Source organism: Rhea pennata, chromosome 1, assembly GCF_028389875.1.
Source record: "Rhea pennata isolate bPtePen1 chromosome 1, bPtePen1.pri, whole genome shotgun sequence".
In the NCBI taxonomy this organism is placed as follows: Eukaryota; Metazoa; Chordata; class Aves; order Rheiformes; family Rheidae; genus Rhea; species Rhea pennata.
This window is the reverse complement of record NC_084663.1, coordinates 123,319,876-123,464,054: the sequence shown is the minus strand read 5'-3', so window position 1 is coordinate 123,464,054 and position 144,179 is coordinate 123,319,876. Positions and strand designations below refer to the sequence as shown.

The 144,179-nt window shown below is 39.8% G+C and overlaps 2 protein-coding genes across 2 annotated transcripts in view; both read right to left on the bottom strand.

Annotated features, from left to right (window-relative positions):
- Positions 1 to 45,886: 45,886 nt before the first annotated feature.
- On the bottom strand, positions 45,887 to 110,642 carry EFHC2 (EF-hand domain containing 2). The gene is made up of 15 exons (XM_062573892.1): positions 110,601 to 110,642; positions 100,529 to 100,717; positions 97,171 to 97,321; positions 86,517 to 86,740; positions 84,035 to 84,286; positions 82,303 to 82,413; positions 81,842 to 81,980; positions 73,768 to 73,933; positions 72,978 to 73,120; positions 66,562 to 66,758; positions 63,537 to 63,670; positions 58,250 to 58,447; positions 57,565 to 57,657; positions 48,528 to 48,633; positions 45,887 to 46,122 (listed from the first exon to the last, which is right to left on the bottom strand). Exons 1-15 carry the CDS (start codon positions 110,640 to 110,642, stop codon positions 46,027 to 46,029), a joined length of 2,241 nt encoding a protein of 746 aa, XP_062429876.1. The 3' UTR covers positions 45,887 to 46,026.
- A 31,132-nt stretch (positions 110,643 to 141,774) lies between these two features.
- FUNDC1 (FUN14 domain containing 1) overlaps positions 141,775 to 144,179 on the bottom strand; it is a 13,293-nt gene continuing 10,888 nt past the window's right edge. Inside the window, exon 5 of the mRNA XM_062573878.1 lies at positions 141,775 to 142,412. Within this exon, the coding sequence (XP_062429862.1) occupies positions 142,335 to 142,412 (78 nt within the window). The 3' untranslated portion in view covers positions 141,775 to 142,334. The remainder of the gene's footprint in view (positions 142,413 to 144,179) is intronic.

Genomic DNA, 144,179 nt, shown 5'->3' with positions numbered 1-144,179 from the left:
TCAGACTGTCTTCATTTCTGGATGTCACGTGGATGATCAGTGTGGAGGAGAGGAGGAAACCCTTTCTTGCAATAAGTTTGCTTAATGAGCTCTAAGTAAAAGATTTGCACCTGCTAGGGCTGCAAGGGGGGGCGAAAAAAAATATGTCACCCAGTGGATCTCAATAGTTGTCACTATACAAGTAGCAAGTCACCAGAGCCGTGAGAAACATTTCCTGAACAGCAATGGCAAGCTCAGCCAGCCAGGGCATTGCCAGGCCAGGCACACTCGCTGCTCTTCGACTGCTGAGTTCAGAAAAGAAAGGATCCCAGTCTGTGATAAACAAGCCATGGGCAGGTCGCCAACCTTCCAGTTTCTGAACACAGGAGAAGGGTTAAAGGCTGCTCCTTGGAGAAAGACAGGACCCAGAAGTATGAGCCAGTAGCTGACAGTGAAAGGATTTAACCCTTGCAGGGCTGCTCTTACAGAGAATCACCAGCACAAGGAGTGTGCCCAGGCAAATGCTACAACTCACCGGAGTGGCAAATTCTGGTTTGCATGAGCCAATAAAGACTTTTTTTCAATCTTCGCTAACAAATGCTGTATGCAGTAAATCCATAGCAGAGATGTTAGTAGACTGCTATCAACTTAAAATTTGCGATTTGGTGCTTAATCAAAGATGCAACAGAAACTGCACTATTCTCAGATATGCAAATAAAGGCTCTTACCAAATGGACATGGCAGAGTTACACTGTCTATAATCTTTGTGCAACAGTATGGTCAACACTGTCCAAAAGTGTTTTTAAACATTCTTTAATCCAAAAGCTAGACATCATATTTAAAAATAATAATAACAATAATAGTAAAGGGCCAGCCAGTTTGCTTTTCCTTTGTAGCCAAATGCAGGTGGTGCTAAACTGCATGTTCAATGAACTTTGAATGTTCATTTTTAAGTCTGTTTTGTCCTGCTAGTGAGTTTGCTTCTGAGATGTGTATGAGTGTTCTTTGATTTATTTATTTTTTTAATCCATTCACAGACCACCCATCTGCTGCCTTACAGACCACCACGATGTGTGTAGCATAGACTGAAAAACACTTTCCTTTACCATCCTGGAGCCTTAGCACTACAAAATGCTAACAAGACATCTTAAATGCTTCATTAAGGAGAATATAAAGGTAACAGTAAAAACACAGAGGTGGAAAAATATTATTTACTTCAGAGAAAACACAAAAGAAACTTGTTCTCAAATAATATGCGTTGTAGAAAACTTTGTGCCTGTGCAAAGGGATTGATACAGTCTCAGAAGACTGATTGAACATAGAGGTACAGGAAGAAGTGCCTAAGAAAAAAGGAAACAATCTCACCAGTCAGTTTGCCAGGTCCTGTTAAGGGACATGATCTTCTCACACACTGCTGGGGCTTTTGAGAAGTAACTTGGATAAGAATCAATACTTGATCCCTTGTCACATCCTACAATTTATCTAACTCCATCATGATTGCCCAGCTTCTGACCTTCAGCTCTGTTGCTCCCTTATGCACTCACACCATCTTTTCACACTGCAAAAGGTCTGCTCTGGGGTAGTCCATCCATTATGGATGATATATGCTTTCCTGCACTGTGCTTAAGAGCCTCGGCACACAGTACTTAGGAAAGCTGTCTGCATGACCTCATGCCCTTCTGTGACTACTCATTAAAGCACTTATCTTTCACATGAATTTATGAAGTTATATGGTCCCCCAAAATAGGTCATGTCATCTGTTTTGGAGCTGTAAAACTTAAAGCATCAGTTGAGGTAGCAGGAAAAAGCCTATTCTTCTTTATTAACACCAAAAAACAAACAAACAAACAAACAAGATTTCCAGGGTGGAAGCCCATGAAGTCTGGTCCAGAAATGTCTACCTTTCTCTCAAGAAAAGTTCTCTTAAGAAAAGTAGTTGATTCTGTTCCGAGTGTTGCCAACACAGCAAATTTGAGAAGAATTAAGTAACAATATGTTGTTTTATCCCCTTTTTTATGAAGCTGATAAAATAAAATTTCAAATTACTATAGCAATGGGCTCAAACAATACTCTGGAACTTGTCAATATTTATCCCATGATCTAATAGCAGTTTATTGACTGTGGTACTGTGCAGGGCTAAGGCATTATGTCAGAACTTTATACTTTTAGCATATGGTCCCCAGGAAATTTTCTCTTGCGCTTTGTACTATGCGCTACAGTTAAGTGCACCAACAATGAGATTCATAAAGAAAAGCATTAGTTACCTGTGGGTAAATCCCAAAGCCTAGGTATGGATTTAAAATTTATGGAAATAAAATTATAGGCATAAAAATGAGGTTGCAAAGATCCAGATGAGTGTTAACGAGTGTGAAGGCCTGCAAGAGTAACGTGTTATTTTACTATTTTTCTAACATATGTTTATCTTTAAAGAAGGTGGCTGTAAAAGGTATCACACAGGGATTTAGGTCAGGTGGGTAGGTGCAAGTAGCACTGGAATAGGTGGTTGGGGACTACAGTAAGATTAAGGAAATTACGTCATCCCCAAAGTCTAAAAACTCAGCAGCGAATGTCAAGGGAACTGGGGATCATTCCACCAGAAGACATTTTAAGAGAGCTGAAAGGGAAGATGTTGCACAACTTCTTTAAAATTTGGGAGGACCTAATTCCACTTTCAAAAAAAAAAAAAAAATGGAAACAGACAGCAGTTCTGCTGGTCAGCACAAGCATAATTTCCTTTCAGATAAATGTACAGAGATCCTCCTATCATGAGACAAATTCAGCTCCCAGAATTACACAGCAGATTTTGACCCCATTGATTTGTAGGAGACTTTGTTCCTATGACAGCACTTTTGCTGTGTGTTGGAAAGCAGCAAAGTGCTTTTTAGGAACACATAGTTAGCTGAAAACTGACAGGTACGAATCCATACTTCTACCCACAAGACTGATTACTTACTCTCTATCGCTAGTGCTCCTTTAGCCATTTTAAATCCCAGTGACAGTGCACAGGGTAAGTCAGATGCAACTGAATTTTGAGATGTGGGCTTAACTAACTGAGGGCAGAGCCTGGTACCTGGCCTTAGAAAGGAAGGAAAAGACCACCGGGGAATTACAGATCATCCAACTGAAATTTAACACCCTGAAAAATACTCAACCAAATTATTAAACAATCAATCTGTAACTCTCAGAGGATAATAAGGTGAAAGGAAACAGCCAACATGGATTTGTCAAGAACAAATTACGTCAAACTAACCTAACTTCATTCCCTGACAGGGTTACAGGCCTGGTGGAGAGGGGTGTGCAGTGGATGTGATATATCTTGGCTTTAATAAGATTTCTGACAGAGTGAGACTGGAGAGGCCTGCAAAGCACTTTCCAGGACGAAAATAGAATTCAAAATGTTCCTGGAGAAAAGAAAAACTGATCTGAAATCAATAGGATGAAATTCAGCAAGAGAGAATGCAAAGTGCTACATTTCGGAAGGAAAACTGAATGCACAGCTGCAGAAGAAGAGCTGGCTGGCTAGAAGGAGGGCCCTGCTGTGCAAATAGATCTGGGGCTCGGAGGGAACCGGGGACTCCGCGTGAATCGACAATGTGATACTGTTGCAAAAAAGGCAAAAGTCATTCTGGGACATGTTCACAAGTGCTGTAAACAATCACTCTGCTCTGCTCAGCCTCCGCGAGGCCTCAGCGGCCTTACAGCAGCCGGTTCTTGGCACCAGCCTCTGCAGAGGGGCTGGAGAGCGAACGAAAGGGGAGCAAGAAGAGCGACAAGTTTAAACACACGATTAAGCAGGAAAAGCTGAAGGGATAGATTTGTTTAGGTTGGAGAAAGAGTCCGCCACCCATGCCTTTCGGAACAATATTAGATGCTGAAATTCACAAACTTGCTGGCGCGGTGAGGCTGCGCATGGGGCATGTGAGAGGTCTGCAGGGCTGAAGCGCGGAGCTGGCGCCCAGTGCTTCGGAGGCAGCAGGCTGCTGAAACCAGCCAGACGTGATGTAGACACACCTGCCTCCAATGTTTATGACTTTACTTCTCCTTTAACTGGAACCGCCCCACACATCAGAGCTACTAGTTTCCATTAAACTGCTGTCTTGAGCTTATGCTGGTGCAAGGAGCAAAGGGGACTGAGCCCCGTGCTGTACGTTTCGACACATGACTTTCGTAGGTAATGCAAAGGGCATCAGGTTGTTCTGAAAATGGGCTTCGGCTGTGCGGCCACGTCACCGCTGTCAGTCTGTCTGCACAAAGCATGGCAGCAGGCTAAGCAGGCATGGAGGGAACATATTCTACCACAAAAAATAAGACTATCGCAAATCATTTCTAGCCATGGAACAAAAAGTCTGCAGATGGATTAGCTCCACAAAAAAAGAATTAATCCAGTCAGTTGAGAAAGATGTGCATATGGTGGCAGGGGAGGTTATTGCTGTTGCTCAGGTCTTACCTCGTATGAACAGAAAACAGTTTGGAGGGTGAGGACGGTGTGCCTTTCCCCTTCAGCAGCTGATTTTGGTAAGGTCTGGCATTACCTCTGCTGATTTCCACTCGTTTCGAGGGGGATAAAGAGGGCACATATTTGTGGCACTTGCCAGAATCCTGCCTCCTTCTCTTTGGGAAACCAAAATTCCGTTTACTTTTCCTGTGCTTCATATGACATGCCTCTCCACCTGGGTTTTTTGCAAAAAAATGGCTGTGTGACCATGAAGTTTGTTCACTGTGCCCTTAGCAATGAAAATGGCACAGTGTAGTACAGCTGGGCGCTGCACATGCTGACACGGCAAGTGATTTTCCTCCCCACATGCCAGTGTCTTGGCTGCTTTCCTACAATCCTCCACTTGTCTCTCACTCTCTGGTTGGAATACTACTAACTTGCTGACCACATTGAGTTGCTGTGATTTTGGTGGGATGTGCAGGCAGCAAGACAATGTGAATAAATAACATGAGGAGCGCTCCTTAGGAACCAAACTGCAGAAACCTAGACTTGCCTGGAACCGAAAACGATTTTTTTTAATTTATTTTTAGTTTTGGGGGGTTTCATCAAATTGCTGTTTCTAACCCCATTTTCTGAGCAACATCCCTCTGAAGAGGATCACATCACAGAAAAGCCCTGCCCTCTGACATTGGCCCAGCCTGAGGCAGGTGTGAACCTTCTATATTACACAGCAAATACAAGAATCCTTAGGACTTTCTATGAGGCTCTCATAGCCGAACAGTAAATCTGCAAAACCAAAGATGTGCTCTTACCCAGGGTAGAAATGTCCTTTTTACCATTGGACATTATTTAAGGCACATGCCTTCTAAATTTTTTAAGTCCTTCAAAGCATCACCAATAACACATCCTTCTGGGATAGTGCATCTCTCCAGATTTCTTTAAAGGGGTTCTTGCCTTTCATAGAGGAGAGGAGAGAGAAGTTGTATCCTCATTTAACTGAAAGACATCCCCCCCCTTAACTTTTCTTTGTAGAGAAGAAATAGAATATGCTACCAGGGTTTCTCAGAATGGATGTGACAGTGCTTTTAATGCCTGCTGCTTTTTCATGCCCTCTTCTGTGTTTGTTTCCCGGAGCTGTTCACAATCTCCAGCCAAGAAAAGATTTTGAGTAACCCTCTGAAAGTCCTCTTCCACTGTGTGCAGGGAGTTGGTCCTATGGGATAAAATTAAGAAACAAAAAGCACTGTGGGCCTCCTCATCTAAGGAATACTCTGTAGCTTGAGCTCATGTATCCATGGATGACACAGATCAAAAGAAAAAGCAGACAAGCATCTTGGCTGCTCTAATTAACACAAATGCTGACTCTTATAAAGTTCTTATCTCCATTGACTGAGGTGCAATGTAAAACTCCCGAGAGGGTGGAGGGGGTTGTTTCTGCACAGCTCCTTTGACTGTCCTGGCAACACCACTGTATTAATATTCTGAGTTACAAAATGCTGTGGTTGCTCCAGGCTTAGTGGGTTTGCTTTGTTGTTGCATTGCAACTATTGAACTTCACAGTATACTATACAGAGGAAACATACAGGGGCCAATCTTCAGCCAGGCAACAACTCAGGATCTCACCCTGCAAAGGGCATTAATATGCCCGAAAGAAATATGAAGCTGACAGATATATTCATCCTCCATTATATGAACCTTCTGTGCCAGTACTGGCTCCCAAATGAAAGATTGACACAGATAAGATAAAATATAAATATTAAAATATTAATATACAAAATAACATGTAATGTGCATTTTCAATAGTTTTCTGCAATACTTCCAGATTTGATGATAGAAGTTTGTCCCATAGCACTTTTCAGAGAAGGGTTCATTCAGAGATGAAAGACTCCCTAGCATTAAAAATGCTAGTTGATTGCATTCAAGAACTTGTTATCTTAGGGTCTACAGACTTGATCATGCCATGTAGATGTAATAGATACCACAATTTACACAGCTTCATTAGGAGATTAAGTTAATACTTTAGAGAAAAACTTTTCTATTTCTCAAATACTCAGAAGAGAGAGTGGAGCCCATTATCTTCTTTTGTAATTCAGTAGAAAATTATTCTAAAAGTATGAAAGACTTCTGTAAGACTGAGAGTTCATGAATATTTCATAACAATTGCAGGCCAATAGTGAATCACACATATACAAATTAGAAATAGGTAATACATCACATGTTTTGGCTTGAAAGAAGGTTGTCATTTTTGGCTGTAGTGTTCTCCTGAAAAATGCTGACATAAATTGATTAAAGTAAGTGCTAATTTATGCCCAATGTTACCTAATCGGACTGGTCAGAAAAATAAGACCTTAAAAAGTCCTGACAAAGAAAAAATAATAATAATAGTTTTCATATTTTTAAGATGAAATGCTTTGCTTTTGTGACTGAACAGAGGGTTTCAGCATTTACTTAAATATTTCAAGTACTTGATTTCAGGCATAAAAGCCTTTTTTTTCAGTTTCATATGATTTCACTCTTCTTTTTATCCAAAACACTTTGAAAGTTCTCATTTTTGGGCAATCTGAAACAAACTGTGTTTTTGTTCTTTCAGTACTATTAATGAATACAAAAAAAAATCACTTATTAGCCAAGCTCTACTTAGGTCCCATGCTCCATTTTAATACTTCAAAGCCTCTCTCTGTTTTCTGACAGTTATGGGTATTTCAGGCAGAGCATATGCGTATGTTTATCTGTAAAATAAAATCTGGCACAAAGCTTTAGTATGATGGCAAAGCCTTTCTGATTTTTGAGCCTGAAAAACTGCTTTGGTTCATTTTGTTTCTTCAGTATCTGATCAAAACATGATTAAGACTAACTTAAAGACACTTAAGAAGGATATTTCATTTTAACTCAGAATTACCAGTTGATTTAGCAAATGATGTTTAAAGACACCTTTTCAGTTTCTGTCTAAAATACAAAAAATTATCAGATTGCATCCTTGTTCTTCAAGTCTTACTGATGTTACAGATTTTTTTATTTTCTATTTCTTTCACCTGCCTTAAGAGTGTCAGAAGGTTTGCGTCTTTAACAGTTACTTTCGCTTATAGTTTTACATGGTCATTGAGTTATGGGGGAGCTAACAGAAACCAAAACCAAACTGCCAGTTGCCATTATGGGAGACACGGTTAGTTAATACAGAGAGACCTGCCCAACAGAGGAGAAATCTTGGCCAAGAGAAGAGCGAACTGTCTCACTCAGCATCTCTTCCCTGCCCAGCAGCCCTGTGGTCACCCTCTGGCTTTTATCATGTCACCACTTTCCTAGTGACTACAGATGGCTGTAGCATCTTCCAATAAAGTAAAACCCAGGAAGATTTTGTTCTCCTTCACCTCCCACAGAGTTGCACAAGCATCGAGTCTGTGCTGAGGCTGGGAGCCCCAAGCAGTTCATTGGTACAGGCTGAAGACAGGCCAGGGCTTTGGTCTCCTTCCCAGTACACCTGCAAGCTTTGGCAGGAGGTATGTAAGGATGAGCTAAAGTTTGTCTTTGCAGCTACAGCCAAGGGCAACAGCAGTGGGTGTGTGTCCGGTACAACCATGCACGCTGGTATCACAACATCACAGCTCCACTCTGCAGCCCCTCTCAGTCACCCGCATCTGAGCTGGTACGCCAAAGAGGAAAAAAAGAAACAACCCAACTTTGTCAAAGGGCACTGTAAAGCTTGCCACACCAAAAGTCATCTCTCAGAAACCAAAGGAAGGACTATGTTAAAAGTAGAGGCGAAGAGTTCTTGTCAGAATTTTTGCAATCTACAAGAAAAAATCTTGAAAGATGTTTGTGAAAGAAGGACGAAAGATAAACTGGACATAATTATATCTTACCTAACCCTTGACCCCTCAGGGCCATGTACTGCATGCACAGTATTTCATATGCCATGAGAGAAGGACTCCAAAATGGAAGGCTAAGGATATACAGCTTTAACTGCTGGTAACCGGCTACATCTACAAGAAACCTGTCTGTATGGAGAGTCCGCATCATCCGGACAGCTTTCCCAAAAACGCGGATTCATTCATTCATTCATTCACGCATCTATTTCACTAACAGCTAAAAGAGAGTGCTGAAAACATGGTATCTTCTAAATGGCGATCCTCACATGGAAACTATTTCACGTGCGTGTCAGCTATTCTGAAACACATCTCCTGTTCCCTGAAATAACCAGCTTAAGTTTAAAACATGATGGCTGAACAAGAAAGCCATGTATATCTTTCCTTCCCTATCTTTCTACAGATCTTTTCACAGGAATTATTTGCTATAATACACTTCAAACTCCTGCTGTATGTATACACAGTGTGGACAAGTATTTTGCTTTCTCTTTGTTGTGGCTTCAACAGCTGTAAGGGAAGCAAAAGTGTATTTTCTTTGAATCCATGTCTTCCTCCAGTTTGAGCCTGCGTTTTAGAGAGCTTTAGCTCCTGTATTTGTGTTCCAAATACTTCTGCCATGGCAACATAAGTTGCCATATGACAGTGTAGGCTCCCAAGCAATATATCATTGCCTAAAAGTGGCTCTGAGTTTACTATATTTGTCAGATTCAGAACCCACTTCAGCTACTAGTGAAGTCAACAGAAAATGTATTGGGTGCGAAATTTGCTTAATTGATGCTAAAAAGTAGGTGAGTTTAATCCAGGTTTTATGGAAGTCTGTTGGAGAGCTCTTACCATCTTCTTAAAGGCCAAGCTTCCGCTCACTGTGTTTTCCCTAATGAGCGGATATGTAGCTTAGCTCAAACAGAAATCTTCTGCCCTTACTAATTCCCCTCATAAAAAAAGTTCTTTGAACATCTTCAAAGGGCTTGTCACATTTATGGAATTTCTTTGCTATTTCTTTTGATAATGCCCAAACTCAAATGTATTCCATTTTACTTCCTCAGGATTGTGCCAGCTGCTCAGGGACAGCAGGAGGAGAAGTCATATTGCCACCCAACTCAGCAAGGACGACTCTGGATTGACATGAGAAGCACTTAGTGGTTTCTTGGAGCAGAACTGCACATTATCACATAGCCGAATGAACACATGAGATGGAAAAGTTGTTCTTGATTAAAAACAAATATCAAACATGGCAAGAAAATGAGTAAGAATGAACAGATTAAGTGTGATATGTCTGAAGGCTTCCCACAGTATAAAAGCATATGTGGGAGGCATAAGCCTAAAATTAAACTGCTAAGAGCGAAAGCTAAGGTTTTTGAAAGAGGCACCTGATACAATCAGAGGGGGAAATTCTGAGTAATTGGCTTGTTTAAGGAGGCTCTCACTATTTTCCCATGATCTGTACCTTCTTTGCTCTGTTGTGCTCATCCAAACAGGAAAATACCATTCAAGGGAAGGACCAGACAAGCTGACTTACAGGGCCCTCCAGCCCTGCCTGTCTGAAAGAGTGTCCGTGCTGAGCTGAATCAGAGAAACGGCCGCGGGTGGCCCCAGCTAAGTCGCAGCACATCCAGTGCGCTGCCAGGCCCACACAGATTGGAGCCAGTACGAACGCCAAAGTAAAATAAACCTATCAGCAGCCTCTCTTTGCAATGCTTCTCCAGCCAGAGCCCTGCACCAGAAGACAGGGCACAGGAAAGGCAGAAATACGCTGTTTTCAAAACAGGCAACAGATTTTTTTTCACCAATCAATTACAAAGTAATTGTAACAAGCAATATCATGGGATCTTCCCTTTAACAGCGTGCTACTGGTTGGTGCCTCTGTTGTAGTCATTGCTGACTAAAATCTTGATGCCCTCACAAGTAGAAAGGTGAAGTGGAACATATCTAAGCAAAGTGAATCTTGTATTGATTTAATTTAACCCACCAAATGGTTGTTATTTGAGGTTGCCACTTGTTTGCCTAGTGACGCTATATACTAGGCTCCTGTAATGAGCATGCACTTCCAACTGAAATACAATTTTTTGTCCTTTTCTGTCCACTGCAAGGTCCAAGGGGCAGCTAGCATCCTTGGGGTTCTCATTGTTCTCCAGCACTCACATGCAGCTCATTTGGTGTCATCTCAGCAGATTTGCCCACTGCCCATCCTCCACTAAGCTGAGGCTGCCAAACTTTCCATTCCCAGCTCTACTGTGTCCCCAAGCCCACATTCCTCCATATGTCTCTGGGGGCTCAGCACTCACGAATGGATGTAAGAGATCTTATACTTACTGGGAATCCAGCATCTCCCAAGGCTTTACAACAAACTGCTTGTACTGCCAGTGAAGCCACTCAAACCACATGTTTTCTGGTAACCACATAATCAAGCAATCATTCAACCAGACCAAACTCAATAGCTGTTTGTTACTTCAGCTTCTGAGCTGCTCAGCTGCATTGGTTTCTTTCTGATTTGCCTGTTTTATATATCCAGTCAACACCATCTCTTCTTTTCTTCACTGTGGAAATAATAAACTGGATCCAGTGAAGGTGTGTTTATCTGTGAGTGGGAAATTCTGAAGCTTCAGGCTTTCATCTTAGCCATTCCCCTTTCCACCTCAGGGCCCTGCAACAGGAGCCCCACACAGCAGAGTGGGGACTTTTACACTGCCTTGGGCACATGCAAGGATTTAAGCTGCAAATACTCCTGTGCGCTCTGCTTGCTGCTACAAAGCGCTCCTCTGACTGCAGAAAAACTCCTGCTGAAGCCAAGCTGGACCTGTGCATAAGTCTTTTTTTGCAAAATAAAGGTCTAAATAAGTCCACTGAGTGAAAATCAGTAGGGAAACCATTCCTGAGGGCTCATATCCTGCTCTCAGGATATGAACAAGACTTGCCAGTCTTCTGCCACTGAACCCTTTACCAGTTGTGTAACTTTTGTTCTTTTTTTTTTTTTTTTTTTTGAGAGAGAGAATTTATTTATTCATGCAACACACTTAGTCCATGCCTTGCTGCTGTTTTAATAGCCCCAGGGACCAAGCTCTGCCTTTGCCTGGTGTTAAGTGGCACTTGGCGTAGCCACTGGAAACACACACAGTGCCCTGGCCAACACTCCACTGTAAGATCTTACAGTTCAGCTCTGATAAGCAAATAAAATAAATGGATTTGTTATTTGAAGCTATTGGCCAACCCATGTCAGGCATGAAATTAATAAATGATTGGGAAGGGGAGCTTTTCCTGTTCTCCCTCTGTGGAGGAGCTGCCTTCGTCCAACTCTGCACTACTCTAAGACAAAGTAATTTTGGTACTCTGTGTTTTAACTATTTGATACAGCAAACTCAAGTTGCCCAGCGATCTGAAGGCAAAGCTGCATTTAACTCCTTGCTGTTGTGATGGATTCATTTTTGCTGTAATCCTTGCTCTGGGTGCGAGCATGTGAATCAGCAAGATGCATACGCTGCTCCTTTAAGACACAAGTTTCGTAACTGAGAATCCCTCCAGGTATGAAGTTTCTGGAGCAGTGAGAAATTATCAGCGCAGAGATGCTGTAGAAGGGCAAGAGGTGAAATTCCAGCCAGGTTCCAGCCTTTGACAGGAATATTTCCATGCAGTGCCTGCACACCTGTGCGTGGAGCAATGCAGTTGTTATAAAAGATAGCTAAAAAGCCTAATTGAAAAGGCACAAGGGTTTGCACTGCTGCTTACAGGTTTTCAGTTGAGTGCGCTATAAATGGGGCCTGAAACACCATGTGCACTCATGTTCCCTCCCAGGGTTTACAAGAGCATTGAATCTGAGGGTTCACTTGAAGGTTAGTGGGAGATAATCTTCTTCTCAAGAGCACCCAGAGAACAAAGCAGTATAGACACAGTTTTACATACTAAGAAGTGAATCCCTTATGACATTTTGTTCATCTCTTTATATATATAATATATATCTTTAATATTTATAATAATACTATATAGCTGTGTATGTTAGTGTGTATATCGTTATCAATATTAATAAATATTATATTTATAGTTAGTATAGTATATATTAATTTAATAAATTATGTGCATTTATTATATATTTATTATAGATTTATATTATATATATAATATTTATAAATATATATATATATATATATTATAAGGCAGGGCAAATCTTGCCTCCAAAAGCACTGGAGTTTGGCAAATGTTTCTGACTGAACTAAAGGTTAGGAAAAAAAAAATAACCTAGTCCAAAGCTGGAAAGCTGTAAAATGGCTATGCATGTCACCACCTGAAGCCTGTGGCCTTTTACAAGGGCTTCCTTTTAGGTTTCTAATTTATGAGCACAATAAAATGTTAGGGGCATGCACACAGGTCATCATGGAGGGAAAAGTTATTTCACCCACCTATCTTAACCATACTCTGTTTATAGAAAGTGGCTGCAGCAAGGACACTAAGGCAAGGAACTTCTCACAATTGCAATTTTTCTAGAAACAAGGAACCTTAATCATGTTCTAACAGCCAAACGGGTTTTAGCATCTATTTTGCTCATAAAATCTTCCTACGTAAGTGAGTGTACCTCACCTGAAAATGCTCTATGCTGCATCATATAGGTAGGTCATAAAAACAGTTACCAGAAACCTGATTCTTCATGTTGCACTTATTTAGACTGATAGCAGAAGCATGCTAAATGTCTAAGCGTGCAACCAAAACATCTTAAATATCTATTACCCACTGTGAGCTGCTGCAGGCCAAGAGATTAAGAAATATTTTTCAAAAATTATCCAGAATGTATTTCTGATTAATGTATGCATTTGAAAGAACAGTGGTCTCTTGGAAACATATTAAAAACAAAAAGAGATGAAATTCATCAGATTAAGAGGGGGGTTGTGACAAATATTAGCCCAATTTTACAAGTAGCAGTCAAACCAGAAAGGATTGCATGATCTGCTTCCTTTAATTGTCTTACTACTACCTCTTGGCTCCCCAGTTGTATAGAGCACTTTTTCTTTTCATTCAAGCTTCCAATGATACTTTTCTACCAAAAAAAAAAAAAAAAAAAAAAAAAAAAAAGGGGGGGGGGCTTGAGTTGTAATTGGTGGTTTTATGATTTCTAATTTCTATCTACCTCACTCTTTTTGATAACAGTGATGATAAGCTAAAATTTGGGGTCCATCAGATTCTGTCAAATTGAGAATAAAGCCAGTTAATTCATTGATGGCATCCTGTTTACCAAAATAAAAATTAAAAAATTGCAAAGAGCTGTTTTCTTGAAGACAACAATAGTCCAAATCAGGAAGGAAGTTCCTTGCAGGTACCCTTCACATCGTTTTTGGCCAGCAGCTACTCCCCACACTCTTGCTTAGAGCTTGGCTATCAGTGCTCAGACTGGTACATCCCTTATATCCTTTCTATCTCCTTCTGTGGGATCTCCTAGCGGTCTCTCACACAGATTTCTGCTCTCCTAAAAAAAATTGTCTATTCTCAAAGTTCAGATTCGTGAGCTGCTGGGCCTCCGCTGGGTTTCATGATTGGTGGTACACTAAGGAAGTCATACCATGCAAAATATCTGTTGCACTTCAGCCAAAAAACTTGGCAAGATTGGCTTTTGGACATCTACAAAGTTACTGGTCTAATATATCAGCAGAGACAGTGATGTAGTTAGATGTCACCTCAGGTAAGTAGAATTTGCCCAGTTTTATTTTATCCCTATAAACATGCATCAAACTGTATGTGTGTATCTATACAAACGCACACCACAAACATGAATACTTTGAACCCTACGTATACATATATATAGGAACATACACAGCATAATTTCATACAAACATACCCAGATGTGCCAAATAGCTTTTTTTTTTACTATTTTATCATCAGATGAAAGTTTGTCAATGTTAAAAATCTACTAAACCCAGAGAAGAAGATGCTAGAGAGATTAATACGCCTACAGTTCATGAGAAGCCGAAGGTTTGTGGGATTGCTGCTGCTGTTCAGTTTGCTTGGTAGAGTGAGGAAGAGATTGTGCCCCATGACAAGAATATTAGCTAAAACTAAAAGAGAAACTCCTTCTTCCAACAGGACAAGACAACCTCTCACTGATATGTTTTTAACTGTAGTTGTTCTCTAGAGCAGGTTCTTCCTTAATTCCCCAGTCTGAAGTCTCCAATTATGGGATAGCTACAGGATTTTTACAACCAGTTAATGTAATCCAGGATGGTAAATGCCCATATTCCTCACTTTCCCACCATTTCATGTCTCTATCCTAAGGAACCAGAGCATGGATAAATCCCATTGACGTAAATGCTGTGGGGTAGAAAGAATGTTTGCCACCAGGCTATTCTCTGGAATGACAAGTATGCAAGAATTAGCATCTATAACTCTCCATAAACATTGGGGTTAATCTCAAGGGTTTACAAGACTCTTTAACTGTATTTTAATAGGACAATATCCTTTACACAGGACCCATCCAACACTTCACATATCAGCAAAGTTTACAAGAAGGTAAACTGAGCTGGGGTAATAGTTCAGATTTTCAGCCAGGGCTCTAATGAGAATGCCAAAGTCAGAGTAATAAATGGATTTGCAAGTATAATACCTTCCCAAATGGCTGAGGAACATTCCAGTCAGGCAGGATATTCAGAAGGGAAGAGCTGCCAGGATTGTATTGTTCTCCCTTAAACTCTAAAATCTGAAGAAATGTATTGAATTACTACAGTCAGTGCAAAATGATGGGACAGTTTAGGCATGTGTTCTGCCAGCTTCACTCAGCTCAGATAAGACTTCACTGCTTGGGCAGTCTCACTGAAGGAACTAGGGCTGCCTACCTTGATTGACTTTGCTGAGAATGAGTAAATGTGGCTAATCAAAATTTAAGACTACGGTAAACCAAAGCAGCTTAGTGGTGGTTATGCAGTCCTTCATTCACCAGAAAACGTAGCATTATTTTCTAGCATTCTTTGTCAGCAGGAGACTGTAGAAGAAGCACCACCCAACCCCAATCCTCAGCCTCATCCCCAAGCGGATCTCGCTGGAGCAAATTAGGAGTAATTCTAAGGAGTTGCTGGAGCACCAGCACTGTGACACTGATGTCCCCCCAACACCTCCTCCAGTTATGCTCTTGTCAAATGGGACGAGGGTTACCATCTGACATGGTAATCCTGGTCTCCATTTGACAAGAGCTTAATAATGATAAAAACTGTAGATAAACTTTTAAAAGAGTTGGAACAGCACCCTGGCAATCAACAGACCCATGGTAGCATATCACAGATACGATGAATGGATACACTTGCTCTATGGTACTGTAGATGAAAACTCAGTCTGGGATCCATTTCATCTGGCCTTTGTTAGACAACCCTGTCTCAGCTAGTCAGATCAATTCCTTTTATAGCCAAGAAAGAAAGGCAGGCGATGGCACGGCACAGCCAATCTGGCCTATTTGAACACCTGCTTTAGAAGAGAAGACTGAGGCCTCACACAAACCTGCTCTTCTCCAGTGATGACAAAAGCAGTGTGCATGCCTTGCCAATTTATGAGCATGAACTTCATAGTAATCTAATCCCAGTGTAATGAATTCTGCCGTAGATTTATGTTTTTATGGGTGATCACTCACTTCAGGTAGATTCCAACTCTACCATCAGCCTAAGCCATCAGCCCCAAGTGCAACTCAGTTTTATGTCAGAGAATGATTTTTAGAATTGTTGGCCTCAGCCCCATCATCCAGTAAACACGTGCAACAAGTCTAATAGTCCTTGCAATCAGATAACTGATTTATTTCAAGTTAATTTATTCTTTCTGTGCTTTTTCACCCAAAACCAAATATCAACAAGGGAACAAACATGGGAAGTTCAAGAAGTATTTCCATTATATCAGCATGAAAGTCAGCCAGACTATCTTGACAAGCCTAATGAATGAATCAGATATTCAAAGAGGAATGGCCTCGTGTTTCACTTCCTTACTCTCATCCTAATTATCACTGAACATATGCAGAACCTAGATCCTCTTTCTATGACTGTTAAAGACCCGAGGGGGCCTTGTGGAGGAAGCAGGTCAATATCTCAGCTTCATTTGCTATTGTCTGTGTTTATCATTTGACACAACCCCAGTAGGGTACAGTAGATTGGCAGTAAAAGGATGATTGCTTCATTATGATAATTCAATCTGCTTTGAGACAAGCTGTCTCCTGTGCTACGTGACAAACAACTAGAAACTTTGTTTTGTAAGCAAAATTACCGCTGACTTTAAAATGCCAAGAGGATCTATCATTAGATTGTGGTTCGATTGGCTCTGCTGTACGGTGAGGGGGCTACAGTGGGCTGCACAGTCTCCATCTCAGGAGGGAGGCATAGTGGAGCAAAGGAATGACAAACAAGAGAAGATCTGATCATTCATTTAGCATAAACTCAGAAGGTACAGGAAAAACACGTTTATAGACCAAGAGATGAAGTTTTGTAGTTGCTTCTACAGTGAATTGAGAACATTTTTTCCTCCTTTAAAAATATAAACCTGACCTGGTCACTGAAATCTGACAGGAAGATTATTAATCTTTATTGAGTATTTCAGAAGGATCAGCTGAACAAAAGCTAAGGAGGAACTGCACTGTTTGTGGAGTGTTTTGGCCTGCTTCCAAATTATTAGCAACTCAGAACGAATAATCTCACTTGGTTATGGACTAGTGTCCTCAGAAATGGTGTCTGAGATGAATACCACCACCATCAACTCTAAAGTCAAGAGAAGAGTGAAATTAGTTCACTGGACTTTGATGCAAAGGGACTAAAAATTGCATTATCATGGGTGCTGTAGCCCGAGTAGTGCAAGTGAGAGAACTCCCACTCCATGTATCAGAACATATATGAAATATCTACATATACAGAAGACATTTCATAACTTAAAAAAATGTAGTGTGTAACATAAGGGAAATATCTAATAAATTTTGTCTTTACAGATTACCAGCTGATTAGACTATAAAAATTGATGGCTGTGTAGATAAAAGCCATCATGGCTGGATAATATTTGTCCGAGAACATCATCATCATCATCATATAGCCCCAGCCTGGAACAGATGTTTTGAAAAGACTAATTTCAGAATGTGGCAAATAAGCAAGAATTTAAATACAGAAATATGAATAATTGGCTACTGCTTAATTGCAGCAGGTCAGTGACTACTAGGACTAATGAATCCTACTTTCTAAAGGATATGTTTCACCATTAAGTGACTCTAGGTGTCTGATAAGGCATGGGCCTTGGTCAGAGCTTTGGTACCTGCTGGGTACTTGTACAGGCTTTCTCTGGGGTGGGTCTTCTGATGTTTAATAAGATGTGAAGCTGTACTGAAGACTTTTTGTCCAGTGAAGTCACTAATAGAGGAGTAAATTGATGGTAATGAGTAAGAATTAAAAGCTGAAAATTATCACAGTACAGTAAGAAAAGGATACAAGTAGAAATCTATGGTCAGTAGGCATTTTAAAAGTGTAGTAGGTACAAATTAGATCATCACAAAGGTGTTACATTGCTAATAAATGGATATGCTAAGACTGCCAATAGTAATTCCAAAGAAGTGAAAATGTCAAGTAAATATTCACAGTCTATATTTGGGGAAAAGCCAGGTAATTTACTGTATCTTACGGGGGGAAAAAAAAAAAACTTCTTTCCAACAATAATTTCTAAATTTAGAAATTTTTAATCGGCAATTTCTGGATAATTTACATCCAAGAGGCAAAGATGTTTGCTGAACCCCTGCTGTTGGTTTTGAATATGTCTTGGAACTCTAGAAAACTTAGAGATGTGGAGGAAAGATAATGTTTTGCCAGCACTTAAAGAGAGTAACTAAGATGACATAAATAAACATAGGTCTGTCAGCCTAACATCAATCTAGACAAAATAACAGAATGGTTATTTGGGAACCTTATTAAGAATTAAAGGAAAATAATATGATTAAATTCAAATTACCATGACCTTATTAAAAATGGATTCTATCCAAATAATTTTATAATGTTGGAGCATTTACAAGCTTAACTGGTAAAGGTAATAATGCTGATGTAAACAATACTGTTGATCTAAAGTCTGTAACTTTGAGTCATCCCAAGTCTGTTTAAATATATATATATATATATATTCAGACTTGAAATGACCCATTTGACATGCATTTAAAGGACTAACAAATAGGTCCTCAAATAAAAATGTCTTTGGGGAATCAGCCAGTCTCATGAGCTGAGTTCTTGGCCCTTCATTCTTTAACATGCGTTCTCTGGCCTGCTGATGGAGTTGGTAGATAACATAAACGTTAGGGGACTGGTGAACAACAAAGATGTAACTGCTAATCAGAGAGCTAGAGTGCTTCATAACATTGATACAGCACAAGTAAGAGACAGCAAAGGAGGCCAAACTGACCAAGCAAGGAGATCAGTAATTTTGAAGAGACTTCCAAGTCCTGGTGGGCAGTCAAGTGAACATGAGCTCCCCATGCAACTCTGACTAAAGAGAGCAACACAGTCTTTGTGCGAGCCAACGTCCAGTTAGGAAAAAGATAGTCTCTGGGGTTCACATTGCTGTGATGGCTGCTACATTTGCTTTGGTGTTCAGGAAAAGAATAATGAAAAAAAAAAAAAAAAGAAAGAAAGGAGAGGATTCAGAGAACAACCACTAACTTGAAAAGAAAGCCTTTCTGTGAGAGATTCAAGGGGCTCAATTTATTTGCCATGTCTAAAGGAAGGTTCAAGGATGATTTGATCACAATATGGTTACATTCACAAAAAGGGACCAGAGCTTTCACAAAGATGAGCTCCTCTATCTGTTGGACAAATGTTTAACAGATCTGATTAGATGTTGAAGTTAGATTAATTCTGATAAGAATAAGACACTATTTTTCAGAGGGGAGGATAATTAATTGCCAGAATTACTAACCAGTAGCATTCTTGTTATTAACCAGTTTCAAACAAAGATTGGAGGTTTTCCAAAAAAATAGGGCTGTAAAATTTTGAAAGCAGGAAGTTTCAAGCAGAGAGAAATCCAGGTAGGTCCCACAGGCTGTGTTATAATGAAGGTGTGTCTAGAAGACTCTCTGATTTATTTTGATCTTAAATATCTGAGAACTATATTGCCTGTGATGACACTTAATTTCAATGATTCTTTTCTCCAGCAGATCCTCTCACCCTTAAGAAAACCAGGAAAGCTTCTCTATACACAACAGAGCACTCAAACATTCCCAGAGTTGCTATTTGCTTGTATCAGCTAGATGCTCTTACAGACATACAATAAAAGACCTCTTGGCTAGTCCAGTCACCACTTTTAGTCACTGTCAAGCTTTTCTGCAGTTGTCTGCAGTTGTTCTTTCAACTCTCCTGAGCATATAACAATTTCCCAGTCCTAGTGGGAATGATAGATCTTGGAAATGAGTGAATGTATAATAGCTATGAAGCTAGAGGTTCCAAACCATTTTCCCATTTCTGGACACTCCTCAGCTCCTTTTGTGGCATGGTAGAATTTCCTGCCCACTGATTTTATTTTGAAGCTGAATATATCTCTTCCTGCTTGTCAGCTAAAATGTTGATCAGACTGATAATATTTCTGTGTGTGCAGCTTTTCTGCATTTGGTGGGAAAGTTTTCATTTGCAGGACTTGCTCTTTCAGTTCAGATGGCCTTACGGACCACCATTTTGACCAAGTCCAAAAACTTAAATCCATGCTTAAGCAAAATCACCATGGTTTTCCTTTTTTCTCATTAAAAATTTGTGAAAGTACCAAACGGCTTCTACCCAAAACCAAAACCTGCTGCAAATTCATTCAAAAATAATTCCAATTTTATACCCGATTAACAGTGCTTTCAATTAGCATAGCCAAGTTTTGAGGTTTCACAGATTAAAAATTGTGAGGTTTCAAGTCCCTTCATGAACATTTTGCTCTGCTCAAATCATGATCTCACAGCAAATTATTATTGCCAAGCTAAAGCTATAAAAATCTACCTTTACATTTTGAAAATGCTACGCTTTGGTGGAGTTCAGATCTGCAGTTTAATGTTATCCTGCTATATAAAATGAGAGGAACCAGCTTCTAGATCCAGAAGGATTTCCAAATCATAGCCCCACCCAGACTGGGCTATTTGGACCCAAAAGCTTTTGTTTGGATCCACCACTATTTTTTGCTTAAAATGAAGGGTGTGCCCAGATCATTTGCAAGTACTTCAAGATACTGTGTTTTCAAATGTTGTCTCCCTTTAGCTGAGAATCATTGCCCCTTGACTGAAGTGTAATACCTAGCCACAGATCTCTTGAGAGTGAAAGTTTTGCTGGCCTGTCCTCCTGGGGAGGAAGGAGATGAGGAGGATGAACACTTACAAACACTCTAACTCAATTGTTTATGATCACATTAGCAACCTTCACATTATTCTGAGATTGATTTCTTCCCCTGGCTTCTGCATTCTTTTTGGTAGGTATGATATCTGGAGACAGACACATGGGCCGATGATGACTGAAACCACACTCCCTCGAACAGGATGGCCCAGGCACTTTCCAGACCAAAGTATTCTCTGGGGCTGAAAAAAAAAGATTTATAGTTTTTAATCTCCTCATAAGGTATGACTGTTAAGTATCCTATAATATATATGACAGGAATTAATCCAGAATTTATTTAGTGTCTTTTCTTGTTTTATCTGTCAGAAGATTGTCGTTTCAATTATTTATTAAGAAAGTGATGTTTTTCAAGGTAAATACATTACTTCTGTTATCTGCTTTCAATTAGCTGGGAATTCACTACGTTCAGCCAAATGTCCATTCATCAACAAATTCCAGATTCCTGGCAGTCTGAACAAATTCCCAATTTTCTTCTTTTATGGGTAAAATAAGTGAAGATATTCATGCATCATACTAATTTATGGCTGGGTTTAGGCTAGCCTGAAGGGAAGGGAAAACAACTATAGAAGGTTTTGAAATATATTAATAGATGTTTTGATAGAAACAGAGTAAAAATGTTTCACTGCTTTTTTTTTTCAGGTGCTTCCAGTTACGTTAACTGAGTGCTCTTCATCACTGGTAACTCACTGAACTGAGCCGGCCATCCCCCAAAATGCATGCAACAGGTTGATAAGACAATCATTAGCAGGACACTGCCTTCCTCACAGAAATGTGGGAATAAAATCAAAGTGAAATACAACCAGCCCCACATTGTCACATCATATCCAACCCATCCACTTAATAAATTGCCTTTTCAGCACAAGGTTGTGTAGAGTAGCTCCTGTGGTGTCATGGGCTCCCTCACAGCCATGTGCATGCCATGGCTCACCAAGGGAGCAATGAGCATGGATAATTGTGGTGGCTGGCCATGTGCTGTAGCAGAAAAGGAATGGGAGCAAGATCCAGGCTTCAGAAGTACTCCTTCTTTCCCCCCCCACCACCCAAAGCTGGACTACTTTACACAGGGTCAGCACCATGCTGACATGGCTGTATGGTTTTCAACAGTCTAGTGGGTTTCTTAGCTCAGCATTACGCCATGACATGCAGATTTGCCTGCAGCAGCTGGAAAGAGGTGTTGTCTCCCCATCCAGGTGAGCACCTGACTGGAAGGAGAAAGTCCCATACTCAGCATGGGAGCCAGGATACTCCGTATCTTTGCCAACAGGCTGGCAAATCTGGTAAGGACATCTTCAAATTAGGAATGATGGGGAGAGGGAGAGAATGATGAATGATCCAGTGAGGAAGTGGTGGACAGGCCTGGCAAACAAAGGGTCTGGGGTGATGTGAATGGAAGGGACTTCTTAATCAAAAAAATGGGTCTGAAGCGGAATGACCCCAACTGTAAGCATATAAGTAAGGAAGTGCCTATGGGACAATTATGGGGAAAGCTTTCATGCCCTTTCTAGGATGTCAGTGCACTGAGGTGCCTCTCTGAAGTGCCTGTACATTAATGTATACAGCATGGGGAACAGACAAGAGGAATTGGAAGTCTCTACGCAGGTACAGGCCCTTTATGTGAGAGGGCATTTGGAACACATGAAGCTCTGCCTGAGGACAGGTCATGGGTCAACTGAGAGCTTATGGGTCAGGATTAGTGGACAGCCCAACAAGGATGACATTGTAGTGGGTGTTTGCTACAGATCACCTGACCAGGAAGACGTACTAGCCCTCTTTAGAAAACCAGAAGAAGCCTCATGTTCACAATTCTCATAGGGGATGTTAACCACCTTTATATCTTCTAGAGGGACAATACAGCAGGGACAAGCAATCCAGGAGGTTTCTGGAGTGCATTGATGACAGCTTTCTGATGCAGGTTGATTGAGGAGACAACAAGTGGAGGCACTCTGCTGAACCTCATACTTACAAAGAAGGAAGAGCTGCTCATGGATGTGAAAGCCAAGAGCAACCTTGGCTGCAGCAACCACAAGATAGTGAAGTTCAGGATCATGTGAGGAAGGAGCAGGACAAAAAGTAGGATCAGCGCCCTGGATTTTAGGAAAGCAGATTTTGGCCTGTTCAGGACCTACATGGAAGCATCTCATGGGATATGGCATGGGAGGGAAGAGGGGTCCGAGAGAGCTGGTTGACATTGAACGATTACCTCCTCCACGCTCAAGAATGGTACATTCCAAAAATCAGGAAGTCAAGCAAAGGCAGCAGGAGGCCTGCATGGATGAACAAGGAGCTCCAGACTAAACTGAAACATAAAGAAAAAGAGGGACAAGTGACCCAGAAGGAATACAGAGACACTGTGTAAGTGTGTAGGAACGGAGTTAGGAAAGCTAAATCCCACTTGGAGCCCACTTGGCAAGGGACATGAAAAGGAAACCAGAAAGGTTTCTATAAATACATAAGCAGCAAAAGGGAGACTGGGGAAAATGTGGGCCTAGTGACAAAGGACGCAGAAAAGGCCAAGGTACTGAATGCCTTTCTCACCTCAATCTTTACCAGTAAGACTGACCCTCAGGAATCCCAGGTCCCTAGGAATGAGAGAGGAAGTCTGAGGAAAAGAAGACGTAACCTGCACAGAGGAGAATCAGATTAGAGAGCACTTAAACAAACTGGACATACATAGGTTCATGGGCTGTGATGGGATGCACCCATGAGTGCTGACAGAGCTGACCCGTGTCATTGAGAGGTTGCTCTTGATTGTCTTTGAAAGGTCATGGTGATTGGTAAGGTTCCTGAGAACTAGAACAAAGCAAATGTCACTGCTGTCTTCAAGAAGGGCAGGAATGAGGATCCAGGGATCTACAGTCTGGTAGAAGCCTCTAGTAGTCAGCCTCACTTCGATCCCTGGGAAGGAGATGGAGCAACTAATTCTGGACACTATTTCCAGACATGTGAAAGACAGGAAGGCGGCCAGGAATAGTGAGCGTGGATTTACTAAGAAGAAATCATGTTTAACCAGCCTGATAGCTTTCTATGATGAGGTGAAGGAGGGGAGAGCTGTGGATGTTGCTTATCTTGACTTTAGCAAAGGTTTAGACACTGTCTCCCATAACATGCTTAGAGATAAGTTGATGAAGTACAGGCTAGATAAATGAACAGTGAGGGGAATGGAAACTGGTTGAACTGTCTCAGAGGGTTGTGATCAGTGGCACAAAGTTCAACTGGAAGCTGGTAACTAGTGTTGTCCCTCAAGGATCAATACTGCTGCTAGTGCTATTTAGCATCTTCATTAATGACCTGGATGATAGGACCAAATGCACCCCCAGCAAGTCCCACAAACTGGGAGGAGTGGCTGTTATACTGGATGATTGTACTGCCATTCAGAGGGACATCAACAGAGTGGAGAAATGGGCAGAGAAGAATCTCATGAAGCTCAGTAAAGGGAAGTGCAGAGTCCTGGAGCAGAATAACATTTTGCACTGGCACAGGCTGAGGCCCAGAGGCTACTGGAGAGCAACTTTTGTAGAGAAGGACTTGGGATTTATTGATGCTCTCCAGGATCTCAACTTTTTCCTTCCAAAGTAAAGCAGGTTTTCACTCTCTCCATCTCTCAGCTCACTTTAACCATCCTCCTTCTGTTAATGAAACTCCCCTGGTTTCCTCAGCAGCCTCAGTTATTGTCAAAGCTTTTTTGTTCAGATTATCTCCTTTGTCAATCTGCTTTTGTGCTGCCCTTTTGTTTCCCAGCTTAACCTTAACTGAGACGGATTACATTTGCCTGGTCACCTCTTCCTTCCTCTTTTTCACTCATACTGCCTACTTCCTGCTCCTTCTATTTTTCTCTTTCTAATGAACTGTGGTGAGTAATGCTTTCCTCTTGCTGTAGAGCAGGACTCTTTAGCCTTTATTGTCACATTCAGATGTTTGCACTTCTCCCTGTTTCTGTCTCTTTGTTCATGCTCTGGAATCGAGTTCTCTCAAACACTGTGTATTTCAGCATGTGAGTACATATGAGTGATGAGAGTCATCACTCTGCATCTCACTCTCCAGGCTGTGCAGGAAACTTCCCAAACCAGAAGCAGCAAAGGCAGGAAGATAAGATTTTTCCCTTCTACCATCGGTGTGCATCTCAGTCAGACATTGCTCTCAGCAATAATTAGGCTGAGGTTTTGGGGTAAAACCTGTATACATTGCCTTTGCTCCTCAGTGACATAAAGCGTGTTGTACAGCAGCTTTGCTAGTGGTGCGTTCTGCGGGAAGAGCTCCTTCAATAGAGAAAGCCATCATGATCTCACCAGCATCTGTCTAATGTCCTATAGCACAGGCAGTTGTGAACTTATGTGTTTATTTTACTAGTAGAAAACACCTGCAACTTAAATATTGTATGATAAGCAGATGTTCACTTCTATAAATTGAACTACGCATGAAGATTTATAGACCCCAGAGGTTCAGATCTAGTGAATAAGAGCCAAGGTCACAATTGGACCTTCAGGTTCAACAAATCGTGACAGTATTGGAGCACTGGGGAAGGGGAGGAAGGCATCATTATAGACATACAATAATATTAAAAGTGTGCCAGTGATGATCTGTGAAGCAGATGTAAGTCAAGCTGATTTTGATATGTTAAACTGACCCTGCCAGGCAGGAGGAGAAATAACTCAGGATGTGATTTGGAGTCACATATGGAATATAGGAGTGGAAATGGTGATAATAAGCCACTGTTCATATGGAGAGAGAGAAAAAGGGAAAGAAAAAAAGCTCTATTAAAGAGAGTTAATGTTTTGTTCTTGCGATATAATAAGGATGCTGTTCATATTGCTCAGTGTGGAATTTATTCCAATTAAGGTATTTCAAATGGCATACCTTTGCAGTGTTTTTCTTTCATACAGTGCACTACCACTAGTTCAGCAATAGAGAAACCAACATCCTGTGTGAGCAGAGTAGATACCAGCTGCACCCACTGGGGGCTGCCCAGTCCACAACGCTGAGTCCAACTTCACTGGGCACAGAACGGGGCCTGGCAGAGACAAGATTATTGAAAGTAATTCAGTCTCTAATGCCCCTTCAGCCCCTGGTCTCCTTATCAAATCTTTAAACACAGAGGGGAAGGAGGGTGAGGAAAAGTGGCCATCCTGTGCCAGAGTCATCACGGGAAAAAGAGAGGCTGAAAATCCACAAGGTAAGAGGTGGGAAGAGTAAGATGAAATCAGGTTTTAAATGGACACCAAAACGTCCTGCCATGGCTTGCTTTGAACAGCTTCATATGGGCCACCAAGTAGCTATTGCCTTGTGAGAGTTGCAATAATATAGTGTTGTGGGATGAGCAGAAGGGGATAAAATCTGAAACAGAGCAGCCTCAACCTGGCTCTGTCAGGTCAGAGCTCAGACCACGCTGTGAAGCCCTCCAGAGAAGCAGTGTAGGTTAGTCTCCTCCAGACCATACTTAGTGGTCCCTAAGACAGCTGATTTAAGATAAGCTTCTTCCATCCGTCTGCACAGCATCACCATCAGGGCAGGTAGCTATGCCCTAAGCTGCTGCCAGTGTGAGATGGATATATGTGACAGGCTGCTCCTGCGCTGGCTACTCCCTGGGGGAAACTGGTCCTAATCCACAGCAGCAGTTTTGCAGTCACCCCTGTTATTTTAAAGAAAGCTCAAATGGCCAATTGAGCAATTCACAGTTACAACAAAAACCCATGCAAAGGTTATGATGGTTTCCAAAAAGCAACTATAAATTACACTAGTATTTCTGACTCTGTATTTAGATTAATTCATAGCCATTTATAAGAATCACCTAACTGGCAATTTTTGGGGACTTCCAAACCATGTAGTTCAGACAAAAAGCAAAATAGAAAAAACACTACCAATAAGGAATTCCCCAGTTACTGAATAGTAACTACTGGTAAAATACCCATTACAGTACAAGATGGAAGTGGATTCAAACATGAAAATGAACATGAAAATGTAATGACCTTTTTCTCACTGAGGTAAATATCCAGATGAACATCTCCACATTCATATATCTGAAAGAAGAGCTCTCTGAAGCAGAAGCAGCAAGGAGGATGCAGGAGTTGATGGCTCTACAGTAACCAAAATGGAAATTGTGGTCCTGAATTGTAGTTATTCCTAGCTGCCAGATACAACCTATGTAAATGGTTGCAAGTGTATCCTGCAAATAAGACTGCAGGATACACTTGACTGCCAGCTATAATACAGATAAATAATTGTATCATTCCAAAAGCACGGCAGGCTGAAGTATTAGTTCAATATTTTCAAAGTGTTTGCACAAGGTTTTTCCAAATGTCCAGGCACAGTGACCTGCATTGGTGGCTCAGCGCTTCCAGAAGGAAATCAAGTGGGAAAAGCTGGAAGTGCTCCCAGAAGTCAGGTAGGTCAGGCAGCAGTTGGAGTCCAGACCACTATTCTCTCTGCTCTTATTCTAGCCCCAAATTTTCACCTCTGAAGAAAGATCTCATTTTGCTTCTCACATTGATGTATGCAGAATACAGGCATATTTTGTTTTGGAAAATGCAGTAAAGTTCACAATACATAAGGGCTTGGAAAACACTGCTGCAACAATCTGATTTATAGTAAACCTTCAGGGAAGTGTTCTTTCTTCACAGACTGTATGTTTTCTGTGTGGTCTGCTGCTTTTCCCACCTCCCAGGTTACCTCAGAGATGCACGGGGAGCAATTTCATCCCTTGGGGCCACCCAGCAGTTGCAGCCTGGGAAAACTCCACAGCTATTCCAGTCACCAGATTCCCTCACTTGGAGATTTTCCACTGTAACCACAAGCTCCAGGGTCATTCAAGAAAGGTTTCTCCATTGCTCCATGTACAGTGAAAATCCTACACAACCAGGACGACCAGAAAGTGTTTACTCTATCTGGCCTTTGTTCCAGTGTTTTTAAACACTGTCTCCAAAACATTTCTGATTTCCATACCAAATAAGCACACTGTGCTTCTTTACTGGTGAGGCACAGATAGTGAATTTCTGAAAGCTGCAAAAGACAGCTCTAATATCAGCAAAGTATTTTAAGGGAGCCCCCATTCTCCTTAATAAAAAATTCATTTCAGGTAAATCAATATTCTTCTTTTTTACCACTTTGTATCAGACAGACCTACAGGTGGAAGTAAGTTTAGTGGTTCCTATTTATTCCTAGCCAACTAGTAATCCCATTTCCCACTGCTGAAAAAAAGGTGTTAAGAATCAAAATAATCTCTTGCTCAAAGGAAGACATTCCAAACAGCTGTTTCCTTCAAAGGCTTTAGCCTTTGCTTTCCCCTTACCATCTCCCTAGGTAGCCCTCAGGGACACACTGCTATAGAGGACGCCAACTGCTCGCTATTCATCATGGCCTATTCTCTACAGGTCCATTGACTCTGAATCATTTATCACTTAATGTTTTGTGTGTTGCTGCAGAAATAAATCAAAACTGGGAGCACCAGATGCTCCCACATTTCATCGTTCTGTGTTAATTTATTAAAGAGGGGGTTTCTCAGTACAGCTGGGGGGTTCAGGAATCTCCTCAGCAAGGAGCAGTAAGGATGGGGATTTAGGTCCACTGAGCCAAGTGTGAAGAACATTGAGCGAGAGCCTTAAATATGGAAACATATGAGCTTGGAAAATCTCGCAGGGCTAGCAGGCGGTCGGCTTTCCAAGTAGAGCTAGTGGTAAGAGCCCTCCAAGAAAAATACATTTGGTCCTTAAGTGTGTAGCTTTTGTTCTGGGCCCACAGTATTTTTTTGTTTCTTGGACCAGGCCTCGGCCCCAGATACAGCAAGTAAATATCAACTTATAAGTCATTGATTTGATGCTTGCTTTTCCTTCTTCAAGGTTGTATAATACAATGCAGAAGATTAAGAAAATGCAAAGCAATTTTACACTACAGATGTACAGAGTGCAAAAGGCCTTGAGTTTCTTCCTATGATCCTCTTTAGGGATGATAGGCCCCCCTGCTAACACGAAGATATATTTTTTCTGAGGCATCACATAAATCCTGTTATGGATTGAAGGGTTTCTCCTGTTCTTGTTTTCTTTACTGCTTTTGCAATACAATTAATTTTACCTATAATGACCCTTCATTCAAGCTTTCTCCACATATATATTATGGTAGTTTCATCAAATGTGCCTCTGGCAGAACAGGAAACTCAGATTTCCAATGTCCCTTTGAGAGTCTTGAATGCATGTCAATAGCTTTTTGGGTCTTTTCACCCTTGGTCATTTCTCATCTCCCCTTTGGAGCTCTGGAGCCAGTGCTAGTAACACACAATTTTGCCTGTACTGGTTTCACTGGAGTGCTCAGTCACTCCTACCCAGAGGAGGGCAGGGATCTGGGAAGCCACACATGACTTTCTTCTTAAAGCCTGGCTCCTTCAAGGTCTTATTTCCTGCATTTCCTAACTCAGCAGTGCCTGAAGTCACAGTCACGAGTGCTCTTATAAAAAGTTGTTATTCATGAGGAGAAGAGCCAATACTAGAGTGCACGGTTTCTCTGCGCTCCCAAAATGTGGTTCAGGATAATTCCTCTTGTCCAGGATCATGCCCATTGTACAGGAAATGCATAAGGGGAAAGGAGCTTTTCTAGTACTGCTGACACTCTCCAGAAGAAGCAGTCAGCAGTGTTACCAGCATCTCTCTGTTAATCTCTAAGCATGTACGAATAGGACTTTAGAATAAGCATATAACTTAACTAATTGGATGCAAGGAAACATGCTTTCTTGACACTGGTTCCCTTGTCAGGTTTCAAGTCTTTCTTGCACCTTTAGAAGGACTTAGCAGCTTTTAAAGGAATGAGTTGGGAGGTGGGTTTTAAGCCTCCATTTCTCTCTCCTTCTTCTTGGAAGTTTCCATTTGCATTGAAGTTTTCCCAAATTGTAAGCTAGTGGAAGATTTCCTATGTGCATAATTATAGTCCAAACAGCTAAAGTTTGCCAATGTTATAAGCAAGCATAAGCAATAGTTTATAATGAGAAGTGTTAGGCAATTCTGTCTTTACTGAAGGCAAAATTCCCTGCTGAGCCTGCCACCAAGATTAATTCCAGATTTTCCTAGGTTTGTGACACGCACAGGGCCCACATGAGTAGCTGCTAAGTACTATCAAGTCTCTATCAAATCTCTCAGCTCTCTCAAGAGCACTATTTTGAGGAGATTTTCTCTAAAATCTTCATGAGAAAACAATGGAAAGTCTTGATCAGTCTGTAAGACTTTTGCTTATCCTCCTGGTAGAACATAGTTTCCACTAAATCAGAGCCACTCTCTCCTAAAGATAAGCAATTGTTAGTAAAATTACTGTAAATTGCGAGATTATTGATTAAGGTTGAAGCAAAATAGAATTTGCATCCTAACTCTGTTCTCTCTCACTTAGAGCCTTCTTCAGATGTCTTCTTTGGAACTGAAAACATTTGTCTCAACCTAAATATGAACTTTAAGGAGGGAAGTCTGAATAAAAACCCTACAGCTGTTTTTGAATTATCCATGAGGAAAAAAATGCACATTTCCCAGCATAAACATTGTCTTGGTTTTGTTTTTGTTTTTGCTTTTTTTTTTAGTACAAGAGGAACATTCAGTTTATTTAGAGTTAGATTATTTTATTTTATTTTATTTTATTAAGATGCCAGCACAGCACATCTGTAGTTCTAAATGAGATCAGACGAATGTAAGAACCGCTCCACTGGGTCAGACCAAAGGTTCATGTAACCCTGTATCCTGCCTCTGACAGCGGCTAGTAGCAAATGCTTAGAGCAAAGAACAGAAGAAACAGGGCTAGTGCCAAGAGGCCTTTCCCTGGTTTACATCTTTGGCTCCCAGTGTTCAGTAGTTCAAGGACTTCCCGAGCTGGAAGCTGCATCTGGACCACTGTGTTTGATGATGACCTCTTCAAATTTGTGCAATCTCCATTGAACCCACTGATCCTTGTGGCCTTCAGAGCTTCCTGTGGCAAAGAGTCCCTCCACGGAGCTATGCTTTGTCTGAAATAATACTTTCTTGCCCATGTTTTAAATCTGAAAATGTCATTGGGAGACTCTTACCTCTCAATTATGAGAAACACTGAAAAGTCTTTCCCGAGTCCTCAGTCACTGATGGTGCTTATATCTTTTTTTCTCAAGCTATTTTGTCACTCTTCTTGTACAGGGCTTGCCACAGCCCTTGTCATTCTTGATTTTCCTTCTCTCTGTTCCTCTGGCTCTCTTGTATCCTTTACAGGAGAGGTGGAGCACAGCATGCTTTGGATCTGTGATTTGTACAATGACTTCCTTCCCCAGTAGTATCTAGTATGTGATTTGGCCTTTTTTTTTTTTTTTTTTTTTTTTTTTTCTTCCCTGGCCATTGCTGAGCAGCAGACCAATATTTTCAGAGAATTTTCCATTTCATTCCAAATCTCTTTCTAAAAGGCAATAGCTTGCTGAGAGCCAATTGTTATGTAAGGTCTGGTAATATTTTACCTCCCTTGTGTTTCATTACTTTGCACTTAGCACTGATTTTCTCCTGCCTTTTTATCTTCCAGTCACTCAGTAGTGTGAGATCTTCCTGCAGCTTTTTGCTGTTGGCTGTGCTGAATGCAGCATCTGCAGACCTGGATTACCTAATAATTTATCCCTCCTTGCAGATCTTTGATGAATATATAGGATTATACCAGTTATGTCTACGCTGTTTTCTAGATTAAAGCAGCTCCACGAAAGGACTTGAGCACTTTCCCTCCACAGCTTAGCTTTCCAATGAGACTAGTGTGAGGTAGCATTTCTGGAAAGCCAGGTACAATTTCTCAATGATGCCATGCTTAGCCATAGACTTATTTACCTTTGCAAAGGCTGCTGATAGATTTGTGAAGCATGACTTTCCACTATAGAAGTAACATTTCTTTCCTCCCGTTATACCACACATCATAGGAATTCATCTATGTCAATCAATTCTAATCTTTGATATTATTTTTAATAGTTTCCCTGGTACAGAAGGCAGACACATCAGTTTGTAGTTCTCATGTTCATTCTTGAATTATTTATAAATACGGTCAATATATATGGAATAAATACTTTATGTGAGATTTAATTAATAACCAAAATGACAACAATATTCACTGTGGGCAAGTTCAATTGTCCTTACTAATTTTCCTGTTAAAAAACTTCTTCCATAAACCTGACCAAAGTATGTCCATAGTTTAAATATCTGAAATGTGCTTTTCCAAGTTTTTCATGTTCCCTAAATAAAATGCTGATTTATTTTTTGCATTTCAAAATGCATTGGCAGTTTTTTTCCCCAATAATTTAAGTTTTGTATTCATAGTTTTGCTACTATAGTCTATTGTGGGTCAAATACAATAGAATATACCAACTGCATTTTCAGAGGTTATTGGACAGATTGGCATCTGCAATTATGCTATGATCTGAAGCCACAATTACTTAGAATCTTCCTACACTGGCAAATGCATTATTTGACCTATATAATTTCAGTCATACCAGCACAGTTTTCCTTGTTCAGATTCATTTTCTGGGATAATTGTGCATATTTTTTTGTTGTTTTAGCATATTTTCATTCAGCACAATTACCTCCTGTTTTACAAAGAGAAATTTGCATATCAAACCCTTTTAAAACATAATCAAATGCATAATATAGGGTGACTGTGCAAGTTTGTATTTGACTGATCTGTCTTATATATCTCAGTATGCATACATGCATGCGTATGCATAACACTGTAGGCACATTCATGCGGATAGTAGACAAAGAAAGTAAACACATAAACAAAGTTATGTGTACAGGAATTGTCTTTCATTTCAAAAAATGCTAAATAAAAAACAAAGAAATATAAATTACCTATAGCAATGAAGCAATGAATGAAACACCCAGTTAATTAGGACCATAATTATAAGCCTGAAAGTAATATTGGTGAAATTAATACAGCCTTTGAGGTACTTTAAAAACAGGCTCACACTCGAACATTTTGCCTACCCACAGCTTTAATGAGTATCATCATAGTAATGATGGTGAACAGCATTCCAAACAAATACAGATTAATGAAGGGAGTATGGGAGCTTTCACCTCACTCCCTCAAAATTAGCAGCACTGCTACACTACATTCCCACATGATGCTACATCAGGGCTGTGCAGCCTTGCACGGAGTCAGAGGGCTGTATTTGCCTCTGGTAATGTTAAATTTGGGCCTTGCATTTCAGGACTACTCATCTTCACTTCGCAGTTCTCTCAGCTGCAGTATATCACTCGCAAGCCAGTACCCTGAACCCCCAGGGAGGTATCCCAAGTGGCATTTGCTAATTAATAAATGAGAATGGTATCTACATGCATGACATTTCAGTGAAGAAAAACAAACCTCATGGAGTCTTTTAAGGCTGCGATAAATTAGAATGTGCATGGTACAAATATTTGTCTTGCACCTTATTACAAGCATTTCCTTTTCACTGGTTAATTTAATTAAGAGGTGTCCCTTTGGATTAAAACTTTGTAAAATTAATATATTTTTTCCCGAGATATAATTCATTTTGAATGAAGAGCCAAAAACTCATGCGTCCTGAACTCTATTAATAAAGATCTGAATTAAAATACATTCCTTGCTTCCTTGAATGCTTACATATGTTAGGGGGATAGTCAGGAGGGGATGCAACAGGGATTATTTTTGTTTTCATGAGAGGGATCTGATCCCAAAAATACTGTCAAACACATACGATGAGAAGTTAGTCACACTAATTTCTTTGGCAAGGGAAGAAGAAGCAGAAACAAAAACAATACTAACCCAACTTTCTGTCAAAGGCGTTGGGGGTGGGGAGGATGGGGGGACAAGAGAACCAATACAAGATCATTCTTCTCTCTTGACACCCCCAATTCCATCTCACTCCAAACCACCTCTCTACACTTGGCAACCCGTGACTTTGAAGGAGACTGAGGACGCAGGAAGGAGAAGCAGTCAAGCCTGCCTGCAGCAGCCCCATGGCAGTGGCCCTCCTGCACAGCCCTGGGGGACAAGGGTCCTCAGAGGGTCTGTAAGGGACCTTCAGCCCAGGGCTGCGGGGGCTCCCTCCCAACCCCCTCTCTGTGTGACAAGAACTGTCACCCACTGCAGGATGTCAGGCCCCATGGTAATACTAATAAGTCTTTAAACCAACAGAAAATGAAATCCTTTCCCTTCCCATCTTTGTACACAAGGTCTGAGCTAGGACAGTCATTCCTTGAAGAAGTCACATGGGCCATATATGCAAAAAAAAAAAAAAAAAAAAAAAAAAAGAGAGAGAGAGAGAGAGAGAGAACAAAACAAAACAAAACAAAAAAGGAGAGAGAGAGAGAGAAAGAGAAAAGGAAAAGATGAAGCCTGCTGAAAAAGGTGCTATTTAAGGGTTCAGAAGGCCAAGATTTTAGTCTTAGATCTGCTATGCTAATTTTGGATGCATCACTTCACTTTACTTCTCTGGATCTCTTCCCAGCTTTTTTCTAATCTATTTTGAGGGCAGCAGCTCTAAGTCATAAACTGGTTCCTGCTGTGTATCTGGACAATGAGACAATGAGGCTTCACTCAAAACCTTGTTGAGATACAGGCATTACAGAGAGATGATAGCAAAATTGCAGTTATTCCTCCAAAATATCACAGAATCACAGAATCAGTAAGGTTGGAAGGGACCTCTGGAGATCATCTAGTCCAACCTCCCTGCTCAGCAGGGTCACCTGGAGCATGTTAGACAGGGTTGTGTCCAGGTGGGCCTTGAAGATCTCCAGGAAAGGAGACTCAACAACCTCTCTGGGCAACCTGTGCCAGTGCTCCGTCACTCTCACAGGGAAGAAATTCCCCCTCACGTTCAGGCAGAGCTTCCTGTGGTTCAGTCTGTGCCCGTTGCCTCTTGTCCTGTCACATGGGACAACTGAAAAGAGTTTGTCTCTGTCCCCTTGACACCCTCCCTTTCAGGTACTTGTAGACATCGATAAGATGCCCCCTCAGTCTTCTCTTCCCCAGGCTGAAGAGGCCCAGCTCTTGCAGCCGTTCCTCGTAGGGCAGATGCTCCAGCCCTCTGATCATCTTTGTAGCCCTACACTGGACTCTCTCCAGTAGCTCCATGTCTCTCTTGTCCTGGGGAGCCCAGAATTGGACACAGTACTCGAGATGAGGCCTCCCCAGGGCTGAGTAGAGGGGCAGGATCACCTCCCTCAACCTACTGGCAACAGTCTTCCTAATGCACCCCAGGAGACCGTTGGCCTTCTCGGCCACAAGGGCACATTGCTGGCTTATAGTCAATTTGTCATTCACCAGCACTCCCAGGTCTTTCTCTGCAGAGCTGCTCTCCAGAAGGTCAGCCCCCAGCTTGTACTGATGCCTAGGGTTATTTCTCCCTAGGTGCAGGACCCTGCACTCGCCCTTGTTGAACCTCAGGAGGTTCCTCTCCGCCCAACTCTTCAGCCTGTCTAGGTCTCTCTGAATGGCAGCACAGCCCTCAGGTGTATCAGTCACTCCTCCCAGCTTAGTATCATCAGCAAACTTGCTGAGGAGGCACTCCATTCCCAATATCTGCTTTTCTCTGCTCTTAGGGTAATTCTTCAAATTGTCTACTAGAAAACTAGATCTCAGCTCAGTTCATATAGAGGAGTGAGTGACTTTGTGCCTGATTATAACCCTCTCTTCAGGAGAGGGTTTGGGCATACAAACATTTGGGAGGCACACCTGTTTTGAGATGCCTCTTCTTCCACAAGCATTTACAACTTTCATCATTGCTTCTGTTGCAAGCTGATAAGGGATGAGTTTAGTGATCTTCAAGGTCAAACGATACAAAAAAATGTCATTTCCTCTTTAGTTCCTTCAGTTCCTCTTTAGATGAGAATTTTCTGATCAGTTGTGAATATCGTGTCAATAACTTCTCTCACATTTTCTTTCTTTACAGAGCCTATTAATACACTGCTATTGGAATCATTGACAAAACAGGCAGAAAAGGTTACTCAAATATACATAAAAAGTCTAGCAAAACATCTGAAGCATGTAAGATTGAATATGAATCATTGCTGCAGGTATAATTAAGCGGATTTCTTAACACATTATTCAAGTTCATATGATGCTGTTTTATATTCATAGCTCTAGCACCTGCAGAAACCTCTATGCTGGTCTCAAAACCTTTCATAAGATTCAAGCCAGAGTGTTTGGTCAGTGCCAGCTCTTACATCAGTGACTGGCATTTCTTCAGGGCTCACATGTCCTACTTTTAAAAGAACAATTATAGCCATGCTGTGAGTTGAATGACAAAACTCAAAAGAAATTGAACTTGAAGATGTTTCCATGGCAACTACATGCAACAGTGTTCCCTTCAGACCAACATTATAGCACCAGGTTTTGAATCAAAAAAATACCGATTGAAATCTTTACCGTTTAAATGGCAACTGCTGCATGGCTAAGGAAATATAGCCTTCCTTGGAGCATATAGCTACCTAACTGATAATGTTAGCTTTCACCTTATCTGGAAGAGCCCATTTCTGTGGGCATTCTGTATAAAAAACGATATTGGCCATGAACAGAGGTTCAAGCAGCATATCAGCCTCAGGAGCTGGCCCTGAAAAATAAATAAATTTTTTAAAGGCTTGAGTTCAAGTACACTTAAAAGAAAAGAAATGTTGATCTCCCTTTCTCCCTTCGCTCTCCCCTTTGTTTTGGTGTTTAGAAAGCTGAAAAAATATTATCCTTTTTTCCTGATCTTTCTCCTTACAGCTCTAATGTCATTCTTGCATGTGCTGTTTAATTAATTCCTTCAGCCATCTGACATATATTGGCTTTCTTGAAACAAAAGCCTTAAGTTCCCAGTGGATGCAGGAAGATTTACTCACCTAAATATAACTGTCTGTGTGTGGCAGGTCTTCCCCTGTCCTTCTTGCTTGTCTTCCCTAAAATGGCTTGACTCTCAGAAATAATGCAACCTGATGCAGCCCGTCCCAGAGCATATACAGATGATATATGAGGGAAGAGGCTACAGTCCCACTACTATCCTCATAAACTCCATTGTCTGTTATTTCCATTACCACCATTTTTGGCTACATTGACTACTGCCAATGTAGTCCAGGCTCCTGAACTAGGCCAATTTCTTTTCCTGCATTACCATCCACCAGAATGACACTAACCATCTCCATCAAGGACGCATTGCAGTATGTTTTAAGCAATTCTATTTCACCTAGTTAGATGGCTGTATTCTTAGTTTTAAAATATCTCACTACTGCAACACTATCGCAGCTGAAAAAAAGAAAGAAAGAAATATTAAATATTCTGGTTTGGATATTTAGGCATGCAAAGGAAAGGATGCCATGACATCTTGGTGTAAATCTATTTGTTCTGATGTTTTATTTGATTTATTAGCTGATTTAAAAGCAACAATATACTACATCAGTCAAGAATAACTTCTACTAACCTCTGTGATGCAAAATCCCTGTTGTATAAGCTTAGATACCACCTTTTGAATCTGAAAATATTCTGAAACTGCTCCCCAGATATGGCCAACTGATTACTTTTCTTAGGTGATGCACACTCAATGAACCTAATGTAGATAAAATTAGCAATGTTAAATCCAAGAAATTATTTCTCACCCTGTGATTTATGGTTTACCTCCTGCAATATGAGAGGCTTGGCACAGAGAGGCAGAGATACCTCAAATGCCACCTATGGGACTTTTTTATAAAAAGAATGTGAGACGAGGGAAGCATTCATCAGCAGCTACATATTGGTTGTGCAGCTCTTCCTCCTGTTTGATGGGTGTTAATATTCACACCATTCATTCTTTCTATAGCTCTCCACATACTGTCAATAAGAAAATCTCAAGCAGAGAGCTAAACACAGCAGGGCTAAACAATCTCAGAATATCTGAAATCCTTGGCTGATAAAGCAGGAGGAAGACTGTGTAATTGCCCTGATCCATGAGAAAGGGAATACTTCTTTTCACCTAGGGAAAGTTGTTTTGTGCAACTGAGTTGAGCAATCCAGGAAGGAAAAGAACCATCAAAACCCTCTAACCTGTCCTCACCAAGGAGCCCTTCCTGCAATTGCTGGGCCTGCTCTGGGAAGACAGCCCACCTGCTCCCCCATTGCTACCTAAGCTGCACTTAGGGACATACACAGCCTGCAGGACTCACAGTCACCCCCAGACTTCAAATGAAGAGTTTCTAACCTGAGAAGGGTCTGATCACACTCTCTCCCAGTCAACGGGAATCTCCAGAGTCTTTGGAGCATTTCCTAACTGTATACAACTGAGGTCAAAATCTGAGAAGTCCGGTCTTCTTCTCTATAACTCTAGTAGTAGCCCACTTGCATACTTAGATTAAGGTGTACTTTAAGACAGTTCTCTTCCTATCAGAGGTTTGTATGAAGATTTCTCTGTTACTTCATCAATCCTCTCTGTTTACACATCCAGTAGTGTACAGACATAACAGGTCAAGCAAACTATACTACATGACCTTTTCCTTGATGCAGAATCTCAAATTCTGTCCTGCTCATTAACATGTTTATGTGGCAATTAGGTATATTATCTTGTAACTAGGAATTATTGCTTTTCATATCCCTGTGCAATCTTTCTAGAACTACTTGTAAAACCCTCCTCATCACAAATTGGAGCTGGCATTGGAATCACAACCCATCTTTCTTATTGCAAACAGTTTCAAACCAGCCTCTTTTCTTGCCAGGACACAGGGCACAGCTCCTCCTGCCTCTCTTGTCCCACTAGGAGCTCAGAACCAGAGCCATTAATGCTGCAGCCACAGAAGAGGAAGTGCAACTCCCCTACAAATCTACATGACTGCATTTTCTGCCAGGATCTGATCCAGTCTTAGGATCTAGCTGCTAAGGCATGTGGTCTACCCTGAGAAGTTGATTTTCTGTGCAGCAGTATGGAAGCAGCAAAACAATGTCCCTTTCCCTCCAGAAAAAAGCCAAACCCTTTTCTCACAGAAATTAATAGTAAAACTGTCTTGACCTCAGCAGTGCTGTTTCAGGTCCTTCATGATTCTTTGCCTCTTACAAAGAATTTTGCTTCATTAAGATGCTGAGTTTTCCTAAGCAGAATATTTGATTTGCTTCAGGTATCAAGCTGTCTTAATAATGTGCTTGCCTACAGGGAATCAAATGGGGCATCTCTGAACCTGCTGAGGCCACAAAACGTTACTGAGTGTTATATGTGGGAAGGGTTGAAATGCACAGGCATGTTCTTGGAGGGAGTGCCTCCCTGTTAGATATAATTGTTATTGAAACTTAAAACTTCAGAATAAATCGGGAAGGCCAGTCAAATGCAAACAACAGGAAGTCCAACAGAGACTGTATTTGCTTACTGCTCATCACACTTCCGCAGAACAAAATGTCCGAGATTCTGCCTTTTGTGACAATGAGCTTTCCTGAGGTCCTAAAGGCCAAACTCCCTCGTAGGCGTAAAGGTCATGAATACAACTGTGAAGAGGTGAAAGATTTGAATCTCAACAGCCCCTTGAGATGCTTACTCTGGAAACAAACTCAAAAGTGGCAAAACAGAAGACATGATGCAACAATGAAACATTTCATCTTTAGTAGAGTTACGTACTGGGGAAGGGAAGGAGAAGGCAGTTGTTCTATAGCACAGTTGTTCTATAGTTGTTCTATTGTTCTAGTTTTTCATACCACTTTAAACACAGCCAGCTAGAGAGAACAAAAATCTTTATGCAGTTTGACTAATTCAAACAATATGATTGCAAGAACACAGGAAGAAATATCCTTCAGCAGAAAAATAAATGAAAAGAAAAATAAGTGAAGTAAGGTGATTCATTGTGCGACATATCAGTGCCCAACCACACTGCAAAATAAAGTTCAATTGCTCTTTTAAACAAAAGAAAAGTCTGATTTTGGTTGAAAATGCCTTAATTAATCACTTCTCTCAGCTTCAAATAGAAAGACACTTGAGCTACAAAAGCTCTGCTTGTATCAACCACCAGGCACACAAACACTCTAAAATTCATTTAGCTGTCAAACTAAAAAAAAAACAAAACAAAAAAAAAAAAACAAACACAAAAAAAAAAAAAAAAACACAGCAGCAAAGGGCTTCAAGAATTGTGAAGTCTAGGCACCTTGGTGATGCTTTTGCTTTAAATAATAATCATAGAAAAGTACACTGAATCCTAACTCTAGAGGAGATTTTGTTCCTATTTCTCTAGAAGGGAGAAGTGGGGTGAGGATACCATCAGTGCTTTTACATGCTATGCTTTCATGTAAATTATTTCAAATGGGAGTTTTTTCTCTCATCTGCAGACAAAAGCAGAATGCATCACTGTTGCCAGACCACCTGGGACATGGGGAGGATAGGAAATTTCCAGATGGGTTTTAAGACAATTCATTTATATTTATATAGCCAGAATAAATGTTTTTCCTGAGATAGCATTTCCTTTTGCTCTATCTAGACCACCAAGAAAAGAGGGAGGCCCAGAAATTCTATTGCATTAATAGTCTTGGTGTTTACGGTTTTGGTTTTTATTAACTTGTGGGAGCTGTTTATTGAGTCATAAACTCTACTAATGGGGATATTATCTCTAAATTATATAAGTACTATAGTATTTGGATTAGTTAAAAAAGGTTTAAAGCAGTTACATACTTACAGTTTATCTCAATTACCAACATGATCCCATAATGGGAATTTAATTACTAATTGCTAGCTTATATTGCAAAAGAACTACAGTAACAACACACGATATATAGCCTGTGTAAACATGTCCAAACAATTCTGTATTACCTCCTTTCACTGCTACCTTCTCATATGGTGTTTTTTTATCACAATGCTTGAATTCATAAATTGCTCAAATTAAGAATCCCTCTTTGTTAGAAAGCATTTCAACCAGTGCTTCATGTCACTGATTTTAGCAAGCTTTTTGCACACACTTGAATGGCTTTGCATAAAAGGGTCAGACTTATGCATACACTTAAATACTTTGCTAAATTAGATTCTCAAAGAGCCCTAATGGAGAAAAAAAATGGTTCCATATAAGTCAACATGAGTTTTCCCACTTACATAACTGTAGCCACCTTTGACACAGAACCACTGGCCAGAGCCTGAGTCCAGCTCACTGGAGACAGCAAGGTCAGTCTGCCCTAAATCTCTACTAAGAAACCATTTTAGCATAAGATCCAGAATACTCCAGGAGAAAGATTGCATGCACATTCAACACATTCGCATGGACACAAGTTCCCCTCTGTGTGGTCTTGCCAGGTCAGTCACACCAAAACCAAAAGGTGTGACTGGTGTCTGAGGCTTAGGAATTCCTGCCCATAGCAGGGCCACTGCAGTGCAGCAGCTCCTGCAGCATGGGTGGGAAGCAGCCAACCACTCATCATGCTGCATCTCAGTGCTGATATAGCCCAACGGTGGAATTCATCTTGCCCAACAGCAGTGCAGACATCTACACATAGCTTGTTAAAAATTATTTCACAGTCAACGCATAGAAAGTGGCACTGGATGGATATCCTCCTGTGGATATTTTTAAAAGACTGGGCTAGAAGTACTAGTGACTCTCCCATAAGCAGGGGGTCCACAGAGAGAGTGCAGGTGCAGATATTAGCAAAGGAGACAGCAGAATACAAGGGAGGTAAAGCTCAGGCTCATATAGAGGAGGGTGCACCCACTCTGCCAAAGCAACTCTGTGAAAGGTCCTCTTTTTGTCTTTGAAAACAATGGCATTCTTTTGATAGATTTGTCTTTGAAAGAAGGAGCTTTCTGAAGTACTGTTAAATGATACAACAAATTTATGCTGTTACCAATCATCCTACCATATTGCTTGCCAGTGACCAGCATCAGGTTTCAGAGATGTTCGTGAATCAGCTCCTATACTTTTCTTTCTTCGTAGTTCTTAATACGAAACTAGTCTGATGAAAGAGGAGAGCAAAGAGGACAGATGGCTAGGTTGAAGGGCAGATGAGGATAGCTAGTTTATTTATGTATAATACATACCAGAAAAAACTTCCAAATGATTCAGAAATGCCCAGCTGTGCAGAGGAAGAGTTTATATAATCTATAATCTTAATATTTTAACTTATATTAGCTTACTTCCTCTTCCTGGTTATGCTCACTGGTTTTAAACTTAACATCAGGAACTAGTAGGGGCATGGACTTTCCCCCTAACCCCCACCTCACTGTTTGAACATTGCCTAAAACAAGAGTGCTGAATCTGACTGGATCTTAGTCACCAACCTAAACAAACAAGAAGAAGAAATTAATTAAGAGCAAATAGCAATTTTAAAGAAATCTTTCAAAATGGTTCTGATGTTTCCTTCTCAAGTGTTACCTATATACCTATGTTACCTCTATAACACTTAACAACGTTTTTTAAATATGACTGAGCTCAGATCGTGGTATTTTTTTTTCTTCCTGATATTGTAACTTCTTCACAAACAGGATAAAATGATACCATTTTGTCCTCTCCCCCCATTCCTCTTTCCCCTCAAAATATTCTCATTGTGCTTGTCCTAACTATGCACTTGGTCTGGCCAGAAAAGGAGGGCTAAGCTACTTCAAAAGAAGAAAAAATGTGCTTAAGTGAGTAGATATGTTACAGATAAGTTATTGAGGGTGCAGGACATTATCAGTTAAAGAACTAATGTTACCCTCCATGTCACTGAATACCTGCGTACAAGATTTAAACCACTGGAAAATTTTTCTAATGACTATAATTCCTTGTCTTGAACCATGGGAACATGTAGAAGCATCCAGCAAGCAACAGGCTAGTGAATTATTGTAAGTGATATATGTACTACCGTTCTCCAAATGCTGTCAAGTAACTGAAAACTTCTATCTTGGTAATTGTGGCTTGAGGATCCCTGCCGTTTACCAATAGAAAATTTGCTTTTTGGAGGCAGAATTGTTTCCTGGGATAAGAGGACAAAACAAGAGAGCAGATATTGGATTCAAATGGGCTCAGACTTTTTCTATGAAGAGCTTTCCTGCCACAGAGTGGGATCAATTCCTATCAACACATAAGATAAAAATGAGGGAGGACTTCAACATCTATCCATTTAGATTGATGAAAAAGAGCTGATCTGACATTGGTTCTGCCTGGAGAATACACTAAGTAGTGGTATGATGGGCAGGACACAGAAGAACAGTTGCCTGATAAGAAACTTTATTTTCATCCACAGCAAATTAGATTGTTCACAGCTGCTTGGGGCCACCATATCTGAGGGAGGCCCATTTGTCAGTGACCACAGCAGGCACTCTTAACTGGCCAAGAGCACAAGCTGATGCAGATTGTAAGCTAAACAGTGCATTACCTGCACACAGAGACAGGTCACCTTTGCTGCTTGTGGCCCATTATTTGCTTGCAGCAGCAGCTATTCCAGAGAACAAGCCTCTTATTCTCAAATCTCAAGTTAAGGAAATAAAAATTAACATTGAACACACAGCAGACCCCAGCAGAGAGATTGAGAGCCAGTACCGTAATGTGAATCTCTTTGCTCTTGCCATGGAGAGTGCAGATACTTGTGGAAAGAAGATATCTTTGGCTCCTCTACAGAGATTGAGAGCTGAGATTAATGGCAACTGTGAAGGCTGCCTTCTCCTTTATGTGATGCATGCTTTAAAGCTGTGGCCTCCTGCCATCTTGAAACATAATCTTGTGGTATTGTCTTCATTCAGGCCCCTCATCAGCAATGTGAAAAGAGAGAAGAAGGCTGGTGGCAGGATTAGAGGAGGGGTTGAAATATTCTGGGCAGCATATGCTTTAAGTCACATTATACAAAGAATATTATGGGACTGCTGATTGGCTGAAGCTTTTCCCTTTGGAAGCACTGCTGCTTGTAAAAAAGAAAGCCTGGTGAAAAGTGTTTATAACTCATCACAATACAGTGTATGGCGTATTATAAGCACTGTGACAAGCACCAAAAATATGTTTCAGACCTTTTCTGCCCTATTCCTAGGAGATCCTTTTGTGTTCACTGGAGTTATGTGAGACGCACAGAAAAAGAGGCGAAAGAGAATTGTGAAGAAAAAATCAGAGAGTATTAGTAAAAATATATGGATCGTCACTAGGAAGTATTCAAGTATCAGAAATCTGATAATTCCTTATACTTCTTTTAAAAAGAAAAAAAAAATGAAAGAAGCCTCATTCCACAGGCTCAAAGACCAGAAGGAATCTTTTGACATCAGATACAGTCCTCACTATTACAGGCATCACATCCTGTAATTAATCTCATCAGATGAGCCATCTCAATCTTAAAACTAACTAACTGAGTACTTTGCTCTTGGAAGGCTGTTAGAGAACCTCATTGTTTTATGATTTAAAAACCTTTTTTATTGCCAAGTTCAAATATTCATGACAATTTATATCCATTTGTTCTCAGGCCACCGATGTCCTTCATTAAAATAGATCTTTTCCTCACCTAGCATGTATATCCATAATATATTTACATTGAATATTCACCCTTCATTTGATCATGCTAAATAAGCTAAGTTCCTCCAGGCTCTTTCCATATCTACATTCTCCTGGTCACCTTTGCAGTTCTTCTCAGTGCTGGTTCTAGTTTGAAATTACTTTTCTTGACCATGACTGACCAGACCTGTACATAGTCTTCTGCATGAAATGATGTGCCCTATTGTATTCCATATACTAATTTTCCTAATGAAAAGAGGCTCTTTTTTGTTCTGTGAGCATAAAGGAAAAATAAAAAGTAAAGTGAATTTCTTGTCTCTTAAAGCTACTTGGGAAGTTCTAAATGTTCACAACCAATCTTCCTTGAAACCTTTCAGATGTACAATATTTTCATTAATGAAACATATCTTTCTGAAGTCTGAGAATATTAAACATTTACAACTGCATCCACATAAAGTGTTGAGTTGAGTCTTGGTTGCATGTTTAAAACCTTTTCAGGTTTCATCAAACTGATTTCAAACACTAGTTTTTTTTTTATTTGGCTGTCAATACTATCCTCATGGTCAGATTTCCTTGAAATAAAAATTTCCTCTTTTGAATTAAAAAGTAGTATATGGTCTTGTCTACAACCTGGAGTGCTTTAACAAATATTTATGGCTTTATTTTTGACCCTCTGGACAGATCATCATCACTTATTTTATTGCAAACATCTTCCTAAGTAGCAGCAACACACGTGATTATGCCTTGCCTCAAGTTCTCTTTTGCTGACAGAAAAAGGTAAAAAGCTGACTAAAGCTTCATATGTTGCCACACAGAGTGAAAGGAATTTCTTCTCAGGAGCTGGGGACCTAGATAGATGACATATAATCAGAAACTTAATTTATAGTATCATACACTGCAGTTTCTAAAATTAAATAAGAAATCTAAAATTGTTCTCCAACTTTTAGAAAAATACAAATTTGTAGATTAAATTATTTTCTAAACTACTTTCTCTCAATTTGAGTATTTAAATACATTGAATTCTCATCCTAAAGCAAACACTTTATGACTGAAATATAATTTCAGATTACAGAAAGTCCAAGGTTCTCATTCTAATGAATCTGTTAATTCCTCAGCACTAGGCAGAGGCACATACCTCTCACAGATCCTTTCCTTCACCAAGTCATCTTGGGTGAGTTAGCTTCCTGCTTCACCTCAGCTCTTCCCTTCTTTAAACTGGGATACTTACCTCTATCACAAGGGCATACAGTAAATTCACATCTAACCATGACTTGGAGCTGGCACAAGCTTAAAAAGCTGTAGAAAAAAATGCTAACAGAAATTCTGCTTAGTCATCACAATCTTGATCAAAGAGCAAGGTATCAATTAATTTGCAATGTTATAGTAAGAAAGCCTCTCACTAAAATTGTACAGAAATACCATCTTTTCATACATGTCTTACCCAAGTAAATTCGGGTGGTGACTAATCTGGTTCATATTTAAAGCAAAATGCAAGAGCTGATAGGTTTCATACCATGCCTGGAAGATTTACTTCTGTATTGGCAGGCTATAATTACTCTGATACCAGACCAACCTTATACAGTGATAATATCCTGCTATTATTTCCTCTGTAAAATAACAAGCTTTGATATAAACAGATACTTAAGCATCAGCATAGGGATATGGCAGAAATACAGACATAAGCTAAAAAGCAAGAGAGGGAATTGGAACAGAATTATCTTACTGTGCTAATACAGTCTGACTTGAAATTGTAAGAGGTCATCCAATAACCTCTTTTGTTCGTGGAACAAAGCAGTGTCTGTCATGTTCTGCTGTGTTTGACTTAAAGATTTCTTAGTACTTGCACATTCTTCATATGACCAAACACAAAGATTAGAGGGTATAGTTTTAATTATGCTTGTATAAGTATAGAACAGTACTGAGAAGGTGTTACAAAAACACATGAAGTATACATCTATGTTGGAATAAGAAATTAAATGCAATAAAACTTTCATCTTTGTTTTTTTGTTTTACAAGGAATGTTTTCAGTATCTGCCCAAGCAAGCTTTGGAGCTGAAACACTAATCCAAAAACAGTGACTTTCATAGATTGGATTAATCCTCCTTGCCAAACAGATCCTCCAGAAGAGTTAAGTATTTAATCCTTTTCACAGGAAGAGATGGTAGCTGTCCACTCCAGTCATCTTCATACTGAAATTAGTAACCCAGAGAATAACTTAGAACATAATGTTTAAAACAGTAATAATTAAAAGCTGCACAATATATGACTGAATGAGCTGCTTTATTTCTACATAGAAATCTTCTGTGAAATAGCGGACCTTTATGTAGCACATCCTCTTAAAACATGACTGCATGCACATTTTTATCAATCTGGCAGAATATTTTATTAAAATGTACTCTCTATCACTAGCAGTTTTGCAGAAATTTTCAAATTAAAGAACATACTATTTTTCCTAAAGGTACATATACTTGAAAGTCTTGCAAGTCTTGCAAGTCATCTATGTCTCAACATTAAAAATCATACAAAATAATGAGATAGAAAGAAAGAAGAAAAAAGTGTGCTAAACAAGCACAATTCTGCTGCTGAAATCTGTCTGTCGAATACATATATTGCACCCCAAAATTATCACATGGCAGGTCATGAACAGAATGGTGATCAGATTCTAAAGTTGAAAGATTCAACAGTACTTAAATCCCTTCTTTTCCCTGATCTTTCTCATTTCTTGTTGATGTCTTCATTAAAATATTCTTGTGTGGCACCTAGTCTAGATTTTGCAGCTAACTAACAAAACAATAAAGTGAATAAAACTGAATAAACAATACTGCCACTGATTTGGGCACTGTTTATTAAAAACCATCACTATATATCAGTATAACAGATATAGCAAGGCTTTAGAGCCACTGAGGAACTGATTATCCCAACTTGCACATGAATGAGTATATTTCCGACTAATACTCTTTCCTCCTCCTTGACTTCAGCTGTAACCTTCCTCACATAAATCCCATGTGCTGTCTTCACCTGGGGCTCTCAGGCATCAGCCACTTTCTTAAAGTGCATCCACAAGCAAAGATAAGGAGATAAAGATGTCTCCTCCCTACTCCTGTACAACCTCATCTCTTACATTGATCAGAACACACATTGCACCAAGAATGTCAGCTCTGACCTCCTGCCTCTTTCACAAGCACTTTTTCTTCCACACCTTCAATCTGTGAATGCTGCCCCATTGTTCCATTGCCACTTGCACCCCACCTTCAGCTGGTGGGAACGTGTTAAACAGCGAATGAATCTGTGCATCTGCTTCTTTCTCCCAACTTTTTGTTATGGAGCTCTGCACAATCTTCAAGGCAAAAATTTTCAGGGCACAGGCACTGATTTTCTCTCTATTTGTGCCATTCCAAAGCCCATGTGGCCCCTTACCCTGACAGAATCTCTTAAGAGCACACAGCTATAGCTTAAGCATAGAATTTATCCATAAAATTAAAGAATGCTCACAGAACAAAACTTAATTGATACTTTGAAACACAAGACTACTGGATAAAACTCGAAGAAGGGCTTTGATTTTATCTCTACAAGAAGGAAAAATTCTTCTCTATTATGAAGTGAAAAAGAAACCACTAGGTAGAGTAGAGCAAACCAACAGGGTAGGACCTTCACTAGACACCACAGACAGTTTGAGATGTTACAGAAGAAACAGCTTGAAAGTTAGGTAAGAGAGAGTAGTCAGGTTAATACCACAGTACTTGCAGAATACTAGTTGAAATACGCTACTGCTGAACTTGAATTTAAGCGAATGCTACACTTCTAAACTGTCTGAATACAGTGAAAGATATTCTGTACAACCATAGCAACACATTGCCAAGGCCAAAAGAGCAAAAGTACATGTTGGCTGAAGAGCTTTGAATTTATCTGTTACGAGATTTTTAAAGATCCGTGTAATTGCCCTACACACAATCTATTTTAAAATGTTCCATTCAGCATAAGATGGCAAGATTAGATTAATATATGCAGTCTGTTGAAAGAGCATTTTTATTTACCCTGAGTAGCAGGCTGATGGAGACATACAAAGTTGATCCCTCAATGCTGCTCCTGCTATATGTCTACCAAGGCTGTGGTTTGTTATGTACAAGTTTCCATAAAGTTATTATATATATATATATATATATATACACACAAATAAGCCTATTTTCTGCATTGACAGTGGAGTTTAAAGAATTTCCTGGCTGTCCCAGCAACTGATCACTTTTGTGACAACAATATTTGTGGGAGGAGCAGCACTCACGCCCATTGTTCACTGATAAATATACCCGTTTCCCCCTCTCTTCTTTTTCTCTTCCAGAAATATGTTGCAGAGATGTGGCACCTACAAGGCACAGGTGAGTTACAGGACTCCTCTTCCCTGTGTCACTTCTTTGCTTCATTCTAAACCTCCCAGAAAAAAGTTAACTACTTGAAGAAAACAGGCACAAACATGCAAAGACCAAAAACTGTTGTAATCTCTGTTGGATAAATCACACGTTACTATATTTGGCCGAATTATATTAATATCCCGGGGCCTGATTATCCCATTCCTTTTACTCAAAAATTTTGCTTTTACCTTAAGGGGAACCTTTATTGTCTGGAAAGCAGGGATTTGATTCTCTCTCCAGTTCAGCCCATCCACAAGCTTCTTATACTCCACTTGCTCGTGGCCATCTTCAAACCTAAGTAGAATATTCATACAATAACACAAATTTAAATGGAATTTTTAACACAGTTGTGTCATGCTCTCTTACATTACACTAATACATCGCTTTTTCAATAATGGTTTTTATACCTATAGAACCAAACACTAGCAAGAGTACAAAAGGAAACACTGCAAAACTGACAGGACTTCTATATGGTACACTACATATTCATATAAATACTTACTGCTCATTAATGTATCTCATACTAGAATTCTATTTCTTTAATAAATGAATTAGATTTCAACTAATTTCATTTTACTTTTCAACCACAGCCTGAACTCTTCTAACACTCTAATCTTACAATTGGTAAAAGCCTTACAGAGTTGGGATGCTCAGGGTCTAATGCCTTTGTGTAGAAAGAAACGGGTGGAAAGATTCACAGAATCACCAAAGCACAGAATGGGTAAGGCTGGAAGGGACCTCTGGAGATGATCTAGTCCAACACCTCTGCTCAAGTAGGGTCACCTACAGCATGTTAGACAGGGTTGCATCTAGGCAGGCCTTGAAGATCTCCAGAGAAGGAGATTCCACAACCTCTCCTGGCAACCTGTTCCAGTGCTCCATCACTCTCACAGGGAAGAAATTCCCCCTCACATTCAGATAGAACTTCTTGTGGTTCAGAAGAGCTATGCTGTAACACAATTAGCCTGGTTTATTTGGTTTCTACAGCCATTTCTTAAAAATAAGCAATCCTTCAAAAACGCTGTTTGCACAAACCTTGGGATCAATTTTCAGCTGACAAGTATACAGCTCTCTGAAGTATCATTTAACAGTCAGAGTTGAAAATCACAATCCTTGTCATTTGGTAGTTGTTTTATAGTATTGTTCTGTATTTCCCTGGACTAATTGGATATGTTTGTTTCAGTTATGAGGGTCTTCTGAAAGTGTCTGTGCTTCACCTGTGTCTATGGAGGGATATATTTAACTGTTTACTCTCAATACCTATTTTTTTGGTGGAAAAAGTCAGGCGAAACATTCTATCCTATATTCTGGTGAGACAAATACTATTTCATGCGTAGGAGGAAGATCAGCTACACACTGTTATCTTCATGAAACAAGTCTTTTAGAAAATTATTTTATGTTGTTCTAAAAGAAATAACGTTGCACAGAACATACACCTCAAAACCCATACAGTCCCTGAGGAGGGTTCTGGTAAAAATTAAGCATGAAGGTACTTTAAGGGAGAATTTATAACCTAAAGTAGCAAAATAATACTGGAGAAAAAGATAAATAAATATAGTGACAAAATAAACTGCAATAAACTGCAACTCATCCTCTCCCTCCTTCCCCCCACACCTTTCACTTAATAGTCAGCAGGAGAGCTAATAGTAGAATATACTGAGAGCAATAAACAGAGATGCTAGCGATAAACATAAATGTTAAGTACAGTGAGTTATGCTGAAGAGGAGAGCAAAAGCAGATCAAGAATGCTACTGTTACTAGTATTAAGTGGGAGTCTGAAACATTGCCACAAGAAATCTTCCTATTATATCTTTCTTCTTTTAAATACTTCACATGTAAATTAACATTTTCATAAGAGTCAGGCTTTTGTGGAATACATCCAATACACACAAAAATTACCATTCCCATTTCTAAGTGTTTTTTATTCATTTGGGTTTTTTGCAGAACGCAAATGCAGAGAGAAAGGACTTCTGCATTAGAGGTAACAAGACAATGAAAAGGTTGATCCTTCTTGGAAGAAAGGTGTGGCACACAGATTTAGAATTTCAGAACTATCATGACAGATTTTTGTAATACTATACACATTATGGAATTGAAATCTTTAGAAAAATGTTGTGTATGACATTTTGCTTATATTTATGCCTTCATTAAATAGAATGTTTTAAACTGTTATGTTCACAGAATGTAATCTATCTTTTGCTAGTTTTGAAAGATCAAAAGAAAGTCCACTGCTGAGATGCAGAGCTGTGAGTGGGATTTTTTAATAAGAAATAAGTGAAGGTGAGTAATTACTTAAACCTTTATGCTGAAGTAATGAAGTCAAAGAAAGCACTGCTACTGCTTTCAGCACACATTAACATGAAGCAAAGTCCGTTAATGTGACAGTACTAGCAAATTAAGACAACATAAACATGAAGTAGTATCATTAATGATAATCAAAGCTTTCAGCATGGGCACAAAAAATGGAACTCCTGCATCCCATATTTAAATACCTACAGAAAGTATCTTAAAATATTATTCTGTAACATCCAGAAAAATTTACTATTCCTTCAATCTCTTTACTACTGCTACTTATTTTACCAACCTAGTAAATGCACATACTTCTAATTTGGCCCAGAGGACTGGAAAAAATGAGGAGGAGATGTTATCAATTTCTGCATTAGTAGATACCATACATTTCAATGGCTGAAAACGACAGTGCTGTTTACTAAAGGAAATTAGATTTGTTTTATCAAGAAGATGCCCAAAAAGTTCTCTTGAAAATATGTCTCCCCTCAATTTTACCATTTTACTTCACCAATGCATGTGATATTAGACTATGAAAAAAAAGTCACTCCTCCATCCCTGCCACAGTTTGCAGAGATTTCTTTTCTCCTTGACATTACAGAAACAATATTACATTTCTGCTTCTAAAAATATAACCATAATGAAATATTCCAGACATGAAAAATCTGCTTAAGTCACCTTATGAGCATTCTTGATGATACTTTGCTGAGTAAATCCTGCTTTTAAATACTTGTTCATTACATTCAAGAAATGTGTAACCCATTTATGTCAAATGTTAATGTACATGTACAGATTTTGAATTCCTTGGTTCTGATGAAAATTTATTAAAAAGTTAATCTGTTAACAGTAAAGGAGAGACATTAAGCTGCCTTAACTTTATAGAATATGTTAGGATTCTTAAGCCTTTTTGATAGCCCCTGCATAACAAAAGTATATGCCTAAGTGTTCATAAACTGGTCATATGAAAAGATTTAAGCACAGACCAGTATATGCACCTGATCAGTATCAGATAAGTAATGGTTGCTGTCTTGCCTCTCTGTCTCTCATGACAATTTCCAATCTTATTGTCTGCTACCAGGACCCATGTAGAAGGAGAAGAGGGTTAGTTGCTTGAAAGTTGCAGGTCAATTCTAAACAGCATGGAATTACAGGTAGGCAATGTGGTAAAAATCAGTAAGGAACATCCAGCCACAAAGAGGGAAAAAGCTGAGCAGATGAAAGTGTCCTGGCATGTCCTAGTAGTGACACGAGAAATACGAAGAACGTGTAGCAGGCCCTTTGTTAGAGGGCACTGCTACCTGAGACATGCAGAATCAGCTTTTCAGGGCTTCTCCTCTATAGACTAGCCCACAGTTTCAATACCACAAGTCCAAGACTCATCTCAGTACAGTGCAGATGAGAAGAACTAGTCAGGTATTTCTTTTAACAATTAAAAGACATATTTTTTAAAAAAATCAGGGATGTACACTTAACAACTAAACTAATGCACAAACGTCAACTTGTAATACTAGTACGCTTGTCATCCCCTCCTACTTCCCTCCAGTTTTTTCTTTCCTTATCTGCCTGCTGATGGTATACCCTCTGGGGAAGGGACTGCATCTTCTTAAGTCCTCGTTAGCATGCACTTAACTCTGCAGTAAATAAAAATAACAGCAAAAGAAAGTGCTGAAATTCATAACTTAAGTATTTCAGCAACATTTGTTTTTTAAATAAACTATAATTGTTCTTTATGTTTGCATAAATTTAAAGAAATGATTATAGTAACTATTGCAGTTTTCTGGCAGAAACAAATGTGTACCTAATACATTATGATGAAAAACTGCATTGCACTGTAGTTAAAAAACTATAAGTGAGACAAGGCTGATGGAGATAGGAAGTACCTGTCAATAGGCCAGTTTGAGTAAGTTCAAAAATGGACAGACTTTTGGGCACCTAAATCCTACTACTGCACCATCCCATAACAAATAAAATATAAGCTTACTCTAGGCAGAAAATTTGAAAGGGTCTTATGAAAGCTCTGACTCTTTGTGCTAATTCCCCCACTGCACTCTGTGGAAACAGAATGCTCAATGAGTAGAGTAAATGAGAAAAATTTGGGGTCATCTGGAGGAGACCACAAAATCAGACAGTAACTCCTGGTTCTATCCCATGATTTTAATACGGGACTAATTCTGCAGTAATTTACAAATGTAAATAATAAATACTTTAAGAGTATTACCTTTTAAAATGGAAAAAATAGAACCATTAAGTCCTACAGAAAGTCTTTGCCACCTAATCTTGGATAGTAAAGCTGAATAAACATACAGTTTCAGTCTTCAGTCAGTATTATCTGATCACATTGTCTAATACCATTTTATAGCTGAATAGGGTCCAGCTAGTGCATTAGCTATAGACACTGATTTTGTGGGAATCGATCCAACAATTTTTATTGTATCGTTTCCCTCCTTCATAAATTCAGATTTATATACTAGAAGCACTATCACTGCTTGCTTCAGAAACATCAATGGACACAAAATCACATGCTTCTTCCTCTAAAACAGAGAAAGAATATTGTTGACAAGAAGGAATTTTGCACACTGAACTCCCAAAGAGTGAGACTGTTCTTCATTTACAGTACCTGCCTGTTTCATGATTCTTCAGTCTGGAGGAGAACTAGAGAAAGCAGGAGAGAAGGAAAAGTGCTAAATCTCAGTCACCCAACTCTACTCTTTGATTTCGAGATAATGGAAACTAATTCCTGTCAAATATACTCGAGGAAATCCTTTCCTGTCTGTGCACCCTCATGAAATAATGGCTTCCCCAGGCAGTGCCAACTGCACACATTATTAAGAACATGATATTTTTTGCTATTATCTGCAGTACAGTGACTCATCACATACACTGCAATCTTTCAAAGCAGTTGATATTGTAACATAGAACTGGCATAATACATAACACTTTATCATGTGGAGTACTTCTACTGAATACTATGGCCCAGCTTCATCCCATTTAACTTTCTCATACCAAAATGTGGAATACACATTGCCCAAAACCCCTTTAGAATCAAAGGGAAAAGAATGGTAATTTAGAAATCTCTCTCTTAAGCAGGCTGAGGAGATAACCCTCTATTCTCCATTGCCCATAGAAAGAACCTAGAGCAGCTACATCCTAGTTCAGCTGTCATGGGTACTGGCCTAAAGCTAAGTGAAATATTGTGAATCCAGACTCAAGTCCCCTCCTTGCCTTCTAAGCTTATCTCTAATTTTTATTATAGTGTACTGGGCTTTTTCTATTTTACTACCTACACTTAGACTTTTTAAGAGAGAAGAGATTCATCTCAAAAAAGCTTTCCCTAGTATAAATTCACAAACAATAAATATGTCTCTGGAGCCTAGGATGTGTCAGGACTGTCTGTTTTTCATCAACATTGAGTTAGTACATGAAGGAAAACCTCCAGACTCTCATCTGTTCGCATCTATTCAATTTCAGTCTTTATGAAGTGGAAACTATGAGAACTCCTTGTTTAGTACTGTATGTCAATTGTCCTCCAGCACTTTTCGTGTTGGGCAGCTTAGTGGGAGTTCTAAAAAATCAGTTTTAGATTAATCCTAAAATTCAGACATGCTTCTGATCACTAATGCTTGTAACCCAACTGTCAGAAGTGATGTATGGCTGACAAATTGCCTAAGTCATCTATCTGGCTACTGCAGGGAACTATTCTGAAAGTCTTGGGTCTGAGGGGAACAGGGCTTTGTAGAAAACAGGCCTGTAGGTTTCTTAAAGCAGTCTTTGACACTGACTGAAGAAGTCTTCCTTGCAGTATGTAAATATTTTATCAAAAGCATTCCATATTTCTGCTTGACAAGAGTCTTTTCAATATACGATAAATTCAGAAGCTTCTGAAATCAAGAAGTATGTCCACCTGAAAGCATCTAAGTGTGACAGATGATAAGACATGCTCCTGCATTTTAGACAATGTGAAGGCACCAGCAATACATTTAATGATGAAAAGAAGAGACCGATGAGCATGTAATTTAAACCTACTACCAGGAAAGTGGGCCATGAAAGCAAAACGCACCATGAAAGGATTGTTCAAAACATTATAATTACTCTGAACTGTAGCCTTTGATACAAGTGCATTGAGTACTAATTCTTTTCACTTTTTCTCCCACTAAGATAATCAGCTAAGCATTTTGTCTCAAATACAGTAAATGAGCTACAGAAAAATACTGAAATCATGCAAATACTGGAACTGACAATCTCCCTTTCCCTTTAAAAAAATCAATAAAATATATGTCTCAGGTGATATTAATAGGGGCAGCAAAACACTGTCCTTTACTACTAATACTTCCTATCTGATTAAAGTACATTTTTATTGTATTCAACTTTCATTTCTTAAAGCTTACATAGCATGCTTCTTCAAGACTATTATTTTTACTTTACATATATACAGGTAAAACTAATGCAAAAATGTGAATCTCATAGATAAGGATAAATATCAGTAGCTAATTCCCATAAGACTAATTCCATAAAATTCAAGCAAAATGCAAATGATCACTTAAGCCAGATAAAACTAAGTAAAGTCCTAAGAAGGATGTGTCTTCGCTAATTCACAGAATTGCAATCACAGAATGGGTAAGGTTGGAAGGGACTTCTGGAGATCATCTAGTCCAACCCCTCTGCTCAAGTAGGGTCACCTACAACATGTTAGACAGGGTTGCATCCAGGCGGGCTTTGAATATCTCCAGAGAAGGAGACTCCACAACCTCTCTGGGCAACCTGTTCCAGTGCTTTGTCACTCTCACTTTAAAGAAGTACTTCCTCATATTCAGGTGGAACTTCCAGCTTGTGCCCATTGCCTCTTGTCCTGTCACTTGGAACCACTGAAAAGAGTCCAGTCCCATCCCCTTAAGAACCTCCCTTAAGATATTCATAGACATAGATAAGACCCTCTCTCTGTCTTCTCCTCTCCAGGCTAAACAGGCCCAGCTCTCACTGCCTTTCCTCACAGGGCAGATGCTCCAGCCCTCTGATCATCTTCTTAGTCCTATGCTGGACTCTCTCCAGTAGTGCCATGTCTCTCTTGTTCTGAGAAGCCCAGAACTGGACTCAGTACTTGAGATGAGGCCTCACCAGGGCTGAGTAGAGGGATAGGATCACCTCCCTCAACCTACTGGCAACAGTCTTCCTGATGCACCCCAGGAGACCATTGGCCTTCTTGGCCACAAGGGCACATTGCTGCCTCATAGTCAACTTGTCATCCACCAGCACTCCCAGGTCCATCTCCGCAGAGCTGCTTTCCAGCAGGTTAGCCCCCACCTTGTACTGGTGCACAGGGTTATTTTTCCCTAGGTGCAGGACTCTGCACTTGCCCTTGTTGAACTTCAGGACTTTCCTCTCTGCCCAACTCTCCAGCCTGGCCAGGTCCTCTGAATGGCAGCACAGCCCTTGGGTGTATCAGCCACTCCTCCCAGCTTGGTATCATCAGCAAACTTGCTGAGGAGGCACTCTGCCCCTTCATCCAGGTCATTGATGAATAAGTTGAACAGGATGGGACCCAGTACCGAGCCCTGGGGGACTCCACTAGTCACAGGCTCTGCCTTTCAGCCAGTTCTCAGTCCACCTCACTGTCCACTCACCTAGCTCACACTTCCTGAGCTTCTCTAGGAGAATGTTATGGGAGACAGTGTCAAAAGCCTTGCTGAAGTCAAGGTACACAGCACCCATTGCTCTCCCCTCATCTACCTAGCTAGTCATGCCATCACATAAGCCTAATAGATTGGTTAAGCACGATTTCCCCTTGCTGAATCCATGCTGACTACTCCTGATCCCCTTCTTTTCCTCCATATGCCTGAGATGACATCCAGAATGAGCTGTTCCATCACTTTTCGAGGGAGGGAGGTGAGGCTGACCGGCCTGTAGTTGCGTGGGTTCTCCTTTTGCCCTTTTTGAAGACTGGAGTGACATTGGCTTTCTTCCAGTCCTCAGGCACCTCCCCAGTTCTCCAGGACCTTTCAAAGATGGTGGAGAGCGGCCTGGCAACAACATCCACCAGCTCCCTCAGTACCTGTGGGTGCTTCCTATCAGGGCCCATGGACTTGTGGATGACAAGCTTGCCCAGAAGTTCTCTAATCGTTTCCTCCTCAACCAAAGTCCCTTCTCTGGACTTTCTCCCTCACGTCCAGGCTCTGGGATTCTTGAGGGCTGCCCTTAGCAGTGAAGACTGAAGCAAAGAAGGCATTCAGTAATTCTGCCTTCTCTGTAGCCTTTGTCACCAGGGCCCCCGCCCCATTCAGTAGTGGGCCCACATTTTCCCTAGTCTTCTTCTTGCTACTAACGTATTTGAAGAAGCCCTTCTTGTCCTTGACATCCCTTGCCAGATTTAATTCCAAATAGGCCTCAGCCTTCCTCATCGCATTCCTGCATACTCTGGCCACATTCTTATATTCCTCCCAAGTGGCCTGTCCCCTCTTCCACATTCTTCTTCTGTTTGACTTTTGCCAGGAGCAACTTGCTCATCTATGCAGGTCTCCTGCCCCTGTGCTGGACTTCGTACTCATAGGGATGGACCGCTCTTGAGCCTGGAGAAAGTGATGTTTGAATACTATCCAGTTCTCAATATTATATTGAGATATATTATAATACAATTATATTAGAATATAATTATAATTATATTGTAATTATAAGATATAAATATATATTTATGTGTATATAGTGTAACATAAACACAATATTATAATTACAAATATTATATATAGAAATATTATAAATATTCTATAAATAAGAAAATTTGTATGTGTATAGGGACAAAATCAGAATCATTTAATCATTAAAACTGTATAAATGACAAATTTGTAAGGAATATGTCCACAGTAGATATTCAATAGCCTCCTTTCAGTAAGCATATGTTGCATTATATTGATTTACATCCATGCATGCAGGTCATCACCTTTGACTTACATGGTCAGTAAAGCTTGCAGAAGATCATCAGCTAGCGGCAACCTGAAGGACTTGCAAATAGTCCTACACATCTCGTAGGGCAGCACTCCACGTCTAAACAAACATAAACAGAGAGGAGAAGTCTACTTTATTTATTTTCCAGATTTATTTCAAGTACATGTTGCTGTGAATACGAAAACATATCAAGAATATTGGGCTAGAGGTAACAAAAACATGTTCTATGAAATTTCAGTATTATAAAGCTCAGAAACATGAAGTTCACATGGTAGTTGCTCTCTCTCAGAGATTCTGATTGATCATCTGAGATTCTTAATTTGTTCCATCAGAGAAAAAAAAGGGTATATGATTCATATAAAGGATAAACTATAAATCTTTTTTTTTTTTTTTTTGTAAATCACTATTTTTTCTCTTTAATTTAAAATAATGTGATTTGCCTGTTGACAAGCATCTGACTATGTCACAGGATGCTCAGTATAGAAGCTATAATGGAAAGTCCACAAAAAAAATGCAAATGAGACAAAAGGCTGTCATTTTCTTGTCCACTTTCAAGTGCAGAGATAGGCTAACATTAGAAGTAATACTCTTTGACTGCAATATATCATTTGGTCAACAACTACCAGGAAGTAGGCAGATTTCAAAGTAAACCTCTCCAAATGACAGCCTATGTTTATTACAGGAAACTTACTTTTCACGGTCATTATATACAAGCACAGCAGACAGTTGTCCAAAATTTTCAAAACTCTTTTTCTTTAATTGTTCTTGAGCCACTGCAAGGAGGAAGTCAACATCCATTTCAGAGTCATCTCTCATGCTGTAATAGCGCCCAAGAGTCATAATTTCATGCTCTGACAGTGTTCCTTCAGTGATATTCTCTATCAAATTTCTGTTCACAAAAACAACAGCAACCTACATTAGTATTAAGCAGAAGAGTTAAAAGCAGTTAATAGTCATTAAATATCTGTGGAAATAACTAGAACATAAAATGCTGTTTATAAATGAATTCACTTAAATTTGAAATCCATGCCTGTTCTAAGAGGTGTCCTGGAAACTACCCATACTCTAAACTTTTGGAGGATGTCCATGTTTCCTTTGTAACTTTTTATAAATAAGTAACAGTCACATTTAAAGCCCATTACCTGCAAATCTCTTACCAGCAACAAAAATTAGCAAAGATTTATTTTGTCACCACATATATCCAGCAAGTTAGACAATTATATAAGTTATTATCTTGTTTTGTTCCTAATGATGCTTTGCATTCTGCAGCATATGATTAGTTATCTGTAAACACAAAGCATGTACAATAACAGCTGCATAAAATACATAAAGACTTTTCTAAGGCAGAGGGGAAGTGGGGCAGAAGATACCAACGAATAAGAGTATTAATCAAGTGTCAAGCCACACTCCACAGAGCACTGTGAAAGCTGGCCCTGCTGGGCAGCTTTCAGGGGAAAACTAGGGGAGAGGAAACAGGAACTGGCCCCAGAGAAAGGCAGAAAATGACATCTGATTTGTAATCACAAGCCCTCCTGGCATGAAAGAAGGATAGGAGGCAGTGACAAGATCAGCTGATGATTGAACACTATCAAGAAACAACCTAATCCCATGCAAGGAACAGTCTGAGTAGAAGCTCTCCTGAGATTGCTTGCGCTGCTGGAAGAATCAGTCCAACCCAAGGAACCCAAGATCTGTGTGAAAGGCCAGTGCTGACACCGAATGACTGCTCCTCTTGATATAAAGGACTCGTTGCTGATAATAGCAGTGGAGTGATTTGGGGATAGGGGCACCTGTGGAGATATCAGCAAATGGATATACACTCTGTGCAGCTTAAGAAACAGAATAAGTAATTATAATTCAGAACAATCTCTCTCTGTTTTGTAGAGAGGGGAGAGCGAAGGAAGAGGACTGATTTTAAAGACAGTATCATCTTTGCTAGAGGGAATGTATTACCTTCAGTGACTGGGGAACTCTTCATCTATCCTGGATGTTAACACAATATGAGGAAAGAAAAGCACCATCGCTAAGGCATGCAAGGAAATCTAGGAGGTGTCCAGTTCTCCCAGAAAAAATGACTTGAACTATAATTTACCCTGTTACAAGGCTTCTTGACAAATTTGGATTCATGTAATAAATATACCATGGCATTATGCTTCCAAATGTCTCTCTCTAGTGAATTCATATTTAACAGGATTTTTTTTTAACGATAAGCATAAACATAGGCCTATGTATCTTAGACAAATTAGGTTAACTCTCTCTGCAACTTCTGGATAAATTGCACTAAAAATAAACTTCAACATAATCACTGACACAATTAGAACTGTACTTTGTGGCACCCTGCAGGATAGTGCATCACTATGATGATATAACAGTCTTTGTAAACAAATGGAATAAATTATCAGTGAAGCACAAATATCTGACACAAGACACAAACTGCTGGCTGGAGAATATGTAAAATCTTGAATGCTTCTGATAATGGGTCTGAATTGAAAGCACAGAAATTTCGTACCCCTCCAAAACACAAATTTTTACCAACAAACAGTTTTTCAGTAGTTTCTTCTCAGAGGCTTGTGTGGTTCTGCTCAGACAAAAATATCTATTAGTAACCCAGAATATGATTGCATTCACAGCGCTATTCAACAAAGGATGCTAAACACTATATAGAATCTACTTAGATTCAATTGCTGCCTTTTTCATATTAAAAAAGTTAGAAAGATCCTTTATTTCCAGCAGATAAATATAAGAAGATAAGTTGTTGACAGTACCAGAAAAAGTCTTATTTGGGCATTAGGCAAACTCAATGACCAAAACTTGGTCCATCTATTATCATTATTATTACTCTTATCACCATTATTATTACAATTATTGAATATTATTATTTATATTGTAGCAGCATTCAGAGACCTAGTAAAAAATGGAGCCTTTCTGCTAGATATTACTATAAACATAAAGTAGAAGACAATATTGCCTGATAAGACTGGCTTTCTAAGTGCTCAGGCCTGCAAAGCTGAAAGCGTGAAGATAGCTTTACCCATGTGAATACTTTCATGTACTGGAATTCCACACATGGCACAGAGTTCTTGCAGAGTCAGGATTTTAAAATCATACATCCTTTTAAGCCAGTCAATAGCGATCAAGTCACCAGAACCTCAGATAAAATTATTGTCTCATTTTTGAATTAAGGATTTTTCTTATGATTGCTAGAGACTGATGATAGAGACTCAAAATTCGCATACAAAATTACATCTAAATTCCTCTTGACAAAAAGAAGAAAGCCGCCACAACTTTTCCCACAACTTATCTTATCTTTTACTTTCTTATTCTAGAAGAATAAGACAGATTGCAATCTGAATTTGGTAGAGAAAAAGAGAAATAATAATTCATTGCTCAAGAGAGCTGTTTCACAAGATGAATTAAAGATAGGCATCATTGTTAAACCTGTAGGTTCTTTGTCTCTAACAGCAAACGGTCTTGCCAGTAGCTTATGAGAAAAATCATTCAGAGTAGGATCATCTGATATGCAGGCATCTAACTTTTACTTATTTTATCTTCCTCTCTCTTTAACAAAGCTTTCCAATTATTGTTCAGGGGATAAATTCAGTATATGCCATGTGTTTATTTCCCGGATGATTTGCTGTAAATTTGAATTCTCAAGATGGCCAAAGTAAATTGTATAATTATAATTATGCTTCTCTACATCACATTTATGGTATATCTTTAAAAATGTAGTTGATGTAAAATTATATAAATAGAAAGGAAGAAATCTGAACAACAAAATTCAGGTCATGGTACAGCCTTAGCTGTATTTAAGAAAAGGGGATTATTTTGCTGGTTGAAGCTGTCACATAGATATTTGCGTGGACTAAAAATAATCATTTGTAGTTGATTATAATCATGAAATGCCACAACAGATTAAAAATAAACAGTAATGTATACAAGAAAATACAAAACTGAAAGAGAAATAGGTATCTGTGACTTTTCATAGAGGCAAAGAAGCATTCTCTTACCTTTGTCATGAAAAAAGGTTTTGACTGTTAAAAAATACAGTATATGGATAAAAATAAAGAAGCTTAGATTATTAGGCATAAGATATATGAATAGAAAAAAAAACATACTATCACTACAAAGTGTAAAAGTGAAGTGTTCCTTAGAGGCACATTTTCCTCTGGCAGCATGGATGCTTCCTGTCAGACTCCTTTAGGTCCCACTGCAGCATGCATATAGAGCATTAGTAGGTGTTCAAACTTATCAATGTGAACAGTGGGGCCAAAAAACACATTATTATGTGGATTCTCCTGTTTTCTCTCTTGCTCAGAGAGGCCTACTGCATCCTGGTTGCTAAAAGAGTAGCAACAAAGTGCCTCAGTAGCACACAGTAAGATATACCCTATTCCACGCTACAGAATATCTCTATGCTAAGCTGAGCTGCTATGCTGTTCACAGCTGCAGAGAGTAAAAGTAAAAATCTTTTCCTACAAGTTTAAGAGCACAATCATCCCTTCTCAAATGTACTCCATCAGTCTGGTTAAGTAAATATTCTGAAAGTTGTTTTTGCATAATCTGTTTTAAAATCATGACTAAGTTATTTGATTTTAAACATTTATTTCACAAATAAATTAAACTCCTTTCCTAAGTACTGTAAACTGTCTCTAGATACACTTTATCTTTCAATTTTCTCCCCTCCTTACTCTATCAATAAGACTTTCATTCTTAATACAGTTAGCAATTCAAAATTTGTTTCTGTTCAGTAGAACACCTGACATCAATCTAGAAATATTTTCAACGAGAATTGCAGACAACTCTGGCCTCCCTTGGTTTGAATTCTCCCTTTCCAATCACTTATTTTTCATTTCTGAATAGGCAGCTTTTCATTTCTTATTACTTTTACTCTGAATTGCTAGAAAACCTTCTGCTGATCTGTATTTCCCCTGAGATATTTCATCAGTAATTTCTTCATTAGTTAACATTTCTTTAGGGATAACATTCCAGACAATACATATCTACCTATATACCTTAGTTATTATGACAGCTCCTAAATACATAGCAAATTACCACTACAAAATAAAATAAAATAAAATCTACATAAAAACTCCTCCTCTGTTCTACATCATTAACTTTACCAGTACCCAACACAGCTCATATGCTCAGTTCTTTCAGCTGTAGGTTAAATTGAAGTCAGTTTGCCCTTGAATTTCATCTTGCCTTTTATGTATCTATACATTTGTCCATTGTCATAACAGGTTCATTGCTAGAATCGAGATTTATTCTCACCTTATCTCTGTTGAAACTACTATCCAGGCATTAACTACTATTAGTCTCATTACTGCTTTCCAATCTTTTTTAAAGATGCTTATTACTGTATCCTCTATTTCAATGCTCCTTGGTTCTGAGACCATGTTCTTTACCAATAATTCAAACCTCTTATAAACAAGTATTCGCAGCAACTCAAAATGAGGCAACTCAAATGTTTCCTCTTGAATTTCAAAACTCCTAATTAAACTCAGGATGAGCTTTCCTTTACCATTTAGTGTATGCATTACTGCTTAATTGCCTTTCTTCACACTACCTTATTTTAGCACCATAAAAAGTAGACAGATTTGAATACTGGAAGAGATTGCCCAGAGATGTTGTGGAGTTTCCATCCTTGTACATACTCAGAACGAAACTGTACCTGCTTGAGCTGCCTCTGCTTGGGCAGAGGGGTTGGACCACATGATCTCCAGAGGTGCTTTCCAGCCCCATCTATTCTGTGATTCTGTGATTTTAGTTGTGCTGTTCAGCTTACTTGAAACTATCCCATTTCTCTTTTCCCTGGCCATGGATTCACTTTCTTTTTCACATAAAGTCCCCAAGTAAATGCAAAACAAATGCATGCCACTTGTCAGTTAACACACACAGAAAGTGAAATAGTCATGCCCTCTGCATTTTTGGAGAATGCATCTCCACTAAATATTAAAGAACAAAACCCACCATCTTACCTGAAAGGGTCATACTCAATCACCTTAGTATGGTCAGGATCAGTAGCTGCAAACATCTGCCTGACTTCTCGGGAACGAGGTTCTGCTATATCTTTCAGCTTCTTGAGAATGACACTGATATCAGCCATGGAGAACTTAACAGAGGAAAGCAAGAAATACAGATTAGATGGAAAGGCAATATTCAATTCATGTACCAGCAAGAGATGCAGAGATGCAGGGCCACACTGAACTGCTAAGTATTACTAGCTTCTTCATTGTCTCATTTCAAATACACAAATCTACACTAAATTTGGAGGGAAGCCTGCTACTGAGAAAAAAATTCTTCCTACTGAGAAAATGAAAAATAAACAAAAATCCTCAGATCATGCTCTCTCAGAAAGCTTATTCCAGATACACAAAAGGACACCCACTTTTGTTTCAAGAATTGTATTGTTAAAGCAGAAGTGCTTTAAGACACATATCTAACTGATCCTAGTTTTATGCTGCTGCATCTCCCCTAATTCTCTATTAATAAAATTCACCAAGTTAAAACTTCTGTTATCACTCTTTGCTCTGATGAATGGTTTCAAAAGAAATGTTCATTTATATTAGTCTTGGTTTACTTACTCAGAATCAGCAGATTGGTATTTGTAAGAAATCAGTTTTTCCTGCCATATGAAAAGAATGCTTAATTTCTTCCTAACCAGGTCATTAAAATAAAATTGAATGTAGACAAACAGAGCTGGAGCACAGAAGCTTCTACCTTATATTCAGATTCTTGTGTTAGGGCTGCTCCAATGATTTATTTGTTCTACTCCTTTTTAAAATAAAATATCTATGTATTTAGTCATTAAATAGGGGTTGAGTCCAGTTTTGAATATCAGCTATGCTCTAACATTATGTCATGTTCTACATAGCTTGTAAAGTGCAATGAACTGTCTGAAAATGTTTTTCTCCCATTTCTCCCAGTAAGTAATGCTGTTTAAATTAGCAGTTATTTGAAATTAGGTATGACTGGTATTAAGGACCTAATTATAACAAAGCTTCACTCCTACTTATGCTAAAATCTGCCTGTACTATTGTATCAGTTCAAAATGATCTTGAAAAGGGTGTTTAATATCTCTGTAACACTGCCAGAACAGTATTAACATCCTCAGATTTAGAGGAGACAGTTGTTGCCCATGAAAAAATTGTTCCAGGTACAACGCTGGCATGCAATGACATGCAAAGCAGTGGTATGGAGCAGCTTGACCAACAACCAAAAAGTCATATAGATGGCAACTTGTTCAGTTCTCTTTCAAAGCCCTTACTGTCTGGGTTGTAAGCATATATCTTTTTGCTGAAAAAAGGTAAGGAAAAAAAAAGAGATTAAGAAAAAAATACGCAGAAAGAAGCAACCAGTAGAGCATTTAAAGATTTCTAGGCCTACTAGCATCCTGGAGGATTTGGTGAGGTAGCAGTCAGGAAACAACCAGAGTCTGAACTCAGACCTTTCTCCATTCACAAAAGGTCTGGACAAAAAAAAAGCAGGGAAGAATATTGTGTAGCTTGTTAAACCCTCCTGGATATTTTCCCCAGACCTGTTATCAATACACCTAAAGAATAGGGCAGCTCTGGAGAATCTGTGAGCCAAAACGTCTGCTGAAAGCACCATGAGCAATGAAGCATATGCACTGCACCAAAGACAATTAAGCCTCGCAACACACTCTAGCCCATACAGCAGGGTTCTAGGTCGCATTGTGAGGACTCAGATGCAAAAAGCCCTTTGTTCCTGACCTGATGCATTTTTAGGATATGTCTCAGAATGACTAGTTCAGAACTGCACATAACAGGAATCCCCAAGTATACTAAGTTACATTTATTCAAATATTTCAGCACAAGTTACATCTTAAAAAAATAAATAAATAAAGGAACATCTATATTTCTTACCAAGCCAACAAAAATCCCACAAAACACTCTGACTCTTCCTTCTGTGGTTCTTCACCATTCTTTTTCTGACTTCTGTGACAACCGACATAGGACAATGCATTTCTTACTATTGAATACTTTCATGTTTTTAGCTAACAAAGGCTATTTTACTAGCCATTTGTGTATTGACTGGCAACATAAAGTATGTCTCACCAAAGACAGCCTGAGTCTCTGTTAATTATTGCTCTCTGCTCTGAAGGCAAAAAAACCAGTGAAACACAGTACAAAGAGTAAGCCTGAATTCCTGGCTATGAAATGAATTTTCAATATCAGAAATGAAATGTTTGACAGATAAATTATATATGAACACACATATGAACACACATAAACTGAGTCAAAAATGAAATAGTCTCATTAATAAGTAAGACTCCAGACGTGATTTTTCCACATCTTGAGTAATGTGCACAGTTCTCGTCTCTGCATCTCACAATTGCCTTGCAAAGACAGACTAGAAAGGCAAAGACTGTAATTTGGAAGGGATTAGGCTGAGGTGGGAGCATGACTGAAGTTTACAAAATCATGAAGGTGGTGCATATGGTGAATGGGGATCTTCACCAAACCTCAAAACACTAGGACTGTCACTGAAATTAGTACGAGGTAGGTTTGAAACAGATAAAAGATACCTTTTATCAGATACTTCTTTATATAGTAGGAAGTGAACTTTTCAACTTTCTGCCACAGAAGGCTGTGGAAGCAGACAGTATCAGCAGGTTCAAAGAGAGATTAAACCAGTTGAGGGACAACGGGTCCATAAACAGTCTCGAGAAGGAATAGGCAGGGATATACCTTCTAACAACCCCTAATACAGCAAGTGTGGATGCTAAGGAAGTAGGAGGGAATGCCCTATAAAAAGTCACCAGGCTTGCATGCTCTCTCTAGCCAGTATCTCCTAAATCCATTGCTAGAGACAGGAGCACAGGGCTCAATGGACCATTCATCTGATGCAACATGGCATTTCCAGTGTTTTCAAGACTAATTGGATTTCAGGATAAAGAAACTAGGTATAGCTGATTCTGAAAAAAATATAGACAATATACAATTCTGAAAGACAACAAAAAATTGCAAGAGATGGCCTCACCTCATTTGCATGCTTCTCCATGTAGTTAAAAGCATATTCATCAGCATCCACCAAAAGAAAGTTGTGACCATGGAAACAAACTCTGGCTCCAACAAATAGATTCTGAGCCTTGAAGTATTCAGATGGCTCACTCTTAAAGAGCTCCTGTCCAGGCTTCTTAATGCGACCTCTTTCCAAGAACTTCCCACCAAGTATCCCTATGGGAATAGAATTGTAAATAATTAATTGTGACTTTGCTTGGAAGAAAAAAGATACACAAAAGAAAACAACAAACAATCCCAAACCAGCTGGTTTGTATTTAAATATTAGTTCTAATCCTGAAGTTCCCTGTCTTATAATATATTCTCCCCATCCTTCTCATGGCTAAAAGAACTGTCTTTGCTAGTGTCCACAGCAACAGTTACACTGTGCAAATTCTGTGACATGCCTCATTTGAATGCCCGCCAAACACCTTCCCTTTTTTCTATTCTTTAAAAAGTGATGGAAATTTGCCTCTTCAAATGGTTCCCACAACCCTGTCACCAGCCTTGGGACTGACCCTTGAGAAATGTAAGATGTAGACAATTATCCTTCAGTCACTGAAGTAAAAAATAAAAACAAAAGAAAACAAAACACAACAACGAAAAGCCCAACCCCCCTTGCAACAGTCCTACTGTGAACCTGATTTCTGGTGCATTGTGATTCTAACTTGTTTTTAAGGGCTTTTGAATGTGAAAAATAAAGAGTGATATGACACTATACTGTTTTGGCAATGCAAATTAATTGTGATCTGTTATTTCCTTTGTGAGTTTGATATGTCAGATTATTTCTTTTCATGTTATAATGATTTTATTCATGTCACTGGAAACAGCACACACTGCTCAAGGGCATATAAGATACTAAAAGGAACATTTTTCTTTCCATTAATATCTTACGGTGCACCACAGGATTGCATCACATTTACCAAGGTTTCTAGAAAACAGTCTGTCAAATGTTTTGTTTCACCAGAATATGTGCCCTACACCAACTCTGAAATGCCTAGTGTTCATTTCCTGTTTATATTTGAGCTTCCAAGCCAAAAGCCAAAAAGCATACTTCAGTAATGTTTAATGATGTCTTACATATTAGTTAGTGATTTAAGTCCCATAAATGGCTGATGAGCAGTGTAATAAAATGCCATTTATGGTCAAAATTATAAACGAATGTGAAACCCCAACTACTTATTAAACTAGAGTTTGGATCAGATGTCTTACTTAATTGCTTCACTAGCTTCATAAAAGCAAAAGAGAAAAAAAATATACGAAGGTAATGGTCAGGTCTAGATTAAATTAAAAAATGATTCAAATCACAATGTAACTCTGATATAAACACACTCTTTTTCACCTAGGTATTAAAGCAAATGCAAAATTTTAGGTTATATAATCCTGGCAACTGTTTGTAACAATCAAGCAAAACTGGCCTCTGTAAGATTGGCATTTCATTCTTGTCTCTGTATTTTCTTGCCCTGTGCAATTAGATTGGAAACTTACCTTAACACCTCTGATAATTATTTTTTAAATGTTTTCAGTCAGTACATTTCAAGTGTATTAACCAAATATATCTCATTAGGTTAGAGAATTTACATTGAAATCTGATGTGAAATTTTGATGGAAATCTACAAGAGTCAGGCTCAAAGTACAAAATAAACACCCCAATCAAAGACCCGCTTCCATTAAGAGCAGATCAGTCTTTGCACATGTTTGTACAGCTGTTAGTTTGGCCTTACACAGAGCAAAAAAGGGGTTAGGATCTCCTGCATGGGGACCTAAAGTTCTTATGCATTGACCCCCTATCTCAACAAGTGCTTCAAGATGTCCAACTCTGTGCACTCCCAATCCAGTTTTAGTGTTACTAATAGCATAAAGTACTGCCCTGCAACCTTCAGGTTACTGTACTGAGAAAAGAGAAACTTTAAAACTTTAAGTGTTAGGACTGAAACTTGAAATATTTTTACTTGCCAATTTATATAAATTCATGAAAATAAAACAGGAAAAAATAACCCTTTGAACCCATGCACAAGAGGGATGTTGTTATTTTGGGAATCAGTTACTGTTTTGACTCATTCTCTCTCCAAGATCTGTTCAATATTACTTTTCTCCTGCCCCATCCTTTTCAACACCACTTTACTCTTCACACAAGGTTCTTCTCACTCCCACTCTGTGTGCCTTACTCAATTTTTGTAACCACTCACATCTGACCTCTGCAAAGGCTTCTCATTCTTAACCCCAAAGAAACTCAGTCTCTTTTCCTTCAGACATAATTAAAAATGAGAGAGGGCAGAGAGAGAGAAGAGAAAGGGAGAAGAAGGAAAAGAAGGAAAAGGAACAAAGAAACTTCTGCAATCCCAGCCCTCTCTCCAAGTTCTGCTCTACCTCTCTCATTTCTACTTCTCATCCAAGGCTGTTCTCACTGAGCTCTCCAAAGACCTTTTCTTAGCTACATCCCATGATCTCTTCACACTTCTTCCATTTCACCTTCCTACCATCACTGGAAAAGTCAGCTACACCAACCACCTTAAAATCCCTGGAAAGTTAAAAACCCATTTACTGATACTTGCCTTTCATGCATACTTTAAAGCATTTATTACTGTTGGTGTGTAAACTCGCTTTTGGTGACTAGAAATACTTAAGGGGACCCCAGTTGCAACCCTAGCACACATTCTCATTTCAAAATAAATGCCAAATCTCTGGCCTTACACTCATACTGCTGAGGGCCTGACTGACTGACCACATTCGCACAGTACAGTGCATGATCCTGGGTCTACTATGGGTGCTATGTGATAATCCTGAGGTCTTAAGACACAGCTATTATTTTTGTATGTTCAAACTGCCAGAGGGTATGTGAAGGCTGTGCTCCAGTGCCACAGAGAGGTGTTTTATAGCATGATACTGAGGGTATGTATTACAACTCTTGGGTCTGGGAATGATGTTTGAGTGTGCAAAACCTGCTGGGATAGTGTTACATGACTGATAAGGGCAAAGCAAGCCAAACCTGGCTAAGCATCCTCCCGCAGGGGCCCTGAACAATCTGGGACCTTGTCTAGTTGGAATGGTCCAAAGCAGAACCAGGAGTGAACTAACTGTTTAGCAATACAGATGACAGGGGTCCAAGATTCAAACTGCTCCCTGGACTTCTTTAATTTAGCAGTATAGATGCACCCTTAGCATCCTTCACATGTTCAGAAGTAAAGAAAGCTAGTCAAACATCAAGACATTCACTAATGCAGAGTTCGGCTCTTCAGAGACCTAATTGGAGGAATCTCATGGGTTAAGGCCCTAGAAAGAAGGGAGGTCCAGGAGAACTGGCTAGTATTCAAACATCACTTCCTCCAAGCTCAAGAGCGGTGCACCGCAAGGAGAAAGAAGAGCAGCAAAAGGGGCAGGAAACCTGCATGGGTGAGCAAGGAGCTCTTGGCCAAATTCAGACAGAAGAAGAAAGTACACTGAATGTGGAAGAGGGGACAGGCCACTTGGGAGAATTATAGGAATGCAGTCAGAGTATGTAGAGATGTGGCGAGGAAGGCTGAGGCCCATTTGGAATTGAGTCTGGCAAGGGATGTTAAGGACGACAGGAAGGGCTTCTTCAAATACATTAGTAGCAAGAGGAGGACTGGGGAAAATGTGGACCCATGACTGAATGGCGCAGGTGTCCCCCCTCCCACCCCAGTGTCAAAGGCTAAAGAGAAGGCAGTATTACTGAATGCCTTCTTTGCTTCAGTCTTCACTGCTAAGGGCAGCCCTCAAGAATCCTGCAGCCTGGATGTGAGGGAGAAAGTCTGGAAAAAGGAAGACTTTCCTTTGGTTGAGGAGGAGAGCTTTAGAGATCTTCTGGGCACGCTTTTCATCCACAAGTCCATGGGCCCAGATGGGATGCACCCATGGGTACTGAGGGAGCTGGCGGATGTTGTTGTCAAGCCGTTCTCCATCATCTTTGAGAGGTCCTGGAGAACTGGGGAGGTGCCTGAGGACTGGAAGAAAGCCAATGTCACTCCAGTCTTCAAAAAGGGCAAGAAGGAGAACCCACGCAACTATAGGCCAGTCAGCCTCACCTCCCTCCCTCGAAAAGTGATGGAACAGCTCATTCTGGATGTCATCTCAGGCATATGGAGGAAAAGAAGGGGATCAGGAGTAGTCAGCATGGATTCAGCAAGGGGAAATCGTGCTTAACCAATCTATTAGGCTTATGTGATGGCATGACTAGCTAGGTAGATGAGGGGAGAGCAATGGGTGCTATGTACCTTGACTTCAGCAAGGCTTTTGACACTGTCTCCCATAACATTCTCCTAGAGAAGCTCAGGAAGTGTGAGTTAGGTGAGTGGACAGTGAGGTGGACTGAGAACTGGCTGAAAGGCAGAGCTCAGAGGGTTGTCATCAGAGGAACAGAGTCAAGTTGGAGTCCTGTGACTAGTGGAGTCCCCCAGGGCTCAGTACTGGGTCCCATCCTGTTCAACTTATTCATCAATGACCTGGATGAGGGGACGAAGTGCCTCCTCAGCAAGTTTGCTGATGATACCAAGCTGGGAGGAGTGGCTGATACACCCGAGGGCTGTGCTGCCATTCAGAGGACCTGGCCAGGCTGGAGAGTTGGGCAGAGAGGAAAGTCCTGAGGTTCAACAAGGGCAAGTGCAGAGTCCTGCACCTAGGGAAAAATAACCCTGTGCACCAGTACAAGGTGGGGGCTAACCTGCTGGAAAGCAGCTCTGCAGAGAAGGACCTGGGAGTGCTGGTGGACAACAAGTTGACTTAGCATAGGGCTTAGAAGATGATCAAAGGGCTGGAGCATCTCCCCTACAAGGAACAGCTGCAAGAGCTGGGACTCTTTAGCCTAGGGAAGAGAAGACTGAGGGGTTGGGGGGAGGACCTTATCAATGTCTACAAGTACCTGAAGGGAAGATGTCAAGGGGATGGGGACAAAATCTTTTCAGTCATCCTATGCAACAGGACAAAAGGCAATGGGCACAAACTGAACCATAGGAAGTTCCACCTGAATATGAGGAGGAATTTCTTCACTGTAAGAGTGACAGAGCACTGGAACAGGTTGTCAGGAGAGGTTGTGGAGTCTCCTTCTCTGGAGATATTCAAAGGCCTCCTGGACACAATCCTGTCTAACATGCTCTAGGTGACCCTGCTTGAGCAGAGGGGTTGGTCTAGATGATCTCCAGAGGTCCCTTCCAACCTCAGCCATTCTGTGATTCTATGATTCTGTGATTCTATGGCAATTCAAGCAGTATCAAAAGAACTATTCCCGAGATTCTACAAGAACCTGACAACATGACTTAGGAAATCTTCTGTTACTCTTTTTCTCTTGTCTTTGAGAAAAGAATTGTGATTTTCCAATTTTTTTCTCCCTAGGATTTTATCAGAGACTGACAGCAGGTTTTTTTAAGAGTCACTCATTTGCAAAAGTTGAGTAGTGCCAGAGTACTTCTGGGTATGAACTGCTCAGAAGCTGTTGCCACAGATGTTTTGTGGTCTTCAAACACACTAATCTTTCCAATAGGAACATGTTTAAACAAGGCTTCCCTATCGCTTTGAGTTACTAAATGACTTTCTGCTACTCTTCCTGGTGCACTACCCTTCCATTCATGCAGATGACGCTGCATGGAAATCACAGAACGCTTCATATCCTCAGTTGGAGGCAGCCTTCAACAGATAACATTGACTGAAATAATTTAACCATGACAGCATTTGGGGACTTTGCTCCAGCACTAGGATAAATGTGATGAACAACAGAGGAGCCATAAAGTATTTGCCACTAAAACACTGGCAATCTGGCTCCTACAATTCAGATCAGTATTATACACACATGCACACACATATAACCACACATAAAGACACACATACACATGTACAGACACTAGCACAGACCAATCTTAGAAGCCCAACAGCACATTATTATTGATATTGTATATTAAAGAAATCACAGCTGTTTTGCTTTCATGAGATGCTTCTATACGTGCTATAACACCACAGCACAACCTTGCAAAACAAAAGACTTACTCTTTCATTCTTAATGTCTTAAATTGCCTGTCCCTATCTAATACCAATTATCATACAATTCCTGTAATTAACCTACAAAAAAAGCAAATGTTAAAAGGTCAAATTTTCAAATAAAAGAGTAATAAAAATTCTAGCATATTAAACTTCCACTTCCCAAAGGATGTTGTGAAGTGCTGTCACACAATAAAAAGCTTTATGCTCAGTGATGAAGATTATGAATTATTATGACAAGTAACTATGCAAGCTAACAGAGTAGACCTGCTGATGCAACTCCCATTGCACTTAAAAGGCCACATCCCTGCTTCTATTAGTGCTGAGTCTGGCTACAATGTTTACCGTAAATTGTAATTAAATAAGTAGGAAAACTGGCACTGATTGCAAAATATTGCTACCTTTTACCTGTGTTTCTCTGCATAGGTTCAAAAACTGAAATGGTGTCATCACTCAGAAAATAGGAAATAATGAATTTCCGCTCCTTGTCAATCGGGCTATCAGTAATAAGTTTTGCAAGAAAGCGCAGTACATTACTTTCCAGGCCATTTCTAAAAAAGAAAAAATATGTACATTTCCAAATTAAATTCTGAAAAACAATACATAATAGGACCACCTCCATGAAATCAGGTCTATCAGATAATCTTACTAACCAGACATTTGCTAAATGACTGTGTTTAAAATGATTTACAGTACCACTATGTACACTAGCAATACATTGCCAAGTCTTCTTCTAATATTTTTCTTCTTCTGTGGAGGTTCTACACCTGACAAGGTATATTATAATGGAAATTAAAGAGTTAATGCTTTAATATTGCTACAGTACACTCTGCATGAAAAACAGCAGACAAAAAAATAAATGTCAAAAATTCAAACAGAAGAACAGATTAGTGATGGACTGTTCAAGCATACAAAATTACTGTTGGACTAAGACTTCCATCCAGCTTCCACTGAAGACAGCAGAAGGAAAGGAGCCAGAGCAATGGGGAAGGAAGTCAAAATATTTGCCTTCTGAGAAGATAAATTTTGCTGAGATCAGAGAAAAGTGGAATATCACGTCTCTAAACAAATCCTTATACACTTGCCCCTTATAATTCTGATGAGAGTCATATTTTACTGAAAAATGACATCCTACTTAACACCCACCTCCTTCACAAAAAGTAATACAAAAAATTGGAATTATTTTTCATTGAAATACCTGTCTTTCTCCATGAATTTCTTGAAATCTTTTTGGGGAGGCTTAGGAAGCAAACCCAGGCAGGAGCACAGAGAGTCCTCTTCAGAACCAAATCCAGTATATGGTGGAAACTTCTTTTCTGTTTTTAGAGGCAGTCGAGCCTTACAGGGAATGGGGGTGAAATCCGCTATAACAAAGACAGCAAGACTTATTTATTATTGTTCTGATAATGCCATTCCACTACGGATTTTCCCTTCCAATATGAATACTTATTAGCCTGTTTCTGCAACAGAGCATGACTGATCAAAGTCAAACTAGGCCCCTTCAACAGCTACAGGGTAGAAGAAAGGATCCAAAGCAGCCAACAGGATCCAAAGCAACCAACATCAAAATTACTGTCACTTCAAGGGTTTAGAAATTTCATCTATAACCATAAATTTCAACAAAAATCATTAAACAAGACACATGGGCAAAAAGATACATACAGGTTCAAAGTAGGAAAAAAAATATACATCAACCATTCTAAAATAATCTTTCAGTTTTATTCTTTGGGATAACATCATTATGTAAATATCTGGCTTATGAGTTTCCTGCCCTTTAATTTTTGCTAGGGGAAAACAAACACATAAATAAATAAAATTGCATTCATTATATGTCATACATAGAAGAATTTTAAAAGTTTCTGTAAATCTTGATAAGATGTCAATCACTTCAGTCCAAATCCCAGCTATATCTAGAGTTTTGGAAGCTTTCTTTTTACTCTTTTCCCTACCCTCACATCTTTTTTATTCACAGTGCTGAATGGTCTTGATATATCTATATATCCCAGATATACATCAGGAGTTCTCCTATTTCAGTAGGAACATGACCAGTGAGATGACCCTGTGCTCACTTCCAATATGAGTTGCTCCCAAAAGCCCTGCTGCCCTAAGGGCCTTCTTTATTCCTCTGTTGGTGAAAATCTTGCTAGCTCCAGTTGGCCCCTTGTTGCTTCCTTGAATTGCAAGGAAAAATTGATAGGCAGTACTGAAGCAAATTAAGTGATAAATCATAAGATTACAGGATAATTCAGGTTGGATGGGACCTGGGGAGGTCTCTATTCCAATCTCCAACTCATTGCAGGATCAGATCTAGCTGCAATCAGCCTGCTCAGGTCTGTGTCCAGCCTGACCTTGAAAACCTTCAGGGATGAAGCCTACACAGCCTCGCTGGGCAACCTGCTCCAGTGTCCCACTGACCCCATGAGGAAAAGATTTTCCCCATATTCAGCCTGAACCTCTCCTGTTCACATTTATGTTCGTTGTCCCTCGCCCTTCCACCACAAAGCCCTGCACAGAGCCAACCCCTTGTCTCAGTGCCCTCTCCACTGAGGTGGCCCCACTTCTGTCCTCCCCAGGTCAAGTGGCCTCGTGCTCCAGCCTCTCTTCGCTGGGCCACTGCCCTGGCCTCACTGCTTCAGGGCCTCCCATGAACCCACCCTGTGAGTGTCTTTCCCATCCTGCAGGCCTAAAACTGGACATAGCACCCAGGCAAGCTCTAACAAGTGCTGAGCAGAGGGGAACAGTCAACTCCTTGCCTCTTCTGGCTGTGCCCTTGGTCTGGTAAGCAAAAGACACAAGAGCCAAATTGGACAGAAAGATGGATCATGCACCACAGTCCAGAAACCAAGGAGAGGCAAAGCAGGCAGTGGACCTGCCTACCAAAACTGGACTCCACACAAGTCTTTTCTTTCCAAAAACTTAACTTTTCTACCTGGAAATGACATATGAATAATCTACACTGTAGCTTGGGTTTCAGTACAAATAGAGGAGAATGATAGAACTGGTGTCACTTCAAACTTTTTTCTGAATTAGTTTGTTACTGTAATGTTTTAAACATAGGAGTATCAGAAGATCACAGCAGCCTACTCACTTAAAATTTGACTTGTCTATGACAGCAATATGAGATTGAAAAATTTAGAAAGAATTCAGATTTCAGAGTTTCTCTTTAACTTAAAAGAATAATGCAATTTTTTTCAGCTTTACTTCTTATGAGAATATTGTTTTATTGGAAAAGCTAATATTTCCATTTGAATCAGTCAAGAGGGTTTCTGTAAAATCACACAAGTATTTTTTCCAGAAAAACTGCACATGCTCTCTCTATAATTCAGAAGAAGCACAAATCCCAAGTCCACACATGAAAGATCTTTACAGAGTCACAGAATAGGTTGATACGTAAACATTTACCAAAATATTACTTTCTTAGTACTGTCTGCAACAAAATTACCTTCCAAGACATTTTCTCTATGCTATGCTATAACTTGTATGTGTAATTACTGTTACAATAAACACTACATACATAAATGCACATCTATTGAAACAGAAAAAAATAGAGCAGTTATGCACAGGTATTGATGATGTAGGTTGAGTTGGTGTACGGTGTATGTTGAGTTACTACACGACTACTCCTGTATTCGCCAACAGAAAAAGAAATGTGGGTTTCATAATACAGGTTTTCATCAGCAATGAAGAAAATACATTCAAATCAGCAAATACATATTCAAGACAAAAATCTTGATTAACAGTTTTCTTGCACTCCAACAGTGCCACCTAGTGCCTATGTAGCAATTAGACAAAAATAACTGCAGTTTCACTTCACTCTCTTGATTATCAGACATTAACAGGTATTTTTTAAGACGGCAGTAAAACCTGTGATCAAAAGGCCGTACAATCAGCCTCTGAACTTCAGAAGAGTATTCATAAGTCATCATGCAAACCAAATGCATGGCTTTCAATTGCTCTAGAATGCACTTGTCCATTTTTCATTTCTTATATCTCATAACACACAGTCAGCATAGGAAGTAACAGTATATGCTTTCCTGAGTGATTTATAATGTAGGTTGTTGTAATTAAGGTCTTAATGTTATTTACTAATCTTATCATTAACTTTTAATGACACTGTTTGTACATCTGCACGAGTTTTTTTTCTCTCAAATACTAGAGGTTTGTAAAAATGCCTTTTGGCAGGAAAAAAACCTTTTCTCTTTGCACCTTTGTAATTACTATGCCTCCTGCCAAAACAGTTTGGAAAGGGAGAACATTCAGTTGAAATGATAAACTCAAAAGAAAACCTAATGTATTTACACGTGTGTCTCAGTATACACACATAAACACTTACACATAACGCATTCATTAAGAAATGCTGAAGCATTTCCCTTTATATATACTTTAGCACATATGGATGAAAACTATCTTTAAAAATTGAAAGGAAACTACACATTGAGATGACAATTGTGTTAATCCCAGATAGAATGCTAAAAACCCAAGTGTGGAGCAAATGATGTCCAAAAAGCAGTTCAGTGCTTTGGTTCCCATCCTTTCCCCAGTGTAAAATAATCTTGCTTCATCCAGATTCACTAAAAAGAACAATGCAAACATCCAATCTTGTGCAACCTACAGCTTCCATGATTTTAAGGATTATATATTCAGATTCTCTCCTATAAATAAGGAAGCTCTGGAAGAATTTGATATAGAGAAATACAGTTTACTAAATTAGTTAAAAACATATTTCTGCAAGTTTTGAACATCCATCTCAGTGCGTTAGACTGATAACCATGCCTGAGTTCAAAACTCTTTTCATTTTTGCTTTGTCATGCACTGTTAGTGTAGTATCAGACAGACAACTTGCACTTACATGTAAAATACACCTCTTGCAAAGATATGACTGTTTCTTAAGCAAATTACCTCTGTGCATTCTGGAAAAGGAAGCAATACTCTCTTTTATGCTATAACATTTACAGTGGGGTGAATGTAAATTGGAAGTCCTGGATCACAAAATTCTACTTCCATGAAGGACAGTACAGATATTTTCCCCATGGACAGTTTTCCCCCTATTACTGCATCAACTGGTGCCCAGCAGGAGATGAGTTGGTGCTAAGAAATTTATTTCACCTAATATACTAAATGTTTACTACATTCCAGTAACTTTTTCTCATGAAAATAAAGCCCAAGTGAGATTTGAACAAGCACTGTGAAAAGCAAGAAACAAAAATCGACTACAGCCCCAGCCACTTCTCCTTCAGTACACAAACAATTTTAACATATTTCCTCCTCAGTATTGAAAACTAAATTTCACAAAAATAACTTGTTGCCACAGAGGCAGCATTAAACTAGCTTTGATGATGTTTTGTGTGCTTCCAGTTTCAATATCCATTTTAAGATTATGAAGAGATACTCTCTTCGTACAGTGTATCAAGGATAATAGCTAGTTCCTGTCCTATCTTACCTTTCGCCCTCAAAGAGTTGTAATAAAATACTCATATGTCAGAGAAAACACCTTTTTTTTTAGCATTTCAAGGAAGAGGCAAGTGACACATATCCTGGGTTACAGTGATAACCATTTCAAATATCATTACATAGCAAGCAGGCAGGAAAGTCAATCTTCAGAGGCACAGAACAGACACCTCTGAGCACCAAAGCTAAGAACAGGGAAGAGAAATCCCACTAGCCTTGGTCAACATAGGATGCAGATTTAGCTTGGAGGCATGACATTCTTAATATGTAGCTCCCTATATATAAGGGGAGATGCATAAGAAACAGCCAAGAAATGAATATAAAACCAATACGGCCTCATGTTCAACTTTATTTTTAGTGCTGGTCAGTGTCACCATTTTGATAAAAGGTAAAATACGAAAGCAATAACATTATCTTCACAACTTTCAAAAGCAGTATTAAAGAAAATCTAGTCCTGACAAATCTGCAGCTAAAACATGACAATGTTTCTTTTGACTCATAGAAAAAAAACAAAAGCTCCTTTTACACAGTCCCACTTCATGTTTTTCTGGTTACATAAAGAAAAAAGGTCTTCTGTAAATGCACGTAGCCCTTCCCGTACATATTCAGAATGCTCCACTCAGTTTCAGCAACATTTAACGGGGAGGTTGGAGGCCAGAAAGATTCTGATCTTCTGCGAGTTTAGTGAAAATTGGCAGCAGGCGTTAATGCCCCCACTGAGGGAAGAGCAAGAAGAAGTCAGCTGTTCTCCAGCGGCAGCTGCCTGGCCAAAAGCACACATGTATGGGCCAGCCAATGGCCCCGCACACCGCTCTGCCCAGGCAGCAGGTCAGAGAGGGAGCCTGAGAAATGAGGGGGTGGGAAGGCAAGGAGAACATGGGAGGGATCGCAGGGTGCTGTGGAGAGGCGTAACAGACAGAGCAGACAGGCTTGGGAGGTACTGGGACACCAAACAAAAATCAGTAGGAAACCAGATTTTACTGGTTTTGTTCCTTTTGGAACAATCTGTTATTTAAGAAAGGACATTGAATACTCAACTCTGTGCTGAGATACTGTATTTAGTCAAAAGAATGAGTATTAGCATCACATGTCAATATATTCCACATTTCATCTGGATGTCCACAACACCTACATGGCTATTTTGCTCCTTCTCTGCAGCTGCATTAGCAAAACTAGACAGATAATATCACACATTAAGGTATTTTATCTTGCGTTCACAGCACTGCTACACAATAGTAATGTCATTAGCTTCCTACTGAAGGACATTAGCTACAGTTTATCCACCAAAAAAACTCTCCTTTGCTTTTCACAAACAATATAAAAAGCAAACAGACAGAAATAACATTGGAAATACATCAAATATCATAATCATGCATTTCAGGGGAAATCTAAACTTCCCTTAGTTCTCCTAAAGGGCAAATTCCATCAGCAAGCAACTTATGCTGAAACTGCAGGGTCAGATAAATATTGGCTTCTTTAATGGCTTTGGCAGAAGAGTATAACGTGAAGAGGAGTAATGTGAAAACAATAACAAACAAGAGGACTGATGTCATAACGTGCTTAGCACTCTGCCTTGGTATAAGAATTCATTTATCCACATGCTTACTCTTACTCAAGTAAACGGTCTCCCTGGATTCAAACTTCAATTAAACATGTTTCAGTGTTTAATTGGATCGGGGCAGAATGCTGGGCACTTTGTGTGACTCTAACAAAATTGGTAACTCTAACAATAAAAGGCAAAGTCTTTCTCCCTGAAAGCCTGAACTGCTTCTAAAACAAAAACTATCTTGATTCTACTTATAGTCCCTTCTAACTAAAAGGTCATATCTACTTTTTTTTTTTTTTTTTTTTTTTTTTTTTTTTTTATCCTGGTAGGGAAAACAAGCAAAAATTTTACAGCATATCCAAATCATCTTCTAGCTCTAAGAATGCGTATAGTCTGTGTGAACAAGACAAGCTGCATCAAGATGGGTGCTTTTTGTTAGCCAGTCTCTGCCACCCTATACCCTTAAAGTTGTGTGCAAAGTAGTCAGTTCTGTAGAGATCTCAGAGTGCATTTTTGTATGCTATGTGTTAAGGGGATGGATAAACTAGAGAAAGCACTGAAAAAAAAATAGAAAAATGATTACAGACATAAAATAATGGACTACGGAGAAATAGTAAAAGAATTCGGTTGCGTAGCAGAAAAGCGCCTAAAAGGGAGGGAGGGTGGTAAGAAGAGGTATTGGAATAGTGTTCAAATACGTACAATGTTACTGTATGAGGATACTAATAGTTGCTCTCCTTGTCCAAAAAAGGGTAAGACAAAGAAATTACTCTCTCAGTTCCTACAGCACAGCTTCAGGGTTGCTATTAAGAAGTATTTCCTAACCATAACATTAGGACAAGATATGTCAGGAGGCAGAGGAATCTGCTCTGTTGAAGGATGCCTCTGTTGGAGGCTATTCAAGCATCAGTCAGAGACAGCTATGAATACACTATCCTGCCTCAGAACAAAAGGAATGGACTAAAGCATCTCCTGTGGTCCCAATTTTCTGTAGCTCTACACAACAGCAAGCCATTCTGACTTCTCCTAACTTGCTAAGCACCTAACTTTAATAACCAGAGGCATAACCAATAATTATTGAGCCAGCGTTATGGCAGCGGAAGAGCCTTTGCATTTGTGTCACACTTGGTTTCATTGCTTGGTTGATACAGAATGGTCATCTGTGTTTCATTTATCACTCTGCTGCGAGTAAGAAATCACCATTCACTGTTCTGGGATATTTTGCTCAGACAGAGGATATTGCTGCCAAATAGAGGCAGCAGTCTTGGCTGAAAAAAAAAATTTGAGGGAAAAACTCCCTGTTCTACATCTCTGGAGTTAAATTTATTATTATAGATAACACTATGGTTTTTGAATATGGCTTTCTCATACACCAGTTAATATAAGAAGAAAACCTCCAATGGAGCAAACAGGCTTTGATCCAAACACTGTATTCTATCTGATCACAAGTCAAGTTGAAAGAAATAATCTACCCAGGTATTTTGTTTCACAATGTCAGAGAAAGGCCATAGCAGGATTCTTTCGATCACTTTGAACAGGCAGACACTTAGCTGTATTTACAGAATGAATAAACTGACAGAAATTAACTGAGCCATTTTTGCAGGAAAAGGTGCACAACAGAACCATTAGCAAGTTTGATTGAGGTAATTCACAGACACATAAATGAAAGTTCCTATTGTTATACATTTCCAAAATGCTTTTCCATTATGGACATAGTTGCTAAATGTGTCCAGAATTCAATGCTGAACCTCACAGGATAAATACTCTAATGGCCCAGAATACACAAAACTACCTAAAAAGTAGTAATGTGACAGACTATCATTCTTGTGTCAGAAAATTATATTATGTAAGGATTCTGACATCTATATAAGATTGAACATAGCATAATGAGGAATAGTTTGAGCCCATTTTACTTACCCATTCACTACATACTCTTTATTATTCTCTGACTACAAACATGGATATTGGAATGGGAGGGGGAAAGAGAGGAGAAGAAATGTCAGCCTATCCATATAACTATTTTGTCATTCAATTTTTAAAATTGAGGCAGTGAGAGACAGAACATGTACATTATGTATTGGTTTGATGAAGTAACACAGAAGAAAACCCTTTTGGATCACCTGCAAAATTACTCCTTTGCTGTTAACAGCCTACAACAGACTATTACTGCTAAAGGCTTTAACGAACATGTTTTATTAGTAATAAAATTTGAAGACAGTTCTGTCAAAATTACAAGTATAAAAAGGCTCATAAGGAAATTATAATTATCACTACTTACTGATTCCATACTTTGTCCTGTAATACTCTTTAGTAAATTCATCACAGTCACAAAGTACTATCTTCCTTCCCCAAACATTAATTACTGCCCCTAATGTCAGGTCACAGTCTTTGTAAAATTCTTGGTGCACTGCTCCTGTCTAATAAAAGTGAGAACATTTACAAAGCAGTTTCATAAATCTCATAATCACATACAATCTTTCTTAAAATCTGTGTCATTTAATGCGCGTGTTTTAAAATATAACCATCATATTCCACTTGCAAGTATTTTCACCCCATGCTAAGCTACCTCACTTTCACAAACATGGTATGTTAAATTTCAGTAGGGCTGGTCTGAACTATTCTCCAGAGGCAACACAATTTTATAAATAACTCTCTTTGTTGTAGAAGATAACAAATACAGAAATTACAGAAACAACTATAAGGACATTCAACAGCTGGAGGTATTCAATAATATCTGACCTTACGATTGTCCAGAATGTAGCGGCCTTTGTTTCCTACTAACTCTCCAAACACATTGAGAACAGTGCGATTGGTGATTGTGCCTGGCTGATACAGCCCAGCTGGAGCATACTGCAAGAAAAGAGATTAGCTATTAAGAAATACAGTTAACAATGAAGAAAGAGATCTCAGTTACCTTACAGACTTCTTTACAGCAGTTGGTTTTTATAGATTGAACTTTATTACAGTGTTTTCTTGGAAGAATTTTTAGTAAACTCTAAGGTATATTTATGCTACTGAACCTAAAAGCCAGTATGCATATCAAAAGATACATTCAGAATTTTATTGTGTATCCAAGAAAAAAGTCCCCCTAGAAGCAAATTTCTTAGAAATATAAATATTAACACATCAAAGCAGTACATGCCTGTTAACATCTGCTCTAAAGACTACTATTTTGATTGGTAATAATCATATAAATGTGTAAAAGAACTACTCAGGATTGGAGTCCTACTGTGCTGGATCCAGTACAAATACAGAGGATTCAGTTCAGCATGGTTGTACTGGGAGGGGAATTCCTGTTTCTGTTATGAGTTTCAAAATTACCATAGTAATTTATTGCAGTAATATCAACATCTTAATATACAAAAACATTATAATTTTTTAAATGGTGAACTGGTGATGCAGGATAACTGAAGTGTGTTACTTTTACACCTCAACTTGTGGCTGGTCTCTTCTGATGCTCCTTACATAATTTCCACTGAAATCAGAGGAAGAAGCAAGCCCTTAAAACTGCAACATGCACTGCACAGGTAGAAGGGGTCTGTCAGTATAACGTCACTCCTAAATCAGCATCTTGGAAAGTAGGATGCATAATGTGAAAATAGCATATATTTTGCTGCTGGGTATTAACTGTGAAATTTCATGTACATCTATAGCATCACCAATAAACTACCAGTATTAGAAAGAAAAGAGGGGAAAAGATTCTCCAGAGTTTTACTCTAGTTGTGGGTTGATGTTATTTCTATTAATTGAAGTGATAGATACTGAAGTGATAGATAGTTTGATACTGAAGTATATCCAACTCGTTGATTTTATAATTACAATAGGTTACAGAAGACTTAAATTCCTCAAAGATTTCTCTGAGGTGAGCCATCTCTAACAACCATGTGATTAATACGAAACAAAGTCCGTTAATGGATTCTCATTCTTTTTAGCTAGCTTTGCATGAGGTCCCAAATCTAGGAATTCGAATTTAAGAAATTACTGTAGATTTTTCTCAAAGAAATAATGTTATTGAACTTGACTTGTTTCAAATAAATAATGTTACTGAACTTGGAATTTTCCAGAGGACTCAAAAAGTAGTCCATGGGCCAAATCTGCATTCTCCTCAATTTCATATTAATTTACATCCCAATATTAATGAACTCCTGTGAACTTTCATTACCACACAGAGATTTAGTTATACATTCCATTAATACTTTAATATGGGAGAAAGGAAATTGTACAATATCTTTCTACTCAAATTCCTTCTCCTTTTACTTTAAGCATGATACGTCCATCCTTTATTTCTTCTATCACTTACAGTTATTACATAAATATGTATGCAAAAACTAAATCATATAATTATGATTAATGCTTGGATAATACTTTCTAAATATCATTACAATTCTAATACAGGATATTCTAAAAAGGTCATTTAATGTTTGTTAACCAGCATAAGAATTCAAAATAAGCTGAAATTCTCATTCTTCACCTTTGGTAGCTTATTTCTTCTAAGAAAAAGTGGAACTGCATCCCGGCCTGAGTTTACTGGTATCATTTCTTTTATTTCAATAGTATCATCAGACAAATAATAGTGCAAGACAAGCTCTCGTGGGTCATGAAACATAGATTCTGGGTCATCCCACACACAGAAAAAACGTAAAACATGGCCATCATACTCCAGAAATTGTCTCAAAGTGTCTAAGCGTTCATAAGGGCGTAACGGCTTCATATTATCCATGATCTGCAGATAAAGAAGAAATTAAGAAAAAAAAATGTAATGACTAGCTCTTAAAGAGATGATACCAAACCGCATGGTACAATCAAATATTAGAACATACTTTTAGGAGTTTCAAATAATATCACACAATTACAATACATCAAACATTATATTCATGTCATTACCAAAGAACTATCCGTGGGGTTGCTGTGCTGTCAGAAAATATCTGAAAACAGTTTTGGATTGTTTTTGATCCTTGTTTTTCTTGCATAAGGCCCTTCAGATCAAGAAATCATTAAAATATTTACAATATGGCTCACATTTTCAAAAAATTGCCCATGGTGTTCTGATGCCTACAATTCCAAATAATATTGCCCTTCCTGATTTCCTTGAAAATTATTTATATAAATACTGTGAAAAAATGAGTTAATTTCTTTTCTTTTTCTTTGGTGTTTTCTTTCTTTTAACTTTAGAACACAGCTAAATAATTTTTGATTCACCTCACAAAGTTGGGGGGTACTGGGTATGTATGTTCTGCCCTCGATATACACCCATAGCTCTGGAAAAGAATAGCAGATCTCCAATTAAAGATGTAATGTCTGAAAAGATGCTGTCCTCAGTCACAGTAGCTACAAAATCAGTGGCACTGAATTAAACTTGATCCCAGAATGATGATCCATTCCCAGGAGTGCATTTACATACTGTTAGTTCTAATCACACACATAAATATCGTCCTAGACTGGGTGTTTCTAAACTAAGTCAAAATCCATCATGTCTGAAGTGGATTAACAGGGTCAGATTTTTAACCTACAAAATTATATGCCATTTCTACTAAAGGAGAATGGTTACAGACATCAATGAGGCAATGGAAGATGAGCTATCTGAACAGAAAGAACTGTTGATTGATGTATCCTCTGACCTTAAAAATCTGAGCGGGAGAAAGACCCATTCTTTCAGTACATCAAATCTGAAAATGGGGAGAGCAGAACAGTGTTTTGCCTGACAATGTCCCTGTTGATCTGCAGCACTATTTCAGGCATCACCATGTCCACATGCTAAAACTCCAGTATTTACAATAACAGTAGTAGCTATCTTCTTTCCTGAGCCTTAAAGATGGAATGAGCAAGCAAATAGAGCTACAGCACTAGATAACATCATTATCTATGGGATATCATCTCCCAACAATACAGAAATTTGAATCTAAAGCTCTTGTTACATTTTTAATTGGTCACATTATTCATCTCAACATATTCCTTCTTTTCCTTGTATCATCATCTTCTGGTCATCTGCATAATTAAGAATCTCATGCAAAGATTTAATTTTGCTCCAAGTAGTCCAGAAGAAACCACACTTAACAAATCAAAATTTACCCTCCACAAATCAGTCACAGGAATGTGAGAGCATAAAGCAGCCAGAATTTGCTATATAACCATTCAATAATTTCCCAACAACTGACTGAGAATGTTAAGACACAGGTTTCATTCATCTTTAGTCTTTGGATGCTTATATTTGTCAAACCTCTCTTTTCCCCCTTCCACTTTCTTCAGACACACACACACACACAATATTTTAATATTTTTCTCATTGTTTTTAAACTGTTGTTTTTAAAATATTTTTAACAAAAATCATGTTTAAGCAGGTTATACATTGGTCTACCAAATAATGTTTACAAATGAATGTAGTTTATCTGTAGATATCATATAATTCATAAAAATCCACAACAGTGTCACATCTAGTCGATTCTGCTGGTTAAAGTTTGAGGAAATAGGCAGAGAGCACAACATTGATGTTAATAAATCTGATTCATTGTATAATAAAAATATATAAAAATAACTCATCTTATGTCCATGGTAAATGTAACATTGTTTAGCTACTATACACACAACTTGAGAACAATTTTAATGCTGTGATATTATTCCTTTTTTAAAAAAAAAAAAACAACTACAAATAAGCTTTAGCAGTTTTATCAAACTAACACACACACAAGACTTCTATTTCTATCAATTTTTTTTTGTTCTGCTTCAAAAGGTGTGTGAACACATCAGCAGGAAAACAGTTATGCTTGGGACTTTGTTACATTTGTACAATGAGCCATACTACATAAAAAGCAAATTTTCTCTTGTAATTCATTACATTGAAATAGCCACACATACTTTCTGTTTGCTATAAGAGAAATACATCATATAATATACATCACTTCATGCAATGACACTTTCATTAAAATCAATTTTTCAATATTACTGCCTCATCTGACCTTTTGCCGCTCTTTGGTGTATGGGTCATCCGGACGACACGCTGGAGGATTTAATCTAACTCCCATCTTCCTCAGGAAATTTTTTGTGAACTGGTCACAATCTATAATTCTGTATCTTCGGGCACACAGGATTACTTCTATGTTGATGTTGAAATGATCTACAGTATAGAACTGATCTTCATTAGGAGGTGGAAGTGGAACCCGATGACGTCGAACAATTGTTCCTGTGTGAGAATTATAATGAATCCACAGAGGGAACATCCTTTGCACTGACGATCACAGCCTTACCGATTTCCTATGCTGAGGGCAAGGGAAAGGGCAAGGGGAATATTTCCTTCAGTAAAGGAACCATTAGATAATGCAATCCTTTTTCACTAGCAACAATACACTGAGCATCTTCTAGAACCTCCCAAATCATTGCCGAATACAAAGTTCAAGTACTTCAGCATTAAGAGAAATCCTTGCCACCTTTACTGAAAAGCAACAGCAGTCTAAGTATCATTTATTTTCTGAAAATAAAACAAAAGGCTGTGCAAAAAAAATAGCAGAAATTCTATGGCAATGATGGTCCAAATTATAAATTTCTTAGACGGTTATGGGAGGAGCTGACAAGATTTATCTACAAGGTGAGAAAAAACACACATAAACAAGATTAAAAAAAATGCCCTATCATGGTAAAAAAGCCTGACCTATCAAGGATAGAGGCAGCGGTGTTCAACTGAGCTTCCTGAAGGAGTAAGTTGAAAGTAGAGACATCTGAGATGAGTAGGGTTGATTGCACTCCAGCAGAAAACAGTAAAATATTGATCTGTCCCAAAATATGGAGCCAAGAACTCATAACCCAAACTAAAAAAAAAAAAAAGAAAAAAAAAGAAAGAAAAAAACCCACCAAAAATATACAACAAACACCATCCAAAAGAAAAAAAAAAAAAAAAAAAAAAAAAAAAAAAAAAAAACAAGCAGAGACTTTAACCTAGTTAAAGTTAGTACACACTTAAGTTTTTCTTCCTTATAATCCTTAAATGAAAGGACTGTTATTCTAGGAGCAATGTCTTTGTTTATATTCACCACATTAAAAGAGAAGAAATCTGCTATTGGTCTATCAACTGAAAACACACACATATGTTGCTGAATTGGTTATGCTTTATAAGTATTTTCTTCAATAAGTATGTCTTCAATCTCAGCATCTTTGCTAAGCTTACCAACTCAGACACCTCTGTATCAACCCTTTCATAACGAGAGTACCCACTGGCTAAGGCCAGACAGAAACCCCCAACTCATACTACAATAATAATTCCTTGCCACTAGAAGTTCCTAACAACTTTAAAATTACAGTAATTATAAAAGGTCCAACTTTAAAACTACTACAGTAAACATACAAAAAATCCAAAATTAAAAACAGTTCCAATACCAACTTATTCCTATAATAATAGTTTATATAGATACAGTTATCTGAATGAATATTGATGATTCTCCAGCATTGCTATTTTGTTGGGGGGAGGGAGGAATGGAATGAAGAGGAGCAGAGGAGGAAGGAGGAAGAAAGATATTCCTGTATATTTTTGTTTGGTGTTTGAATGGGCATATTTCTGAGTTAGTCCATGGAAATTCTTTATAGTTCACTTCACTCCCCTAGGGACTAATCTGTATGAAATACATTCCATTACTACATTATCAGAGTTGTTTGTTAAACTCCTGTGATGAAAACATGCCCTTAATTTTTCAGGGGAATAAACCAACAAAGCATATTTGCTTTCCATTCCAAACCTGTTCAGCTCCCTGATGTTTCACAGGTATCACATCTAATATTTTGGTCACTCCCTGTAAAATAAACTTGAACTTCTGCGTGTTAAATATACACATGTTTAGGATGCATCCTCACAGAAATACTGTAGGTAGAAAATATGGTAATTAGCACATTTTAATATGATGCAAGACTATATAGCACTACCATGAACAAGAACATATCATTTTCAAATTGTGTTAACTGGTTTTGACTAACCATTGGGTCACTCCTGCAAATATGAACAGATAAGGTGCTGTATTGGAACCACCTGCCATGTAAACAGATACTTTGTTGAATGATTGTGTTAGTTAAGATATAATAGCTAACAATAATTTTCTAATATGAGGTGTTTTCTGAGGGTATATTCACCTCAGAACTGATGAATAAGCCTTTGGCTAATTTTTGATATCATTTCACAAAGTACAATACATGACTCCATTTTGTTCTGAGGGGATAAACATTTCTTTCTTAATGGAAAATATCTTGTACAGATAACATCAAGCCCAGTAGTTCTTTGCTTTTATTAGGAATGTACTTGATTTACACATGCAGAGGATACATTTTATATTGTTGAATTTGAAATTTAATAAAATTTGATCAGCTGAGGTTAGGTTGTAGCTTTTTTTTTTTTTTTTTTTTTAATTGCCCTTTCTTCTAGAAAGTAATTAAACTTCTACTTCTAGAAATTTGCCAGAAGTTGTCAGATGGAGACCTGTCAATGTACAACAATCAAGTTGCTCAGGATGGATGGCTATTCTGATGCTTCTTTTTGATTATGGGGATGTCAGTTTATTGAGCATGGTATCCTGCTGCACTACCAATAATTATTTCAAAAATATGCATCTAGTCAGGCAAAAGATCTCCTTTATTGTGCCCTTGTAAAGGCAATATTGCTGCCCTCTGACAGTGGTGCTGACATCAGTAAGTTCCCTCTCCACCCTTTGCAGGACATCATCTCTTCTCCCAGAGCTGCTGATTTGGGGACAAGTCCAGTGGCATCTTAAGGAGTCTTTTATAGTAGTGAAGGACTCTTGATCATGAGGCTGCTCACGAAGCAGGGCAGCAAATGATTTGGTGTCTGTGGCTACATTGTTCTGCAGAAGAAATACAGTGTGTCAGCAATTGCCTCAGCACAATTTACCTATTACCTTTGCACTACAGAGAAAATGTGAGGAATGGGTAACACTTGGATTTGGTTCGCTCCCTGTCTACTTGTACAGAAAAGAGGAGAAGCAACCGTTACTAATCCTGCGATGTAAAAAGTTCACCCGAAGAAACAAGACTTCTTACATTCACTTGTTCACCCATGTGAGTATGTAGCAAGGCCATGATTTGGCCATCCTTAAATATGGCAAAATCCCAGTTATCCCAAGGTCTCAGGGGAGGTCTTCTAAGATAATCAGTTATATTGGAGGAGCTGACTGCAAGTTCACTTTCCTGATCGTACTTTTCTCTTCAGCCAGCCGGCCTTGGGAACCCAGCCAGCAGGCAGCTCCACTCTCTTTTTCAGCCACCTGACCTTGAGGAAACCAGCCAGCTGCTCCACTGTGCTCTGGATTGCAAGGCCTGGACTGCACTGGAAGATACAGTTAACCCCATGGGGCATAAATGACCTTTTGATAAGACAAAATCTGCCAGCCACAGTCTTGTTAACTGGGAATAAGAATTAGAGAACTCTTGCACCACCGTATCTAGCCTGGCTCTCTATGGGGAGAGTTTCTTTTTATATGGGGAGAGTAATTAGCATTCTGGCTCTGAAAGAACATAGGTGGAGTTTGTTATGTGGTTGATTTTACTGTCCTTCTCTTCACTCTGTACTCCCTTATCTTTAATTAGTTCTTATGCACTTTGATTGTACTGGTATTTTTAGCTTTGATTCAGGTTTCTCAGAAGTTCAGGTCAGCCTCTGCATTCCTTTGTGTTTTGCACTGAATTTCTGTTTAGATAGATTTCTTCTAATACTTCTAATTTTTTCCAAAGTTAAAGCTATAGAAATGCAGTTTCCAAAATTAAATATAGTTTAAATTTCAGTTATTTAGTAGAAGCCTTATCTGTCCAAATTCATGTCCAAGTACAGCAGCCAATTCTATAAACCATTTGCTTTTCAAGTCACTGAAACACATTTCCCACAGATCATTTATTTTGTCACTCTGAGATTCTGAGTACTGGTAAAAGTACTTTTTCTGGCTTTTTTTCCTTTTAAACCAGTTTGTTTTAGTTTTGTAAGCTCATAACTGAAGTTACAAAGCCTTCTCTGCCAGCTGTTCTTCACCAAGGCTTCCTGCAGTCTGAAAGCCTCTGCAAGACTTTCTCTGCAAAACCACAAAGTACAGTGGGAAACTGCTACACTTCACTGATCCGACCATGCTCCCGGACACCCATTCAGGTGATCAAGCTCTCATCTGTGAGGAATAGCAAAAGCACTGATAATCCAGTGACCCCAATGGATTAGCCAATCAAGCTCAAACCATGGCCTTTGACTTACCCTACCAGTGCTGTACCTACTCTTCAGGACGGCTCCTGAGAACACCCATTTCAGCTATCTCTTTTACATCTTTTACATCTGGGTAGCAGGAACATACAAATAAGGGTCATTACCACCTTTTACCTTCAACAAATCAGTTCCAAAACTTGCCTAGTTAGCGGTGGCAGGAAAGGGGTTGTGTAAAAGAGGAGCAACAAAAAATAGTGCTGGAAAAAGAGCTAACTCTCCAACTGTCCCTGCAGGCTGGGGCTGTCCTGCTCCTGACATTCCCACACTTTTTCATCATTCACATCCCCACATCTGTGCATTTTTTTTCAATGCAGTTTCCTCTTATTTCACTAACCCAAGGTCTCCTACAATTGAACTCTCCTCCACAAAAGCCTTGCATTTTAATTAACTGAAATACTCTTATTTCAGCAGAGATGCAGAAGATAGCATTATGGCTAAGATCCTGAGATTTTATTTAAAGGGCCTTAGTTCAATTTCTCTTTCTCTTACAAGCTTTCCTGTATGATCATGACAAGACTTCCCCTCCTTTGTGTCTTAGCTTCACAGCTTTACAATGCAGGCAGTTACACTTCTGCTGTTTTCAGGCTTATCATATATCCAGTCAAGAAAGGTACTCTGAATATAAGATATATAATGTTATATAATTGTACCATTATATAACATTATATAATTGCAATATAAAACAGGCCAATTTTCACTCTAAAATGGAGTAAAACTGGCAGCTGATAGTTATGCATTTCTTTTTAAGAAACATTGCTTTTAAGTATTTGTTGTTTGAATATACATACTACCTTTAGGGTAACAACTTCATGGCTGTTCTTTTAACACTTTCAATTATGCAGAGTAAAGTATATGTGAGTAGAGAATTTTCAGATAGGTCTCTCCACCACCTTTTTTCCCCTCTAAGTCATGTTAATCTCCAAGATACAAAGAATATTTATATGGATACTTATGATAAAGTATATGCTCCAGATCTTCTCATTAACTGTGGTATTTAAATGCATCCCAAATGGTTTCTGAGTCTTTCAACCTACAGTATTGCTTCCTACATAAAAACAATCAATATAGAAAATTTCTTTACCAGCCCAGGTACCAACAACAAACAAATTAAGTGCACTTTTGAGATCCTGGAACATTCCTTTTTAATCCATCAGTCTAATGCTTTATGGATATTAATTGATCTAGGCCTTCAAAATATCCTTGCACAGGACACTGGAAGAATTCTTGTTTTTCTAAAAGCACATCCAATTAATTTTAGATCCTGTATCAAGATGATTCCAACAGCAGTAAACACAAGATATAATCAAAAAAATAAGGGGAAATTGGAGCCTTCCTGTCACCATGGGAACATTACCAGACTGCCAAGAACATCAGGCCTGAAGACGTAGTCTGCACAACTCATACTGCAATGACAGTGAAAATGACTAGTTCCCACAGCTACACTGAACGCAATCACCTTTGAATTTGCTTTATCCTGCTATAACGAAACCAGCTTCCACCTCCCCTCTCAAATAAGTCACCTCTATCTCTAGTGCCAACCACACCTTCTTTCTGTTGAAGATCATTCGGTCTAAGCTGCTTCAGCCAGAAAGAGCTGCCTTCACTCCTGTGACACACAAGTCAAGGAACATCTACATCTGATGATGTCTCCAGCCTCGCACAGATGAGGGCAGGGAGGATAACTGCCTTTCAAGTTCCCAGGTGAAGAACTTCAACATGCTTTTCTTCAGGTCTTGAAATAGCATTTTCCCATGTAATAGGAAAAGGTTTCCCTGAATTCAAAATCAGTTCTGCTGCAGAGCAGTCAGCAAGACTTCTGGCAAGAAGAAAGGCTCAGCACACAGAGAGCAAGGGACTAAGAACCAATTTAAGAAGAAAAGATTCCTGGAAAATTTACCCTGTGTGTAACAGTAATGATGCAGGTAACCCCTTCAGATGCTACCCCTACTCTATAGTGAAAATGCTAGTATCTGCTCATCTTGGAAAAGAATATAGCAGTTTTTTTTTTTTTTTTAATTCACAGAATCGGAAAGGTTGGAAGGGATCTTTGGAGATCATCTAGACAAACCCCTCTGCTCAAGCAGGATCACCTAGAGCATGTTAGACAGGGTTGCATCCAAGAGGGCTTTGAATATCTCCAGAGAAGGAGACTCCACAACCTCTCCTGGCAGCCTGCGCCAGTGCTTTGTCACCCTCACAGGGAAGAAATTTCCCCTCACATTCAGGTGGAACTGCCTGTCGTTCAGCCTGTGCCCAGTGCCTCTTGTCCTTTCGCATGGGACAACTGAAAAGAGTTTGTCCCCATCCCCTTGACACCCTCCCTTCAGATACTTGTAGACATGGATAAGATCCTCCCTCGGTCTTCTCTTCTACAGGCTAAACAGGCCCAGCTCTCACTGCCTTTCCTCATAGGGCAGATGCTCCAGCCCTCTGATCATCCTCGTAGCCCTGTGCTGGACTGCCTCCAGGAGCTCCATGTCTCTCTTGTCCTGGGGAGCCCAGAAGTGGACACAGGACTCGAGATGAGGCCTCCCCAGGGCTGAGTAGAGGAGCAAGATCACCTCCCTCAACCTACTGGCAACAGTCTTCCTGATGCACCCCAGGAGACCATTGGCCTTCTTGGCCACAAGGGCACATTGCTGCCTCATAGTCAACTTGTCGTCCACCAGCACTCCCAGGTCCTTCTCTGCTGAGCTGCTCTCCAAAAGTTAAGCCCCCAGCTTGTTGCCAGGTGCACAGGGTTATTTTTCCCTAGGTGCAGGACTCTGCACTTGCCCTTGTTGAACCTCAGGACTTTCCTCTCTGCCCAACTCTCCAGCCTGGCCAGGTCCTCTGAATGGCAGCACAGCCCTCGGGTGTATCAGCCACTCCTCCCAGCTTGGTATCATCAGCAAACTTGCTGAGGATGCACTTCGTCCCCTCATCCAGGTCATTGATGAATAAGTTGAACAGGATGGGACCCAGTACTGAGCCCTGGGGGACTCCACTAGCCACAGGACTCCAACTTGACTCTGCTCCTCTGATGACAACCCTCTGAGCTCTGCCTTTCAGCCAGTTCTCAGTCCACCTCACTGTCCACTCACCTAACTCACACTTCCTGAGCTTCTCTAGGAGAATGTTATGGGAGACAGTGTCAAAAGCCTTGCTGAAGTCAAGGTACACAGCACCCATTGCTCTCCCCTCATCTACCCAGACAGTCATTCCATCACAGAAGCCTATTGGATTGGTTAAGCACGATTTCCCCTTGCTGAATCCATGCTGGCTACTCCCGATCCCCTTCTTTTCCTCCATATGCCTGGAGATGACATCCAGAAGGAGCTGTTCCATCACTTTTCGAGGGAGGGAGGTGAGGCTGACTGGCCTATAGTTGCGTGGGTTCTCCTTTTGCCCTTTTTGAAGACTGGAGTGACATTGGCTTTCTTCCAGTCCTCAGGCACCTCCCCAGTTCTCCAGGACCTTTCAAAGATGGTGGAGAGCGGCCTGGCAACAACATCCGCCAGCTCCCTCAGTACCCATGGGTGCATCCCATCTGGGCCCACAGACTTGTGGATGACAAGCTTGCCCAGAAGATCTCTAAAGCTCTCCTCCTCAACCAAAGGAAAGTCTTCCTTTTTCCAGACTTTCTCCCTCACATCCAGGCTGCAGGATTCTTGAGGGCTGCCCTTAGCAGTGAAGACTGAAGCAAAGAAGGCATTCAGTAATACTGCCTTCTCTTTAGCCTTTGACACTGGGGTGGGAGGGCATTCAGTCACGGGCCCACATTTTCCCCAGTCCTCCTCTTGCTACTAATGTATTTGAAGAAGCCCTTCCTGTCGTCCTTAACATCCCTTGCCAGACTCAATTCCAAATGGGCCTCAGCCTTCCTCGCCGCATCTCTACATACTCTGACTGCATTCCTATAATTCTCCCAAGTGGCCTGTCCCCTCTTCCACATTCTGTGTACTTTCTTCTTCTGTCTGAATTTGGCCAAGAGCTCCTTGCTCACCCATGCAGGTCTCCTGCCCCTTTTGCTGCTCTTCTTTCTCCTTGGGATGCACTGCTCTTGAGCTTGGAGGAAGTGATGTTTGAATGCTAGCCAGTTCTCCTGGACCTCCCTTCCTTCTAGGGCCTTAACCCATGAGATTCCTCCAATTAGGTCTCTGAAGAGCCCAAAGTCCGCTCTCCTGAAGTCCAGGGTTGCAAGCCTGCTTATTGCCTTACTTCTTTCCTGCAGGAACCTGAACTCCACCATTTCATGGTCATCGCAGCCAAGGCTGCCCCCAACCTTTACATCTCCAACCAGTCTTTCTTTGTTGGTTAGGACAAGGTTCAGCAGGACACCCTTCTTCATAGGCTCCTCCACCACCTGTGCCAAGACGTTATCATCAATGCACTGCAGGAGCCCCCTGGACTGCTCATGCCTTGCTGTGTTGTCCTTCCAGCAGATATCAGGGTGGCTGAAGTCTCCCATGAGAACCAGGGCCTGTGATCATGAGGCTACTTCCAGCAGTCTGTAGAAGGCCTCAACAACCTCCTCTTCCTGGTCAGGTGGCCTGTAGTAGACACCCACAACTGTGTCCCCTGTGTTAACCTGCCCTTTGATCTTCACCCATAAGCTCTCAACTGCCTCCTCCTCCACCCTAGGCAGAGCTCAATGCATTGCAGTTGCTCTCTCACATAAAGAGCAACCCCACCTTGTCTTCCTGGCCTGTCTTTCCTATAAAGCACAGAGCCATCCATGACAGCATTCCAGTCATGCAAGCTATCCCACCACGTCTCTGTAATTACAATGAGTTCATTGCCCTGCGACCCCACACAGATCTCCAGCTCCTCCTGTTTATTGCCTATGCTGTGTGCATTGGTGTACAGGCATTTCAGAGAGGTAGTCAGGCATGCAGGTTTCCCAGGAAGGGTCTAAGGGGTTCCTCCATAGCCATGTCCCACATGCACATCCCCAGCTGCATGCACCTGTTGGAGGCCTCCCAACCCGAGCTGTGTTTTATTGATGACCCTCTCTCTATGACTCTCCCCTTTCCCCTTCCTACCTAGTTTAAAGCCCTCTTTACTAGGCTGGCTAACCTGTCTGCAAAGGCAAATGTGCCCCACTTAGTGAGGTGAATCCCATCTCTCCCCACCAGTTGCTGATCTTCAAACAATGTTCCATGATCATAGAAACCAAAACCCTGTTGCCAACACCAGCAGCGCAGCCAGTTGTTAATTTGGAAAATTCATCTACTTCTCATCCCATCCCTCCCCCTAATTGGCAGGAGAAGACCACCTGGGCTCCCAGACCCTTGACCACCATGCCCAAAGCCCTGAAGTCTTGTTTGATTATTTCCAGTTTGCTCTCCAGATCATTAACACCCACGTGAAAGAGCAGCAGAGGGTAGTAGTCTGATGAGCGCACAAGCCTTGGCAGCCTTTCAGTGACATCTCGTATCCACGCCCCCGACAGGCAGCAAACCTCTCTAGAGGAGAGGTCAGGTCGGCAGACAGCTGCCTCCATCCCCCACAGCATGGAGTCACCCACAACAACCACTCATCGCCTTATACACCAGAATATATACAAAATCTCTGAGGACTCGGAGGTGCAGTCATTCCAAGATACTCATCCCAAAACATCATGCTTACCTGGACTATATCCTTTGAAACTTTTTTTGTTTGCTTGTTTGTGTTTAACTCTGACAGTGATCAATAAACACCAAGAAACAGAAGCTCTACTCCTCTTCTGCAGCAGGAAGGTGACAGCCAGATCACATTTTGTTAATGTAAAACAAGTCCATTAATATCCCAGTAAATCTGTTCCCTTAACCCTCCTCCAAAAGTCCTCAGCCTGGCCCAACTGCAGTGGCATGAACCTGAGGCAATTAGCCTTTCACCTTAGGGGTGTCAAAGAAAAATCACTGAGCCAAGGACACTCTATAAAGGAACCAACAACCCGAGACACCAAAGGCGCTCTCCTTCAATAAAGGCTGAGAAACCTGCAGAAGGTAATGAACAAGTACAGAGTTTTATGTACAGAGTTTATAATCAGTGTTGAGAAGGGAGAAACTATGCTTCAGAACGGAGATCCAGAACATACAATTGCTTTTGCAAAAGTGAGAAGACACTGACTGAAGAACCACTGTCATGAGTTCAGACAGCTATACTCCAGGAAAAAAAGGGGGAAGTAGGAACAGGATTCAAACCTGCACAAAACTTGGATCTTCAGAAACGAAGACAACAAAGAGGTTTACATTATCATCTAGAACAATAAAAATAATTACAGTTGTTTACTTATAGGCCATTTTCACTGTAAGAAGTCATATTAGATATCCTTTAGAACGGACCAAGACTATATTGAGGAAAAGTATAAAGGGCAATAAACAAAATAGAGTGCTATTAAAAATAAATACCTTGAGTTATGCCACTATTTTTCACTTGGGGTTCAACCACTTGGATTGTATCATCTTCAAGGTAGAAGTATATTTTACAATGTCTTATTCTATATAGCTCTTGATTTTTGTCAGGCACTTCCTCCTCAAAGTAGGCATCAAAAGACAATACCTATTAAGAACAGTAAATAAATATAAAGAAGCAAAATCGTCAATCAATGCTTTAGCAGAACACATCAATAAAATAAACTTGTATAGATTATAAGCTAACTAAATGTATGGATTTCATGAGGTAGATTTATTTCTCAGAAATGTAAGAATGGAAATCCACATTAAATCACATAAATTTAAAATTCTTTGGTTGGCATTTTTATTACCTCAACATCCAAGCAGAGATGGAACACTAAAGTAAAGAAATAAATCAAATATAAAAATATCAGCAGGCTGCTTGGAAAATCTTCTGAAGAAAACATTTTTGATAGCACAATGAGCTACCTAGGTCCTGAAGCAAATTTTAGATTTCTATTCAATGAGTTGTTGGAAAATAAAGTGCACTCTAATAGTAATGGCTTTACTGTTGAGGTCAGCAAAGAGAGTTATTTTTAAGTAGATCCTGCAAGCTCTCTAATGAATGGTACTGAAGACTATCAGAGAGAAATGACATTCTTTCAGGAGTCATTTCTGAGATGTGCAAGATGGTCATTTCAAAACTTACCTGGTTCTGAAATTCAGCAATGGGAAGAAACCTCAGAGAATATACCAACTTGCCCTCATGGTCTCTTGCAATACCAGCAATCCCAGAAAAACAACCTTCATAACTGAAGTGCTGAGACCTCTATGTCTGGACACCCCATCTAAAGTTTTGCAAAACACTATGTGAATTTTGCACTTCTTGGTATCATTTATGGTCCTTAATCACACAGACCAACTTAAAACGAGTGTGCAAGAAATATCCATTTAGTAGTGCACTATCTACCAGGATGTTTGTGTTGTTAAACGTGTGAGAGGGCATTAGTAAAAGTTAGGTTTTCCCCTTCAGCACATTTGGCTCACATCAGTGCTAATTCATACTTCATTTTCATAGTAGTTATATTTAATAAATTCAATAACCTTTAATCTTGATTCATTAGACAAAATGAAGCACTAGAAAAAAGAAAACTTAGCTATTCGCTATGTTTCAATGGGTGTTTGGCACCCACTTGACAATGTCTGAAATCTCCTCGTGGGTTATCCGAGTTCCCAAGATGACATGGAACAGACCTGTTAATAGTCTGAATTTCTTTAGCATATATCTGAGATTAACAAAGTAATTCCACAAATACTAATGAGAGATCTTAAAACATACTAATAGACAAATACAATCTCCTTTTTTTACGTTTAGGGGACAGAGCTAGTGGTTTGCTCAACAGCATACAAAAACAGATGCCCTGAGTCCTAGTCAGACTCCTCAACAGGCTATGCTCCCCTCTCTCAGGTAAGAAAAATGCAAGAGGAGGAAACTTTTGTTTCCAGGAACTCTTTCAAAGCCTACAGTCCAATCACTTTTCAGCCTGCACCAAACACAATATGAGAAACACACTTTTACCTGGCACCTGCAATAGTCAAATTATAGACATCTTTTCAAGCCCAGGAGAACTCGTGTGTGTATTTAATGATAAAAGAGATTAAATTTCCACCTAGTTCCTATTAGGCATAAGAAATTGCAAAAAAAAAAAAAATCTTCTTAATAATGAGGTATTATGCATGTCTGTCCTCCAACCATAACAGTATGGATGAAAGTTAGAAACCAAAGAAAAATGGTAACAAAGCAAATCCATTTAAAAGACTAAACATCTATTCAAGCCATTTTTCATGAAGTACATTTTACTGAGTCACAAACTGCAGCACTGGAAGGCATACCTGCTTACTAGGCACTTAACTGAGGAGGCTAAATTAGCTGGGAGTACCCCGTAACAGTCTACAATTAATACAAAGACACAGGCCCTCCAGAGGCCAATCCAGAAACCATTAACTCCCGTTCCGTATTTCTCTGTAGAAGAATGCACTGAGTAGAGAAGGAGCTGAGTGAGGCCAGCTGGCTAATTTCACCAACCAAGTTAAGTGCCTGATGTTAAGTGGCAGGAATCCCCACTGTCTCTTACCTAACTCCTTTATTTCATTAACTTGGGCCCAAATCCTGCAAACACTTACATATATCCCCAGGAAACCAATGCATGCCTCCTCACAGAAAGAAAAGTGCAAATAAAGGAGGCACAGGACTGGCTGAGGCCTTAATGCTTCAGCACAATAGACCAATTCACACCTGAGTACATTTAGTGAAAGCGATATTAGGGACTTCAGAGGCAAGGCTAATCAAAGTCATGTGTATCTATTCAAGTGTTACATTTTCTTGTAGTAGTTGTGGTTTGCCAAAGTAACAAATGCATATTTGTACTTCAATTACCATTGTGGCTTTAACTTTGAAGCAAAAGTTAAGAGATTAGCCATCCTTCCTAATATTTAAATGCCATAATCACTTTATCATGCAACATTTCTGTGATCTGTAGAATGATTTCTTTTACTGGATCATTTTCTTTCGCTGTTTGTAGACTTTTTGCTTCAGAAATAAAACATCGCTAAGTAGAATTTCTGTAAATTTAGCAATGACTGTGCTACAAAATTCAAATCACCATAGTTTACAGTTATTTAATAACTCTCCAACTTTAAGAGTGTTGATATATCCTTACAAAATAAAAATACAATAATTTTAAATTCTTGTGTCTACAAAGACCCCTTCTACCTATATTCCTACACTTGAATGGATCGCACAAAAGTCAACAGGACTTTCTTCAAACAAACATATCTAGATAAGCAAATTCTGAGCCTATGGCCTTCCATTGCAATTAATGCTCCCTGTGTGCCCATGCAGATTCTCTCTTGGACTGGGCCCTACCTTATATTCCTGTAACTATGTTTGCTGTTTGCTTATTAAAAAGAAAGAGGGGAAGGGGCACAAAGGAACCCATTAATTCTTCCTACGTTGCCAGTTAATTCGCTTTTTGCCATCTTTTTTACTGAAAAGAAGTATATCAACCACCGCCCTTTTATTATATCCTGGAGATATAATAAATGTAAATAATAAAAGATGTACCTCAGTGCAGTAGTATTTTTAAATGTTGTTGTATGGCATGACATATGTTTGTATTAATTGCCCAACATACCAATATTACAGAAAAACAAATATTACCACTCCTTTTGTTTATCTAGGAACTTTTTTGCGTACACAAAATAACCTTTTCAGGTATTTGACTTACTGAAGGTCATTCTTATACCTTCTTGGTCAAATTGTATCAAATCACAGAAAAATAACGCTTGGAAATGGATACAGATTTCTACATACCTGTTTGTCAAATGCTACCCAGGCAGGAGCATCACTTCCTATCTCTCTAGGAAACACACTATATTTAGGTTTCAGCTTCTGTCCCGGTAGTGGTTCACCTCCAATTCCAGGTTTATCTTCTCCAACCAGCATAGCAACATTATTGCAGTAACCCCAGAGCTGAGACTTGTGGAACTTCTCTTTCCCTAACTGACAAAAGTTTAGAAGAAAGAAAAAAACAACTCATGTTTGTTTGTTTTTTAATCCAAAAGAGTTAATCATCTGGCAAGGGGGTCTAATCATGTAAATCAGAGAATCAGTAAGGTTGGAAGGGACCTCTGGAGATCCTCTAGTCCAACTCCCCTGCTCAAGCAGGATCACCTAGAGCATGTTAGACAGGGTTGCATCCAGGTGGGCTTTGAATATCTCCAGAGAGGGAGACTCCACAACCTCTCCTGGCAGCCTGTGCCAGTGCTTTGTCACCCTCACAGGGAAGAAGCTTTCTTTATATTCCAGTGGAACTTCCTGTTGTTCGGCCTGTGCCAGTTGCCTCTTGTCCTTTCACATGGGACAACTGAAAAGAGTCCGGCTCCATCCTCTTGACCACCTTCCCTTCAGGTACTTGTAGACATGGATAAGATCTTCTCTTCTCCAGGCTAAACAGGCCCAGCTCTCACTGCCTTTCCTCATAGGGCAGATGCTCCAGCCCTCTGATCATCCTCGTAGCCCTGTGCTGGGCTCTCTCCAGTACCTCCATGTCTCTGTTGTTCTGAGGAGCCCAGAAGTGGACACAGGACTTCAGATGGGGCCTCACCAGGGCTGAGTAGAGGGGCAGGATCACCTCCCTTGACCTGCTGGCAACACTCTTCCTAATGCACCCCAGGAGACCATTGGCCTTCTTGGCCACAAGGGCACATTGCTGCCTCATAGTCAACTTGTCATCCACCAGCACTCCCAGGTCCTTCTCTGCAGAGCTGCTTTCCAGCAGGTTAGCCCCCAGCTTGTACTGGTGTACAGGGTTATTTTTCCCTAGGTGCAGGACTCTGCACTTGCCCTTGTTGAACCTCACAAGGATCCTCTCCGCCCAATTCTCCAGCCTGTCCAGATCTCTCTGAAGTTGTAAACCCTTCTGATGTAACAGAAAAAAAAAGCTTCTCTAGAACTATTTTTAATATAGATTCTAAAAACCTGGAACAATTTGAATGCTGCAACTCAAATGACATCTTTCTGTGGTTAATTTGCAGGCCCATCTTACTGGTGAAAATGGGTAAACATTCCAGCAGTTTGCCCAGGCTGAGAAACAGGATAATCCTGGCCTTTTTCCCCCACCTCACTCCCCAAAATTGAGGCATGTGGTAGAAGGAATTGAGTCACTCATGAGAACTGTTCCTAAAGGTAGAGAGGAACAGCCTTTTCCGTAGCTCTCCTGAAGACAAATGAAAACAGCCTAAGAGTACCAAGAGAACAACCCTCTCGCATTACTTACGTCAAAGATCTTATTTATATTTGCATCCAAGAATACAAAATAAATAGCTCTGTACTAGTGAATACATTTGAATTTTTGGAGGCTGGACCTGAATCAGAAAACAGATTATTCATTTCATGTGGACTTATTCCAACAGAAGGTCTCTGCAGTGATTTCTTTATATTATTATTTTTCAGGCAATTAAGAATGGAGTGCCTGAAAAAGATGTACAACCAACTGCAAAGAAACCCATCTTGCCTACTCAAATTTCTTGGCTAGGGCTGGAGCCAGTCTTGAAATGATGCAGAAAAGCCTCTGGCCTCACTTGAATTTGAGTCCTGCGTGTGGGAATATCCCCTCTAATAAACTGCCTGCTTTGCTGGCCTGCTCCCTTCTACTGAAGAAGCCAGTATGAGCTGTGCTTGGGCAGCAATCCCCTAACAGACCATCACACCATTCTCACATGAGAGGAAAAGGAAACAGGAAAAGTCAACAGAAAGCTCCACTAACCCTTCTGTTCATGAGCAGCAATAGCGACTCTTTAGCTCCTCTTACTCTGCTATTCCTACCTTCCTCACTTTCTCAATCTGCACTTCAGCTGCAAAGGCAAGGAAGAGGCACTGGGTAGTTGCACCCTGGTGCACCTTGTAATGGGAAATGGAGATTGCAGCAGTCGTGCTCTCCCTCAGCATGGGATGGGTGAACAAAAAGAAAAAATGAGGCTGGAGCAGGGGAAAATGCTGTTACAAGCGGTAAGCACAGAGAGGGCCCTGGGTACATGTAAAGGCTGGACAGCAAGACTTGCTAGAGGTTAAATAGCAGCACTCAAGCAGATGTGTTGGTAAAGTAGCAGAGTGCCAAAATCACCTCTCCTGCTACATTTGAAAGACTGAGCAACACTAATTATCACACATATATAATTAAAACAGTACCCCTAAAAAAGTGTAGACTAATCTAAGTTACCATGAATCAAAAATTGGCCAAGAGAAAAAACAAAGAGCAGGAACAAAATATTATTTTTCTTCATGGCAATGTTCAAGTACTCCAAGATAATATAATACACTCAGTGCTGTTTAGTACAGCAGTGTTCTGGAAGAGCAGAAGTGAATAAGCAGTGAATAAGTAAAATCTGAAAGTAACTGAGTAGTTATTTCATTCTGCCAATATGAAAAAGTATGAGAATTTCAAAGGCAGCTAACCAACCTCATGGCTCATAACATTTGATGCTCATGTATACAAATTAATGCACACCAAATGTTAAAACCTGAACTGTTCACCTGCCTTGCAGTGGTCTAAATCTAGTGACTCAGGAAGTGGAGCTGCCACTGATATGAGCAGCTCAGACAAGACTTTAATTTAATTTGTATTTGAAACGCTAGTTTGGCTATGGAAAGAAAAGGACAGTGGTATGCAAAATAATACATGATTTACTACTTTTACAACTGATTATTTTTAAAGCCAAATAATAAATGCCATATTTTGCTTAGGATAACAAAAGCAGGACTAGCCAACCAGATATTGCAAAATGAGAGGAGGTTCACATACTGCGGATGGGAATGACCGAGAGTATGGTAGCACTTCCCCAAAGAAGGTATTTAAAAGGCAAGTAGTGTTTTGAAAAGAGGTGAGTAAAAGGGCACATGGCAAGTATCAAGCATAAAGAATGATACAAAGGGGAAATGAAGTACTCCTGAACCATATAATTTTTATAACTTAAGGACAAGGACTACTGAATAAAACTGAAAATCGATAAAAGGAAATACTTGTTCATGTGATGAGTAGTCAGCCTGTGGGCACCTCTGCCACACTGCATTGCTCAAGCCAAGAATCTAACAAGATTAAAAGAAGAGCTGTATATTTGCAGAAAAAATGTCCAAAAATGAAATATTTAGTATCAGCACATTTTTTGACCTATGATATAAAATCTCATGCTTCAGTGCACACTCTAAGCACTGACATTTAGGCATTAGGAGGAGATCTTTATGTGATCATTCCACTCTCCCCTGATGAACTTGACATAGGTCCTCTCCAGGTAAAGGACACTGGAAGTTATGGGCACTGTCTGGGGTCTGGCACCTCCCTTGTGGAAAATTTGCCATCAGGAAGGTTTTCTACCTCTCTTTCAGACTCTACTGAATTGCCCTTTCTTGTTCTTTTTATTAATTTTGTTCCTCAGTAGGCTGCTAAAGAGAGTTGGGGAGAAATCAGAATGAGAGGGAACTTTCTGAATTTATCTATTCAGATGTAGAATAAACATACTTAAGCTGAGTTTTAAAGGGGAAATTTTTAGGCAGAAACATCTGATTTATGCTGAAGGATCTACAGAACAGATCCACATTTTGGCATAGCAAGTATTTAATAATTTTCCCCCTATTACAAAAGCATGAGCGAGTGAGGGTAAAAAGAAAGTTTTTCATGTCCTCAAAGCTTTTCCTAGAAGAATTTTCTGTTGATCTATTTCTAGTTATGGTTTGGTTATCATGAGCTAAAGTGTTTGTCAAAGTAATCCAAGTTTGCTCCTGCTGAAAATTTTCCAGAATTTAGTGGCAAAATCACAATATAGTTCACAATTTGATATGAAAAATATATGGCCCAACAGCTGCAAATCTACTAAGAATCCTTGTAACTTTTTAGGGTTCTACAGAAAAACCATTTTAGATTATTAATCACAGAATTACTTACCAGCCTCTTCTTTATGCAAATTACTAAATCTATATGCAAAATAATATTTTCTAAAAATCTGAACAGGATATTTCTTTAAAAAAGAAAAGAGAGTTTAAGAGAAAGAGTAACTAAAATTGAAGATCATAAAAGAGAAAAATGACATTTTGGAAACTTTAGCTAATGAACTCAGACCGCATCCAGCCTAAAATAGTGACTGAACAGCACATTACATTCACAGCAATATTAAATGAGTTCTAAAGGAAATCTGTGACAGTATAGCAAAAGAGCTTTTACCATGTCTGTTGTGCTAATGCAGCTAAACTAAGCAGGCAGTAGATCTGCTGAACAAAGCCGGCCATTTTCTGTGTAGTGAGTCTCAAATAAATGTTGAGGATACATTCAACAGCGGCTAATGCAAAGGTCACGATTCTCTGACTGCAGCTATTGGCTTTGCAAACTCAGCTACAGCAGTCCTTGGGGGAACACTACCTCGTGCTCTCTGCATCTTACTCTTTAATGGTCTGGTATAGAGTCACAGCAAACTCATCAGGAAGCCGCACATTTCAGCTCAGCCAAACACAACTGGACATTTCTGGCCATATATACTGGAGTGAAGTGGGAGCCCTGTGACACACACTGTCTCCGGGGCCATGTGTTGTTGCTAACCAAGTCACACAGGGAGTTATGGCAGAAGCCACAGTTTGATATTCCTTCCCATATCCATTTTAATTCCTACTTTGAGAACAGCAGCTGTGCTGTGGAGGTCCTGCTCAAATCCTGTACCAGGATGAACTGTGACATTTCTGAACTACTCTAGTCTGCCAATACAGTGTCCTGGTTGCTTCAGCTAAACACTGGAAATAAATGGAAATACTGCACACTGCACCAGTGAAATTAATCTGACCTCCCCTTTCCTGTGGAAAGCACCGATCACCCATCAGCAGATAGACAGATGAGCCAAGTAGCAGCTACTTAAAAGTTGCATCTTTCACAAAGTTAGCACTTAGGTTCTTAGTGAAAAGTCTTATGTAAGCTACTAATTTTCAAGTCGTGTATCATCCCCAGCTTCCTGCAGAGATTCCAGTATGTTTAGAGGTAAGTGGTATTTTACAAAGATGATCACCCAGTAAGTGTGGTGCCGCTGTAATACATCTCAGAAGAACATGCATCAGCATTAATGATGCACACAGCCTGCTGCAGAGTTATTAGCTTGTTCCTCCTGCCTGGGTTAGTACTGCCTGAGATAAGGCAACAGAATGATACAAGTGAAAGAGTCCAAAATGCAACACTGAAAAGCTAGGGGAAGGTTTTGGGCTGGAGGCTGTGAAGGTACAGAGATCAGGGGGAGCAGGGCTGAAGGTCAGGAAATAGTGAGAAGGGTTCAGGAAAGAAAGCAAGGATGAGAAGGAAGGGAAAGCACAGTAGGCAACTTACTTAGAAGTGGTTGGAAAGCACTCAAGAAAAATGAATGTCCCATTTTGGCACCAATAATTACAGAGCAGCAGAAAATATTTAAGCCAGGAAACGCAGCCACAACCACAGTAGCACAGTTGAGGGCAATTCCAAGCTGCTGCAATAAACTGACAGAGAAGATGGGGATTTTGCGCTGTGTCACTGAAGTTTGCAACAGAAACTGATATTCTCAAATATGTATTTTCCCCCTGAGATCTGTAAATGCACTGTCTGATTCTCTGAGAAATACCACATAGAACTGCTGGAAAGAATTCTCTCTCCCACAGGGATTTCCAATCTCAGACACAAGAACATGCTGGTCAGCTAGAACCTAGTAAATCTGACCTGTATGAATATACAGTCATCTCAATAAGCTGCTGATATAAGGCAAGAACATTAACCTGATATCAGAGAGGACAGCTGCCTTTTACAACAGGAGGTCGATCTGTAGCACTAACAAAGGAAGTAACAAAGCTACTGTATCGCAGCCAGAGCCATGTCTAACTCAGCACAGACTCCAAATGCACAAACTCTTTTTTTGCAGCAATAGAGCAAATCTATTACACATTACATTTCCCTCAGGGAGAGGATTAAAAACTGTTACCGCAATACAGAATTTTCTGTCCTGACAAATAGCGATGTGCATATAACTTATACAGTCAAAGCTAAAAATCTTGCTATTGCACAATTTCAATATCTGCTAGGCTCTGCTACAGTAGTTAGATCTCTCTTGGTTCTTAAATGTTGACTTCAACAGCTGGACAAAAGAAAAGCAATGCAGGATTGTTCCTCCCCTCATTTTCACAAGTGTAATCCACAAGCTATCACCTGTTTATGAACATAAATAAATAAATAAACTCTTTAATTCAAGAATGTAAATCATGTGTGAGAATCACATCCTGCCACTGCCAGACGGTCATTTTTCCAAAGCTGGCAGGGCTCAGAACTGTCCTCAGAGAGGGGCATCAAATCACTCCCAACACAGTCTCTGGGCTCCATAGCCTTGGCTAACAAGACGTTACTTCCACCCACTAACTAGCCCTCTGAAGAGAGAGCCTAAACAAGCAAGCAGGAGATAAGGTAATACACACTCACTACTATGCCAGGTTGCTGTATTGTTAGATCTTCTGATTGCTCGCAGGTGAACACGAGCTGCAGTAGGCTCATCAGTAACGCATGTTATCTACGGACTTACGTTCAAAGAACAGGAATTTTACAGAAAGTGAAGGAAGATTATTTGATGGATAGACTTGTGTGTTTCCAAACTATGGTAATTTTGATTTAAGAGAGATTTGAAAGAGGAGAGTTCCTTTTACTCTCTTTGTAGGCAGTAAATATTTTATGCTTCAGATGCCTGAAGCAATCATTCTCCTCCCTCCCCAATCAAACCAAACATCAAACATGGCAATGCTTCTGCTATGCCTGTCACTTTCATCCCTGCTCTTCATTTAGTGCAAACATTATGTTACGTTACAGTAGGAACCACTCCAGCTATTTTACAAGTATCTGTCACCTTGGTATATTACCCTCACTTCTAATTAATTGTGATGCCCAAGCAGTTATATTTTGTCAGAATTAAATAGAACTGCAGTAGTAATATTGCTCTCAGGAAAGCTGCTGAATTGGGAAGCGGCATGAGTCAGTAAGAGTCTAAGAATAACTAAAAGGCAGCGCTTTCTGTCTTACATAGTACCAGCACCAGGGGCAGCTGTGAGCTGCTGGTCCTTCAGCCCATTGTTTCCAGCTGATGCAGAAAGAAGTGATCTGCTATGGTGAAGCTTTTCTGCTCTCAGACCAGAGAGAGAGAAAACACTCTTGCTGGAGCTATCTAGAAATAATAATCATAATAACAGAGCAGTAATACAGGGGCCTGTGACTCTTAGACAAAGGTCTGAGCACTGTGAAAGGATTTTCAATTCCCATTTGCCAAAGTCAATCCCTACTGCCATCAAGTTAGACTCCTTGCTCCCAACTACCCTAAAGCTCAGTTTCCAGAAATTGCACAGTCTCCTTATCAAGCACCTCCAAATTAAACAAAATGGATATGTCCACCTTTTCCTTTGCCTTCCTTCCTCACAAGCCCTTCTTCTTCGTGGGCCTATGTAAGAGACAGGTGAAAGCACTAGGGGAAGAGAGAAGAGGATTGTAACAGTAGTATGAACAGTGATAAGAGCTAGAGTGGAATTAATACTCATAATTATAAACCGAGGTCTGACAGAAACAGCAATTACCTGTCCCCTACCCTTCCTTCTTTAGCAGATACTTTGCCACTACTACTCCTGTGTGATATGAGGCACTGATGGCAATGCTCTGATTACTATCAGATGAAAATACTTTTTTTCTATTTAATATAGTAGATTAAAAAAAATCTTTAAATATGCACTTCTTGGACCCTTATTTGTGGAACAATATAAAAAAAATCTCATAACCAACAGCAGAGCAAAGATTAGAAATGCTTTTTAAGAGAAGCCAATGATCAGTATTAACCCAGCTGTAGCAAGAACTGTATAAAAGGAGCAATTCGGAGCCCTAACAACAGTAAAACTATGGTTTTACAATATTGCCTTGTAAAAAATGTGACTTGTTTTTCATACCTTTAGTTCTCATAACATCTATGTTATGAGACTATGTAATTCGGCATGGGATGTCCATCCCACATATATATATAGGTAATTTTTCTCTAGCATATGAAGCCAAGCACTATGCCATACCTCCAGAAACACAGACATCATGGAGACAAAGCCACCTCATTGCTGCTGTGGAGCTCTAGCAACAGCTCTACCATGCTTCATAAACTCTCTATCAGTTAAGGTCAAATGAAGCCAGGAGAACAATAAAGGCCTGGATAACACAGCTGAGCTATTCTTCCTCCATCCAGCACACAGCAATGGTACGCATCTATTTCAATGATGCTCATGTAACCACTTGGCCATTACCTGAAGTATCACATACACGACCAATTTGTTACAATACAAAATTGAATTCAGCAAGAGAGACAGAAGTGAAGTGACTTAACAAAGGTTGCCAAGTGAGAAATGTATATGCTTTCACAGCGTCCCCTAGTCTTCTCCAGGAAAGAAAAAGAAAAAAATAAAAGAATTGAGAACAGGACAGACAAGCAACTAGATTCAATACCTCAGAAAAGAGACGAACCTTTATAAAATGGGTAGAAAAATAGGGGCATAGGACTGAAATTTTCACATACACATTTTCTAACCACATGTGGAGTTAACCACCAGCAGCTTTTTCTTCTAAATTAACAACACTCAACCTGCTGTTTGTAGGGAACAAGTTGCGTGAAAGATCCTCGCTGCTTGTAACCCGAGCTTCTGCTGCAAGAGGTCCTATATTTGGGTGCATCCATACAATGCTAACACACCAAATCTGCCTGAGGAGACCACATGTTTCTACAAAATTGCATGTTCCCTGTACCAGTACCATGCAGCAGTGACTTGGACAGCTATGGTTGCCTCCAGCTGGTAGAGAGAACTGCCAGAGGTTTCACACTGGACTGCACTTAATGTGGACTGATTCATTGCTCATAAAGCGGGCTCCCAGCTAGGCTAACAGCACGGGAATGCTTCGTATTAAAGGGTACTGATGCTCATGGTATTACTGGCATTAACACATGTGTCTTGACAAGCCATTTTGGAAACTCTCTCCACCTCCTCATCTCACCTGACCTACGTTATTGCCTCTATAATTCCACTCTTTGAGTGGAACCACCTCAGCAGCCAGGCTGCAGAACTGAGGGCTCTGGTGCTTGCAGTGTATTCAAAGTGTGAGAACAATAGATTTGCTCCTGGATATTTTTATTTTAAGATTATTAAGAAAGCCTGCCATGTTTCATCAGTCTCCCACAGACATCAACCACAGTGTCATGCCCAAGTTTTTCCTTATCTTCTGCAATACTTAATAATATAGATGCTATTCAGCAAATTTTCAGGTATTTTTGCTGAACAAATCTGAATTAGCAATGGCATTTTTTTTTACGCTATTGCAGCTCATGATAAAAATACCTTATCTTATATATTCATAGATTGCCATGAGTACTTAACAGTACTGGCAGCTCTGAAAAAAACAGATTATGACCTCTGTTTTTCCCGTCCTTTGCAAAAACTTTGCAGTTAACGTGAGCGCACTTGTCTCTCCCCACTTCGCTTTGTTAGAGAGTCAACTCTGCAGCCGTCCGCCTGGCAGCTGCCTCGCTCCCCAGGCGAGCTGCAAAGTATTTGCGCTTCCAAACTAAGAAAGAAGATTTCGAGATTTTATGTATTTAACAACACCCTGCTTTTCATCTCCTGGATGTGTGAAAAGGCCTAGAATTGAGGCTTTTAAAAAAAAACCTTTTTTTTTTTTAAGCCTTTAAAAAAGCACGGCTTTGTAAACATGTTGTTTCCCCCCCCCCCCCCCCGGTCGCTGGACGCCGGCAGCACCGGGCAACCGCAAAACCCGGCGCCCTTCCCGCGGCGGGGCCGGGGGGAAGGGGCGCCGGCGGCCGCCGCCACTCACGTTCCGGTCGAAGGAGGCCCCGGGCAGGAGCGGCAGCGCCATCGCGCCCGCCGGCAGCCCCGCGCCGCCGCCACCGCCGCGCGCTGTTGGGGGCCCCGTTGCCCGGAGACCGGCCGCGACGTCACTGAGGGGCGGGGCCGAGGATCGCTCGCTGCCCCCTCCCCCCGCCGCCAGGGGGCGGTGCTGCCGCGCCCCAGGCCGGGGGAGCTGCTCGCTCTGGCCCCGCCCCGCCCCGCAGCCGTTAGCTCCGTGCGGCGCGCGGCGCTGTCTGAGGTGGCCGTTGGGCTGCTGGGGCGGACCGGGGGAGGGAGCTCTCCCAGGGGAGCCGGCGCTGGCCCGCCGGGGAGCGTTTGCGGGTGTTCGCGTCTCAGGTGTGGCCGGAGCAGCTCTGACTGCTCCTTCATTTGTGGGAGTCGCTAACAGCTTCCTCACAGATCTCCCCAAACTTACCTTAGACCCAAAGCTGTGTGTGTACTCTGCATAGATATGCGACCCCCCTACTGCCCCCTCCTTTCCCTGTGCAGGAGTCTCTGAAAAACCTCCTCCATCGGAAATAATTGTGCAGCTGGGGTCACAAAGAAGGGCAGATCACACCACGTTTGCAGTTTTCTGCATGATTTTTTTTTTTTTTCGTTTTGTGACTTTTTTTATACAGCATGTTTGACTTTGGGGCCCTAGTGGGTTTGGAGGAGGGGAGATGCTTTTACATCTTTTTGTTTGTTTTTGTATTTTAGTCCACTGAGATGGTGAAACTAGGTCAGTGGGTTTTCACTTTCTGGTTTCCCAGTGCTGCATTATGCACCTGTATTTGCATTTCTAGTAAGGAGAGGTAAACATTTAAAGTACATTTTAATTGAAAATTAAAGGAACCATCATTTTAATCACATTCACTTCATATAGTGGGTGGTATTACACCCAAATTTAAATTTCAAACAGAAAATATACTGAGTTTCTCATGGGTGGCTTGAAGGGGAGGGTTGTTTCTTTGATAGAACAAACACTTGCCTTAGTAAAGGAAGATGCATTCTGAATGGATCTGAATCTCCAAAGCATATTCTAGAGGCCAACAACCACGTTACATTTTGTTCTTCCATTTTACCTAAAGGTGTCCATGTATATTTTTTTCTACTGGAACTGTTTTTAACAGAAATATGAGTTTATGGACAAAATTGTTAGCTGAGACCCAAATACTTCAATTCTGATATGCCATTGTGCTGTCTCGGGGGAGCCATACTTCAGTTGCTTAATGTCCTTATTCTCATAGATGGAGTGGATGTCCCCTGCCATATTTCACACTCTATGATGCATCAGACCATGAAATTCCCATAACATACCATCTCTCCTCCATGAAAGCAGCTTATGGAAGAGCATGGGCAATGTACTCAGTTTAAATGAGTCGAGGAAGTACTCCCTCTCAAGCTCCCATGGAACACTTGTGCTGCGTGCGCTAACAGAATTGTTATTTAGTCAGAACATTGTGATATCAAAAATTGTGATTTCAGATAAAATATTTCATTTTTAATTTGTTTCATAAGTTTAAAAAAAAGAGTGAGAAAGAGAATGGGAGGGAAGGAGGGAGGAAGGAAGAAAAGAAGGAGTAGGAAAAAAATCAGAATGGCTCTTTGCAGGGCATGAAACACTTCCCTGTGCTTCAGTAGTGGACTGCTGCTGCATTTCCTGATGTTCTTTGTATGTTCCTGTAATCCTCCAATATCCTTTTCAATATGTCTTTCTGTATATAACAAATATTGTACAGGAGACAGCTGGCATAGTCATAAAATGTACCTTTCAGCTTGACAGCTTTCAATAAAAGGAAAGGAGCTTCATAAAATGGATCCAAAACATTTTAGAATGTATATGCACCAATATGTCTTTTGGGGATTTTTGAACCAGCATAGCTGCTTCTTTATACAGAATCCCCATAAGCCCTATTCTTACTACTGTAATGCCAGTATTACTAGTGGCACAGGTCCTTATTTGTGAAAATAACCATCATCAAAACACAGTAGTAAAGAATTAATGTTTCTTTTCACCTTATTTTTTTCTCTGGAACTGGTATCTCCTGTTTAGTTTTTGTTGCTCATTACATAACAGGGCAGTTGAAATGCCTGAGTCCTCCTCTGGTATCAATAATAACCTGTTGTAATAAGATTTCAGGCAATACTGCCAGAGGCTACATGTATGAAAGATGTGCAAGGGAAACAGACAGCAGCAGTTATTTAAGAAGGATGCTGAAGTGCGTGGCATCGGTAGAGAGTATGATGCATTTTCAGCAGGAAATCCCATGAATCCTCTCTTGACTTATGGGTCAAATTTTTATGCATAGAATTACCTTCTGCTTCATCCCATAAAGAAGAAATAGGGAGTTGTGGAAAAGGGAAGAATCCTTCTAGTATGCCACAGCATGGTTGCAATGTGATGTTTTCTACCAGACTTCAATTGTGCTTCAATTGTCTTCAGAAGCAGAAAAAAAATGTATACCCTACTTAGAACAGAGTCATTTCTTCTTACATTACCTTCTCTTTGGGATTTCTCTCACATGGTTATCTTTTTTGTTCCTTGCTGTATTCACTCAAGAACACAGACCAAGTGAAACCAAATTAATATTAATATCTTTTCTGGGAAAAATAAAAGTCCTATAGGAAAACCATTTTTGATAAAAGTGTTTATTAAATGAAGATTGTTAATGACAACAAAGACAAGCAGTAGGCAATAGTAAATTAGCTGTATATTTTGACAGTACTCTTAAGGATAATAGTTATGGTGGTGAATGTACGTAAGAAAACATTAATTGTACAGTTCAAAGAAGGAAGAAAGCAGGAGGGAAGCTAAAGCTGAGGAAAACATGGAAAATATTATTTTGGTGATAAAAAGAGATTCTAATCTCTTTTTATTGGTATTGAGTTTTACTAGCAAACTCTAAATCAGTAAAGGAATTCAAATTGTAATCTTCTGAGCAAACTGAAATTCTCCAGGAAAGGCCTCATTTTTCTCTTTCTGTATTGGTTTGACCAAATGTCATTGTCTCCAGACTTCTGGACTGTTAGTCCATTTGACTTGAGTGGAAGACCAGGTCCAACAAATACATTTCATCTCTCTCTCTCTCTCTTCTGTGAAATCTTAAGGGAACTGAAACTTCTCTTCCAGTCCTGTATTGATTGGAGCTATGCTCAGCACTTTGTTTTCCAGCTAGGATGACATAATAATTCAGAACCTGACTTTTAATTCGTACTTCCTTGACTTCAGAGCAGAGATCTGTGCTTGCAACGGGAAGCAGATGAACATCATTCAAGGGTGTGAAGGAAAAAGAGTTGCCTTTGCTGAAGTTATGTCAGTTAGCATACACCAAGAAAGTTTGACTGAAATCAGCATTATTTAATGTCACTTCACTGTAAAGATGTGTCTGTGCTTCAGCACAGGTATTATTTCATCCTCTTCCTGGAACTGGTTTTACAAGCCATGCTAAGGCTGGGCTGCCCAAAATAGATTGTTTCAAGACTACCCAATTTAAAGCAAATTATGGCCATGCATGGATTGTTATGCAAGCACACACTAAGACTTAGATTGAAACTAACTTACACTTAAGTACGTAACAAAAATTAAGAATGATTTTTTTTTGCCTATTAATACCTTCTTGCTTAGGTCTGCCTTACTTAGAAAAATCACAGTCACTAAAACAGTCCTCATAGAAATCGCACAGAAGATAGGAATAGAAGAATTAAATGTGTGTGCGTACACACACACACACACACACACACACACACACACATTTGCAGCCCTAACTTTAGCTAGTTAATTTGAGGGGAAAAAGGGTAATTCCTGAAGTGGCTATTCACTGTAGTATAATATGGGTCAACTCATACCATCATTCTTCAAATATAGCACCATCACAGTCAATGAAGGATCCTTAGAAATATTGATTCCTTATGTTTTCCCATGTCTTTTATTACCTCATTCATTTTGTTTTCACCAGTCAATGAACATGTAGCATTTGAAAATACTTCTTCAATGGGCACAAAACAACACTCTGACCATAATTTTTGGCTGTGAAGTGCTCCCAAGAACACATACATCACACACAGGAAAACTCTGGCATCCATGTGGCATTTGTGTGGTCTATGTTGCCCATGTACCACAAGGTCACTTAGTTTATTATTGTTGTAGTTACCGACTGCCACGAGAAAGCCAGATATCAAGCCTGAATTTTGCCAGTATATGGCCCTTAACTTCTTTCTCTGGCCACACTGCATAGAACAGAGGAGGCGTTAGTCCTGTCTTGGTTTTGCTGGAAGATCTCCTTAGCTGGAATGACCTGTCCATGGCTAATAGTCCAGTTCAGCATGTCCTGAAAGTATGTTGGCACATGAATCACTTGTTCAGATTTCCTACAGAGCCTTTTGGGAACACAAGGTGCAGGACAGGGAAGAAGGGTAGAAAATGTAGTACTCCCATTGGTACTACCTGCAGTAGCCTGCATGCTAAAGGCCATGTGGTATGCTGTTTTTCTTCCTCTTCTGTCTCCACCCTGTTAAGTCATCTCGTAAATGCATCAGTCATCATCAACTTGATGGAAAAAGTTCACTAGCTCACAGAATAAGCTTAGCTGGCAAGCTTCACTTTGGCAGGCCTGCTTAAAGCATTTCAGTAAACTGGAAGTTCCTAGTCATCTGATATTCAGCCCCTTTACATATTTATACTGTGAGCTTTACTGGGACACTTAGTATTGACCTAACTTCTCATCATTGAAGTTGGGGATAATCTGAGGGGCTGCTTTCAGAAGTCTCCTACATGCTTCTGAATGCATGAGAAAAAGAAATGTTTTCAGCCTGGTAGGTAACTTTGAATTGCCTCCGCTGCATATATTCAGTGAGATCTGCAGTCTACAGTAGCTGTTCAGTTCCTCTTCATCCTCATAACGTGGGCTGATTTGAGATGCAGCCATGCTAGTAAAATGAGCCTGACAGTGAAGTCTCTAATTAAATGCAGAAGTGGAATGCAGATTTTTGTAATTTAACTATAGGCATATGTTTAATACAGCACACAGTAATTGCTGGGAAGAGTAGGAAAACACCACATTATGTAATACAGCTAACAAACTTGTAGGAGAAAAGTATTAGTTTAGCACCCAGCAACAATATATCCATTAGTCAAAATGCAACTGAGGCCTCCAAGTTATGCAGTTAAAGGCGTGAAGAACATGGCATGTGTTCCTCAGTGTAGATAACATTTATTTTAGACTGAAGGAAAGTCACCTGGAAATACAAGTCACATTGACAGGGAGAGAATTGTGACTGTAACACTAGCAATCTAAACTGGCAGCTGTCCCCCCGACAGTCCTACAAGAATCAGGGAAATGCTTCTGTAGCCACAAGTGCAACATCCAGAAACCTAGTGACAATATCAGACATAGCAGTACGGTAGGGCACAGTCATAGTAAGTAAGGAAATATCTATTTTTCTCTTGATTGTACTTGTTTTTCCTTACTTTAATTCCTGACCTATATCTTTTTCTATTCATGGGATGAACCCGTTCACACTGCAGACATTTTCTGACTTCCCTCTTTTTGCTTTCACACTCTCTTCCTGACAAAACTGAGGGGTCTGGCTGAGCAAAAGTGTCAATAGACTTTTTTTTTTTTTTTTTTTTGTCCTTTCTACCAGTGGTTTAATTTATCTTTAGCCTGAGTATTCATATTTATTGCGAAAACTATCACAATTAGCCAATGGGACACATACTTTAAAGCCCCAGTGCTGGCTCTGCTTGGCAAGATTTGCCATTCTGCTTTCTTCTGCCTGGCAGAATTCTGTCAGCATTTCTACAAGTTTTACAAGTTGCCTTGAGGATATATTGTCAGTTGAGGCCGCATGACTGATCAATTCCTCCATCTCCTCCCATTCTCCATTCTCCAGCTTAATTTTTTTCAGCTGATGGATAAAAAAAAAAAAAAAAAAAAAAAAAAAAAAAAAAACAATTTTTAAAATTCCCATGGCAATAAATAGGCAGATAGATTACAGTCAATTACAAGAAACTACTATTGATCAAGGCTGTTTCAGAAGTATACATGCATCCTGCAATCAAGCTTACAGTATAGTTTGCCCTAGATTCAGCATCTATTTCAATTAAATAGAGAAGAGAGAAAATGCCACTCATTTTTAAATAAAAAGCTTTCAAGCTATCCTTGCAGGTTGCTTTGAGGATCTAGTACAGATCAAAGCTGCTTTGAGAAATCATCTATTCTGCTTCAACTATGATAGCACATTATCCATACAAAAATTAAAGCAGTATAAGATATCAAAGCAGAATGTACATTTCCAGTTTTGAAGTAGTGATCTCAAAATTGGGGTAGTCTGCCAGAATAAAAACTTCTTGGAGAAAATCTATGAGAGTGCAAGAGTGACAGTGGTCTCCTCAGTCAGAGTCCAATACATTAGCCATTACAGGCACCATGTGCCATGTGAGAAATTGCTTCATAAACTAATCAAGCTCTGTCTTAATGTTAGTGAGGTCATCTGCAATGATCAAAAGCCCTGGTCAATACTTGCTTCTCAAAACTGACTGAAATCAGTCAATGAGGAATAAGTTAGGAATTAAGATTTATGCCAAACTTAATTCCTTTACTGATTAGGAGCTTTATTCTAACTTCCAGCTTAAATACATTCATGGGTAATTTATTCTTTTCATCCTTGTGTTGACATTGTCCATTAACTACTGTGCCTCTTTTTTGCTGTTTGATGCCTACTCCTTAGGCATATAATCAAATTTCCTTTCAGCTTTTTGCTAAGTTTAGCAAACCAGACTTTCTGGCACTCCATTTGTATGATAGCTCATCTTTCTTCTGAAAAACCTGGTATGCTTTTCTCTATGCCCATTCCAGTCTGAGTGCATCTTTCCTAAATACAGGAATTACACAGTAATCTAAAGAAAGTCTCATCAAAGTGCTCTACAGTTTCATTTACTCTTTTCTCTGCTATCTCTCTGTCGTATCTTCTCAATATTTATTTCTCTTGTCATTCTGGTTTCTCAGTTTTTCACTTCTTCCTACTACTTCTCATTTCCACTTTTACTGCTTTTGATTCTACTTCTTTTCTTCACTGCTGCTTTTTTTTCAGAAGGCCAAAAACCAGTGAGAAGTGTGTCAGATCCCCATTTCCAAACTTGAGGGTTGAACATGCTGAAGAATAACTGGTCTGCAGATAATAGAATTTATTCGACTGTAAGCTTGAATGGAGCTATCTGATTCAGCCTATCGAGTCTCCAAGCACAATTTCTTACTGCACAGCTCCGTTGTTGCTGTTCCTCTCTTTAAATGTGAAGGACTTCTCTATGTGGAGTATGTGGAGTATGGAAAGACCTAATTTAGGGGATGGGAGAAGCAGACTTCACTATTTGTCACAAGTGGTTTAATGCCCTTAAGATGTAATTTTCCAAGGGAGTTAGTCCAGATAATATATGACAAACTTGTCTTCCATCTGTTGAGGATAAGGCTGCTGTCCTAGTGGGTTTTGTTTGTTTGTTTGTTTGTTTTTTAAGGTTAGCTATGTTAACGCAGAAAGAAATTTCTATCTTTAACTTGAAGTTCAGTTACTTCTAATTAAACTTGGCTCTTTTTATGAAGCAGATGCTTATTCTTACTTGCTATGGCTCTACCTTAAAGTTGAGGCAAAGTCAAGATCCTGTCTATGAAAAAGGTAAAAGAATTTTAAGGGAAAGATGAAACCCTTCTATCATCCTATGGCACAAAGATCAGCTGGTAGTACATTCCACATCATAATAAGACCACCTCTATTTTTGCATGCTAAATGCTGTGGCAAGGATGTTTAACTAATAATAAATAAAATTATGTTGGATCCTTAAGGGAATGGCACGTGGAACAAAAACTAATGTGAAAGTTGAGACTTTAATAACCTTGAGTGTCCCCTTAAATTACATGTGTTAAATACAACGAAGCTAAAGTGTTCTGGGGTTATGCACAGATTTGTAACAAATGGTTGCACAAATATTTGGCTCATAACGATGAACTAAATGGTATGACATTTGCCTGGGAAAATTAATTAGTCTAACATGTGCTGTACAAAATATGAAATAATCGTGTAATGTATGTGTCTACTGTAGAATGTTTCTGAGTGACTAAGTTATTACCAAAAGAAATTTATGAGAAATAAACAAGGAATACTCATAGATGCTGTAAATGTCACGTTATGCTCAAGGGCCTTTGCGACTGAATAATTTTTCTGTGGATGACAAGGATGGGATCATGCAGGCAAAAGTCAAGTTGTTAGAATGAGTTAATTTTTATATTTGCATGTAATTTCACTGATATTTAATGTAGCTATGATGTTTGTTTCAAATGTAGGGTTTCTTCATAATGAAGATGACAAGGTCAAATCAGACTAAACTTAGTGATGTAGCATGGTCTCAGTATCAAATTTTAAACTAAATTCAAGAAGTTCTGCCTGTGAGAAAAAACAAGGAATACAGCTCTTGATAGTCAAATTATAGCTACTGAGTTGGGCAAAATGTTACTGCCTAATTTATGGATCTTGATTTTTTGGAGGGATGTGGCAATCCACCTTAAACATCTTGCCTGTGACGAGGTGCTTCTCTGCGTGATTCTCACTTCTCATATGCAGATAAGATTCAGTGACTACCATAGCTCCCCTCCTATGAAGATGTGCTGGAGAATATACATGAGACTACATATGTAAGGGAGAAATGGGAAGCAGTGACCTGGAGAAATGTGAGCTGGCAAGGAAAAAAGCGATATATACATTTCTTCTTAGACAGGGAATGCAGACTTGATCTCTAATTAGTAGCAGAAAATAAAATAGTATAAAAATGCCTGTTACACACATCTTCTTTCCCCTAACTAAGAAACTCCGGTAGAAAAGGCTTTTTTGTGAGCAAGTATATGATTGGTTGTGAGGGTCTTTAACTACCCAGATGCATATGAGAAAAGTGATAAACTAGGGCACAGCCTGCTCAGCGAATGCGTCACTAGGGTTTTCTCATGCAGAAGGTACAGAAAGCAGCTTCCAAGGTGGCATTTCTAGAGTTAATTCCAACCAGTAGAGAGGAACAGCCAGAGAGTGTGAAGGTGGAGGATAATGTTGGTAAGAGAACTGTAGCATTCATAAGCCTCAAGAAATGAAGGACAGAGATTATAAACCTGAAGACAAAGGACTTTAAACATAGCAGACTTCAATGAATACACAGAATATTGGCAGGTAGATTCTCCTGGGAATCAAATCTATGGAAGAAAAGAGCTCCAGCAAGAGTTGATGGTTCATAAAAAAGAAAAAAAAGAAAAAAAAAAAGGACACTGGGGGCAGAATCACAAAATTATCTCAGTGTGCAGAAAGGAATAGGATATGCAGTAAGAAATATCTGTGAAGTCACAAGCTCTTCAGTGATCTCAAGTGCAAGAAGGGAGTGTACAGAACACAGAAACTAGGTCAAATATCTAAAAATGAATGTTAAAAAACCCTTAGCATGAGCATGCAGAGATAAAATCAGAAAATCTAAGGCACAAAACAGAATACTTCTCATATTCTTTGCTTGTACTAATAAAGCATTTTAAGGACATCAGTATCAAAATTGGAAACAGAGGGAAGAGTTTCTCCGTGGGTAGAAAAATTGACAAATGATGCTGAGAAGCTTAGAGAGCCTAGTGCCTCTTTTGAAGAAGATTAGAAGAGGATAAACATAGTACCTCTGTTAAAAGTAGGGGCAGGGAGTTGTGGAGCCAGAGAATTAGAAATAATTATCATCTCCTTAATTCCTGAGAAATGACTAAAACAAATAATCAGACAATTTATACTTCTCTTAAATTTAAAAATGAAATGCAAGTTGACATGATTTATTTTTACTGAAACTACCGTATTTCCTTCTGTGTTAAGGAAATAGTCATTATAGGTGTAAGAGAAACTGTGGGCCATGCATACAGCAACTGTGTATGTATGTGTGTGCTTCTGAGCTGGATGGCTGAAAAAGATGTGGCCAAGGAAAAGACCCCGAAGCCCTTGTAGGTAAGAGCAAGTCAACTTTCCCAGTGCTGACAGCGCTTTTCTCTGCTTCCGCACCCTGGAGGGATGTGGAATGCCTGGAGGGAGCACCAATATCGGGAACAATGGTGCATGCAGGAAGACCCAAGGTTCAAAGATCTACTCAGAGCTGTGGTTCTTTATTTATATTTTATTAGAGCTTTTGGCAATTTCTCATGTGACAATTTCAAAAGCAGGCCAGCATACTGCAGCCTGAAACAGCCTTTTACTTTCTACAGTGATGGCAAGATTTTATCTGCAGTAGTGCATCCACTACATAGCACACTCTTTCCAGATGCCTGTGGCCTGGCAGTGGGGAGAACAGGTGTTGGAGAAAAGCCAGATCATTACGAGGCACAGAAAACATGGGAGTCATCAGAATGGGGAGGGGAAGAGAGGCTCCAGTACCTAGAAATTATCCTGAGGCATTCAGAAGTTACAAGAATAATGTCTTCAGCTGTCCTCCTCTGGTCAGATACCTGCCTCAGCTGGAGGCTGCAGCCAAACTGTATGTGTCCTTGTCAAAGCCCCAAACCAGTTCTCCTGAGGAGAACTCTCTTACCCTTGCTCTGGCTGTAAGGCCCCATCAAAAACACTAGAGGCTTCATGAACTGGACTTGCTCAGAAAAGGTATCATAACACATGGTAATGGTCTTCAGATGTAGGCAATAGTGTTGCAAAGAGTAAGAAAATCATTTGTTTTCCCTGACTATAATGCATTTACATTGAATAAATGCTCTAGAAGTGAGGATGGTGAGGGATAGGAGTGTAACACCACTGCGGATCAGAGCATCTCTATCTTCCAGCACCTGTAAGAACAGGTTGGAGATGGTTTAAGCTAGGTATTGATCCAGCCTTGGGTCAGAGGATGGTGTAAATGAGTTTGTGTAGTCTGTTTCAGCCCTGTTTCTCACTCCAGATGTTAAATGTTTATCTGCAGTAATGGCTGGGCAGGAACCCCTGTGGAAATATGATGGAATCAGTGGGCTTTCACTGCTGAAGATCTGACTCTCAGTTAGCTTCATGGTACACGTTCAGGCTTATCCCTGCAGTCTGTTTTTCTTGTGCACAGCTAGCAACTGTATACTTACCCTGAAACTGCATAGGAGATCACAAGACTGATACAGCTAGTGGGATATTTTGTCTCCAGGGATAGCTGTGCCAGATGCCTCAGGGAGAAATGTGAAACTTTATTAGTGGGTAACCAGTGAGTAAACTGCTCATTGGTGAAAGAAGTGCAAATATGAAAATCCAGCTTTTTCATTAAGAAATTAAGTCAGGATCTGAAGCACAATTACCCAAGCCCTTATGCTACTTATATTTTAACTCTTACTAGCATAATCATTGGTATTCTCATCACTTAAGGAGTGCATGACATTTTTTTAATCTTGCGAGGCTCTTGAGTCAACGAAGCTTCATCCCCACATTGCAGGCGACAGCATTTCTCTCTCATCCCCCGTTTCTCAGTGTCATTTGTAAGTTTTGTTCTCCTATTATGAAAAAGTCAGGAGAAAAGCCAAAGCTACCTCCTCTTGACTTCCTTACCTTATATACTTCTGATCAATTCCTTTGTAAATCAAACAGCATCCTTAATCTACTTTTCCATAACTTTAGCAATTTTCATTAACTGTGTCTTACATTCCTCTATTTCTTGATAGAGAAAGGGCTAACATTAGCTTCTAGGACTAGTTGGACTGCTATTCTGATCAAGGTTGCAGTCTTTGGGTAAGCGTACTGTCACCACCTGGGCACAGAGAAAATGCAGTGTCATTTCTGATTCATGAAATGTCAGCTGGTCCTAGCTTGCTGGGCAGACAATGTGTAAGTGACTTAGAGATGCAGAAGAAGATTCTCTCCTAAACTTTTTTTTTGTTTCTATTTAGTATGAAGAAGGGGAAAGAGAGGCAATATTTCAAAGACCTATCCATGTGGGACATATTTAGATGAGTTGTGAAATTGCCTTCTTCTTTAATAAAATAGAAAATTATTAGTTGTGTTCTGTCTGCTTCATCCTTGTAATAGATTTGGAAATGTAAAAATTTATGGTGCTTGGTAACCACCATAGCTAAGCTGTTACGATCAACCCAGATACTGGACTGTTTTGAGTAATTTACAAGAATGTAATCCATAGAGATTAGTAAATTAAAATATATGCACTGTGAGAAGCAAAGTATTTTATAAGTAAGTGTGGGGTTTCTTAGAAAGAATTTCTTATTTTTTGATAGTCTGCAGTTCAAGGAAAATGAGATGTGAAAATGTAGTCATTTTTAGAGATGAATGTTATATATTCCTAAACAGCATTGAGACTATTCATTGCTACTGTGAAGTAAATTACTGATATCCCTAATCAATGGCATTTTTGCCGCTAATCAGTTCTGTTATTTTTGCAGAAAACAATTCCATTTTATACTCAGTAGAGCTACTCCACTGATGTGAGGGAATTCCCCCCACAAATGACCTACAAAACATGTCCTGCAATGACATATAATACACAAGGAGAAGCAGGTTGTGTGTTTTACTGAAGCTGAAAATCACAGTGTTGAAGTTACAAAGATCCAAATTTGGCCTGCTATACATTTTTCCACTTTCATATCTTGTTCCAGTGCCCATAAATTTTTACCATCATTTTCCCCATAATGCTGACATTGGAATATTCTAAGCTAATATATTCTAAGCTAAAATGCAAAGTATTACTACTCATCTAGAACCTGTAAGCAACCTTGAAACAGCAAACTGTTGTGACACAACACCAAGTATCCTTGAAAGTGACCTAGCCCTGAGGAGAACTTTTCTCTGGTGGAGAGATAGCAGAGATGGCTCTTTCTGAACGTTCTTTCATCAGGCTGACCTCTTGCACAGCACCAGCAAGGAAACAGGCACATTGTTCATGTTGCCTTGCAGCCACAGGCGGAGGGGCTGTGGAGCAGGGCTTCAGTCTGTGTGATCCCACCTATGGCAGCTCCATTACTAGTGGCAGAGGTTGAAGGAACTATAGGATCACAGGATAATTCAGATTGAAGGGAACCAGGAAGTCCAATCTCCTCCTCAGAGCAGGATGAGCTCTGAGATTAACTCATGTTTCTCAGGGCTCTCTCCATCTGGATCTCGAAAACCTCCAAGGTTGGAGCCTACATGACCTTGTTGGGCAACCTGCTCCAGTGTTCATCTGTCCTCATAGGGAAAAAGTTTCTCCTTACATCCAGCCTGAACATCTCTTGTTTCAACCTATACCCATTTTTTCTCGTCCTCTCACTGTGCATCCTTGTGAAGAGCTTAGCTCCCTCTTCTCGATGGCATCCCCTTAAGTACAGGCAGGTAGCTGTTAGGTACATCCAAAGCCTTCTCTCTTCATCAGCGGACTGGAGCTGGACAGATAGATCTCAGGAAGCATCAATCTGTAAACTGTGACCATTGATATTTGCCGTTTTATTCAAATAGAGTCAGACCACAATGAAACTTCCATCCCAAGGATTTAAATAAGTTCATGAGTAACTAAGCTGTCCTTTTCCTCGATGCCATGTCATATTGAAATAAAATAATAACCAGTTGGATATATGCACAGATGGGACCTCATATTTGCTAGCAAGGAGTTTATTTGTGCAGAGTCCCAGACATTTCCAGAGCCAATATGTTCCCTGCCGCTTGCCAGTCTTTTCTCGGCTGTGATGGGTATGGGATGGGACAGTGGACATAGCAGGAGACTCTCTCTTTTAGCCCACAGAACCCTGGAGCCAAACACCCCAATAAAGAGGTGTGTGTGCTCTGCACATAGATTTACTCCTTAAATATCCCTCCTACCAAGCTTTTAACAAAATTCTGTTTTCAGGGTAATGCCATCTCATGAATTCCCCTGTACTGAGAGCTTCCTAATATGAAAAAAGTATTCAGCTGAGGCAAAAGTGGTCTGCACTGGTTTGTGCTACCTGATAGGGTAGGGTGATGGATTGACATCCACACACTGAAGATCCCAACTACAATTCTCCTTCACATCCAGTCTTCCTCCATTAGCATTCTTTCTCCCTAGCATCGAGCTCATAGCCTGCAAAAGAAGAGGATGATTTCTCTGTAGGCTTTATAATCAGGGAAGGAAGCACACCCACTTTCTTACTCCCTGGGTAGAGATCAGGATGCCTACATTGTCTTCTGCATCTGTAAACAGCTGGGAAAGACTGACCCTTAAACTATGTCCATACTGCTTTTTTTCTGGATTCCTCATCTGGCAGCTAGACAGATTTCATGAATTTTGCCTTGGGACAGAATCAGGTTCTTTGAAATGGTTGGCAGTTCTCTTAAGTGTTAAACATGCAGCTGCAGTAGATAAGTAAAATTAATTTATCTGTAAATAAGAGCCAAACCTCAGTATAATCAGATTAATACAATGAACTGTAGTAACATCCTTTGAAACAATATGCAATATTGATGCAATATCAGCTGCATTTGTAGTTTGTGCTGACCTAGGAAGAAAAAATATGTACCTGAGAAGATTATCATCAGAGTATTACTGAGAGTTTTTTTTCAGTTGCATAATTTTTTAAGAACCAGGCTTATTTACTTGTCGATCGAAAATTAAACCAGTGAGACTCAATTAATGCATGGCACTATTCCCGTTGAGTATAAACATGACTCATAATCAGTACATAAAGAAGACAAGCTCTTGCTTAGTTTAGCTACATGACCTGCTTAGTTCTAAAAGGGACTCATCAAACTGAAATTAGACAGTTACAAAAAATCATTTTAAATAAACTCAGGAACTAACGGATCCTGGGATCCCTCTGCTGATTCATATAGTTTTACAATCACATTTTTTGGTTTTTGTGAAATTTGTTTCTTAAGTGAAAACATGAAGGTGAGGGATTGTTTTTAATATAGTGTTAATCACAGCTTCACAGTCTGTACATTGCATGAGAAGTCACGCATACCACAATGTCAGTCCATTACAAACAAATATTCTGTGTTTTGTTCCGTGCTACTGCTGACTGCAGTTTTCTGTGTTTTCAGTATTAGGTCAGCTATGGTCAGGATTTGTATAGTGAAACTATAATAATGGTACTTTAAAGCAAAATTTTTGCAGGGTCAAACTGCCTGCAAGAGCTGGGCACAGAAAGTATCTGTCTTTCAGATGATATAATATCATATCAAAGCAAGGTACTGGGAAAGGGAAGTGGCATCCAAATGAAACCATTTGGAGCATGGTCATCCATGGGGCCATGATTCCTGAAAGCTGCTACCAGCTAAGAGACTCCTTGGGGTGCAACATTTGCATTATTTGCTGCAGATTATTTGCAGCGGGTTTGACCAACAGTGACAATACTCAAGGAAAAAAAAAAAGTTCCCTTTTAAATAAACATTTCAGCCTCATCAATTTTTCACTTTGGAACAAGACAGGGAGTTTGTTGCTTGTTCTCAAACAGCGGATGTGCAGCAATGAGAGTGAGACTCCCAGCCATAGAGACAACCTGGTCTCTCAGGGCTGTGATTCACTTGTCTAAACATAGGCACCCAGTCCCATGTGAAACACCTACAGTATCCCACTCATCCACATAAGAAGACTGAGATGACACAAGACCTGAAGCATGCCAAAGACATTGGACCTCTGTGTTCAGGCACCTGAGTCCTACCCAGTCTGTTGCCCTACCAGAGAATTAGGTGGCACCCAGATCTACAATACGCTGGAGAAATAACTGCATGCATGCAGTGGCCTATATAACATTTTACAAAAGAGGTCCACCAGGTGAAAATTTAATATGCTTAACAGAGCAGAATGCATGAAACAGCACTAGGCTACCTGAAAATCCTCTTGTTACATTTAATCAGCACATCCTAACGTCACAGGGATTCACAACTGGAAGGGATGCCCTTACAGCCCCATGCAGTCAGGCAAGGCTGAGGACTTCTAAAACATCAGTGCTAGATATTTGCTTAATCTTCTCTTTGAAAAGTCGAAAAAAAAACTATCTTGGCAAACCTCTTTCAGTGCTGCATGACTCCTGTCATTAAGAAGTTTTCTCTATTGCCTAACCTAAATCTTCTTTACTTCAGTTTAAGCTGATTTCTTCTTGCCCTTCCTTTGGTGGACATGATGAGCAGCTGATCATAATCCTCTTTATAACAACCTTGTACATACTGGAAGACTAGGAGACAGATTTTCTGAGAACTTGTTTTTGGCCTTAGAATAACTCTTCCAAAATATTTCCCTTTTGTTCCAGTTGGCCACAAAATAGCCAGTTTTCGTAAAAGAAAGAGACAGGAAAGATCATTTGATAACCGTCTCCATCCCTCTGCAAACGCGGGTTTTAGTCCTCTGAGAGGCGACCTGTCAGACATTAAACTGATACTCTATTTATCAGTGCCATGTGTAATCTGTAAATCCTTCCAGTGAGATAAAGGTCTGCAATTTTGTTCCAACAAAAATGTTTGGAGAATTTAGCTGACTGGTGCCTCTGATCCATTACTGAACTTGCATTGGCCTATATGACTAGTTGCTGAGCCAGGAAAGCTATATTAGGTAATCTGGATGTTAACACAATAGACTTCCCACTTCTTACAAAGCTGGAGATTAAGAAAGGCAATGCAGATAATCAACAAAAATCAAAACAGACTGATTTGAGAAAATACTACAGAGCCAGCATTTTCTCAGATGTACAGACAGAATAATGTTGCCACTTCAGTTAAGTGTGTTTGGCTCCATGTACCTGCATATGTGCAGACTCAGGCTGCACATATGCAGGTAAAAGGGTGTTTTTCCTTCTCTCTTCAAAAAGAAATGTAATTTGCCTTTTCTGAAAAATGAAACCTGTTTGTCATGGAACAGGAACCCTGTCTTAAATCCAGAGCAAGTTTGCAGTATTACCATTCATCTTTGAGAAGTGCTGACAGCCTTTTAAAAGCAACACGAGAATTCTGATTCAGATTATTAGAATGGCAGCCTTAAAAATCCACAGTTCTCATGGATTTAGATTATTGAGCTAGGGAGATCAAGTCCGTCACTGCTTGTTATCTTGAAGAGGATCAGGTTGAGAAAGAAGTAAGGAGCAAACAAAAGCCTATGTCTCCCAGCTGGGACAGCTGAGCAAACTGTCTTTATCTTTTTCTACCTTCTCTGGAAGAAGAATTGACCATTTCTCACAGCATGGCTGATGAGGTCTAGTTACAGCGCCATAGCCAAGACTGGTGGCATTTTCAGCAAAACAGGAGGAGTGGTTGGCAGCAGCTCCTCCAGGGCCCAGAGCCAACTGCCTCATGGCAATGCTCTAAAGAGCTCAGAGAACAGGCTGAGCAGGCCTGAAAGAAAGTCAGTACCAAAATTAAGAATAACACGGTTTGCACAGCAAGGGCATCACTTTTAGCCTTTTGTAGAAATACTTGTGCTCAAGCTTCTCTCTGAAAGCACAAGTTTCACAGTTCCTCAGAATAATGAGGAGGGGCAAAAGCGACAGGTGATAGTGGTAGGCAGTAACTTGTAACCCAAGTCAAGAGGAATTGAGAGCAATGCACATCCATTACATGACCTGAAGAATAAAACGTGTTTTTGTAGACTTAGCTGTCATTCCCAAAATAGCCTGCTGTAACAGGGGTAGCACAGAGATTATGAGCTTCTGTACCCCGCTATCTTTGTAACCTGCCCCCAGGCGCTTAGCTGCCTGCATATCGAGGATCCAAGGCCAGGGCTCTGATATGGCACAGCTGCGTAACCTTGAGTCAAGCTGCTGAGAAAGAGCCATGAGAAAGTCTGCAGAGAGATAAGAAAGGTAAAATTACAGTCAGAGGAAAGACTGCTGAGATGGGCTTGCTAGCTTCTCAAGGATTCAAGAGGGAAAACACCAGCAGGGAAAGGTATTGAATTCTAAATTAAGAAAAAGAAAGACCGTGAGGCTGGTTGGGGGCTGGTCAGGAATTATGGCATTGCTGGATCAAGTCGTTGGTGTTATCTCTGTTGTCAGCGCTGGTGGCAGAGGCAGCTCAGCAACACTGAGGTGCCATTCCCCAGCACTGCAGAGGCCGACGCTTCCCAGCCTGACTGCCACATGCCTGGCCAGCAAAAGCTTGTCAGGTGTCTAGTTAGGGGCAGCAGGAAGGCAAAGGCTTAATCTAGTAGTTTGTTATATCCTAGCTATCTTTTGCATGTGATAGGCAACGAATAATTGCTTTATACTTTTTGACTGCTTGCACACTTTTTGTACCTGACTGAAGATGCCCAAACAAACTGACTCAAAAGTGAGGTTGCAATACTACCATCCCATAGGCAATATTCCAAAGTGTACAACAGGCTTAAAGGGTGCCCAGGGAAATCACTCTAAAAGCAGGGCAGTCACAATAATTAACACTGGAACAAGGCTGACACTGATGTCACACTTTGGCTGCTGTGATTCCTCCCACTGCGCAGGGATACCTGGCTTTTTGAAATGCCAGCTGTCCCTTATACTAAAAGCAAATGACCCTGCTTTGAATAGGGAACTGGACTAAACAATCTCCAGGGGATCCCTTCCAGCATCAGCTATCCCATCCTACATATGTAAGTATAATACTGTAACAGCACCAGGGTGTATGGCTACAGCAATCTCTGCACAAGACAGCTTGGAAAAATGTCTTTTAGCTCTGACATCATGAAGTGAAGCAAGCACATACATTGGTCATGCTTGCCAGACAACTTGTACAAATATTAGGGACCTGGTGTTTGCTTAGACACACACAGGCATGCACACACACAACCACTCACTGGGTCAGTACCAAATTTTATGGCTCTCAGCTTCCTAATTCCAGATGGGCTCAGATGTGCCTTTACTGCTGCTGAATCCTGAAATTCGGCCAAAGGTGAGTTTGCATATCAGCATCTGCAGAGCGGCTCCCGTGCAGAGGAGAGGCCACAACCAAGAATGAGCTGATGTCATGGAGGGCCAAGGAGAAAGGCAGCTCTGGGTAGAGTTAGAGGTGGGTCCACCCCAAGGGCTCAGCACTGCCCCCAGAGGTGGAGGCTGGGCAGCTAAGTGCCAGAGTCTCCACATGTCCTGGCAAGGTTGGCCTCAGCAGCTCCTTCGATATGCTTCCTCCTGCAGCCCTGCAGGATGGGGCCCTATGAGGCCACCTAGCTCTGGGCACGTGCTGAATCACACAAGAACCATGTATGGCTGATGAGAGTCAGGCTGGCCACCCCTGCGGTGGTGACTGCTTTTTAGGATTTGGGGCTGCTCAAGTTCTGCAGCAGGAACCCCTCATGGTAGGTGCTATGTAGGGCAGTGTATGGGCATAGCACTCACTGTAGATGGGGAGGTTTTGAGAGATCGCTTTGTGCCCCTCTAGGCTTGCCTCATTTTCCCAGTGGTGTCAGTTGTCCTAATGTTCGTTACATCTTGCCCCCTCTCCCCAACTCTTACCTCACTCATTTTTTAGACCAGCCCAGCTACAGCAATGCTGCTGGTGCTGTGTACTGCAGAAACAAAGCAAGTTCTCCACTTGGCTAGCATCTTCTGGCAGATGATTCTTCCTCCCAGCTGGAGTTGAGCTGATTGATTCAATCACACTGTGCAGAGGAAACTGGCTGCTCCCCTTAAGAGCTTCAGATTTTTCTAGTCTGCCTCCTTATCTTTCTCTCTTTATTCATTTTATTTTTTCCTCTAGCAGAGATCCCCACAGAGCTTCTTCAGAGAGGTACCAAATTCAGCTCTTGGAGAAGGTAAACAAAACCTTGTGCACAGCTTGTGAGTTTCTTCCTACCTGGTCTTGTGCCTGAAGCCCCTTTTAGTTGAGGGATATGTAGATCTATTGTAAAGTTCCTGGAGATCAGCTGTCAGGGCCCTGGGTGCAGCCCCTGGCCCAGGGACACTGCCTGACCTTGATGCAGATGCTGTTGGAGAAGTAGCTATGGGCAACCTCATCTGCGAGCTGCAGTGCCCTGACGTTTATGTCTGAAAAATGCTGCATAAAAGCATGCATATTTGTAAGTGCTATTGTGACAATGATGCTTAGCTGTCATTTGGAGGCATTTAAGAAATGCTCCTCCTATAGTGTCTAGGAAAGAAAGAGCTTGCTTTGGTTAAAATGCAGTTCCTGGAGTGCTGAAACAAGACAAATCAAAGACCAGAAGTAAGCTTGGAAATGTAGCATAACAAATTGCCTTTGTGCATATTTTGTCAAAACAGGCATTGTCTTCATGAGCAACAGCTGACCAAGATGTGTTTCATGCCCATGGAGCCAGACCTTTTTCCTTGACCAGCTGACAGGAGTGCTGTAACACACTGGGTAGCAAAGTGCAAAAACTGTCAGTCATTTTCATTTCAAAATGGGAAAAACTTCCAAACTATCTCACAGGAGAGAGCACTGCCATTTCATCCAGGAGTCTACTGGCAGCTTAGCCAAACATACCCCTCCAAAACATACAGTCTCCTATTTTTAACAGCTTAGCTTTATAAGGTAACAAGGATCCCACAATCATGCTCTGTGTCTGTCTGGCTATCAGACTTCCACCAAGAACTTACGACCCAAATCAACAATCTTTCACAAAATGGTGTCAGAATTGAAAAGTTCATTCAAGCTGCATGAAAATAAGCTGGGTAGAGGACAGAAAGCTCATTAATGCCCCACTTAGGGAAGGAAATGAGCACACTAGTGAAGGCAAGGATAAATGAAGGTAAATGGAGTATACTCTCCTGGGCAACATAGTATTTAACCAGCCTGCAATACCAAATGGAGAGGTTTGCTCATTATTTTTATTTCTCACTTCATCTGTGAGATCAACCCTCTTTAGACACTTAGACACCAGACAACCCTCAAAGGACTGCAATGTTTTGAATATCTTAATGGTGTGAAAAGCTTCAGCTGAAGCTCGGAAAGAAACAGAAAATCCACCCAGATGAGTGGTTCTCTCCTGTGCAGAGTCTCCGATGCCTGCATGGGATTTTTGGGTTGCAATCAAGCAGCAACGAGACACAAGCAATTGGGCTTTGTTCATCCTGGCACTTGGAGCTCTGCCAGGCCACTGCTGTGGGGCAGAGGGAAGGTGGCAGGGCCCATTCAGTGCCAGTCATGGGGATGGGCAGCAGCTTGCACTCCGGCTCTGCCAGGGCTCAAATGCCCTCCCTCGTTTTTGTGAACATCACCTTCTCCAGGAAACTCTTTTCAAGCAGCCAGATGACTGCCTGCTGATGTGAAAGTCCTTTCCTGTACTCGGGGCAGAGGGAAAGGGAGAAAGGAACATCTGGAAAACTGAGGCCACACAAACATGAGTCACAGAGGCAGTTCGTGCATTTTTATTTGAGTAGCTCAGGCCCCTGAGGACACATTGTCTTGGGGTGAACAGTTGACAAGTCAAGAAAAGCAGAAATGGAAAACAGCATACTATAGAATAAACAGATTAGCAGAGCAATTACTAACCCATCTCATGTTATAAGTAAAAGGGCTTGGATATCTCCTCCCCGCATGTAGCTGTAAGCAATAAAAGAGCAGCTACTCTATGGATAGTTCTTAAACACCAAAGTTGTTTTAAATTACATCAGTTTTAGTAAAGAATAATGTGGACATACTTATGCAATGTAACTTATTCAAGCTTATCCATGTGTAGTGTAGTTTTTTGTATGTGAGAAGAGAAATACCACATGCTGGTATCATTTTCCTTTGTGTTAGTATAACTGTAATCACATGGGGATCTGTATCAGTTAAACAATTTCATTAAAAAGTCATAAAGTCATATTCCTGTCTAAAATAGATTGACTAATAAAAAGGTGCGGAGAACAGACCTGGAAAGTTGTGCAGAGTTATAACATCCAGAGAACTTGTATTTTTATCTATTGTTATTAAACCTGTGGATGATACCGTACAGAGGTCACATTAGGTTTACAGAGATTTGTGAGGGGTTAACAGTTACTTCCTCTACTAAATAATATTAACATAGGATAAAAAACATTTGAAACTGTAGAAATGTCAGAAACCTTTTGGAAAGGTAAATCATGAGTGTAACATTGCCATGTTCCCATATTGACAGGAAAGGATTTACATTGCTAAATCCTATTAATGGAGGTTATTTGCATAAATCTTTTGTGCAAGAGACTAGAAATCATTTATATTATATACATTTTACCAGTGGTGTGTATGTTAAAATACAAATAAAGTCATGTTGTCACTTACAAATGTATATAGTTATGACTCACCACTGTTTACAGTTTCTCCTGTAGAAGTGAAGTCAAGCTTACAGATCTATAAATACTTGGATTCCAGTGGTCCTTCTCATTTATCAGTGTAAACTTCATTAACCACTCACCAGTTCTCAGTCCTTGCATTTCTGGTAAGTTATCATGACTGCTCCACAAAAGCTTTCCAGTATCTTCTACTTCCTTTAGAATTCTAGGATGTGATTTATCATTGCAGTCTGAGGGCTCCATCAACTTTTAATAGTACTAATTGCCTTATTATCCACTCCAATGCAAGAGTAAAACCTTTTGACATTTTACTTCCTTCCCTGAGGAAAGCAAATCCCAGTTCCTGGGATATTACCTTCTGCTGCCTCTGTGATTACTGGGGCGAAGAATTCCTTTAGGCCGTTTGCCTTATCAACCTCATCTGTCACCAGCTTTCCATTCCTGTCTCTCAATGCCCCTGAACACTTTTTATCGTGTGTTACCTGGTGTCTCTTTTTTTTTTCCTTTCCCTTTTTTTTTTGTGATGTCAGTATTTATCAAATATTCTATTCCTTATTTTCTATCAAATATTTGTCTCATCAGGCTCTGTGGTACTTACCTTGGTTCAGTTTAGTATTTTTAAATTAGTTAAGGAGTTTCTATTTAAAAAAAAAAAAATGCTTCTTTATGGTTGTTCTATATTTGAGAATTTACTGCAACATCTTCAAGCAAATCACACGTACACAGATTCCTGTATGTCACCTACCAAAGGAGCTTAATTTTCTAAGAGCAAATATAATATCACAAAAACATTTAGCAGGTCTCTAACCTTTTCAATGCTGATATAATCGATCTGCTTTTAAAATTAAAAGCTGGAATTAATTGCCATACCATATACCATACCATATTTTCCCTGTTCAGTGTGAATAGTAAGAAGAGACCAGTCACAGAAGGCCTTTTTTTATGTATGGTCAGAAATACAAGCACACAAAGCTAACCCCAGAAAAAAGACTGAGGGGCTGAGTGGGAAAGCCCCTCGCAGACCCATAGAAGTGCTGCCTGGAAGGGACATCTGGAGGTCACAGATCCCAGCCTTCTGATTCAAAGCGAGATGGTGACCAGCACTGGCAGGTCAGCCATGCCTCTGCATTGCCAAATATTTTAAACCCCAAGAACAGAGACTCCCCACTCTCTCCTGTCCCAGGGCTGTGCTGCTTCCCTGATGAAAAGGTATTTCCTGCTGTCAGTGTGAAGCCCCCAAGTCACAGCTTGGGGCTGTTGGCCCTTGTTTTACTATCTGCTGCTCCTGAGGTGAGTTTGACCTCATCATCTTTGTAACTTCCCTTAAAATAGCTATAGGCAGCCATTCAACTACCCCTCAGCCTCCTCTCCCCCAGCCTAAACAACCTCGGCACTCCTTGTAGGTCCTTGGCTTTAGGCCCATGATCAACTTTGTTTTTCTCTCAATCCTTTCCAAATTCTCCACATCCCACTTGCACCGAGGGGGGCCAAAGTGGGATGCAGTACTTCAGGTGTGGTCTCACCAGGGCTGAGTACAGACAGGGGGATCATAATTTTCTGTATGTGCAGATCATGATCCTGGTAAGGTATCTCAATATGTGATTTGCTTTATTTGCACTGAGAATGCACAGTTCATTCAGATTCAGTTTGGGATCTACCGTAACCTCCATGCCGTTTCTAGCGTAGCTGCTATTCGGCCAGTTGCTCTACAGAGGTTTAATGAACCCCAGGTAGAGAACTTTGTACTTCTTGTTGGACTCATGAGGTTTCTGTTGGCACAATCCTCAACTTCTCAAATTTGCCTTTGAATTTAAGCTCTTCAGCTCAGCATGCCAAACATCTCTCCTAATTTAGTATCATCCACAGTTTTGTTAAGGGGTTGTATTCTGGCCCACCTAGCAGGTCGCTGATGAAAATACTGAACAATACTAGTGCAGTGGCAATCTCTGAGGTGTCCGCTTGTTACCACTGACAACTGTACCACAAGATGTTGATCGCTGCCCTTTGAGTCTGGCAGTTTGGGCAGTTTTCAGCCTACATAAGAGCCTAAGAGCCCAGTCTGCCAGCCCACACTTCCTCCACTCACTAAGGAGAAATCGGTGGGAGGGAGAGGGATGTCAAAAGTTTTATTGAATCCAAGACATCAACCTTTCTTCTCTTCTCCATATAGTCAGTCATTTCACCAGAGAAAGCAAACAGGTTGGTTAAGAATAATTTGCCCCTGGTAAATGACCTTTTCATCCTTCATATGTTTGGAATTTAAAACATATTTCATAGAATTCATCTCATTTAATCTTAAATAATCACAGATGAGCAAGCCACTTATTGGCCTCTCGTTAGAAACAATGGGTAAAAATGGGCACTTGCAGGGTGAGATTCAGCTAACCCATTGGAGATGTCAATTTTAGAGTAAGGTAAGTTTGCCATAGAAATGCCCATTTCCTTTCACTGATACAAGCAAAGCATAAGGTAACTAGCTTGAGATCCATACACAGACACCTGAATTTCACTTCTGTGTCTTTCCTTTAATTCTTATATATTCTGCAGTCCATAGTTTTCTGATTCTCTACAGACTACTTAGGGAACTCAAAGCCCAGCTAGAGACTCCTATGACAGCATTAAAAGAAAAAAACAAAAAAAACAAAAAAAACCCCCAAAAACGTGTAGCCATGATCTCATCACTTTCAATGCTTGTTCTACCTTTGTTTTCATTCATAAAACTAGTTAGGCAGTTAAGCATAGACTTGACTTTACTTCTTTAAGCAGTTTCAAAAAACAACTCCTGCAGGAGCCAGCATGCAGTCCACCTGGCACAAGGAGCTTGTAAGTTTTTAAGTGAAGTATCATATTATGGAAATAGAAAAAAATATGTATTTTAGAGAGGCAATTGCAGAATATTTTTAACCTTAAAAGACATACACAGTTATAAGAATATTAAGAATATACAATCACCTTATTCTTATTTGTTCCTCTTTATTTTCCCAAACTGAATCTGAAACAGTACTTGGCAACACTTGATTTTCATACTTTCCTTTCATATATCTGTAGGTTTTTCTTATTTTATAAATTCAGTCGGATGAATTTTAGCTTAGATTTCTGTCTGAGCAACATCTAACTATCAAGGCTTTTGGATTTGGCTCCCTGTAGAGGATTTTAAATTTGAAAATAAAAACCTGTATGTTTGGCTGTAGTGAGAGTTTGCCGTTCCTTCAATACATGAGAAAGTAGCATAACCCTTATTTCAAAATTTATACTTCAAGAAAGTAATGTTTAATTAAAAATCACACTAGACACATTGGTTCTTAATTCCCTACGTCTCATGAGTGCATATTGGCAAGCTTATGTAGATAGCCTCTTGTTGCAATGAAAGTTCAAAGCATCTACGCTAAATGGGAATTGTATGGTTCAATACTCATTAATTTCCTTTGTGGATGTTAACGTTTTCTATTAAGTATTTTTAAAATGGACAGTGTACACATTCAGAAATGTTTTTTACAGCTTAAGGCTCTGTGAGCAATTGATTTTTTGGGAGTTCAACAGTTAAACCAGAAGGCCTCATATCAAGGATTAGATGTATAGCAATAGACTCTAGTTCTCAGGTAAGCATCCTATCAAATTGGCAGTAAAATACCCTGGGTGTAATCCTTTTTTCTTTTCCGTTAGAGTAATTCCACTTTGAGTAGTATAGATAACTGTTCAGTGATATGGTGATAATTTAAGGTATACTCTGAGATGAGACTCAAGTTTCTCTCCTCACTCCCATGAAATGTTGAGGTGCATACACAGGACAGAACATGCCAACAGGAGAGACTAAGAGTATCTATTTCATGCCAAAATACATTATGGTTTGGTAGGTAGGAAACTAGATTAGGAAGTGGAAGAAGTTTTTCAGGAATAAGAATTTACTGAATATGATCTCCAGTTTCCTTGAACTCTCTGACCCAGCAACAGTAACTGGCGGGTAGTCCAATAGCTGGATTGGCTTGTGGGATAGTTTTACTCCTCAGCTTCATCCCATTTTCAAGTACTGCATTTCCTCTTTCCTCTTCTTCACAGATTAGCAATACTGTATGCTGTGAAGCTCTTTTTTAGATAATTGTGGGGGAAAAAAAAGGAAGAATATCAACATTCCTCTGGGAGGTAGGAACATGCAGCGAACTGAGAACCTGGGGACACAAAGGTCAGGGAACAAGATAAGAGGGTGACAGAGGCAGAGGACCTCTACTTCGTGAATTTAGGAACTGATCACATCTGCTATGTTGTATTGGTTTATCCAAGTTATAAATTGGATATTCATCCAGCTTGGATCTAGCAGAGTTTCTTGTATAAGCATAACATCATTTGTGCTAGAATTACCTATGCTGTTTCCAGTCCAGCAAGCACAAAAGCCCCTGCCATGTCCCTGCATCACATTCCTCAGCGCTCTGAGCTCCACATGGCCTCTTGGCTTGTTGGGAGGAGGGAGTGGGACGGGACACAAACCCAATCTAGCTTTCACGTTGCACTGTGACAACCTAATATACCTTCATAGAAGCAGCACTGGACACTGTGCAGACTCACCCCACAAATAAAAATCACTAGCTTCAGAATTTACAGATCTTGGTGGGTATCAGCTCTCTCAATGGTCAAGAACCCAGGGCTTGCTTCCAAACCTGCCCCAAATGCCATCTGCCAACTTTTCCGTATGTCCCAGTCTTCTCACTATTAAGTACTAGGACGTCACCACATTGTATTAGACATGCTTCCCCCTCAGACACGGGAAAAACAGCTCTCAAATACAGAGAAGTTGATCGTAACTGTTCTAACATTTGAACTATAGTACAGGTGATGGGAGGAAAGAAATGTCCTACTCTGGTATATTTATGATTCTAATCCCTTTTCTCCCCGCCCCAAGTGCAGTCTCAAGGTGACAGAGACCTGATGATTTTGATGATTAATGCTGCTGTCCAAAATGTTGCCTAGCTCCAGTTGTGCTGAATGTGGTGAGAAACATTCTCTTTCCCCACATATAGACCACGCATGGGTAGCTGCACACTATGAAAATAAGACTGTCAAAGTTTTGATTGTAAAGCTGTTCTTTCATATTCCCACTAATGATTTTAGATGTACAGAAAGGTTAGCAGGAGGTGCTAATCTAGATGCTTCTTCACATTACTGTACGTTAAATATGTAATGAAACACACAGAGGCACCGATTTTAAATTACAACACTGTCTTCTCCTGCCTCCAATTTTGTAGGCACCTTCCCTTCTAAGACTTACGAAATGTGCGGAAATCCAGTCTGTGGAGCTTGTAGGTTCTCCAGAACCTACAATACAGCTGTATTAACTGTAACATTTTCAGTCTGGCTGCTAAAATAAAACAATCTCCTCACATTTAGTCAAAATCTGACCTCTCAACATTCAGTAATAAAACCACACTGATTTTGACCGACCACTCACCTCACTTGAAATTAAAACCTACTGCCTGATGCAGCTTTAACTAGAAAGAAATAATTTCAAAAAATCGATTATCCCATTAAGAATATACAAAATAAATAAATGATTTATTAGCAGTCTCTTCCAAAACTCATTATTCAGTAAGCTTTCAACAGCAGCTTACTACTTTACACGAAGATAGATATATGGCTTGTTTTGTGACTCATTTAGCTGAGTATTCAGTTTTTAGAAGTGACTGGTAACAACTGAAGAAAAAAAAAAAGACAAAAGAAGACATGAGCTTGTACAAGGCAAATATAGGCCAGTCTGACCACAATGATTTCATCATGAACCTCATGAGGCCATATTAGCTATGGCCTGAAATACATGAAGTTGTGTTTCTTGCTTATTTGAGTATACTCTAGCACTCCTGAAATTTCTCCCCATCTTTCCTTTAATAGAGCCTGTTCCTTCATTTCAGTAACACATAATGGAAATGAGTTCCACAGTGCAATCACACAATGTATTACTCCGTGCTTGGTTTGTGTTTTCCACCTTTCAGTTTTCTAAATTTGAATTTCTTCAATTATACGATAAAAAGCACAGAAATGCTGGTTCAGCCTTTCATTGGTTTACCTATTAATGCTGCTTTCTAGTATGTTGCCAAGCTCGAATTGTGCTGAATTTGGTGGGGAACAGTATCTTTTCCACATACAGACCATGCATGAGCTTTCCTTCTTAATTGTCTGCTTTCCAGAATGGATGTTCTCATCTTCACAGAATCACAGAATCAGTAAGGTTGGAAGGGACCTCTGGAGATCATCTAGTCCAACCTCCCCGCTCAGTAGGGTCACCTAGAGCATGTTCGATAGGGTTGCATCCAGGCGGGCCTTGAAGATCTCCAGAGAAGGAGACTCCACCACCTCTCTGGGCAACCTGTGCCAATGCCCCGTCACTCCCACAGTGAAGAAATTCCCCCTCACGGTCAGGCAGAACTTCCTGTGCTTCAATTTCTGCCCATTGCCTCTTGGCCTGTCACACGGGACAACTGAAAAGAGTTTGTCCCCGTCCCCTTGACACCCTCCCTTCAGGTTCTTGTACACACTGATAAGATCCCCCCTCACTGATAAAATCTTTCCCAAAGTGATCTTCTAAGGAATTTTTTTACCAGTCTTTTCACCAATCATCCTTTTCTCTATGCCTGCATTACTTTTTTTGGAGAGGATAATACTAACTTTGAAATCATTCCAAAAAACATCTCACTAGAAACATAGTATTTCTGTTATGCTCCATTTTGTTCTCAGTAATCCCATTATCATTTGCATTCTTTTGACCATAAATTTATAGAGCATTCAGTTGCATACAGTGATACCAAATTTCTATTCTGAGCTGGCAGATAACATCTCAGGTTTTTGCAAAAAAAGCTTCATTTGTCTCAGTATTTTATATTTATCAGTATTTGCTACTCCATCATCAACCCATCCTGTCAGTTCTATCTGTAGTTCCTGATAGCATCCCCTATACTTAACCAACCTAAAGAACAACGTCAAAGAACTCAGCAAATTTTGCTGTCAACAATCATTCTTTTTCTCAAAATTTTAACGCATTGCGTTAGGCCAATCCTAATACGAATCACCAGTGCTCACCTTTTCAATTATACTGTTTCTCCTTCTCTTTTTGTGTCTCAGCCATTTTTAGATCTACCATAACATTATGCTTCTTAGTCTAATGGCTTTAATATATACATATTTAGGCCAATCATTTCATTATTCACTATCTTACTGAGAAATCTTAGATAATGGTAATAGAATAGCAAAGTAACTCTCTTCTGTAGAAACTAGACTTGTAGACTAGTATAAAACAAGGTTGTTTTGTTTTAGTTCTAACTATGAAGCATATTTATAGGTCACATCAGTTTTTTTTTTTTTAAACAGAAAACACATGACAATATGCTTCCCTGAAATCCTTCCACAGAGAGGGTCCTTTTTGAAACGTATGCAGGTTCCTGGTAGTAAGGTGTTCATTTCATTCTTACAGCCCTCCTGAATGCCTGAGTTCATTCCAGTCAGAGCAGGTGACTCTTCAATTATACTTTAAACTCTCAGTTGTACTCAGTAACTCAGACCAAAATCCATCAGCTTCATCTTCATCAGCAGATAAGAGCATGGTGGTCATCTTCTCAATATCCTTTGTCCTGAGTTGTAAGGCAAGGCAATTTTAGCACTTCAGCATTTTCATCCTTCTTTTCTTCTATCCCAGACGACCATGGATTCCCATTTTCAGTAAACTACAACAATTCTGTTTACATAGCTTTAGATATTTACTTTTCAAAAACCATGTTTCAGATGATAACATTTTATTGGCAGTAATTTATGCTCCTTGTTATTTTTAAGTTTAGCTATCCAAAATCTTAGAGTAGGTAACTAAACCCTTAAATCCTGCAGGGATGCGTGACGTGCTTCATGACTTACTCAATTCAGCCAGAAGCATGCATATGAAGTTTACCTACAAAACAGGCCTCTGAAGTCCACAGATGCACTGATCTAAATATATACTAGGCCACTCTGCCAAATGCCTTTCATGTACAGTCCATCTGACGGACATCCATCAGATGTGCTGCACATCAAATGTTCATGTCCGAATAGCAATAGTGATTCATTAGCACCAGATGTACAAGTGAAGAAGTACCCAAGAGAACCTGCATGAGACAGACTCTGTTTCACAATAACTTACTGGTACAGTAAGAAGCAGAGAAATCAGGAGACAGTAAACATCACATTTTCTTGGGTGGGAAGACTATTTCTAAAAGGTTCACAAGTTTGAAAGGAAGAGAAATTCATGGAGTATTTTAGATTCTCAGCTGCTTTTGAATAATCTAGTAACAAGTAACTAAAATGTCCTGAAAAGCTTACTTCAAAATTTCCAGCCTATCCACAGTTATGCCTCCCATGTCCTTTAGAATGTTTCCTGCTTTGATCTGTCAAAAAGATATAAGCAGCAAACAGAGCAGATTAAGATCCATTTGCTTTCCCAGGTTTCAGAGGAAATATGCATTCTTCCAACAAGCTAACTGAAGCCAATTTATATCCTATTACTGACACCTGACACCTTGGACATAAGTCAAATTAAGTCACAACTGGGGGGGGGGGGGGGGAGCATGTAGAGCAGCAGTAGAGGTAAATACCAAAGTGAGTATCATTTCCAGCTAAAATGGACTGCAAGAGCAGCCTTCAGTTCATTTAAGGTACATTGTACTAACATGCTATGAAACACTACAAAGTACTAGCACGTGCAAAACACAAACTTCAACACTTCATTTTACCATCTGCTGAAGTCTGAAATGTGCTCCATGGATTACTGGGTGTAAAACAATTAAGCATCAAACCTTTGTGAAATCTGCATTTGCAATAGTTATCTGTTTACTACAGCTGTATCAATGGGTTTAAGTACAACTGCACATTTGGGAAAAACAACATACGTACATTTCCTTAGGATACAAATATCACAAATATCTTGGCAAATACCTCCATGCTTGTATGTTAAAAAATGAGACTCTTATTCACTAATGTACATAAAGGCCAGACTCAAAGTTGATTTTCACCTTTAATGAGCTCATGATTCTTCGTTATTTAATACTCTGTAAAAAGGTATTACAGATTTATAGATTACTGCAGTGACTTCTAAGGAACATGGCCAACCATGAGGCTGAAATTACAGTATCATATACATTATACAGTCATTGCTACTATATACTACAGCATGAAGAAAATACTTTTAAAATAAAAATTTAATTGAAAAAACATAGAAATGGAGCTTTCCTTCTTATAATATGGTTACTTATCTATATTCCAAGAATGACATTTTAAAAATGCTAGATCTTGAATAGTCATAAATAAAAGGAGTAACGATGAAGATGACACAGTTTTGCCCAGAAATGCTATAATGAGCACACTGCACAGTTTTTCAGCAAATCCTAGTTTTGCCAAGCTTCAAAAGGCAAAAGCCTAAAATGTAAAAGCTTTCAAACTGTCTAGCTAGTCCATTCGTCTTGCTCTGCAGGGCCCAGCGACCCACACTGCTTTAAGACAGTGCGTCACTGCAACTGTTCTTTGCTGATGTCAAAGCCATCAGGAAGAGACAATCCAGGTCCTTAAGATGCAAGGCCTAACAAAAAGCCTCCAACAAATCCACTGGACACCACGATGTTCTGTTTGATGAATTCTGTTGACTGAGAAGAAAAACAATTTGTAAAAAAACCCATGTCTACTGAATGTTACTGACTATAACATTCAATACTTATCACAATTTTCTGAAAAAGGAACACCAAAACTATTGGAGGAGAAACAATGCGTTTAAAAACATGTAAAGTTAGGAGTCTGAGGCAACTGCTAGAGCCAGTGGAGAGTAAATCAACTCTCAGCCATCTTCAACAATACAGTTAACAGGAACTGTTGTCGTAATTCTGCATCAATACCACTCTGATTTTTTTTTTAAAAAAAGTAATACATACTCCTTTGGCAAAAAAACTCAAACTAAAAATGAAATCATTATCATCATTTCAATTTTAACCACATGAAAAAAAATGCAAAAAGTAGTAGTTCTTAGAAGACTACAGCATTGGAAAAAAGATAGTTCTTTACAAGCCAGCTTCCTAATAACTTAGTCCAACAAAAATGCCTCTATATGACAACTTTTGTATATATTTCATGAAGTAGTTACACAGGGTGTAACATCTGTTACATCAAACGTGCATCTCTACCATAATGTGGCAGACATTTTGTAAATCTTTTTCTTCAAACACTTCAGTTTACATACCAGTACAAAATTGGGGGGGGGGGGGGGCGGAGACGGGGAAGGTAACTTGAAAAAAAAATCTGTCCTATCCCACCCATTTCCACAGAGAAACAGAACAGGTTAAGCTATTTGGGGTACCAAAGAAGTTAGAAAACAATCTTTCCAAAGTCTCTGCTTCAAATTAATTTTAAAATATGCTAGTATTTTGAAATATAACTAAAGATAATTCTCAGCAACCTAACTGTAACTCCATACAGGTTAAATCACAGATAGTGAATTGTTAATTTCAGAACATTAGTTTAGTCTGCAGCACATTTCAACTGATGCTTCAGAGTAACAAAGTATGCAAAAAAAAAAAAAAAAAAACAGGCTACACATTTAGCCATCCTTTTTTTTTTAAAAAAAAAAAAATGATGAAAAGAATGTCCTCAAATGACAGAATGAAATGGCCTCAGTGACACGTGGATCAGTATCACAGACTCGCCCTTTTCAATCTAGTATGTAACTGTCAGATTCTGAAGACTGACATTCTTCTAATGGTATAAAAATGAGGTAAAAAAAATATAAATTCACAATTCTAGTTACAAAGGGATTATAGCTTCTTTCAAAAAAGAAAGGTCAATCTTTTCTAGTCAAGTAGTTTTGTGATCAGAAGACTAAGAAGATTTGGTTTTTATCTTTGTAGCAACTATGTTTTAACCACAATACTCTTAACCTTTTACCCTGTCATGAGCTTACTGGCTTTCTCACTAGTCAAGAGTCTAAAAACTAACTGGAAAGCCAGCTGTAGTCTCTAAGCTGTATACTGCACAGATCAGCTGTAAAAGCGCAGTAACTTTGAAATTTGCACGTGATCTGGTAGAAGTGAACAAAATACAAAGTTAAATGAACAAAACAGACTACAAACTGATAAAGAGTCAATATTGTGGAAATTTCCATTCAGCTTTAAAGCCACATAGTATCATAGTAAATGCATCCAACTTTAGATCTTTTTTCTGAAAGGAAGCAGGAAAAGCAGGAATATAATCAGAGGTAGAATGAGAAAGAAATGCCACAGATGGATGTTAATTTGGCAATCTGAATACAGCAAAAAGGCGGTGGGCTGTTCTTCAGAAAAATCTAGCTTTTAATAGAATATACAGTCAGCAGACTATTTCTGACACTCTCCTATTGTAATCAGTTATGGTTCCTAAGTTTTGCA

Bases quoted from the DNA above. Each gene is read 5' to 3' on its own strand.
- EFHC2 (XM_062573892.1), bottom strand. From the start codon at position 110,642: ATGGCGCTGCCGCTCCTGCCCGGGGCCTCCTTCGACCGGAAC. The intron at 81,981-82,302 runs GTCAGATATTAT...CACTTTTATTAG, and splicing joins ACATTCTGGACAATCGTAAG to ACAGGAGCAGTGCACCAAGA. The intron at 63,671-66,561 runs GTGAGGCCATCT...TCCTCTGTTAAG, and splicing joins TGGAGAAGCATGCAAATGAG to TTCTCCATGGCTGATATCAG.